General features: G+C 36.5%; 10 protein-coding genes and 2 long non-coding RNA genes across 18 annotated transcripts; 8 read left to right on the plus strand and 4 right to left on the minus strand.

Moving 5' to 3' along the window:
* Positions 1-270: 270 nt before the first annotated feature.
* LOC110384365 (esterase FE4) lies at positions 271-12,486 on the plus strand. Of its 2 annotated transcripts, XM_021345623.3 has the most exons (4): positions 271-500; positions 8,365-8,500; positions 10,923-12,217; positions 12,307-12,486. In XM_021345623.3, the coding sequence occupies exons 1-4, from the start codon at positions 433-435 to the stop codon at positions 12,473-12,475; spliced, it is 1,668 nt and encodes a 555-aa protein (XP_021201298.3). In that variant the 5' UTR covers positions 271-432; the 3' UTR covers positions 12,476-12,486. The 2 variants fall into 2 exon arrangements, with proteins under 2 accessions (XP_021201298.3, XP_049696365.2); XM_049840408.2 differs by lacking the exons at positions 271-500; positions 8,365-8,500 and adding an exon at positions 8,531-8,663.
* A 1,472-nt stretch (positions 12,487-13,958) lies between these two features.
* LOC110384366 (splicing factor U2af 38 kDa subunit) lies at positions 13,959-16,685 on the minus strand. The gene is made up of 5 exons (XM_021345626.3): positions 16,432-16,685; positions 15,865-16,019; positions 15,369-15,526; positions 14,932-15,131; positions 13,959-14,495 (listed from the first exon to the last, which is right to left on the minus strand). Exons 1-5 carry the CDS (start codon positions 16,473-16,475, stop codon positions 14,363-14,365), a joined length of 690 nt encoding a protein of 229 aa, XP_021201301.1. The 5' UTR covers positions 16,476-16,685; the 3' UTR covers positions 13,959-14,362.
* A 457-nt stretch (positions 16,686-17,142) lies between these two features.
* LOC110384360 (multidrug resistance-associated protein 1) lies at positions 17,143-36,383 on the plus strand. The gene is made up of 25 exons (XM_064037432.1): positions 17,143-17,312; positions 17,857-18,162; positions 22,391-22,654; positions 22,738-22,931; positions 28,909-29,082; positions 29,160-29,414; positions 29,567-29,804; positions 29,880-30,017; positions 30,095-30,241; positions 30,318-30,402; positions 30,494-30,691; positions 30,783-30,959; positions 31,033-31,166; positions 31,235-31,448; positions 31,837-31,953; positions 32,035-32,141; positions 32,286-32,429; positions 32,924-32,999; positions 33,103-33,323; positions 33,915-34,132; positions 34,228-34,426; positions 34,535-34,633; positions 34,717-35,137; positions 35,207-35,373; positions 35,450-36,383. Exons 1-25 carry the CDS (start codon positions 17,265-17,267, stop codon positions 35,642-35,644), a joined length of 4,536 nt encoding a protein of 1,511 aa, XP_063893502.1. The 5' UTR covers positions 17,143-17,264; the 3' UTR covers positions 35,645-36,383.
* Positions 18,348-20,280, plus strand: LOC126055707 (uncharacterized). The gene is made up of 3 exons (XR_010277060.1): positions 18,348-18,880; positions 18,990-19,070; positions 20,013-20,280. It is a non-coding gene; the product is annotated as an uncharacterized LOC126055707 (long non-coding RNA).
* A 1,943-nt stretch (positions 36,384-38,326) lies between the features above and the next one.
* Positions 38,327-74,231, plus strand: LOC110384372 (multidrug resistance-associated protein 1). 4 transcript variants are annotated; one of them, XM_021345638.3, is made up of 25 exons: positions 38,327-38,645; positions 49,399-49,704; positions 52,554-52,820; positions 53,159-53,352; positions 53,677-53,862; positions 54,191-54,445; positions 55,315-55,555; positions 57,717-57,854; positions 59,309-59,458; positions 60,344-60,428; positions 60,577-60,774; positions 61,005-61,181; positions 61,542-61,675; positions 61,780-61,990; positions 62,319-62,435; positions 62,524-62,627; positions 62,732-62,875; positions 63,187-63,262; positions 68,580-68,800; positions 70,026-70,243; positions 70,337-70,535; positions 70,621-70,719; positions 71,103-71,523; positions 71,593-71,759; positions 71,836-74,231. In XM_021345638.3, exons 1-25 carry the CDS (start codon positions 38,598-38,600, stop codon positions 72,028-72,030), a joined length of 4,551 nt encoding a protein of 1,516 aa, XP_021201313.3. In that variant the 5' UTR covers positions 38,327-38,597; the 3' UTR covers positions 72,031-74,231. The 4 variants fall into 4 exon arrangements, with proteins under 4 accessions (XP_021201313.3, XP_021201311.3, XP_021201312.1 ...); XM_021345636.3 differs by lacking the exon at positions 68,580-68,800 and adding an exon at positions 65,487-65,710 and having other exon boundaries at positions 38,328-38,645; XM_021345637.3 differs by lacking the exons at positions 59,309-59,458; positions 68,580-68,800 and adding exons at positions 59,765-59,911; positions 65,487-65,710 and having other exon boundaries at positions 38,328-38,645.
* On the plus strand, positions 42,978-45,422 carry LOC126054123 (uncharacterized). The gene is made up of 8 exons (XM_049838315.2): positions 42,978-43,550; positions 43,640-43,836; positions 44,088-44,273; positions 44,349-44,402; positions 44,476-44,553; positions 44,648-44,770; positions 44,843-44,909; positions 45,045-45,422. Coding segments are annotated over exons 1-8 (996 nt in total). The 5' UTR covers positions 42,978-43,549; the 3' UTR covers positions 45,335-45,422.
* Positions 45,366-48,057, minus strand: LOC126053835 (putative nuclease HARBI1). The gene is made up of 6 exons (XM_049836991.2): positions 47,763-48,057; positions 47,418-47,651; positions 47,125-47,321; positions 46,888-47,020; positions 46,661-46,802; positions 45,366-46,525 (listed from the first exon to the last, which is right to left on the minus strand). The coding sequence occupies exons 2-6, from the start codon at positions 47,649-47,651 to the stop codon at positions 46,119-46,121; spliced, it is 1,113 nt and encodes a 370-aa protein (XP_049692948.2). The 5' UTR covers positions 47,763-48,057; the 3' UTR covers positions 45,366-46,118.
* Positions 74,232-75,238: 1,007 nt separating the features above from the next.
* Positions 75,239-76,932, plus strand: LOC135117737 (uncharacterized). Its single transcript, XR_010277097.1, has 2 exons — positions 75,239-75,452; positions 76,462-76,932. It is a non-coding gene; the product is annotated as an uncharacterized LOC135117737 (long non-coding RNA).
* A 3,198-nt stretch (positions 76,933-80,130) lies between these two features.
* Positions 80,131-99,615, minus strand: LOC110384329 (A-kinase anchor protein 200). 2 transcript variants are annotated; one of them, XM_021345565.3, is made up of 7 exons: positions 99,458-99,615; positions 93,111-93,294; positions 92,411-92,599; positions 92,172-92,294; positions 84,602-86,017; positions 81,749-81,826; positions 80,131-81,665 (listed from the first exon to the last, which is right to left on the minus strand). In XM_021345565.3, the coding sequence occupies exons 2-7, from the start codon at positions 93,279-93,281 to the stop codon at positions 81,633-81,635; spliced, it is 2,010 nt and encodes a 669-aa protein (XP_021201240.3). In that variant the 5' UTR covers positions 93,282-93,294; positions 99,458-99,615; the 3' UTR covers positions 80,131-81,632. The 2 variants fall into 2 exon arrangements, with proteins under 2 accessions (XP_021201240.3, XP_021201239.3); XM_021345564.3 differs by lacking the exon at positions 99,458-99,615 and adding an exon at positions 94,209-94,333.
* Positions 99,616-100,781: 1,166 nt separating this feature from the next.
* LOC110384358 (transcription factor AP-4) lies at positions 100,782-107,507 on the plus strand. Its single transcript, XM_021345612.3, has 3 exons — positions 100,782-101,212; positions 102,061-102,223; positions 103,077-107,507. The coding sequence occupies exons 1-3, from the start codon at positions 101,124-101,126 to the stop codon at positions 103,815-103,817; spliced, it is 993 nt and encodes a 330-aa protein (XP_021201287.3). The 5' UTR covers positions 100,782-101,123; the 3' UTR covers positions 103,818-107,507.
* A 3,469-nt stretch (positions 107,508-110,976) lies between these two features.
* On the plus strand, positions 110,977-117,477 carry LOC110384443 (serpin B8). 2 transcript variants are annotated; one of them, XM_021345727.3, is made up of 9 exons: positions 110,977-111,129; positions 112,921-113,015; positions 113,477-113,610; positions 114,354-114,431; positions 114,653-114,872; positions 116,013-116,153; positions 116,532-116,620; positions 116,740-117,174; positions 117,243-117,477. In XM_021345727.3, the coding sequence occupies exons 2-9, from the start codon at positions 112,924-112,926 to the stop codon at positions 117,392-117,394; spliced, it is 1,341 nt and encodes a 446-aa protein (XP_021201402.3). In that variant the 5' UTR covers positions 110,977-111,129; positions 112,921-112,923; the 3' UTR covers positions 117,395-117,477. The 2 variants fall into 2 exon arrangements, with proteins under 2 accessions (XP_021201402.3, XP_063893685.1); XM_064037615.1 differs by lacking the exon at positions 110,977-111,129 and adding an exon at positions 112,769-112,833.
* LOC110384445 (male-enhanced antigen 1) lies at positions 117,353-118,619 on the minus strand. The gene is made up of 4 exons (XM_064037616.1): positions 118,387-118,619; positions 118,040-118,248; positions 117,784-117,909; positions 117,353-117,699 (listed from the first exon to the last, which is right to left on the minus strand). Exons 2-4 carry the CDS (start codon positions 118,229-118,231, stop codon positions 117,571-117,573), a joined length of 447 nt encoding a protein of 148 aa, XP_063893686.1. The 5' UTR covers positions 118,232-118,248; positions 118,387-118,619; the 3' UTR covers positions 117,353-117,570.
* Between the last annotated feature and the right edge of the window lie 1,263 nt (positions 118,620-119,882).

Genomic DNA, 119,882 nt, shown 5'->3' on the forward strand with positions numbered 1-119,882 from the left:
TTTGATACCATAAACCCGAACTTTGACTATTTTATCGCAAAAATAAGTAAAAATACATTTCATTTCCTTTTGTTTGAGAACCCTGTGTACCTAAATTATCTTTATCGCCTCAGACAGAGCATCATAATAGTTTATTTATTTATTTATTTATTTTTTTATTTATTAGTTCCAAAGTACACGCATAAGATTACGTTTGATCAATTTAAATATAAGTCAGTCATAATGATTCAGAAGAACGATTAAGTGCTAGATAACGTAGATTGTGTAGTAACAGATAAAATGGATAACAAACTTAACATGCATTCTGGCTATCGTACATAGCCGACGTGTATTTCAACGGCGCGTTTCACCAAGCAGTTGCTTCTCGTCTAGTGTTAAATATAGGATCTGCAAGTGTACCTAACATACATTTTTTACGATACAGGTTCAATAATGCATTGGCGGTCGATATGCTGTTATTTTTGTTCGTCGCGTGGAGAGACTGCTAAAACAATTAGCATGTAAGTACTTTTTTATGCAACAAAGTTTGTTAATATTTCAGCTATGGCATGGTGGAAGTTCTAAACTTGTAGGCACTTTGGATTACCTTTTAGCTACCTATATTTTTTACGGATACGAAAAATCTTATCTGTTCAAGTGTCACTTTATTTGATTCCCTAAGCCTTTTATCTTGTAAATTAGGTACCTCTGCATAATAGTTAAACTATCTTGTTATTATGATTTATTCATCGTGATAAGTGTCAAACGCGGAAACGGTTAAAAGAAAAAGAAACTAGTATTGGATAATACGCCAATTTATGTAGGTAATGTGTTGAACGCGACATGTTTGTTATAAACAACTCGCCGTAAATTATAATGCCTATTTAGTCATTAGATCTATTTACTTCTAGTTTTCCTCAGAGAGGTATTTAGTCATTATGATCGAGGCTTTGTAAAAAGGTCCTCACCTATTTGACTTAAGGCCAAGGAGCTAATTTTTATCTCAGCAACATGAAATAGATACACTCCTAGCTATATATAGCTAGAATCGTCAATAAAAACAACTTGTTATTATAAAAGTATAATATCATTTATTGAATTCAGTGGGTAACCTAGCACTTTAAATATTTAATAACGCGATAAATGCATTTAAAGAAGTAAAGTTCTGCTAATTTATTTAACAAACCAATATAAGGTGTGACGCAGACAACTCGCTTTTTGTGGGATACAGTGTGTGGCAAACAAATGTCTGTATGGCAGACATAAAGTCCGTTGCGGATTATTCACAGACTCAACGCACTCCGCACACGTCTGCCTTCTGCCATCATTCTATAGGCCGAACTGAAGAAACGAAGCCGCTTAGGTGTTGCTATTAACTCCAGCCAAGACTAGAGCAGGCAGAAGTAATTACTTCATAAGGAGTTATCAAATACAACGGTTTCCAACACCCAATTTGCAAACGATAAAACTGATACTGTAATCCAAATTATGGTTGCGTTAGTTCCGCTCGCGCTCATTGTAAAATATGGGCAGATTATCTGTGCTCATATCAGATTATCATCATTTGGTTATTACATTACAACTGAAATACTATATACCTACGTCATAATGAAGTAATACTTTTATTTACATTGTACCTAGGTATTCGAGGGTAACAACTTCGATAGATGAGCGTAAATTTAACAAAAGTTCGGTTTTGTTAATGTCTCAATCCAACAATGTTCCCCAAAATAAGTAAGATGTCGATTCCTTAGAACTAACGGAACAGACTCTTAACCCCTCTGCTCGACAAGATTTTGACATATTACTTTACCGTTGATTCGGCGGGAATTTTGAATCGCGACATGGAAGTCAAAAATTTGTACTAACTTTCAACACATGAATTCTAAGTCCGTAATGCCTGATCAGAAGTATTTTAACTATAACTTTAGAGCTCACTTATTTGACAACAACGTGCAAAGGTCAAATGGGGTCAGTTAATTCAGAAAAAGATAATAATTACGGTGTTTTTAAGTCTATCGAAAAGTTAGGCATTTCAAATTTGGTGAAAACTTACCAATAAATAATCGCATCACTTTCTCAAACACAACACAAACGTCATATTTATAACATTTTCAATCCGTTGCAATACATTTCGTGCACTTATTTATGTTCAATAACTAAAAAATCAGCACATAAAATACACAATAAAAAAAAACCGGCCAAGTGCGAGTCGGACTCGTGCACGAAGGGTTCCGTAAATTACAGTTAAATCAACCTATCTCAAAAACTATAAGAGATACTTTGATCAAACCAAAAATCGTTGAAAGAGTTAATTAGCATGCATCACCTCTATTTTTTTTAGAATTTTATACCCCGTAGTTATAAAAATAGAGGGGGGGGACATACTTTTTACGACTTTGAGAGCTGATATCTCAAAAACCGTTCACTTTAAGAAAAATGTTTTTTAGAAAACGTTATATCATTTTAAAAGACCTTTCCATTGATACCCCACACGGGTATGTACATCGAAAAAAAAAATTTCATCCCTCAGTTACATGTATGGGGGGCCCCACCCCCAATTCTTTTTTTTACTATTTAGTGTCATATTTTTGTAGCGGTTCATACAACACATATTCCCATCAAATTTCATCACTGTAGTACTTATAGTTTCCGAGTAAATCGGCTGTGACAGACGGACAGACGGACAGACGGACAGACGGACATGAAGAAACTATAAGGGTTCCGTTTTTGCCATTTTGGCTACGGAACCCTAAAAATGAACAATTTACAAGATCAACAAGAAGTAGAGTTTGGAATGGAGTATTTATTTTTTTTTTTCAGTCAGCGGTGTGCATTCGATACCTAAATCGGATATTTATTATAAATAATCGAATACCAATTTTATATATACCTATTTTTTAATAGCAACTTATTTCAATTTTATTTATTAATTTTAAATTATAGGTTCAATTTGTTTTTGTTGTTAAGAAAAGAGATATTTAAGTTTTATGAAAGTTTTTAGCATTAAAGGACAATGGGCGATTCCGGTCCAAATGTCCACCACAAACGAGTCCTATATGGCTAGATAGCCCGTTAAATGTAGAACATTTTTTGTTATGAGAGTAAAAAAAAATATAATGCCAGAAAAAAGTTATAGCAAAATCAAATACAACATTTTACAGATTTTTTCAATTACTTTTCGTGATGTTCGATTTTCGTACTTTCTGTAACTTCTGACAAAATAGAATTGTTCATTATTAGAGAGAAGACACCACCAGTTACTGCTGGAACCAGGAACCGCTGAGTATATTCAAGCACTTCTGGCGCCTCAATTGGTTAGTGATTCGTACATCCATCTGGCAAAAATATGGGCTGTTTATATGCAAATGTGTCTTACTCATCTTATTTTTAGATAAAGTGCGGAAATGGAAGTGGAATAAAATAAAAAATTATAATGATAACATACACAAAGTACCGAAAATTAAGAATACATTTTTGGCTATAACTTTTTTTTGGCATTGTTTTTTTTTTTACTTTCTTAGTAAAAGTTACTCTAAATTAAGTGGACTATTTAATTATATAGGTGTCGTTCGTGGTGGATATTTGGACCAGACTTCATACATTCTTGCCCAATCTCCTTTTTATATGTATTATTTATTTTGGTGTTGCGTCATTCGTAATAATTTTTAACTTTAATTGAATTTTTATTACCTATTACGGAATTTTAATTTATTCTTATATTATTTCTCAACAATTCTAAGATTTTTGTTTCGGCGGAGGGTAAGCCTGGTGTTCTGAAATATAATGCAATTTGTAACTACCAAAGTAATGTACTTATTTGATGATGAGAAACAATAATAATAATTGATTGATTTTAAAGTCACCAAATATTTTTTACTGAATCCCAAAAAGGAGGTGGTTCTCAATTTGGATGTTTGTTTTTGGTCGAAAGGGTATATTCCCCATATTTGTTATTAGGTCCAGGATCTGATGATGGAAACCTTGAGAAATCGAGGGCAACTCTCGAAAATTGTAAGCATAGAATAAGGTTATAACTTGACACTTAGATGTATGTCTGATAACACTATGAAACAGTAAAGGTTTGGAGCTGACCTGATGATGGAGACCAGAGAAGGTCGAGGTAACTCGACAACCGAACTTCTCTCGTCTCCATCTCCTTCACTGTTGCAGAGGCCTCGTAAATACGAATAATATAAGCACAAACACGAGAAAGTTTAAATATTCAGTTGTCGAGTTCCCTCGACCTTCACTGGTGTCCATCATCAGGTCAGCTCAAAGCCTTCACTGTTGAATAGTGCTACCAGGCAAACACCTGAGTGATAAGATTTCAACCTATGTCTTTCTGCAACTTTCGAAAGTCGCCCTCAATTTCTCAAGGTTTCATCATCAGATCCTGACCTGATGATAATGGGACCACCTCGAAAGTATACGCTATCAAACAAAAAAAGAATCATCATCTATACATCTATACATATAATAAATCTGTAAAAAAACTGTGTCTGTACATTGAATATATTAAAAAAATAATAATTGGGTGGGGTTTAGAAACAGTAATGGAGCACAAATCCAAAAAAAAAATTCTGTCTGTATGTCTGTATGTCTGTATGTCTGTTTGTTTGTACACGCTAATCTTCGGAACTACTAGACGGATTTCAATGATTTTTTCTTTGTTGTATCAATATTAAGCCGGGTCAACATATAGGCTATAATTTATCTTCGAAACTTGAAGACCTGATGCAGAACACCAACAGACCAACAAAACTATAAGAGATACCAAAATGGTGCCATAGCAAAAATTGTTTCATGTGATGAGCATTTTCAGCTGAGATAATAAATTTTAAGATCTGGAACACCTGACGTGGAACCCCAAGAGCCCAGCTTCTCTGTACCATATACAGGTATGACGTTTTAGCAAAAGTTGTTCAACTTAATAAGCACTTTCTATTGACTTATACAAATTGAAGATCTAAAACACCTGATGTGGAACTCCAGGGGCCCAGCTAGACTATAGCATATAGAGGTGTGACGTTTTAGCAAAAGTTGTTCAATCTGATAAGCTCTCTCTGTTGACTTATAAAAATTGAAGAAGTAAAACACCTGATGTGGAACCCCAGGAGCCCAGCTAGACTATAGCATATAAAGATATGACGTTTTTGCAAAAGTGGTTCAATCTAATAAGCACTCTCTATTGACGTATATACATCAAAGATCTGGAACACCTGATGTGGAACTTCAAGAGCAATACTACACTTGAAATGTATAGAAACGAATGTTATGAAATAGGTATGGTGACACAAAACCGACGATTATCCCTTTATACACTATAGAAATATGAACTCTAGGACAATCCCCGGTGGACGTCGTTAAAAAAAAGACAATCCCCGGTTCTGTGCTATACCATTGCTAACTGTGGATGAAAACTACTTGGGCTATTGTGATGGGATGCTAATGGACTAGGAATGGGGAAACTACGGGAACTATGGCACCTGCCGATGACAATGTATTAGATACTTTGCCAGCTCACTTACTGGGCCCCCGGGAATCAGTTACTGAATGGCAACAAGAGGGCAACAGGGACCAGGTCCCAATTATGTTAAAGTCGACTTCCAGTCACGATGCAACTGAGTACCAGTGTTTTACAAGGAGCGACTGCCTATCTGACCTCCACAACCCGGTTACCCGCTCAACCCAACACCCTTGGTAAAACTGGTCAGACTTACTGGTCTGACTACCCATAACGACTGCCAAGAATGTTCAATGACAGCCGGAACCTACAGTTTAACATGCCTTCCAAATAACGGTCATTGGTATCCAAAATATACGTAGAAAGTACCTACATACGAACTTGGAAAAGTTGCATTGGCAGGTACTTGCCAGACCTGGAATCAAAGACGTACGCTCATACTTGAGAGATTGGTTCTCTACCCACTAAACCACCACGACTTCCACTAAGTCACCACGACTTTGTCATCTATTTAATGTTTTTTACGTAATAATACGTGTAATATTTTTGCCACACACAACTTAAATGCGGACTAATTAGAATCACTACTTTTATCCCTATGGTCGCGTCTATTGCGGTTCAGTTCTCAGCGTTTTGTTTAGTCTGCTGTGCTTTTGCCGTTGAAGTAAAAAAAATAAATAATTGGAACGTTTCTAATGCGTATTCCGTTGTTTTCAAGTCAACAATTCATTCTTAAAATTCAATATCAGACGATTAAGATCTTTGATTTTGCTGACCCCGTAGTCGCTGGCATAAGGGACAGGATCCGCGTACGAAGTCGCGGGCAGAAGCTAGTAGTTAATAAAATAATAGATATTCTCGATGAGTTTATACCTACATATTTAGGTACATACCTATTTAGTGAATTTATTTACTATCTAATACACAAGTCATTGCGTAAGTGATAACTAACTAAGTAATTGATAAGTGTGCCTATTTTAAGGTGGTGAAAAAACCACTCTTTCAACGCGTCATAAATTCCCACAATATTTGGTGGTTCAAAGTCTTCATTGTAATAAGACATAGACGGCGGCATACAGCCAAACATTTCTACAATCTACAGACATTATTTATCTACGGAGTATTACAAAGTACAATGTGCAGATAACGAACGAGACGTTGCGTTTGTGTTTCGCGACTATAGTGACGACGCTTACCTATATAGGTACCTACGTCACAGATAGACAATGTGTGCTACTGGCCGACAGATCAGGCTTTAACCCTGCTTTAACCATTAACTAGCTATTATGTACTTACTGATATAGGTGCATATTGGTACCTAACTACAGTTAAGTACCTACCTAAGTAAATAGATTTAGTATTCACCTCAATATGATCGTAGAACTCTCAATAATACCTATCTAGTTAAGCTAAGTGCAACAATATGCATCATACAATGAATGGTGCAACAGCTACATATAGCTATATGTATATTTAATTATCCTACTAATATTATAAACGCGAAAGTTTGTATGTATGGATGTATGGATGTTTGTTACTCTTTCACGCAAAAACTACTGAATGGATTTTAATGAAACTTTACAATAATATAGCTTATACATCAGAATAACACATAGGCTACAATTTGTAAACATATTGTTCGAAATACTAAACCTGCGCAGACGAAGTCGCGGGCACCAGCTAGTACCTTCATATTTGCGTCTTTATAATGTGCAAATATAAAAAAAATCTAGCCGTTCATGTATATTGAATCCCACCCAAAACAAAAATGTGAAAGGGTGCCAAGTTCGATAATATGGGAATGCTTCGCCTTTAAAAGAAGTGAGATTTATTTTTGTAAGGTTGTTTATTTTATTTTTTTCTTATGATTGAGTTAGTTCAGGAAATGTCTCATTTATACTATCTTTCAGATTTTTGAATATGTACTATGCTTCTTACAAAGAAATGAACTAGATTAACTAAATGGACTAGATTTACCAACTGACCGACATGACATGTTATCATATATTATTTTCGTGGATCAAAGTTACACATTCGTTATTTTCGAAAGTGACTCACACTTGGCCGTTTTCAGATGTTTACTTTACTTTGACTAAATACAAACCTTTGTAACGAATTTCAGATCGGTACAACCATTCGAAGATATATTATATTAATTTAGATAAATTTAGTTCGTTTTACTTCCTTAGGGGTATAAATTTACACCGGGTATACCTTCATTATTTTGAAACTGACTCACACTTGGCCATTTTCAGATTTTTTCCTTTACCTTGACATAAAGACCTACCTTCATGCCAAATTTCAAGTCAATACGACCATTGGAAGTGGTCTAGGTTTTTGATGAGTGAGTCAGTCAGTCAGTGAGTGTATAGTAAAAATAGCGATTTTCTGACGTCAATATCTCAAGACCTACAATAGGTATATTAATGAAATTTTGTATTTTAGATAAGTGAGGGGGTCTCAACAGATACTAAAAATTTGGTATGCGTAAATAAAATAGGTTTTGAGTTACAGGGGGGTCAAATTTGGCCCGAAATGGTTCGTGTAATATAACCCACGGCCGGTGTGTCGCTTTTTTTTGCTCGAACTTGGCGGACACACTGCCGTGTGTCTAGATATACCATATTTACTTAGTCGTGAAATAAAACTACTTAAATTTCCATGCTTGTACCTACATATGTAGGTGTAGCTTTAATTTAATTTATCTTGTCACTATGCATCACACAGGGCATTCTGTAGCCAAGGTTACAAGTAGCTAGGTAGCTATTGCTTCCGATTTTGGCAATAAACCAATCGTCAATTGCGCGCGGTATATTAAAATGTACAATGTTTCATTCAGCCGCAGCTTAGCGTTTCAACATGACTAGTTTTCCAAAAAGGGTTTTATTTATTAAATATTAAACTATTGCAATTGACAGAGTAAGCCGCAACATGCCTTTAGTGAAGACAGCGCAGGGCGAGTTGAAAGGAGTCTTCTGCAGCGATGTCGAGAATTACGTGGCGTTCAAAGGCATACCATATGCAAAGCCGCCACTTGGTGAATTAAGATTCAAGGTGAGTAGTAAGTGAACACATACCTACCCATATAGATTGTAAAGTTTTTTTCTACTTAAGACGAAAGCATACTTACGCATGCACATTAGTATTCACTTGGAGACTATGAGCACATTATGATGGTATTCGCGTAGTAGTCACATCTAATGAAATTTTTATTCAGGTAAGTATACATGTACTTATGTGTATTACATTGCAAATTATATTACCATATCAAGTATGTACCTACCTTGTTACTTATCTACTTGGCAAACACTTTCATAAAATAATGTTTATAATACATATCTACTAAAGCCGAGTACTAAAATCATTAACTACATTACATCAGATTGCCTTAAATTACTGATGATAGTCACTGCACCGATAATTCGAATGTTTGTCTTGTGAACTGTGTGGTCCAATTACTTTAGATGCCTTGTCTTGAATACAAGCGAACTAGGGCTTTGATTGATCGAGCGAAATACATGTTATTCAAACATAAACGTTCCAGGAGCCGATACGTGTTACTTCATTTGAATCATAGTGGTAATGTGGAGTATATACGATAGTAATCTATACATATAATAAATCTATACATATAATAATCTGTAAAAAAACTGTGTCTGTACATTGAATATATTAAAAAAATAATAATTGGGTGGGGTTTAGAAACAGTAATGGAGCACAAATCCAAAAAAAAAATTCTGTCTGTATGTCTGTATGTCTGTTTGTTTGTACACGCTAATCTTCGGAACTACTAGACGGATTTCAATGATTTTTTCTTTGTTGTATCAATATTAAGCCGGGTCAACATATAGGCTATAATTTATCTTCGAAACTTGAAGACCTGATGCAGAACACCAACAGACCAACAAAACTATAAGAGATACCAAAATGGTGCCATAGCAAAAATTGTTTCATGTGATGAGCATTTTCAGCTGAGATAATAAATTTTAAGATCTGGAACACCTGACGTGGAACCCCAAGAGCCCAGCTTCTCTGTACCATATACAGGTATGACGTTTTAGCAAAAGTTGTTCAACTTAATAAGCACTTTCTATTGACTTATACAAATTGAAGATCTAAAACACCTGATGTGGAACTCCAGGGGCCCAGCTAGACTATAGCATATAGAGGTGTGACGTTTTAGCAAAAGTTGTTCAATCTGATAAGCTCTCTCTGTTGACTTATAAAAATTGAAGAAGTAAAACACCTGATGTGGAACCCCAGGAGCCCAGCTAGACTATAGCATATAAAGATATGACGTTTTTGCAAAAGTGGTTCAATCTAATAAGCACTCTCTATTGACGTATATACATCAAAGATCTGGAACACCTGATGTGGAACTTCAAGAGCAATACTACACTTGAAATGTATAGAAACGAATGTTATGAAATAGGTATGGTGACACAAAACCGACGATTATCCCTTTATACACTATAGAAATATGAACTCTAGGACAATCCCCGGTGGACGTCGTTAAAAAAAAGACAATCCCCGGTTCTGTGCTATACCATTGCTAACTGTGGATGAAAACTACTTGGGCTATTGTGATGGGATGCTAATGGACTAGGAATGGGGAAACTACGGGAACTATGGCACCTGCCGATGACAATGTATTAGATACTTTGCCAGCTCACTTACTGGGCCCCCGGGAATCAGTTACTGAATGGCAACAAGAGGGCAACAGGGACCAGGTCCCAATTATGTTAAAGTCGACTTCCAGTCACGATGCAACTGAGTACCAGTGTTTTACAAGGAGCGACTGCCTATCTGACCTCCACAACCCGGTTACCCGCTCAACCCAACACCCCTTGGTAAAACTGGTCAGACTTACTGGTCTGACTACCCATAACGACTGCCAAGAATGTTCAATGACAGCCGGAACCTACAGTTTAACATGCCTTCCAAATAACGGTCATTGGTATCCAAAATATACGTAGAAAGTACCTACATACGAACTTGGAAAAGTTGCATTGGCAGGTACTTGCCAGACCTGGAATCAAAGACGTACGCTCATACTTGAGAGATTGGTTCTCTACCCACTAAACCACCACGACTTCCACTAAGTCACCACGACTTTGTCATCTATTTAATGTTTTTTACGTAATAATACGTGTAATATTTTTGCCACACACAACTTAAATGCGGACTAATTAGAATCACTACTTTTATCCCTATGGTCGCGTCTATTGCGGTTCAGTTCTCAGCGTTTTGTTTAGTCTGCTGTGCTTTTGCCGTTGAAGTAAAAAAAATAAATAATTGGAACGTTTCTAATGCGTATTCCGTTGTTTTCAAGTCAACAATTCATTCTTAAAATTCAATATCAGACGATTAAGATCTTTGATTTTGCTGACCCCGTAGTCGCTGGCATAAGGGACAGGATCCGCGTACGAAGTCGCGGGCAGAAGCTAGTACCATGAATAAATTGTATTTGTTTCAGGCGCCGGAGCCTCCCGAGCCATGGCAGGGAGTTCGTGACGCGTCGCAGCACGGCCCCGTGTGTCCGCAGTTCAACGAACGCATGAACCGTGTGGAAGCAGGCAGCGAGGACTGTCTCTACCTTAACGTATACACCAAAACACTTACGCCACCAAAACCTCTCCCCGTGATGGTCTGGATTCATGGCGGCGGCTTCTATACGGGATCTGGAGACTCCGATTTTTATGGACCAGAATTCTTCATGGCACACGACGTTATATTAGTAACAATTAACTACAGACTTGAAGTCTTAGGCTTTTTGTGTTTAGATACCGAAGAAGTTCCAGGTAATGCTGGCTTGAAAGACCAAGTGCTTGCCTTGAAATGGGTGAAGCAGAATATAGCAGCTTTTGGAGGCGACCCCAACAACATAACTATATTCGGATGCAGCGCTGGCTCCGCGTCAGTGTCTTGTCACCTGGTATCAAAAATGAGTGCGAATTTATTTAATAAAGCTATATGCCAAAGTGGTGTTTGTCTAAACGAGTGGAGCTACAATATATACGCCCGTCAAAGAGCTTTTCAACTAGGAAAACTGCTGGGAAAAGAAACTGACAATCCAACCGAGCTGTTAGAATTTCTAAGAACAGTACCAGCGTCCTCGTTAGTAAACATACAGTTACCAATTTTAGAATTACAATACAATGACTTATTAGACAGTATTCTATTTGGCCCAGTAGTAGAAAAAGCCGGTCTAGAAGAAAATAAATTTCTATCGGATTTACCAATAGAATTAGTGAAAAAAGGACAAATGGCAAAAGTGCCTGTAATATTAGGCTACACTTCAGGAGACGGTATAGAAATAGGAAGAAAACTGCCACTTACAGCTGGCTTCTTGTCTATTCCTAGCACAATAGTACCAAGGGAATTAAAACTTAAATGGGAACCAGAAAGAGTGCAGAAAGCTGATGGCAGGATACGAAAACATTATTTTAATGATCAACCGATATCGATGGAGCTGATACAAGAATATACGGACTTTGAAACGGATAGAGCGTTTTTGTACAATATCATGAGATACGCACGGTATCACGTACAAGTTACATCGGCACCTGTGTACTTCTACGAATTTGTAGCAGAAACTGAAAGGAATTTCACGAAAAAGGCATATAATATGGATTCCCTAAAAGGAGTATGTCATTCTGATGAGTTGGCTTATCTATTCAACGTAACTTGCTTAGATATACCGCTAACAGATGAGTCTAGGGACATTATAAAGCAATTCGTACGCCTATGGGTGAATTTTGCTAGAACTGGGTAAGCATAATAGTGTCTTAATACGTGCTTAACGATTATAATCAGATATTGAAGGGCACATTGTTAATAATTATTATTTCTCATTCCAGTAACCCTTCATCAAACGAAACTATGAAATGGAAACCATTCAAAGATTCTGAGCGAAATTACTACATCATAGGAAAACAACTGGAATGCAAGCGTGACCCTAACAAAGAAAACATGGCTTTCTGGGAAGATATTTATGACGAGTCACAATTAAAAATTACCAACAAATAATTATAGGATACTTTGTTTTACAAGTCAAAATAATACCAATGAATTAATATGATATGGCAAGATCTGTCTCTATGTGCATTGGGCACACTTCAATAAACGTTTAAAGGTAAATAAAGAGCAGTATTAAAGAAATTAAACTTATATTGATTTTCCCACATTTCTTACAAATATTACTGTCCAAGATGGATATCGTGATATCTCACAGCTTAATAAATGCGACAATGAAGGAAATAGCTGAGAAACATATTAAAGTAAAACACAGATACTAAATTGAACTTAAAACATCATACGTCATGATAGTGTCTGAAAACCTCATTCATTACTGCTTATTTATAACTTGGACTACATTAAATTATAAATTTAAAAAAACCCCCGACCCAAAAAAAGTATGCAATAATTATGACAAAAGGTTAAAAACGCTAAACCCTATAAAAAGCAAAAAATAACTTTTAACACTACGTAAACTAAATTTTGTCGTGTCGGGGGACCGCTCTAATTCATTACTTCAGATACGTGTTTTTTTTTAAACGATTGTTATAATTAGGTAGGTATCATTTGATTTATGTAAGTATTTATGAAGGTAAAAAGCGGTCCCCCGACACGTCAAAATTTAGTTTACGTAGTGTTAAAAGTTATTTTTTGCTTTTTATAGGGTTTAGCGTTTTTAACCTTTTGTCATAATTATTGCATACTTTTTTTGGGTCGGGGGTTTTTTTTAATTTATAATTTAATTTTATTTCATGCTTTTAAAAGGAGCTCCTTAATTTTTCCTTCTTTCATTTAATTTATTTTATCTTAAGATGGGGTCGCTATATGCGATCTCAGCCAAAGGAAGCTGTTTAACAATCCTCATGACAAACTGGCTCTGGGAGAATTGCACAGATTGAGAAACAATAAAGATTAACCTTTGGACATTCTAGATTTTCAGCAAAAATATAAATCGGTTTATCCGTTTCATTCCGGTATTCCAGGGTTTCATCCGCCACATCCCATTTCCAGCATCAGGTTCTCGTCAATCAGAAACATGAAGAGAACTCGTCAAGACAAATTCAACGAGCCCAAACTCGATGGGTTTACTAAAAGGCAGTTTAGGGTTACGTCTCCTACCTTCGTGCCCTAACAGCAGACCAGCTCAGTGGTTCCAAAAGACATTAGTGTTTCAAATTTCAGATCCCACGTACACTTGCACTTGCAACTGAGCGTGTAACATTCCTATCACATCTAGCAAACGAGCTGATGACCTTGAAGACCTGAACCGATTTCCACCAAACATAGCTAAGAACACTCCCGACTGACATACCTTTTAAACAAAAAAAACCGCATTACAATCGGATCATCCGTTTGGGAGCTACGATGCCACATACACACACACACACACACACACACACACACAGACACGTCAAACTTATAACACCCCGTCGTTTTTGCGTCGGGGGTTAAAAACTATCAAACTAACATGTTAGCAATACAAGAAATACATTACTATCAGTCATGCATGGAATATACATTTTATTCAAAATCTATGTTTACCAATTGCGTTCAATTATACACTAGACAGTTGGGCTATTATATGAATTAGCAATGCTGTAAAACAGTGTTGTAAAATTAATATTTCAAAGGATCATACAAATATGTACTTAATCATGAATACTAGCACACCCAGATTTAAAAATCTATCATACAACTTATGTTAAGAAATCATTGTGTATAGAAAGTCACTTATGGTCTCTGAAATCCTTGTTTATTTTAAACCAATGTAAGATAGAATAGGTCCCTATGGGAAGTGACTGTTCGCCGTGGTGGACAGTAGTCTCGTCACGGTCGAAATCGCAGGTCCCCACGGGAGCTGAGTGTACCCCGTGGTGGACAGTGGTGGCGTGGTCACGGTCAATATCGTCCCGAGCGCGAGTTGCGCGGCGGCTCGCGGCGGCGGTTCTCCCCACGCGAGCGCGAGCGGCGCCGGCGCTCGCGGGACCGGGAGCGGGAGCGACGGGAACCCTTGCGACGGGAGTAAAGGTACCTGGAATTTGCACATTCAAATCAGGGTCATTAAATATTTATAGTTATAAACTTATTCTTAGATCTGAATGTAAAGTCTGCGTTTGCTGCCATGATATAATGGTAAGAGTTTTCTTAGATTTCTCTAACTTGATAACAACAACAAGAAAAGTAAATATACTTAGTCAAAGTGGGTCAGCACTAACAATAACTAATTAAATATTTGCAGTAATAACAGCATATCAGTTGTCTATGCCTTAGAAATCATTATATTAAGTCAAAGCATAGAACATATTGATAAAATCATAATTGCTGTTTGTCATACTAACACAACATAAAGTTCTGTTCTCTATGCAGATTTGTTATTTCTTCGAAATTGTTATCATTGATCTTTACTTCTATGGCCGCTCAAAAATATGTATAAAACTTACAGCAATAAGCTAAAAGCTAGTACTAACCTCCTCAACTCTCTCGATATGGGCTTCAAGTGCATGAAGTTGCAGAAGCCACTGCGGGTGCATTCACCCATCTCATACTGACGGCAGCAAGCCTCACGGAAGTCCGTCACGGGAGACAGCTCGGCGTACACGGGTCGACCGCCAAACCAACGGTTGTTTAGGTCATTCACAGCCTTCTCTGCGTCTTCCTCGCGACGGAACTGAAATACATTGAAAATATAATTTTGCCATTTGTATCAAATGCATTTTGAAAATATTGCAAGGTAATTTCAATTATTCTGACAGATCTGTACTAAAATTTTCTAGGCCTATCCTGCCAGCATTCAGCCAAAAGCCAGTCTCTAAAGTAAACCAGCGGAAAACGCCAGTGGGATAGCAACCATCGGCGAAAGTATACAATTATTATTTTTTACAATAAAATATTTTCTTGAACTTACCTTAATATAAACATTGCCAACCAAGTGGTCTCCCAAATTGTCACATACATTCATTTCCTCAATTTCTCCATATTTGTCTTCACATTCAACAAATACATCTTCAAAGAAGTTATCGTAATGCTCCTGCATCTCCTCGTCAGATACATTGGCCACAACCACTGAAAACAAACAATATTATATATTATTTTAGAGCAATTTAGAAAATTAGCTACTCTATTGGAATCAATATAAATACTGGGTGTATGAATTTGCCTAGAAATGCTTATTGTACAAAATATTTAAAGGAGTTTGAATACCAATATATTACAAACAAAATAATAATCTGTTGTTAACATAACTGGTAAGATGCACCTGTTTAAGTAACAATATCAGAACCATTTTAGTAGTCAACTGACCAAATTGATTAATGAGCGGGAAGTACATGGCTGTTTGTGGTTTGCTTATTGTTATAGTTATATGGTGCAACTGGGTTTTAGGTTTTCAAACTAATACTTACAATGACTGCCATCAGCAGATTTGGCTGAATTCTGAGGGTTCACATACAGATTTTGTAAAAGCACTGTCTGTGAAAAAGTTGGCTTGTTGTGAATACGTGAACAGCGATCACCATGTCGGCAGGCCCCAATTTTAAAGTAGAACGAACAGTTTACTCTGAAAGAAATTGAAACAAAACATTAGGTCAGTGGGTTGTCTTAGGGGCGGCGTTTAACCCAAACATTAACTCTGCTTACACATTAAAAAGTACTAGCACTATTAGTTTCTAAGATTCCAAACAATTTGTACCTGCTTGTAGTAAGTATCTTGGATAACTAGCTCTGCCCACAGAGATCAACTAAAGCTTTGTTAGAAACCTAAACACGGTCGTACCCCACTCACATCGATCTAGCGGTAGGTATTACCTCATAAATTAGTGTAAACGTGTAGATTTCTTATATTGTTGGTAATCCGAAAAATAACCTCTAAATACTGCAAATATTTTATGAACATAAAAATACTTTCTGTGCACTTTAATTACTTTTGCAGTTTTCAGACCAATTTAAAGTAAAACTCAGGTGATACTTACTTATCTTTTTCTGTACCAAAAATAGCAGCTAAATATTCGGCCATCCTGATACAACGACCAACACGGTCCCCTCCTCGTCACAATTTACTTATGCGAGCACACCAGAAACAGTTCTTTTGTTCTTAAAATCACTAAAACCTAATGTTTATTAAATAACACAATCAATATGGGTAAAATTAACAACTCAATTCAGTTTTACACCAGCTAGAAAGCTCCACCATCACAAACCACAAGCCATGAGTGAATGGATCGAATCAAGTGACCGAATGATTACGAGTACCCGATTATGCTTTCGTCTATGGTGTCCGTAAATAATAATTAATCGTGTGGGCTGCCCTTTACAATAATAACCTCCTTTTTTTCGTTGTCGCCCTGAACTTCACCACTATTATAGACTCGACTTCACCTCCAATCATAAATTAAGCTTTTAGGGTTACATAAGCCCGTTTCCAATATTCAACCTATCTGTACAACAACTACAGATAAAAATTTGACATGTCCCCGTAATGAAATGTCAACTTCCGATCCGAATGTTAGCAAAATCTATATAATGGATTATTGGAAACGACCGTTAGAAAATAATTTAATGTCATTGTTTTTCATTAATCTGAGCTGAGAAAATAATGAGAGCATGAATGAAATTAATGGCATTCATTCATGCTCATTCCGGCTCTGACTCATACACACTCGGTCACTCGCTCACTAGCTAGCTATGTCTGTCAGTCAAGGCAAGAGGTCTGTGCACTTTACATGGCCAAAAACTTTAGTCCGGGTACCAGTGAGTGCGGTAAATTTGAACTGAAAAAAGTTATAAGTTTTTTTTTTAATTCATAATGACCTCCAATTCGTCATTGGATTATTTTTGTAGCTCCACGTTTTGGGTTTGTATCAGATTTGAACTATTTTTTGCAATTATTGTCAGTCAAAAAGAGAAAATAGTAATTTATTCTGTTTTATATATTTTTATATTCTTGTATTTATTGAGAAAAGATTATCATTTCTCAAAATTATAATATTGTTATGAAATAATGTTCTTAGTTTCTAATTATGGTGTAAGGACCAAGTTGCTATGACTAATGTTGTGCAATTGTTTGTCATCTCACCATATTGACATAATATATAAAAATATTATGTAGGTATGTACATATAATGATAAGTTCAACTAACATTCTAGTGTTATTTTAAAAATAAAACTTTTTATAAGTTAGACTTAAAAAATAACTGAAATATCTTAATTTAAATTACCTATTATTTTCATTGAGTAGGAACCTAATAAATAAACAAAAATAGAAAAAAATATTTAAGATTTGTACAATATGTTTTAATGGATTAAGAATACAAAAGACAAACTATGCAATATATTGTATGACTAGGTTTAGTACTTACTTACCCTAATATTATTAATTTATCTTATACAATTTGTAGGACAGCAACTTCACATGGTATACAGACGACCCGGACTTTACCCGATGTTTCCAGAAGACTGTCCTTGTGTGGGTTCCATGTCTGTTCCTCTGGCTGGCAGCCCTCATAGATGTTTACCATATATTGACCAGTAGGGAAAGCAATATACCATGGAACAAACTCAATATAAGCAAGCTGGTCATAACCAGTCTCTTAGTATTGTTGCAAATACTTAACCTTGTGCTAGTTACTTATGAATCGTCTAGAGAAGACAATCAAATTAATGATGCAGATTTTTATGATCCTGTTGTTAAAATTTTTACTTTGGTAAGTATTTTATATTTCATAGAATATATAGCAAGTACCTAGGTAAACCTACGTACCTAAAGATAAAGAGATAAAGATACTTTATTTTGTAAAACATGGTACAAAGCATAGGTGTTATAAGTAGTTTCAACTCATGTTTTGCCTTATGATGGCGTACAAAATTTCAAATGGTTCTTAAGCTAGCTTAAGACTGCGTCGTGCAAAATAATACAAAACGGCCGTCACAGTTAAAGGGATATCACCAATACTATTATCAAAATTACCATAAAAAATATGTATTGAGCACCACAATGACTGTGTTTACAATTCATCGTTGGCAAAAATTATAATTATTGTCTAGTTAAAATAACAAAAATGTGTAAACATGGACAAAAATCTTAAAATAGCACGTTCGTATTTAGTTGAATTTTGATAGTAAACTGTTACATTTTTTCACAAACTTTAATGCATATCAATCTATAATAATCATACTACAATTTGTCGTTTTAAAATTTTCGAAAATGTAGCTTGGTTATTTTAGACATTATTTTGTTTAAAATTGGGCCGCTGCGCGCCCTGTTTTGAATCATACGCAACGTACACCGGCCGAAAGTTCAGTCGTCCACGAGAGCTCGGAGAGTGGTCACGTCTCATCGGGAAGCGACGCGCCGATAACGATACTTCGCGATCTATTGTGTACTTATACCTTGCCAAACGCAAACGCAAACTGTTGAATAAGGTAAGTCATATTTTTTGTTTTTTGAGTTGTTATTATATTGTGCATATCTATGTTTTATTTATACTATTCAAAGCATATTTTTGTAACATTTTTTAAAATGTTGTTTTAGTAAAATGGGAAAGCTTAAGGAAAAAAATTATAAGAAGAAAGTTGGCGCTAATTTACGAAAAAAAAAATGTTCTCGGAAAAAGTACGTATTTCTTTTTTTTTATAACGGATATAATCTTTTCTTCAATTTTTGTCAAATATTCGATATGGGTATCGTGTAATAGGTTTTTGGGGGTGGCGATTGCAAATCTGACATCAATTTTAAAATTCAAGATGGCGGATGCTAGTTTTTGTCAAATATTCGATATGGGTATCGTGTAATAGGTTCTTGGGGGCGGCGATTGCAAATCTGACATCAATTTTAAAATTCAAGATGGCGGATGCTAGTTTTTGTCAAATATTCGATATGGGTATCGTGTAATAGGTTCTTGGGGGTGGCAATTGCAAATCTGACATCAATTTTAAAATTCAAGATGGCGGATGCTAGTTTTTGTCAAATATTCGATATGGGTATCGTGTAATAGGTTCTTGGGGGCGGCGATTGCAAATCTGACATCAATTTTAAAATTCAAGATGGCGGATGCTAGTTTTTGTCAAATATTCGATATGGGTATCATGTAATAGGTTCTTGGGGGCGGTGATTGCGAATCTGATATTAATTTTAAAATTCAAGATGGCGGATGCTAGTTTTTGTCAAATATTCGATATGGGTATCGTGTAATAGGTTCTTGGGGGCGGCGATTGCAAATCTGACATCAATTTTAAAATTCAAGATGGCGGATGCTAGTTTTTGTCAAATATTCGATATGGGTATCATGTAATAGGTTCTTGGGGGCGGTGATTGCGAATCTGATATTAATTTTAAAATTCAAGATGGCGGATGGTAGTTTTTGTCAAATATTCGATATGGGTATCGTGTAATAGGTTTTTGGGGGCGGCGATTGCAAATCTGACATTAATTTTAAAATTCAAGATGGCGGATGCTAGTTTTTGTCAAACATTCGATATGGGTATCACGTCATAGGTTTTTGGGGGTCGCGATTGCGAATCTGACATAAGTTTTAAAATCTTTTACCATTTTTAGGAGCAAGTCCGGATGGTATTGTAGAAGAGGACAAATTTGTGGAAATTAACTGTCCTTATTCAGCCAGAGACATGAGTGTTGACGATGGCATAAGAGAAAAGAAAATTATTTTTTGGAAAAGAGACAAGGAAGGTAATATCAATCTAAATAAAAATCATGATTGGTAGGTACTTCCAAACACAAGGACAACTTCACATTACACAAAGAAAAACATGTATGTATATTTGCCGTTTGGACTGAAGTAGACATGAAGGTTGAACTAATTGAGGAAGATAAAGAATTTTGGTGTAAAATGGAAGAGAAATTGAAAACTTTTTATTTTGATTGCTTACTGCCTGAAATTCTTGATTCTCGGTTAGATAGGCAAATGGATATCAGGGAACCTAAATATATTCTTGATGCAATCAATCAAAAGGATAAACGAAAATTATCGTCATAAATCACATGAACACATTTTTAAATTATGCACCAACATTCGTAAGTTAAGTTCAGTCTTCAGTCCGAGATGCAAATGTGCATTTTTTTTGTATAACCTATCTTTGTGGTTGGAAATAACTATTATATTTTTTGAATGAGGTTGATACATTCTTGTGTCTTTTACAGTTTCTTTTTATGTATTCTCACACAAATTTTGGTCAGCTGATGACAAATTTGGAAAATCAACATTATTTTTTCTGAAATTTATTAATGCCTTTGATTTCTCAATTTTTATTAAAAAAAAACTACAACTCTTCGGTACAACCTGTATAATAAATTAACCACGTTTCTGCGCTTTAAGTATGTTTTTGTAAAATTCTTATCAAGTTGTTTTACGTCAGGTTAAATTAAAGATTTTTTTATTACAGATTGGTTTTATTACAACAACCTACCCATATATCTTACCTACTTACTCACCTACCAAACCGTTCGTTCGTACGTTCAGCGGTTAAAGATCTACCCTTTTAAACTTGAATATAGTTATCGGCACGGCACGGTTCTCGGCGGAAGAGTGGGGATCGCTTTGCGCACTGTACACATAAGGCAATAAACCAATAAATAGCTTCTGCGCAGGTGAAGGTCATAGCCCAATATCCGTGCCGATAACTGTATCCTATTACAGTAACTTGGGAGGTGATTTTCGAAAAATCCAAAAACTTCGTCTTTTTTTCATCATATCATTCAAATCCGTTCAGTAGTTTTCGTGTGAAAGAGTAACAAAAATTCATCCAAACAAACTTTCACGTTCATAATATTAACAGGATTAGTTTTATTAATCGGATTTATGTACCTACACAGAACCGTCAAAATATTCATTATTCGTCTTTTCAATTCACTCAATACACTCAAAATTTAAAAACTCTAAGTTACACTCAGTCACTCAAATTCTAAAAATCCTGACTTACTCACTTCTGCCATGCAACGCAAGCGGCCACCGAGCGAACTTGTCGTTGTGTGCGTAACGACGCACACAACTAGCGCGCCGCAGTAAATACCTATTTTCCGCGCGCTGTGTTCGCTCGGCGCAGTCTTAAGATATTAAAATTGACTCTATATAAAAAAAAAAAAACAGTATTAAAATATGTAAGTAATTAAAGAAAAGACTCAAAATAAAAACAATCACTAAAGAGAATTTAAAATATAAAATATGTGTGTATCACTCACTTAAAAATTCTTGTATGCTATAGTAGCACTTATTTATTAAATACCTTTTAAGATTGGTTTTAAACATTGTATCTGGTTTTAAACATTAAGATTTTAAACAAGATTTTAAACTGGTTTTAAACATTAAGATTGGTTTTAAACATTGTATCTGTATTATATATTACATAATAAATGTAAGTAGGTACCTGGGTAATGAAGCTTTGTGAAAAGTGAAGGGAAACATACACAAACTAACTAATAACACTACAAACTAATAAGAATAGATAACTTCTTGTTTAAAAAAATACAGACTCAGTAAGTGGATATAAGTACCTACCTACCTGGGTAGGTTTAAAATATTCGATTAAATTAGATTGATTCTTCATGAAATATAAGTTAGGACCAAATACATAGATACCATACAATACCAACATAACATATTTATAAAAAACTATATAAAATACCGGGCAAAGTGTGAGACGCACTCGCACACGATGGGTTCCGCGGTTCCGCCCCGTTATAGATCTTATAAAACGGCAAAAAAAACACGTTTGCAGCATTCGCCGTTTGCCCCCCTAAAGTATTTATTTTAATTTTGTAAATATTACGGAAAACCCTACCTGTTTTCTGATACGAATCGAAATCAAAATATCTTCACTCTGTTATTAATTTTAGAAACCAACATTCTTACAGAAAATATACAAATATGTATCTATGGGCCTTTTTGATGTTACTAAACCTCGATTTATTTTCCTCAGATGTTGTCAGTAACACTACTGTGCTACAACAGGAAATATGGTATAAAGACGTCAGGGGTGCTGTTTATATTCTGGTTGCTCCTCATCCTGGCTGGACTACCGCAACTCAGGTCCGAGATCGTGCAGTACAAAGCAAAAGACGACGCGTATGTCCGATATAATTTTGCTAGTTATATCGTGTACTATATGCTTATTGTCATTATGTTTTTGTTGAATTGTTTCGCTGACTTGCCACCTTTAGACACCCCTTACACTTATGAAAAGGTAAAATAAAAGTATTAATTACGTTCTTGGTAGTAGTTCCATTTATTTTCTTTGTAAATGCTTACTATCATCACTGTATACAGGTTCAGTCCCCCGAGAACAGTGCAGGGGTTCCAAGTCGCCTAACTTTTAGTTGGTTCGACCCACTCGCTCTGACGGGCTTCCGAAGAAGTCTTACTGAAGAAGATATATGGCCTCTACACCCACAACTTACATCCAAAGAGGCTGTTCCTAGGTTTGAGAAATTTTGGCAGAGAGCTTCGAATAAACGAGACGCGTGAGTATTCGAGATATACAGATCAATTTTAAATCAACAGGATTATTGCAAAAAAAAAAGAAATGTGTTTAAGGAAAATAATTATATATTTTTTCTTTGATATACACGTCTTTTTAACTTTTTCGCGATAACTTTTTAAATCTTATCAAATGCTTCCGCACCTTACTTCGGTTACATACATATTATTCCGCTTTGAAATCAATTACAAATATTGCGTTTCGAAAATGATAAACTTCTGACTCACGCGTGTCTTCGTTCTAATCAATATACAAGCTCTGTATCTCCTTTCGACAGACAGATTTAGACTTAGGCTTGAATTGGTTTTACGCAGTCCTACGTTTATATTCAAGCTGGCTTTGCAGCGGGAATGTACCTAGTATTAAAGTATTTTACTTGGCCTTTTCCTTATTAAAACTGTTTCTGTAATAAATATTTTCTTGAATCCTGAGGTATTTAATAAAAGGCGCACGCGCAGTATACGCTTTGGTTTATCAACTACAACTTAGAACCTGTAACTGAGACGAGATAGTTTTCCTTATAGACAGTTGCTACTGCACCCTGAAACAGTTATTTGGAAGAGAGACACGTATAGGTAATAGGTAACCATTTAACCTCTTTGAGTACGGAACCCTAAAAATTATTTCATTATGTTATGATAGTTTCCTGTTTTGCAAAATGAATGCTTTTGAAGGTTCCACGAAAGATAAATAAAAAAAGATATCCGCGCATAACTTGGAATTGCCAGAGCTTTTGAAAAGGTTATGCACCTATAATGTCAATGACACTTAGCATGTCTCGGTCATTAGAAGCGCGCATGATGAAACTATAGGTATCTAGTTCTGAATTAAGTATTTTTCTATTTAACCCTAAAATGCTGTTTTTCTCTTATCTGCAATTTCTTTCGCAGTAGAAGATTTATTATCTATTTCACCTTCCTCTTGTTGTCCACCTAATCATTTGAACAACGCATTCTGTCGTCGTCAACCACACCGTTGAAAACATTTGAGTGGAACGGTTGATTTTACAATCACAATGAAAGTAAAACAACTTGTTACTTAGTGGCCTCGCCTCGCTTTCGTTTTCATTTCTAGGTCTTTTTGGACTTGTTGGGTACTTAAGAGTAGGTAGGTATGGGTATACCTGCCTAATATTTATCTGATGTAATGTAGGCACCTGCTTTTAATTTTAATTAGAGTAAATAATTTGATTAATTTCAAGAATAACCACAATTAAGTAATTATGGGAAAGTGCGAAGCTTGCTCAGGTGTGCAATAAATAATACATTATGCTATAGCCGGTAGCGGCAGCTAAACAAATCATGAGTTGATAAATAATCTGTCGAACTATGTTCAACAACCGAGTTAGGTAAAGAACTACTCATCATCTACCTTGCCTTTTACCCAGTAGCGGCTTTAGGTTAGGGCGCGGTTGGGCGACGGCCCAGGGCGCCGGACATAAGGGGCACCGCAGGCGCCCCCAACCAATCCTTGATCAGAATTTTACTCCTATTTTTGTTTTAAATTTCATCAAAGATCGAAGCTTACAAGAACTGTATCCAAATGTATGGATAGCATCAGGGCCGCCTTAACCTATGGTGCAGGGTGTGCGAATAACCCGGGCGCCGCGGTACGCACCTGGACCAAGAAATTTCAATTAAATTAATGTATTGTCATACAATGCCGGGCGCGTTAGATACACTACTTTTATGTCCCAAAACTCAAAAATTTTCGCGCTCGCTTCGCTCGCGGTTTCTTTACTTTACGCTTGCATTTTTTTTCACATATAGCTACTTTTAATTTAATGTCCCAATATTCAAAAAAAATCGCGCTCCTTTCGCTCGCGGCTTCTTCACTTCACAGTCGCCTTTTATTATATACGTTAAGGACTTTTAGTGATCCAAATCTCAAAAAAGCTTTTTCGGGCTTGCTTGCTTCACTTTATAGTTGTTTTTATTTTTCAAATTTTGTTTGTCTACCCTAGCAAAAAGGTAGCGTCATTTTTAAGTCCTTTTTTCTTATCATTTATTTATTTTCTAACATATGATTTACATTTTTAAATATTAAATATAAAAATAAAAAACATTTAAAAATATAAAAAATAGGTTGCCACCGATATCGGGCACAGGGTCCAAGGTACCGGTGGTTAGGGTCCCAGAGACAGAAACCTCCTCACAATACGTGCCGTATCAAGGAGTACTGCCTTCTGAATCAGTCCCTTGATCCAGCCGCCCAACGAGAGCCTCCTGAGGTGTTCGTCGAGGCTCTTGGCTATTAAACCATTGGCCGTAACGACAATCGGCACAACAACAGCCGTGTCGACACTCCACATGGCGACAACCTCGTGCGCTAAGTCGAGATACTTTATTTGTTTCTCTTTCTCAGCTTTCACAAGGTTCTCGTCATGCGGAACGGCGACATCGACTATCATCGCGCGGCGCGCTAATCGATCTATCACCACAATATCAGGCTTATTGGCTACAATAGTCCTGTCAGTGATGATAGATCGATCCCAGTACAACGTGATATGGTCCTTTTCGAGAACTGGGTCGGGCGCATACCTGTAGTACGGTACCTCAAGGTCTACAAGGTTGTATTGCAGGGCAAGCTGCTGGTGGATAATCTTGGCCACTTGGTTATGTCTGTGCAAATATTCACCATTAGCCAAACGAGAACAACCAGATATAATATGTCTGATAGACTCACCCGGATGGTGACATGCCCGACATATGTCAACCGTCCCGTCTTTCACGATATATCTCCGGTAGTTATTCGTAAGGATATAAGTCCTTTTATTAATAAGAAAGTAACTTCTAGTTTCTATTTCATCATCATCAGCCTATCGCAGTCCACTGCTGGACATAGGCCTCTCCAAGTGCACGCCACTGAGATCGATTTTCGGCTTCTCGCATCCAGCTCCTGCCAGCCGTCTTGCGCAAGTCATCACTCCACCGTGCCTGAGGACGTCCTACACTACGTTTGCCGAGGCGCGGTCTCCACTCTAGAACTCGTTTACCCCAACGGTTATCGGTTCTTCGGCTAATATGGCCAGCCCACTGCCACTTCAGCTTGCTGATTCGGTGGGCTATGTCGATGACCTTGGTTCTCTGACGGATTACCTCATTTCTGATGCGATCCCTCAGAGAAATGCCGAGCATAGCCCTTTCCATAGCCCGCTGAGCGACTTTAAACTTGTGGACCAGCCGTACCGTCAGTGTCCACGTTTCGGCTCCGTAAGTCATGACAGGTAGGACGCACTGATTGAAGACTTTTGTCTTTAGGCACTGTGGGATCGACGATGTTAGGACTCGACGCAGCTTCCCAAATGCAGCCCAACCCAACTGAATTCTCCTATTCACCTCGTCCTCAAAGTTGTTTCTACCTAACTGCAATGTCTGCCCGAGGTATACATATTTCCGAACAACTTCGAGAACGGCGCCGTGTATCGCAATCGGTTCCGGTAGAACATGTTCATTGAACATGACCTTGGTTTTGTCCAAGTTCATCCGTAGGCCGATGCGTAGAGAAGATTCAGCCAGGTCGTTCAGCATCTGTTGTAGGTCCTGCAGCGTTTCCGCCATGATGACGATATCGTCAGCAAATCGCAAGTGAGAGATGTGTTCGCCATTGATGTTGATGCCTCGTCCTTTCCAGTTCAGCGTCTTGAACATATCCTCTATTGCATTAGTGAACAGTTTCGGGGAAATAACATCCCCTTGTCTCACTCCTCGATGCAACGGTATGGGCCTTGTTTGCTGATTCTGTAGTTGGACGGACATTGTAGCGGCTTCGTAGAGACATCTCATCACTTGGATGTATCGCCAATCTACTTGACAACGCTGCAGGGACTCCAGAACAGACCAGATTTCAACCGAGTCAAAGGCCTTCTCATAGTCCACAAATGCTAGACACAGGGGCTGATTATACTCTTCGGTCTTCTGTATAATCTGCCGCACTGTGTGGATGTGGTCTATGGTGCCGTATCCGCTCCGAAACCCAGCCTGCTCCGGTGGTTGGAATTCGTCGAGTCTCCGCGCAAGTCGGTTCGTGATCACTCTTGAGAACAGCTTATAGACGTGGCTTAGGAGGGAAATGGGTCGATAGTTCTTCAGCTGGGTTTTGTCTCCCTTTTTGAAGAACAGGACGACAACACTCCTACTCCACGCCTCTGGAGTTCTCCCTTCAAACAGGACGGCATTAAAAAGCTTCTGGCGCTCCCCCAGTACGGGCTTTCCTCCTGCTTTTAAAAGCTCTGTTGTAATGCCATCCTCGCCAGGGGCTTTTCCATTTTTGAGCTGTCTCAGAGCGATCTCGATTTCGCTACTGCTGACTTCTGGCAGGTCTTCGGTGAAATGGCGTGTTAATGTGGCTCTAGAATCCTCATTTCCGGGATCAGGTCGAGAGGCATGCGATGCGTATAACCGGCCATAGAAATTTTCCACTTCCGAAAGGACTGCCGGCACCGAAGAAACGACTTCTCCACTTGTTGTGGTCAACTTCGTCAAGTGGCTTCTTCCAAGAGATTGTACGAACACCTTTGACCCCCGATTTAGCTCAATTGCTCTTTCAATGTCAAGAGTATTGGAGCACCGGAGGTCGCGTCGTACGTGCTTGTTGATCTCTTGGTTTAGAGCCCGCTTAGCTGACGAAGTGACAGGCGGGTTTTCACGTCGTTTCTTCATAAGCCCTAATGTCTCTTCCGAAAGCTTTGATTTCTTGCCCTTACGCTGCATGTTACAGAATCTCGAACCTTCCTCCCTGAGGATCCGAACCACATATTCGTGGTTCTGGTTAACGTCTGTTGTGGTTTCCACGGCGGCAAATCGGTTCTCCAAATTTGACTGGAACGTTTCAGATCCTGTCATGGTTTGGAGCAGTGTTGGTCGGAGCCTGGCCTTCATCAGACGGAAACGTTCGGCCTTGAAGTTGATATTCAGAGAGCCTCGGACAAGTCGGTGATCGCTACCGGTATTAAACCTATTGATCACGGAGACATCTCTGAATATGTGCTTCTTGTTCGTCATGATGAAGTCAATCTCATTTTTAGTCATAGTTTCTATTTATGGTACTACTTTAAGTCCCAAAATTTTAATTCATAGGCGCCAACACCAACAAAGAGTTATCTACGTTTGGGCTACATTTTAAGTAATTTTTGTTTTGAGTTCTAAAATATAACAAAAAATTTCGTGATCCCGTGTTCCACCAACCAGCAATAACTTATGTACGATTGGGCTACATTTTAGGTAATTTTTGCTTTGACTTGTTAACTGTAGTATAAAAAAAATTCGCGCTCGCTTCGCTCGCGCATTCGGTAACTACATAATATGTCTCTGTTTTTCGTATGGGTTTGAATTGCTGTTGGGGGCGCCGTAGAAATATCGCCCAGTGCGCTAGTAGAGTTAAAGCACTGCTTTTACCCGACTAAGTACATGGGAGTCGGCTTCCAAGCGCTTTAAACCGAATGTAGATGAGTACGTGTGTTTTACATAGGTACCTACTTACACGGAGGAGTTTACCATGACAAGATGGTCAACCATCTTACGGGTCGACAACACCCCGCAATCGAAAAACCCGTGCGGCTATTACTTAGCCACGAGCTCCTTAAGTACCTACTCAGGCAGCTATATTTCAGTCGTATGATCTTAGTAGGTCAATAATTTTATCGAGATTGGCAATAAGTACTCGAGCAATTTGTTTTAATTACTTTGATAGGTACCTACCTATCTGTCTATTTATAACCTTGATCATGAAATTATTTACCTACATTATGCAATGTTTGTAGCCGCAGAATGAAATGACTCTTGCCTAACACTGAAAGTTATGTTCAACAGTTCCCCAGAAAAATTACCGTTTTTTGGATACTACCAAAGAACTTGCCTGTATAATGTACCTAATATAGGCTCATGTAGGATGTACCTACTACGTACGTCACCGGGATGCGGAATGAACTTTAAATTTTATTCTTCATCATTGAATTTCAGGAAGTCAAATGAATCAACGAGTGATCCTACATCCCCTACGACTGCAAAACAGAAAAAGAAACCAGTATCGATATTGCCAGTGGTTTGTTTAGCTTTCGGTGGACAGTTCATGTTCGGAGTATTTCTCAAAGTGATCCACGACCTGCTCATTTTCGCTTCGCCGGAATTACTTAAGTATTTAATTTTCCCTTGAGATTTTGTTGATAAAATAGTTAATATGTTCTACATTTTCTGTCATTCTTCTATTTTAGGCATCTGATTGGATTTATCGAGAGCAATGAGCCTGTATGGAAAGGCTACCTCTACGCGGTCAGTATGCTTGTATGTGTTATCATACAAAGTCTGTTCCTGGGGCAATATTTCATGAAAATAAACATGGTTGGAATACAAATCAAAAATTCTCTTTGTAGTGTTGTCTATAAGAAAGCACTCTGCTTGTCCAATGCCGCTCGCAAAGAGCGTACAGTTGGAGAAATAATTAACTTAATGTCCACCGATATCGATAGGTAAGTATTTTTTCTGTTTAATTGTCAAATTGTGTGATACTTTGTGTGTATTCTAACTATTAAAGAAACCTGTCATCTCTAGACATAACTGTTTAACAACCGTTATTGCAAAATATTCAAAATTCTTCTCAAAAATGTAATAAACATTTCAGGTTCGGCAGTTTGACCTTCATAAACTTGGTATGGTCTGCACCGTTGCAAATATCTTTAGCTCTATATTTCCTATGGGGCGTGTTGGGGCCTTCTGTGATGGCTGGCTTAGCCGTCATCATTGTTCTCATGCCCTTCAATGGTCTGATGGCAAGATACCAAGAGAAACTGCAGTCCAAGTTGATGAAACACAAAGACCAAAGAATTAAACTTATGAGTGAAGTACTTAATGGAATGAAGGTAATATGCTTAAACATTTTTAAATCAGTTTCGGTAAAATTATTATTGTTTACCTAACATATTTTCTTGTGTCAGGTTCTCAAAATGTATGCGTGGGAACCAAGCTTCCGAGATCATATTACAGGTATAAGAAATAAGGAATTGGGAGTTCTAAAAAAGTTGGCATATTTAAATTCAGGAATGGCGTTTATATGGATTTGTACACCTTTCTTGGTAAGCGCCTATTTAACATTAAAAAGTTATAGTCCTATTCAATGTAAAACCTATATTACATTTTAAAATTAATTTAGGTGTCGCTGATGTCGTTCACATGCTACGTGTTGGTGAATGATACGGAAGTGCTGGACTCCAAAAAGGCATTCGTAGCATTGTCCCTTTTCAACATACTTCGATTCCCGATGTTCATGCTGCCTAATGTTATATCGGATATCATACAGGTTTGTACTTTTCTAATTCCAACTTCTCTTACGTCGGTATTAATTTGACGCATTCATTTGAATTTTCTTCTTTTAGACTGCAGTGAGTATTAAGAGGCTTAACAAATTCTTAAATTCTGATGAATTGGATACCAACGCGATAGAACATAGCCCTAACGAGAGTAAGTACTATACTAACCTACATATCTTTAGAGGTATCGATGTTTTGATTAGAATTGGAATCTCTGAAAATGTAAAGTTTAATAATTTTAGAAGACCAAATCGTGATGGAGAAAGCTCACTTCACGTGGGGCGACCAGGATTCAGATCCAGTTCTAAAGAACTTAAACTTACGCATACCTCGTGGTTCACTCGTCGCCGTTGTAGGCAGCGTCGGCTCAGGCAAGACTTCCCTGCTGTCTGCACTACTCGGAGACATGGACAAGATTTCTGGACGCGTTAATATTAAAGGTAGGACTCGTTCGAAAAACCTATACCGATGGGTTTGAATTAAGTATACCTACATATATACCTATTCTAATTTATACAATTAAAATTACAGGAAATATTGCATACGTATCCCAGCAGGCTTGGATTCAAAATGCTACTTTACAAAACAATATTTTGTTTGGGTTGCCACTCGACAGAAAAAAATATAATGATATCGTACAGGCGTGTGCTCTTGCAGCGGACTTGGGAATTCTGCCAGGGGGTGACCAAACGGAAATCGGTGAAAAAGGTAGTCTTCTTTTTCATACCTATATCCAGATCAAAGTGAAGGTGTTTGTATAAACAAGTGAGGATGTGCTTAGGAATAAACCTGTCGGGCGGGCAGAAGCAGCGCGTGTCGCTGGCGCGGGCGGTGTACTGCGACGCGGACAACTACTTCCTGGACGACCCGCTGAGCGCCGTGGACTCGCACGTGGGCAAGCACATCTTCGACAAGGTGAGTGCGGGCGAGTGCGAGTGCGAGTGCGAGTGCGAGTAGAGCGAGTAGTGACGAGTGCTGTGCAGGTGCTGGGCCCGGCCGGGCTGCTGAAGCACAAGACGCGCGTGTGGGTCACGCACAACGTGTCGTACCTGATGCACACGGACCTGGTGGTGGTGCTGCGCGACGGAGAGGTCTCCGAGGCCGGCTCCTACCAGCAGCTGCTCGAGAAGAAAGGCGCCTTCGCAGACTTTCTGCTGCACCATCTTAGTGACGCCGAGCGCTCCTCTTCGTTAGAAGGTAATGGACCCATAGTGTTAGCAATCTCATTTTCTAAACAAATGAATGATGAATTTTATTGTTCTATCTTTCTTGCTAAGATTTCAAATACATGTATACTATTGTATACCTACCTACTTAGTATATAAAAACATCTAAGGAAGCCTTTAATGTCCTTGGACCTAACTACTGCAAATTATCACGTTATCTACCCGATTAGATACAGGAATCTCAGCACAGTGATTCAATCAGAAATTCATTGTCATTTTTCCCCATAGTTTGAATGAATTGTAACCAACCAAAGAATGTAATTGTGGAACGGCTGTCACGCGTGAAGGCCACAATGTGTTATAATCACGTATCTACCTCAATAGGAACGTAATTGACCATTTACTGTGAATTCCCGCAGATTTGGAAGACATTAAAAACGATTTAGAGAATAAACTGGGACCAGAGTTCCATCGTAAGTTACAATGGGCTCGATCGATTTCGACGAGTGCTTCAGAAAAAGAGCCAACGAATGCTGGTAACTACTTATACGAAATATTACTACTTAACCTACGTTTTTAGAATATTCTATACTTATTCCTTAAAAATGTACTATTAGGTGATCGTGCCAACGTTGCAAATAAGGAAAAGTTAGAAAATACACCTATTGAAGAAGACCCAGAATTCGACCAACTTATTGAGACTGAGAAAACTGAAACAGGAAAAGTAAGTAATGAGCCAAATTTGGCATGGATGATAGAGTCATCTTTATCCAAAATTCTGTTTTCGGAAACAATTTCTATATAATAGATTGTCTCAAAACTTTCATTTGTTATCATGTCGTCTAAAATGATTATCTTTCTTGTTTAGGTAAAAATTGAAGTATACATGCACTATCTATCAAAAATCGGCGTGAAGGCGGCCATAACAACGTTAGTAATGTACATCTTGCTACACTCCTTGCAAATAAGCGTCAACTTTTGGCTCGCGATATGGTCCAGTGATGACAAAATGGTTGGTTTTCTCCAGTACCTATTCATAAAATTTTATACTTACAAAAGAAAATATTCGTCTGTTGGAACCTACATACTTCGACTCGATAACCTAGTTATATCTACAAGATTTTTCTTTGCTTCGTAAATACTTGGTCAACAGAGGGAGATAAGATAAGGGACAAAAATAGTAGCATGAAGAAAACTTTGAAAGTAATCCCATACATTTGTAAAATTATTTGAGATGTATGTCTGTCGAATTCTGACAAAGGCCTTTTCAGACCCAACCGGTATTCTTTACCGTCTGCGGTTGAAAATACAGAATTAACATGCGGTAATATACCTGCCGTTCACTACATCATCATAGTTGAATACTGGCGCTATGCGTCCTTACCCATGAGGTAGTGTTCAACGCATAACTTTGAATTTATGGATCTCTAAAAATCTAATGGTTTCTTTGCCTCTCCTTCTAATCTAATCAATACTTAAAATAAATATTTTCTTTTGTTTTTCTAGCTCGTAAACGGTACAGTGGATACCCAACGCCGAAACATGTACCTCGGTGTATATGGCGGTCTAGGATTTTGTCAAGGTAATATTATTGTAATTCATAAAACCATTTGTAAAGCACCCAATCCTCAATTTCAGTGTTGTAAAAGTGATCCTAAGTAACGACGATATTTTCGTTATTACAGCATTGGTATCACTGTTTGTCGACCTAATGCCGTTCTTGGCTTGCTGGAAAGCAGCGAAGATACTTCACGCAATCATGTTGGACAATGTCTTCAAATCTCCCTTGCAATTCTTCGAAGTGACACCTGTTGGAAGAATCCTGTCTAGATTTTCCAAAGATGTCAACGTAGTGGATACTTCACTTTGTTGGGAAATCTCCAGTGTTCTTAACGGGTCTTTTGAGGTAAACTTTTTTACTCGTCGACATCCCACACGAATGTTATTGCTTTAAAAAAAAATACTACTAGGTAATTCAAACATAAGTACATTCATTTCATCTTTTTGACGAATTAAGGCGATCACACCGTTCACAGTCGTCAAATTATCTTGGATAAACGAATGTTCTGACTTTTATTGCAATCCAAAGATCGAGAATTCCACATTAGGTAATGGTGCTCATAATCAGTAATCACTTCCTATGCCAACCTGCCTATATTAAATGTTAAAAGTTGAAAGCGCCATAGCTGAATAGTCAGTTAACCATCATCCATATAAAACACCAAATCATCTAAGTATTTATAAAACTCTATACCCCATAACCTCCAATCGATCCAAATACAATTCTGCGTGTCAGCTTCAAGGTACGGTGAACCTGAGGAAGGTCAAGGTTATTTAGGGTGTACGATAGTGTTTCTTTATTTGTATCACTATGTAACAATACTAATTATATAGATATTAAGTGGTGATAATTATTTAACATTCAGAAATTACATGCGATTACAGCTCCTACGGGTAACTTTTTAAAACAACCCTTTTTTCTAATCTTTTCCTACAGCTAATAGGAACCATAATTGTGATAAGTGTTTCTACGCCAATGTTTATGACTGTGATCCTGCCAATCGGAGCCATGTACTACCTCATCCAAAGATTCTATGTGCCGACGTCAAGACAGCTTATGAGAATCGAGTCAGTAGCTCGCTCGCCTGTGTTCTCACATTTCAATGAAAGTATTTTGGGTGCAACTAGTATCCGTGCTTTTGGAGTCGCAGACAGGTAAATTGTACCTATATTAGGTACATATTGTACCATTCTATGTATCCAGCAATAGGCAACGACAGTCCTATAAATTGCATATCGTTTTATTTCAGATTTATAAAGGAATCTCAATTTAAAGTGGATCATTATGAATCTATCTCTTTTATGTCAACGGTTGCGGATAGATGGCTTTCAGTCCGCCTCGAGTCAGTTGGCGGTCTCATAATATTTTTTGCTGCATTATTCGCAGTAATTGGAAGAGATAGTATTACTCCTGGCCTTGCTGGTCTCTCCGTCAGCTATACTTTAGAGGTAGGTACCTACACCATAGTTATGATTATTGCAAGTACCTACATAAACAAATATATTGTTCTTTATGAATTTGTTACTAACATGGTTCTTCTGGTACTTTTTTTGTAGATAACACAAACCTTAAGTTGGTTAGTTCAATCAGCGTCTTCTGTAGAAACAGACATCGTAGCAGTAGAGCGTATGAAGGAGTATGCGGAGACGAAGCAGGTGAATACAGTTAAGATACATACAATACATGTTGAGCCAGTGGAAATTACCAGTATAACAAAAAATGGGAATGTGTGTTTCAGGAAGCGGCATGGTCGGTGGACGCGGGCCCGCCGGCCACGTGGCCGGAGACGGGCGCGCTGCAGCTGGAGCGGCTGACGCTGGCGTACCGCGCCGGCGCCGAGCCCGCGCTGCGGGACGTCACGTGCGCCGTGGCGCCGCGCGACAAGCTCGGCATCGTCGGCCGCACCGGCGCCGGCAAGTCCACGCTCACGCTCGGCCTGTTCCGCATCGTCGAGGCCGTCGGCGGCCGCATCCTCATCGACGGCCTGGACATCGCCACCATGGGCCTGCACCAGCTGCGCTCGCGCATCACCATCATCCCGCAGGACCCGGTGCTCTTCTCCGGCACGCTGCGCATGAACCTGGACCCCTTCGAGACCTTCTCGGACGAGGACATCTGGCGGGCGCTCGAGTACGCGCACCTCAAGCCGTTCGTGCAAGGTGAGTGTCGCCCGCGTCGCTGCAGTCGAGCGGCAGCAGAGCGGCGCTGACGCTGATGTGCTTGTGCAGGGCTGCCGGCCGGGCTGCGCCACGAGGTGGCGGAGGGCGGCGAGAACCTGTCGGTGGGACAGCGGCAGCTCGTGTGCCTGGCTCGCGCGCTGCTGCGCAAGACGCCGCTGCTCGTGCTGGACGAGGCCACCGCCGCCGTCGACCTCGAGACGGACGAGCTCATCCAGGTGAGTCGAGTGTGTACCCACTGTACACGCGTGTACATACACACACAACACTATCGCGTCTCTTGTCGCATTGCAGAAGACCATCCGATCGGAGTTCGCGTCGTGCACGGTGCTGACCATCGCGCACCGGCTCAACACCATCATGGACTCCACGAAGGTCATGGTGCTGGACAAGGGCCAACTTGTCGAGTACGCGCCGCCCGACCAGCTGCTTCAGGACAAGAACTCCGTCTTCTACAGCATGGCCAAGGACGCCGGGCTGGTTCACTGATACAATGCCACACAATCAGTGCCGAGTCAGGGAAGAGTCTCATAAGGCGTCAATTAATAATGTGTTTGGTGCTAGCCTGATATTCGAATAACGTGTCAGGCTATAGGAATATAGCTGCACGGTAATTTTATACTAGCTTTAACCAATGGTGCTGAAGTATGTTGTTACTTAAATTATTTATTTTATATATTAGTTTTAGTTAAAAACTTGGAATTTACTAGCAAATCGGATAACCTACTTAAGCACCCTGTTCTGCTGTGTACTTATAGTAACAGTATGGTATAAGTAGAACAGAGAGGCAAAACTAGTAAATAGTATGCTTAATATGGTATATTCAGGGCCTACAAAGGTAGATGAGAAATCACTAGACAGCTTGGGCACCTAGCTTGGGCTACTTAGGTACATATAGTAGTACCTGCTGAAACATCGGCACCTTATAGCTTGGAACATGGAAAAAGCCGATCTCAAGCTGACCTTCATACTTTTGTAGGTACCATTGCAATCTCCTACTTTTCATCGTATACGTAATTTAATACGTAATTTTCTTCGAATAAATTGGTAAACATAAAAACGTTAAAATATGTTCCTAATTGAAAAAAAAAACGTATTATTAAGTATAATTTTTATATTTAAATACCTAAGAATCATGTTCTGATATTTCGTGCAATGTCGTGCCTTATAAAAGAATCTTCGTAGATTTGTATTTGGAAAGTATTAAAAGAACATTTAAGAATTACAATGTTTTTTATTATTTACTATGTGAAGCCTTCAACGATCCTTAACCTTTTCACCGCCACGCCATATCGGTATTCCTATGCCCTGTACGCCAAGCCCGAAAATCTTAATTAAATATCTACTAAAAAATACATAAAAGTAATGATTTAATAGGTTTATTTTGTATTTTTCTGCGACCTGTTTTTTGTCGAGTATAGCCGTCGTTGGCGCACAGGACACGCTTGCTCATGTCGGCTATAGCCGACATTGGCGTTCAAAAGGTTAAAAACCTGCCAATGGGTCTAAATCTAAACACATCTAAACGGAAACAGTTTTTGTTTGTTTGTACCATAAATAAAGGTTCCGAAGGCTTTAGCCAGTAAAATTCAGACAACATGTCCCACCGAAAAAAGGAGTAACACCCGAGATTCAGATTACCAGTAACGCTCCTCTTACGCCATCATCTGCCTAGACTAATCCCAACTATGTTGGAGTCGGCTTACAGTCTAATCGGATGCAGCTGAGTACCAGTGTTTTACAAGGAGCAACCGCCTATCTGACCTCCTCAACCCAATACCCCTGGGTAAGACTGGTTTCTGGTTATGAGATTCTGATTACTGCCAAAGATGTTCAAAACAGCCGGGACCTACAGTTTAACGTACCTACCTACACTCCGAAACACGGTCATTGGTGTCCAAGATATAGAAGTAGAAAATACATACAAACATAGAAAAGTTGCATTGGTACTTGGTACTACTTGCCTAACCTGGAATCGAACCCACGCTAATAATTGAGAGTTCTTTACCCGCTAGACCACCACAATCTCCTCTTAGATATTTAAAATACAGTAAAATTAAAAATATTGAATACAGTAAGCTATTGCTTTCTATTCTACGCCAATTTAACGAGGAAGACTACTTTTTGCACGTTATTTCACCAACTTTTGGGCGTTGTCTATCACTATCACGTATACGGTCAAAGCCGATATATAGATCTCTTTTATTACTCGAATTATTATAGACGTGTCGTAAGCAGGAAACGTACCTTGCACAGATGAGCGACGAAAGTTTTCCGGGAGTTAGCCAGTTGAGGCAGTTGATAACACGCGCCCTTTTTCAAACAACGTCAGTCAAAACTCTGACGTGACGCCATCTTACCTGTGTTGTTGCAAATAAAAATCCAAGTATCAAAATATTCATTCAACGACGACAAATAATTGTCTCTGCGCAACTCTATTTCTTTATGGCTCTGTGGACTCTGACCATTGATGTAGTATCCGAACAAGATTGATCATTGAGTCATCGTCCGAGCCTTTTTCCCAACTATGTTGGGGTCGGCTTCCAGTCTAACCGGATGCAGCTGAGTACCAGTGCTTTACAAGAAGCGACTGCCTATCTGACCTCCTCAACCCAGCTACCCGGGCAACCCGATACCCCTTGGTTAAACTGGCCTCAGACTTACTGGCTTCTGACGACCCATAACGACTGTGAATGGATGTTTAATGACAGCTGGGACCTACAGTTTAACGTGCCATCTAAAACACAGTCATTGGTGTCCAAGATTTACATAGAAAGTACATACAAACTTAGAAAAGTTGCATAGGTACTTGCCTGACCTGGAATCGAACCCACACCCTCATACTCGAGAGGTTGGCTCTTTACCCACTAGGCCACCACGACTCAACTTTTTTATACGTACATACATGTTTTTTAAAGGTAATAATTTTATTATTAGTATAGTCTACATTTACAATAATGAAATAAAGAAGATTTTTTATATAATCTTAGCGAATTCGAATTTGTCTCACATAACTAATCTTGTAGTCACCCTATTAGAAAGCGACAGACGGCCTCCTTACAACCTACTTCACTCCGCTCGTTTTTTGGCTGTAAGTTATCAGTCCTGTTTGTATATTACGTCCATGACACTGACTGAACCGAACGCAAACTAGCTTGCGACATATATTAATCTGTGACGCAAACCCAGAATAAACTATTCGTAAACTATCTGTGGTGCGCGGTGCGGTGCGGTGTGATGTGGTGTGTGATGTCGAAGATTTTATTCAATTTTTTATATCTCAGTAAAAAATCTCTCAGTGAATAAATAACATTTAATCGTATATATCTGTTTAACACCACTCTATTAATTCAGTTATTAAAAATATATGTATCGGGAGTGTCGTAAAACAACATAAAATTTATGGCAGTTAAAAGTAACTAATATTCACAAAATTGTGACAATGTCTTACAATTCTACGCTTGATAGCTTCTGCGGATCTCAATTTTGGGTAAGTAGGTCTGCTGCAATACTTTTATCAAAAATCATTTTGGTTAGTGAACACATTGGGTTATGCAAAACTACCTACCTGCTGAGGGCAACTTTATAATGTGAAATGTTGAATTTCTTCTACACATTAGATTAACCAGTTTCGCAGCATCTACGATTGTGTGGCACGCTAATGAAAGGTCAGTTTGCTACGAAAAAGTTGATGTAATTTTTTTTTTCATTTAGGTACTTATTGAAAAAAAAAAGTGAATGTCTAATTCTCGTTACCAATAAATTTGCCCAGGTAGTGTCTGATTCCCCTAAAAAAGTTTGTTGTATTAATACTTCTCACAAAAAAGGAAAAAACATATTTATTCATGTTGTGTATATTTTTTAAACTAGGTAGGTTTTTGAAGTTAGTATGTATAATCCTGAGGCTTTTTCTAATGATCTTTAATTTATATTAGGTAAACATGATTAAGTAATACAATTATTGTTGTCCGAGCTGAATCTCTTTTAAACACTTGACCCAAATTTAGTTCAGTGGTCCTTATGGTAGGCACCTACCTACTTATTTTATCTTTACATTAGGTATGTTCTTAGTATTGGATATCTGATTTTAAACACCCTAGCATTTTGTTTGAAGTAATTCCTATTAGAAATATTTAGTGGGATTTAAATGTGTTTTATTTTCCAACTGGATGCACATAGTATCTTATTAGAACATTTGCTATAACATCATTAGGTGCAATAACCTTACCTTTATTATTTTGTTAAATTAATATTGTATTTATGACTTTTTTATCTGTATTAACATGTATTTCAAATGTGAAATTATAAAATCGTTATAGATTTGGCCAGTATGAATAATTTACAATATTTAATAATAAGAAATAATCAAGAAAACTCATTAATAAAACATTCCCTGTATAACCACATGACCATGACCCAAGCCATTTTCTATAATAACATCATGTCTATGAATAAAACCTGTTTTGTGATACTTACTATAGCTGTTTCTATATTCTGCCTTATCATTTTGTTGGTTTCAAAATACTTCTCATGGTAAACTAACTTGTATTAGTTAGTGTGGCATATAAATCCTAACTAATATTGTAAATCATAAAGTTTCTTAATGTTTGCATGAAGAAATAAACATACAAAATTTAAATTTGAGAATCTCCTTGTTATGAAATCTATTGAAAAGTACCTAAAACAAATTTGATAAATCTACAGGAATAAAGTAGGTATATGAATTTTATCCGGTCTCACAGTTCAGGAATGCGAGTTAAACCACAGGAAACAGTTTTGTTTTTAAGTAATTAAAACATTGATATAAGTGGCAGAGTAGGTGTGATTAATTATTCAAATGAATGATCAAACATATTTGTGTAATATTTTAAGCTCTGTATATTCACCATGAACATGTAAAACTAAGGGACATGACTAAAGTATGCTCATAGGTACTTTAATAATCGTTATGTCCGTATGTCAGTAAAACAGCAAGTCATTCACATTGCACAAGACTTAAAAATTATTCTTCATATAACTGTCATTAATAAATAATTGTCTTCTAAAGGTAACATGATTTAGTACAAGCATGTAATAACTACGCTACTCATAGTCAATTAAATGCTTGTAACTTTATTTGATTAACACAAACTATTGTGTTGCCATAACAACTACATTAAAAAACAGGAAAAATAATCTATAGTTTAAATAGATATGTACATGCTTACTTTTGTTCAGTGGGTATTGGGATACTGGTCAGGTCCAATTTTAAAGGGGGAAAAGGCTTGTTATCCAGAGATTTTTTTATTGCTCACGTTATGGGTACTACAGATGGGTTACAGGTTAATAAAGAGATTTCTTATATTTGTATGTTCAGTACTAAAAAATAGTAATGCTATTGATTAAAATCTCCAGTATTTTCATACTAGATATAAAAAAAAAATGTATTTGACCCATTTCTATTTTTTTATGATGAATCATGGTAGGTATGTTAAATACACTATTAATGTTGATACTTCATCTCCATGACAAATAGCCAAAGTCCAAGCTACATGGTACATAATATAATAATATACTTATAATAGTATAGTATAAGACAACTATGTCTGCTTGGCAACAATACTATAGGTTTATAAGGACTGAATAGATTTTAATCCAGAATAGGCAATTTTATGAAACAGGATAGTAAAATCTAGTTAAAAAATAACAACATTAGTATTGTGAATTTTTTCTATAAGTGGGTTCAAAATGAGTGTAATTTTCAAGACTTGGTAAAAACGGTCAGGTTTTAAAAATTAAACTAAAAATATATGTGTCAATAGTGTATTGCTCAACATTATGAAAACTCATTCTAACTAAAAAAAATATCTTGTTGACTGTTCCTATCTATAATTGCATTGATATCTACTAATGTAGGTAGTTTTGGTCGCCATTTAAACAGTTATATCTAGACATTTGTGTTAAACAATGTAAATAATCTGACTTTCATTACAACAATAAACTTATTCTGTGTGCCCCTATCTCTCTGTCAATATATTTCCCAGAATTTAAAAGCCTTTAATGACTTAAAATTATACCTAAAAAATTTCTATTTGTTTACAATAACTAGTCTTTGATTCCAATATCAATACCCAAGCTTCTACTATTAAAATTTGATGTATGATTGATTGTTTGTTGCTAAGGAGATTCCCGGTAATTGCTAAATTCCTTACTTGGCGTAGTATACAGGGTAAATATGCCAAATGTCGGCCTCCCCCCAAACTTCGGCCGTCTGTACATTTTCAGCTTGCATTTATTCAAAAGGTAATTAAGTGTTAGTTTTGCTCCTCGAATTGCAACCTTGGTTTATACTCTATACGTACAAATCGTTACTATCCGATTCTGTCACTTACTCTTCTCATACTGAGCGTCAGTAGCGATTGCGCCGTTGAAACATCAAATTCACACGTAAAGTAGCTTACTCGAAGTGAATACTCACATTTTGGGGATTGATATTAGAACGATAAAACATTTATTTATTTTTCTTTTAAGCTTGATTATTACTAATGGGTTATTTTTACTATATTTTAAGATAGTTTTTTCAGCGTTTTGCGTATATTTTTCAAGGAAAAATGGAGGCCGCCATTAGGACAACAGTTTTGACTTAAAACCCGAGTCTCGGCCGTGGCCGACTTAAAGCAAATGCAGTCTATTTTATAAATTCCTATTGTACTAATTCTATTGGCTTAACAAGAGAATTTGCAAAGCTTATAGGAAAATAGATCTATTTTACGTTTAATAGCCAAATAACGGCAGGGGTGATATTAGTTTAATCTCGAGAAATAAGGTACAAGAAATAGGGGCCGACATTAGAATCGTAAATAATCGTAATGTCGACCAGCCTCTATATTCAAGCGCCACTATACAGGCTGATGAAAAAATACTTTTATATTTTTTCATTTTCTCAGAATGAAATAATTTATTTATTATAATTCATTATATCGTAAGAGTTAAGTTTAAATGTAGGAGTTGACAGTTTTGTAGGCATGTTTATGGTAGCTTTATAGTTTGGGACTTGCTATCTATTAAACCGTTCTTATTAGCTTAAAAAATATAAATGGTTGGTCGTGAAAACGACTTTTTTTGTTTAGGGGAAACAAAAAAATATTTTACTATAAATTAAACAAATACAATTACAAATGTATGCTTAGTATTATATTATAATTCTGCTAAAATAAATCATGTTAATAATATTTGTCACTGCCTTAATTTAAAACAGCCTATACCCGGCCGACATTTGGAAAAAACGCGACCGACCTTGGGCCGTGATTGGCCGACTTTAGGGTTTTTCTGTTCTCGACGCATCTAAGCCTTATTACTTTTTTCTTTTCGTAGAAATATCAATCTTATGCCTATAAACATTACATAGATTAATCAAACTATCCAAAACCGCATCAGAAACTATCTTTCGTTGGAAACTGACGGTGCTATAGCGAACCGCAATCAGAAAATCGCTAAGGGGGCCGACATTTGGCGTATTTACCCCATTTAATATAGTAAGGAACAGCAAAAAAAATTGGGTAATTACCCTATCATTCTTACTTGCCCCAGATATTTTAAGTAGGTATGAAGTACTTTATTGTGTACCTCTACAATGTATGTTAAGTTGTAATCATATATTAAAAGAGATATTGTTTTTATTACTGTTTATAACCCGGGATGTACGCATATGAAATATTAACTTAGTAAAAGTAGGTACTACATACCTACACAGTCCACATTCATGCCACAAGTTTTGTTCCCGGAATTATCGACGCAAATTGAAAACATCGGTAACTACGGCAACACTTTGATACAGCCATGCGATTCTGTAACAAACACATCATCGATGCTAACAACGACGAGTTCACAGATGTCGCATCGTAGACATCGCTTTTAAAAACAACGTTGATAAAAACCGTATTCGCTTAGCAAAAAATCTCGTCGACGATCCGACGAACAACGATGAAGGCTAGGATGTTTACAGTGTTGCCAAAATTCCATTTAAAGTATAATCGAGAAAATCTCGACTAACGTATTTTGAAGTGATTTCGACTTCTTAAAACAATATTAATGCACAAGACGTATGTACGTAATATTTTACATCAATTATGCATCAAATTATTAATTAATTAAGTCATTTTCGATTTGGAAAATAATGATTCTGATTTTGACATTTGTAATTGTAGGTTATATAGTCTGTGCTGTGCTCAGTGTTATTTCAAATATGCAAAACAAACGACTTGGTCTCAGCTTGATAAGAGTTTTGTTATCAAAACATGAAATTTCAAAGCTCCAAGTGGTTTTAAGTGTCTAAGTGTACTTTAGAAAAGCTCCACCCTAGCAGAATGGCGTTCTACTTGTTCTTTGTTTTAGTTTGGTGTCCAATCTATCGAAAGTAAGTACACAGTAACATTTCTATTTCAATATACAACATAGTTTTTGGAATTACTGTCTATGTAACCAACAAATGTATTTATCTTTTAGTGTCTCGCAATGCAATGCCTTCACTGAATCAGCTAGAAAAGCTAGTAAGCTTTTTAGAAGAAAAACCGTGGTTGGCTATGGGTCATGCCCGAACTGCGAATGCTCGCATTCGCAGTCGTCAGGCATGGTCCGAAATAACGACAGCCCTGAACAGTGATGGTAGTGGGTGTACTAAGACATCGGAACAATGGTGTAAGGTTGGTCATTATAATTATGTACTTATTGTGTATATATGTTGTAAAAGAAGGCTACCTAATCAATGCAAATTAAGTAGCCTTCCACTGTACCTATACTTTTACATGGACTGCTCCATTACCAAATTAGTATTAACTACAGGCATGTATATATAAAAACTTTGTCAATTGCAACGGATATTTAAAAAATAAGGCAAGTAGTTCTATCTAGATAAGTAAAAATTATATAATGTGATGTATTAATTATGTTGCAGTACTGGAAGGACAAAAAAGGAGCGGTCAAAAGAAAGTCCAGCATAATTGCAGCAGCGAGGCGGCGCACTGGTGGTGGCATAGAGGATTTGCCAGAACTTAATGAATTAGAGTTGAAAATCCAATCCATTATGGGAGGGGAAAGTTTTGGCAGTGGAGATCAGATTTTGGAAATAAATCCTTTTCAGGTTTACAATTTTCAAAACTATTTTTCTTTTTTTCTATTTAATTTAATAAGTAATACAATACTTTGAAATTTTTAGGAAGAGCCAATTAATAGGGCAGTGGACAGTGAAGAGTCTCCCAGCATTTTATGTGTAAGTTTGTTTTATCAGTTTAATGAGTGCACCTATTTTAACTACAAATTATATATAAACATTCTATTTTCAGAATATTGCCCCTCCAAATGAGCAGCCGGCTGATCTAAGTGAGGTTCTTGTTAGTGAGTCAGGCCATGAAATGCAATGGGTAATATTTGTTTATTCTTTTATTGATAGAATTTATAAATACTTGTTATCTCGAATATTGAAAAAGAACCTAACAAAATATTGCATTTGTCCAGTCTAATTTTGTTGCTGTTGATGGTGATAGTGTGCGAGACAATCTGGCACAGGTACCTAGTTGCAGTAGAGATGCAATTGAACCAGCACCGGATGCTCAAAGTCCAGAAGCTGTACAAAATAGGGTATGGTATTGGAAAATTATTATTGAAACTATTTTAAAGAAACAAACAGCAACTTATATGCTATGTTTTCAGGTTTTGTTTACTGAGCCAATAAGACCTGCATCACAACAAACTGATGTTTTGGAGACAGGCAATGAAAGTAAGTTGCATTCTCTAAACATAACAGTTGCATTGCATTTTAACTGTGTAATAGGATACCATAGTTCTTGATGGGCTACAAATATGTAGCCCAATAAGATATGAATAACTATAATAAATACATTGTTAATTGCAGCTCCTACTCAGCGTGTACATAGAGAGACGTTACGCAGTCGCCGACGCACTGTTCAGTTTTCTCCGCGTCAATCTGCAGCGCGCCGGCGACTGCTGAGAAGGTCGCCTCCGTCACAACGCCGCTCTGAAATGGTTAGCCTCACAGAGCGATTCCTAGCCATCGAAGAACGTAGAGCAAATGCAGAGCTCCTGATTGCACAAGCAATAAGCCGGCAAGTAGACGGCCAACAGGCTATGGCTCAGGCTCTAGATAGAGTTGGTAGTGCCATAATAGATTTTATAAATAAATAAAATACCTATTATGTTTAATTGAAAAACACAATTTTGAAAATTCTAATTTTAATATATTTTAATAATCTTAATAAATGTTTAGCTAAAATATTGTTTTATTTATTAATTACATAATGATTATAATACAATGACTTTTCCTAGGTGTATACTATTTTGTTTAGGTACATCAAGATTAATGGCCTTACTACAAAAACTGAAACGTCTGTTTTACACTTGTCTAAAAAAATTGTGGCTGCAAAATGAACCATATGTCAACAACATAATCTGATTTTTTTTAAACAAGTCTTAAACTAACGTTTAAAAGTTTTTGTGGTAAGACCGTAGAAGTTTAATACAGATCAAATCATTTATTTAATTTAGGCCTTTACAAGCACTGTCAAAAATTATAAATAAGGTTGATTCTAGTTGCCCATTCCAAAAGTAGCTTCCTATAGAGAAGAACGGGCAAGAAACTCCATGGTTACTCTTTTTAAAACATAATTGATAGGTATTACCTTTGGTATGTATTGATACATAAGAAAAAGAAGTGCTTACAACATTTTAAGGGTTGACTCTGGGAAAGGTATACAATGCAAGTTGGACTAGGAATTCTATGAGAAAATTATTATACAAACTAATTTTACGAAGTTAATAAATTTAACAAACCAAGTTATATAAAGCAAAAAAAAAACAATAATAATAATGACATGAAGTATATTTTTAACACTGGCTTACAGCTTAAATCGAATTAAAGTATGTTATACACAAATTAGTAATGTTTTAAATCTATTGTTAGTATCACTTATTAATTATTTTGTCCCCGCCACAGTCTATTAATTAAACTACCTCTAGCCACACGTCCACTATCTAAATCACTGAGAGAGTTCTGGTTTCCTCGTTGTATTGTCCGTGTCAATGTCACTTCTTGTCTATGTAAATGAGCTGGTAATTCTACTGGAGGAACACCAGCTCGATTACATATGTTATGTAATACACAACAGGCTTTAATAATTTTTCCCACCATCTCTGGATCATAGTGAAGAACACGATGAACCAATAAGCACCTAAAACGGCCTTTAAGTATGCCTATGGTTCGTTCTGCTGTATTTCTCGCAGTGGCATGCAGGTTGTTGTAAAGTTCTTCCCTTGATCCAGGCTCAGGGTTGCTACAGGGAACCATCATGTATGGCCTTAGAGCGAACCCAGAGTCCCCTGAAATAAATAGGAACTTAATGTGATTTGACAATAACAAGAATAACTGACTTTATTATTAATATTTCAATACACTTGGAAATAGGTATAATTATAATGGTTGAAGTAAAGAAAAATTATTAAATGCATAGGTACCAAGCAAATACACTGTCTCTCCTGCACTATTGAGCTGCTCCAAATGCGTTTTTATGACAGAGTTGTTAAACACAAAGCTGTCATGTGTTGCACCTCCAAATGTTACATCCACATGCATTATATTTAAATCTGGATCATTTATCTGAAAAAGCGAAATGAAACATTAAAATATGCTTAAAATGGATATGTTCCTACAATAATTTTAATTAAAAGAAAAATACACTTACAATAACAGCATTTCGAGCATGATATCCCTTTCTACAATAATACCTTTCCTCATGTTCTTTGGGCCGAACCATTGATACCAAGGTTCCATCAATACAACCAATGGTTCCAGGCATTTTGAACTTTTCGTAAAATCTGATTAAAAGACAATTTCAAAATGTAATTGAAGCACTTATGCAACATAAAATAAATAAAAGTTAGTAAAAAAATAAAAATAAACTAGGTAACTAAACACATACTTCTCTTTGAGAGCTTGCCTTTCATTTGTATTTTGAGGGAATCTTATGTATTTGTTAACCATATCTGGATGGTTGATGGCATCTATAACGTGTCTTATAGCCCTCGAGGCAGATGCTTGCGAGATGTATGTCTTGGTATTCTCGCATATCACTTTTTGGTAACTCCCACTAGCAAGAAATTCAAGCGTGTATAAAATCTGAAAAAATAGCAAGTTTTAGATATTTGTAAATTAGGTATGTGGTGATTTAAATTACCATTGCTGCAATACTTATTAATTCAGTGTAATAGGTACCTTAGTTCGGTTGCTAATTCCTCCTCGACGTTTTGCCTTTGTTAAAAATGGGGAAATTTCTTGTTCTAATTGTGCAATGAGTTCTTCAGTCAACCTGTATACCTTAATATAGTTTCTATCAGTTGTTAACAAATCCATATTGCGTATTGCAGAGGCTTGGCGTCTTTTTTTTAAATCGTCTCGATGCTTGGCTTCTTCCAACAAAAACATCATACAAGAAACACGAACTGCCATCTAAAACATGAAAAAATAGTCATAAACGCTACATTAACCATTTCGGGAATTAAAGTACATTCTAAAACAATTTTAGGCGTTCCAATTTAATAAATAACTTATTTTACTTACATTTTTATCGCCTACAACCAAGAGAACATCCACAATTTACAAGCTTTTAGGTTTGACAGATAAAATCGAAGGCGAAGGCGAGGTTGTCGTTGCAGGCGAGGATGTTTCGTGTTGCTGAATACCGTATTCCATACATTTGGCACCAAATGTTAGTTCTATGACGCGCCGTCAACATCGTTGAAGCGCTGCGATCGCGCAATTTTAACTAATGAATACCGCCGAGCTTTCATCTGATGTTTCAACGATGATTTCTTGGTTGTAAAGATGTTTTGCCTTAGTGAATCACCCCCCAGTACCGGATGATGCTACTAACAATATCGCCACAACCATAAGATTATATTGACATACACATAATCATGGAATAGGTACATGGATAAGAAAGAATTAGGTTCTGTACAGAGTAATCAAGAAACTCAACACGAAGCCACATGAAATTACGATAGCTAAAGTTACACCCCAAAATATAAAGCATTACCTTGAAAGGGTTCCGTGAAAAACTAAACAATGAGCTTAGGACACTATCACATTGTCATGCAGTCATAATTCATGTAAGGCGTCAGTATAAAATAACACAGATGTGCGTCATGTTCAACGGGAGTAGTATAGGAAGACTCGTCGTATAACACATCAATTTGTTGCCACACGAATCACGATGACTCGGCATTTTGTTTGGCGCCTTATCTACCCACAAGCAGATCACTGTGTAACATAGTAAAACTCTTAAAATAATCCGACATTCCTATCCCATTATTATAAAATGCGAAGTTAGGTTTGTTGGTTACGCTTTCACTGTAAAATGGCTGAACCTATTTGCGTGAGATATGAAGATACATAGGTAATATGAAGTAGTTCTCTCAGAGAAAAGCAATGTAACAAGGAACCAGATCTATCGTTTATCTGTGTATGTATGTAGATGTAGCTATGTAGGTACATGAATGTTTTTAGAGCTATACCGTTGCAATCTCAATTTTATAAACACAAAATTTACTCAGCTCATGCGGGTGGTATGTTTCGTTACGTAATAGACACGTGTATGCCAATGGATATAATCTAGATTGAGAAACTCGCATCCCATCCCGCTGAGTACCTATCGGTTTGGAGTCTAATACTATCGCAGGATACGAACGTAGAAAATAATTAAAATAGCTCCAACAGCTACAAATCTGCTCAGCAACACTATATTTTACATGAACTAAAAGATACCGTATCGTTTATAGGCACCCGCGCTGATATTGTCAAATCTAACGATATGATTTTACTATCAGAGACTGATGGCATCACGGCCCCGGCCCGTCTAACGGGATCAAAGCTTGAACGAAGTAACGGAATATTATACCAATTCTAATGACCTTGGTCTCGCGATATCATGTCATTTGATTACAATGCTATGCAGTGACAATTTCTGACGTTGCTCATAATATTATAGGGTTCCGAATGACTGCGAGCGCTGGTATGCTTCTGTTCTAATTTAGTCAATTCTCTTATCGTTGCCCTCAACATACCCACACATCATGGATTTTCTCAAAACAAATTCTTGTTACACATAGAGATGTCATAATAAATTGTTAATCGTATTCAAATCTCATAGTTTCCTACTGTACTTTGGCTAATCACATGTTTTTCTTCTTTCTTCTAGAATAGCAGTCTCACGTGGTACACCGACAGCCCAGAGCTAACGCCATGCTTTCAGAAAACAGTCCTCGTGTGGACACCATGTTTGTACTTATGGGCCGCGGCGTTCCTTGACACCTACTATATATTAAACAGTAAAGAAAGGAACATACCATGGAACATATTAAACATCAGCAAACTGCTCATAACTTGCCTTCTGATAGTGTTAAAGTTTGTGGATCTGGGCGTCACTGTGCACACCTCATCTCAAGGAGAGAAGGAAGTGTTTAATGCCGATTATTATAGTCCCATTATCAAGATTTTAACATTTGTAAGTATGACATCATTTTACTATTCTAATAATAAATTAGTTGAACTGGAAAAAAGTTTGTATTCCATGAACATAATCATGAATCACGAAGATGTCATGAGCTGGCTAAAATAATAATTTTCAATAATGATTCTGCTTTGTTACAACATACTTATTAATTTTGCTTAGGCATGAAGTCTGAGAACTGCGTCCTTTAAATTTTTTCTTCTAACTAAAACAACGACCATTCGTTCAGCCATTTGTCCGAGTTTCCATTTGAGAAGGGTCACCTATTAATAAAACAAATGAGTTAAGCTACATCAAGACTGCTTTAACCATACTTATTCCGACGACACTCGAGGAGTTTTATTGATTGGTTACTTAACGATACCATTTATAAATTGGTTAACACGATTATCCTGTCGATGTGTTTTTACTGTTTACCACTACAGTAATATTATTCTATGTATAATTCGTATGAAAATAACTATGATGTTATATAGTAAAAACTGCAAATCATTGCCTAACCTTACTACAAAAATCGATTCGGTTCGTTATCATGGAATCGGATTAATTGGGAGAGGTTTAGTGGACTGATAACTATCTATTGAGTGAGTCATCAGCAAAGCTCATGGTAATAGTAATACATATGTACATATTCTGAATAAAAATCAGCTATTTGCTATTTAAAAATATGTCCTGACAGTTTTAGTAAACGCAAAAGAAAGACATGCTTCAGTGCTTCGGCAATCTGATTAAAAACACTTTGCTAGCTATTCATTCATATCCTTCGTTGATAATAATATAATCTTCCGTAAACATAAAAAATTAAACATTGTTATCTTTGGTAGGGCATTCGCAGAAACAATCGAGTTTTTAATACATATATCGTTTTATTTCGAAAAGTAGGTCACACAAGTATCTGTTTGTTTTTATATTAAACTAATAAGTAGGCAAGCATAGTGATTGAGGTTTGCATTTGATTGCCAATAATTGGCCTTATTCTTAAATCGAACGACATATCCATGAAGGCAAGCCATGGCTAATTAATGTCTTTTAATTTACAGATCCATTTTATTCAGTTATGATGGTCATATGATAATTACTTTTGAAATTAGTCTTGTACATGCATTATTATTGTAATCTATGATATCATACTTAAAGCTTTAAACACGGTTGTCAGAAAATTATTTTTACCTTCATATAATTTACCAACTTACAATTAAATTCCTTCTACTACTTATGTATTTCAAATACCAAGGTCTCCAAATTGCAGCACCGCGCCGTCATCATTAAGCCCTTTGGCTGGGTACTGCGTTCGTTAACCTTGGACAATTAGTTAACTACACAAAATGTCGACAAAAAAAATATTACATCACCCGTAACCTATTACACTATTATATTGTGCCGGCACAAATGCCGAGTGTCGACTAGCGGACGGACGACGGCCGCACTCATCGTACCGCGGAACTCTGTAGTTACTACGAAACGGATCTTCAAACTATTGACCTTCGCTGTGATATAATCACAGTCACTGGTAGATCTTCATAAAAACTTGAATATGACATAAAATGGACTTCGACCAACTTAATGCGACAGCGGTTTAAATGTATGGTACCATTGTGCAATATAACGCCGTAGAGTAGAATCATTCAATAACCGATCCCATGACCGTGACCACTTTGAATTAAGACAATTTTGATTATTGAATATGCAATAAGAATTTTTTTTATAGTTCTCGTATTAATGACAAGTAAGTTGTATGGTTCTTAAAATAGTAGTTTCTAGCTGACTATAAAAATAGAAATGTAAAATTTTTTAATGCTTTGGCAATCGTAATTCACTATAATATGTTTTTCCCACCTATGTTAGTTTGTTAAAACCACAATCTATATTCGCTGTCCGCCCACATTTCATTACCAAACCTTGCCTTGAAAATAAAAGTAAGTATACATAGTGACGAAATAATATCTTAACTTTATTATCGATATTTTAAAATTGTAAAACAGATAATTTATTTAACAAATTCTAAACGGAATTCCAGCAAAATATTTGAAATAATAAAACGACACCATTATCATATTGATTTATCGTGTTTGCGGAAGATAAACGATAATTATTATTAATCTAGCTAAGTATAAAACGATGATGATGTTATCTTTTAGGAAAACTTTCCAAATCATTCTTTTTATGAAACAGCTGTTTTTGCTGGCTACTCGATAATAATTTTACTCATTGCCTCTTATCAATCTTGTAATTCTTGTCCAAAGATTCAGAGATGACAAACAGCATCGATTTATTTAGTCATGTGATCAATGATTTGCAGTTTTTACTGTACCTACATACCTAGTTATTTTTTATGTGTAAGTAAAAATGTTATACGTGAAGCAATGTATAATATAAATAAATGGTGTAACGATACCATTTATTTACTACTAATCAATAAAACACCTTGAGTGTCCTCGATTAAAAGTATGGGTTAGCTACCCTTATTTCTTTCAGCGTAGCGCGGCTGTGTTTTATTAATAAGTGACCCTCCTCTCATGAAAACTAGGACAAATGACTGAACTTGATGTAAGTTTTACAAAGTAGAAGAAAGACCTGGTAAAATGGGATTCTGGGTTCATTGGTGGTTTGTTATTAAACCACAAGAATCGATTCAATTTCGGTTTCGTTTTTATTATTCCGTTTCAAATATTTCTAATGAGTTGGAGTATTTCTTTTTAATAATTTAAAATTAGTATTCTTTAATGTTAAAGACTGTATCTGTATTCGTGTAAACAGTAGTTTACTTAAAACCGTATGAAAATGTTATAAAATAGTAACAGTTTTAATGCTACGAGCTTAACAAGTGCATATTTCTTCCGCAGTGTTTATCAGCAACATTATTATACTACAATCGAAAGTATGGTATGAGAGCATCAGGAGTTCTGTTCTTCTTTTGGTTATTGTTGATACTGGCGGGCTTGCCGCAGCTACAGTCTGAGGTCAAAGCGCATTACAACCTCAGCGACGATGAAAATGTTCAATATAACTTCGTTAGTTACATGGTCTATTATCCCCTGATAATCCTCATGTTTTTATTGAACTGTTTTGCCGATTTGCCTCCGAAAGATACGCCTTATAAATATGAAAAGGTAAGCTCTCTTTAATTAATATTTTATTCTTAATGAAATTAGCTATAAGTATCTACTAAAATAAAACGGACCATATTAAATGCCAATACCGCTTTGGTAAAACTGGTTTTCATCTTCTTTATTATTTGGAATCAAGAATCATATAGTATTATTATTTAATCGACTTTTTGTTACCTTATGTGCTATAGAAAAAACACATTTTGACCACAAGAATGTTGAATTACGTAAGCGTAAATACTTAGTCTTATAGTACGTAGTTTTTAGTATGTTTTTATTTAAAAATTTTGGCCTTGTCGTTTTTATAAATTATATTATATTGTAATCATTTTATATTTTAGAACCAGTGCCCAGAAAACGCGTCGGGATTCCCCAGTCGACTCACATACAGCTGGTTCGATCCCCTTGCTTTAACAGGGTTCCGTAGAAGTTTAACTGAAGAAGACTTGTGGGCATTAAACCCTCAGGACTCGTCCACAGAAGTTGTGCCAAAGTTCGATAAATTTTGGGAAAAGTCTTTGAGAAAACGAGAAATGTAAGCATGACGCCACAATTACAATTATTAAACATAACACTTTATTTAGAAAAAAACCTATATTTTATCTCAAAATCTACCTCTTTAATCAATTTTGACGTTTCAAGGTAAAAATATTCTGATGTTGTTCCTTTAAGGTTTTCGTTATGCGACTATCTAAAATTCTAAATGTTTTATTTATCTACATGCTACCTCTCATATATTTTGCCGAACAATTGAATAACTCTTTTCCCACGACTTGCAGTTCATCTTTAGCAATACAATTTTATAAACTTCCAGTCCAAACAATTCATTTAACCATTTTATACCTTTAAAATTGTCCAGCTCCAACGCCACAAAAGCGACATATCGTAAGACATCGGCCAGCGTGAACTTCAAGCCTGAATCTGAGAAGAAGCCTGCCTCCATACTACCAGCACTATGCCTCGCGTTCGGCGGTCAGTTCCTGTTCGGATCTATGCTCAAACTCTTCAACGACGTACTGATGTTCTTGTCGCCACAGCTACTCAAGTAAGTACACAAAGATTTGACACTTATCAATTCACGATAATATTCCCTTTTTAATTCTTAAGCCAAATCACGTGAGGAACAACAGTCATAACATATTTACATAATATCTCAGCGATTAAAGTATCTCTATATTTTGCTGATTCACGCATTCGAACAGTCGATAGCAACGCTCGGTGACATCACACCAAATCTATTAATAAAGAATAAATTGTCCATTCATAGAGCGATTGATACAATAGTACCTACTAAAGATACCAATTTTGACCCCTGTATATTCAAAATAAAAACGACTTCCTCCAATATGACAACTCATAAACACAATTTTTAGACTCCTAATAGGTTTCGTGCAAGGTAAAGAGCCGATATGGAAAGGTTACGTTTATGCAGTTGCGCTTCTTGCCTGCGCCACGGTGCAAACCATGCTGCTGGCGCACTACTTCACCAGGATGTACCTGGTGGGCATGCGCATTCGCACCGCCCTCACCAGCGCCATCTACAGGAAGTCACTGCGCATGTCCAACTCCGCCAGGAAGGAGTCCACCGTAGGAGAAATCGTTAACCTCATGTCCGTTGATGCTCAAAGGTAATGTCAACTGATTTTTTTTCCTCATTTTCCTTATCCCTTTATCGTTATGATACATGCTTTTAGAAACTGCAAATAATCATTACCTACGGTAACAGAAGGAAGTTACAGTCTGAAAATTGCACACAGTTTTTTTGCAAATTCATTCTGTTATTCAGTCAAGAATAGCAACAGCGTCAAAGTGAACTGATATAAAGACCTGACATTCAGATAAACAAGTTGTGTGTGTAAATACTAGATGTAACAGAAATGATATCGTTTTATCACTCACCTACTAATCAAAATAACAGGAAGGCTCTGAATTCTGATAAAAAAATACCGAACAAACTTCTTCAAATTATTTTTAAATACATAATGTAATCTTATCATGAGACAATTTTGTTGAATTCACGGTTATAACCTACTTTTTTTACAATTCATTTTCTTTTTACCTATATGTATCAGACCAATTAATCAAATTGATGATACAACAAAGTTATTAATATAAATATTATGAAGGATCAAATTATTGAATACTAGCTATTCCCCGCGGTTTCACCCGCGTCCAGGGCGGTAATTCTTCGTGTACTCAGATAAAATATAGCCTATGTCAAATATGCCACTCATAGCCTTAGTTTAGCTTCCCAAAAATGAAAAAAAAAATCTAATCGAATCAGTAGTTTTGGAACCTCTAGGCTTCTAACAAAAAAATCTTTATCACATTTTAATAAATTACGGGTCATATAAAAAGTGGCACTAACGATATCATTTGATTCATAAGGTTACATAAAGTAGGAGGTGCCGCAAATGCACGATAACTAGTTAAAATCTAATTACGCCTTTAAAAACTACTGAAAAATTCATTACCATTAGTAATTTTACTTTTGCAGATTCGTGGAATTAACAGCGTATTTGAATATGATATGGTCTGCGCCGCTACAAATAGCTCTTGCCCTATACTTCTTGTGGGGAATTCTTGGTCCCTCCGTGCTTGCCGGATTGGCAGTCATGATCATACTCATCCCCGTGAACGGCCTCATCGCCAACAGAGTGAAAACCCTCCAAATAAGGCTTATGAAGTACAAGGACGAGAGGGTCAAACTTATGAATGAAGTACTTAATGGAATAAAGGTAAAAAAATATGATTATATTACGTATCGCATTATTAATTAAGAAAAGGCTGGGTCGATAATGATGATGAAAAATCAAAGATCCTCGGATGCATTTTAGACGTATCCTAATATCAAATTGATTGGCACTTAGCTTTTCATAATATGGTGCAACTTTTGATGGAAGCTTATACAAATATTCTTGCGATTTCTTCACATTTTACAACGATTTGCGAGATAAGTATTCGCGGCCGCTGCGATATCATTGCATACCACATGACATATCTTTTTGATTCTCCCGATAACATTAGGTTCGCAAATCCACAATAAATCATTATTATTACATCAGTATCTAGCTCCGGTATCTGCTTATCGGTATCTTTTTCCCCACATGTAAAAATATATGATATGAAATAATGACTTTCAATTTTAACGAACAGGAAGTCTTGTAACAACCTGTCGGATTTTCCTCGTGATGTAACTTTTCGTGAAAATTCATTTTTTTTTTTACATCAGCAAGTTTAAGTTTCATAGTTAATAGGTCTTTCCCTTAGGATACCAAATTATACAGGATAGTCTAAAAGGTGACGGCTTGCCACTAAATCTATTATCATGTGTACGGTCCGCAATTTTATCATGGTCAGTCGTTTTCGAGATATTGACTTCACTAAGCTATTGATTTTATTTAAAAATTTATTCATCCTGAAAAGATTTTATTCTCCTGACATTTTCCAAAATGAATGCTTTAGAACATTTAAGTCCTAAGAAAAGTTATCTAAGGCATTCCCAACTAACTTTGAAAGCTTTTGAATGAGATAATTTTACTGGCTGGTTGACCTCGCAGAAGACATTTTTTTTTACTGCAGAATATTGAGAAATGTTCAGGTACTTATCATTTATCAACGTGCGAAGCTGGGGCGACTCGCTACTGACATATATTCCTACTTTGATAAGCATATCACGAACCTTAGAACTAGAAAGATAAAATTTAATTCAATGTACTGATATACATCTGCACTTGTAGGTACAGATAGATATCGGTACATTACAGAGGAATATTTTGAAGATATATTGTGAAAGCGGGACATTCCAATCAGATATTTTGTCTGCTATCAAAGCGGCTGAAAATGCTTATCTCGCACAAATGTTGTGAAAAATGACGAAATCGTATTATGAATTGAATTATGTAAAAATTGCGTAATATTACGAAAAACTCTTTTTTACCATTGAGAGACTTCAGAGTCTAGAGACATTAAAACATAGATCTTAGTTTAAAAATAAAAATAATTGATTTTCTTTAAAATGTTGAGTTTTGACTATTGTGGTCAATTTTGAGTTCAGTAATGTCCCAGTTATAATACTGGTCTTCGGGATGTTGAAATGTATTAAGCATACGATTAACTGTGATATCCAAAAACAAAATAACATAACACCTGTATTTTTTCCTGTTAAATGTATGTCATGTGCATAATTATTACAAGTAAACTCTATATTCCACCAAATGTTGATCAAAATCATGGCAAAATGTATAGGAACACATAAAAAATATACCCGTTATAGTGTACTTTTTGCCAATTTTTTTTGTCATGACGGAAGATTGTAATAATCGCAGAAATCAATCTTTGGTATCAGCTGGGAAGGGTTATGGCGATATACGTGTACCTACTTATTTTCGGAATTTATCATCTATCGAGTTTTACAAGAACTGAACATAAATAGTTAAAAAAAATAAAAAAATCCTTATTAAATATATAATAGGACCTTTTACACAAATACATAGGTATTTACATATTAAACAATAAAACTACTACTAATAATAGTTTAATAGATTAAGAATTTATTATTATTCTATTGACATTGATTTTTAGCAGCATTTTACTGTTAAACTACTTTTTAAATAAAATCATATCAAGGTTTATCATTAGTTAAATACTTAACCAAATGAAATATAGAAAGTAAATCAACTGATAGGTTGACAATCAGAATATCATTACTTATAACTGTAATCGTACGTAACGTTATTTATGTAATGTCGTATGTTAGCGTAAGTGCACAATTTATCTTAGTTGCACAAGTATCTTCTTATGCAGGTCCACAGAACTTTCGAATATGTGGGTATCAGAAATCTGGTACTCTACAGTTCTACTTCTGGTACTTTTTAAAATAGTATGATATTTTTTCAGGTCCTAAAAATGTACGCCTGGGAGCCGAGTTTCGAAGATCAAATTCTTAAAATAAGAAACAAAGAAATGAATGTGTTAAAACAAACAGCTTATCTCAACTCTGCTACCTCATTTATATGGTCTTGCGCACCTTTCCTGGTAAGCTACTCTTTCTTATCTAGCCAACACCCTGATTTGCAGGGTAAACAAATGAATAAATAAAACATTAAAGTCAAATAACATTAGTAATTACAAAATGTTCAAGTCATGCTGATTTTGATTGCACCATAAAGAAAATACAGAAGTTAATTTAACTGTAACAGAGCATATTTACAGATGGTACTCTTATCTTCAATGATAAGAACACCGTACAAGTTTTTATACCCCTTTGTAAGCACGGGTAATTTGCTATGTGTTATCTGTACTGTTTAGAAAATATCAAGGAGACTAGACTCATACTTTGTTATGGCTATCACAAACTATTCTGTATGAATTGGTTTAGTGGTTGCCGAGAGTACGGTGCACGAGATTTCGGGTTCGATTCCCGGGTCGTCCCATCACCCATCGGACTACGACGTTGAGGGAATAGAGATTACACCTGTATCCACGCAAATGCTTGTGAACTGTAAACATATTATAGTGGATTATAATAATAATATATAGACAAGCATTTGCGCAACTGACTGATCCATAGACACAATAGTCGCCGTGATCTGGCTGGACACTATAACGTATGAACACGGTAAAAGAAGTATATTGCGACCTTATTGTTTAGGAGAAATCAATATTTTCCATACGATGAGTATGGTCTTAGGTACTCGGCAGATAATAAAATATTAAAAAAACTGCAGCTGGCATGTCATGTAAGCCTATTAAATTTTTATTACCCTGATAAAACTAATTCTCAATCACGGATAATAATCAAACGATGTTATAAATGTCACAGATTTGTTGATTTACAATGATATAGGCCAGATTACACGCTTAAATACCAATGTTATCAATGTTTAATGCCGTTATATTGTTATTGATGAGCGTTAATGATCGCTTATCGTTCTACTAATATGAAATAACTACTGATAGTATGCACTGATTAAGCTTTTTTACTTAGGGCCGATTTTTCAATCGCCAGATAAGTTTTATCTGAAGAATATGGTTGACGTATTAGCGAAAATATGTCTAACGCTATATTTATTCCTCAGTGGAAGTTTACTGATGATGGGAAAAACAGCATTTGATAAACAGAAGTTATGCTAAACGTTCAATTAGGTCAATGACTTCCCAGAAAGTTGCAAACGAAAGTGAACCATTTCTTTGTATTTTTAAAAAGAAGTATTACTTGTACAGATAAAAGAACTTCCACGTGAAGTTTAAAAGTAATAATGTTAAACAATTCAGAAATACATAAACTAGAAACCAAAATAAAACAAATTAAAAGTAATAACAAATAGTACTTTCATAATCATCGTCATCAGCCTATCGCAGTCCACTGCTGGACATAGGCCTCTCCAAGACTTTCATAATACATTTTCCTAATAAAAAGTTTTACGTCTAGTGATACATTAAATATTATTAAGATCCAAAGGTATTAAATCATTTTGTTTGTTTTCAAGGTAACCTTCCTAACCTTCTTCACGTTTCTGATAAGCGACCCTGAGAAAAATATCCTGACAGCTGAAAATATATTCGTGTCGATGTCTCTGTTTTACACAATGCACTTGCCCCTAGGTTTACTGCCACTCATCGTGGTATCAGCGATCGAGGTAGTGCCACCACGCGTTCACACCTCTAGATATCTACGCATGAGGCTATGGTTCTTTCATACAGACACACTAACACGCATATATCTACTACTTAATATATTTTAACTGAAAAAGCGACAATGCACAAATCAGTTTACGTTGTGTTTTGCTACCTAGTACACAAGTTTTTGTACATTGACTCGCGGCCCAAGAACCCAAAGCAAGTGAACGTACAAAGGCTGGTAGCACAACACAACTTGAGCTGTGTAGGCTTCGGTCGTGCCGCTTGCATGGTCACCTCTTGTAACTCCTGGACTGGTGTCGTAGGTGTCGCTGATGTCGTTCGGGTGCTTTGTACTGGTAAACGATACTGAAGTACTGGACTCTAAGAGAGCTTTCGTAGCGTTGTCTCTATTCAACATTCTGCGTTTCCCACTGTCAATGCTGCCTAACGTTATATCGAATGTTGTACAAGTAAGTTTATCATATTAGATTATTTTGTCTGTGTGCCATGTCGAGCTTTACGGAGTCCCATAGAAATTGAATTACAAATATTTGGCCGCAATGTATAGTGATTGGCATCAGTGATTAATCAAAATATGTAATATGCTTCCTAAATCTTAATATCTAACAATCTGGGATAATTTGTCGTTATTGAGGTAGTGGTACTACACAATCCATGGATCGACTCATTTTGAATTTCCTTCAACATCTTTGATCAGGCAACTAATTATAATGATTTCACTGGCTTCTATAATACCTACTTATTGATTAAATTTATGATAAGGATTGGTTACTCTATTTAAAATAGCAAAGCTTAATGTGGTGGAGGTCATTGCTTGAGTTATTATTTTCTTCCTGATAACAACTTTTTTTATTACAACTAACTTGATTCTGCGTTTTTAGACCTCCGTCGGTATCAAGAGATTGAACAAATTCATGAATTGTGATGAACTCGATGTCACGTCAGTTGAACACGATCCTAAAGACCGTAAGTATATTTGTTCATATTATTCTTAAATAAAACAGTACGTCTATTCTCCAGTCAATCCTCCAAAACATAGTTATCATATATTTAAAACGATAAAAATTTTTTGCTTGTCTAAAAACCTGTTACAAATACATCTATTCTGTTTCAGCGAACCCAATTTCAATCGAAAACGGTCACTTTACATGGGGCGAACAGGATTCGGAGCCGTTCCTCAAGAACATAACATTACACGTTCCTCGTGGTTCCCTCATCGCCGTTGTAGGCGCCGTCGGCTCCGGCAAGAGTTCCTTGTTAGCTGCACTTCTTGGAGAGATGAACAAGCTGTCCGGACGAGTTAATACTACCGGTATGATACGAACTTACCGTTAAAAATAAGCATAAGCAAAATGCTGTGATGCCTTATTTAGACTGTCACACAGATTGTCATTTCAACCAAATAACATACTTTCTGGTTCGAAGGTTATTATAATTGAGCTACATTTATTTTTGTCAGGGTTTGGTTATTTCTTATATTATTCTATACATAAGCGACAAATTAATATCGAAGCATCAAAACAATTTTCATTTATACCACAGGTACTATCGCGTATGTACCTCAGCAAGCGTGGATCCAAAACGCAACACTTCAAGACAACATTCTGTTCGGCAAACCTCTCGACAAGCAAAAGTACAACAATGTCATCGATATGTGCGCTCTCAAACCTGACTTCGAAGTACTGCCTGGTGGAGACCAAACTGAAATCGGAGAAAAGGGTAATGTTTTATCTGTCATATTTCCCGACCATGGAGAACAAAATATCGGAGATGCCATAACGCAAAATCCCCTAGGAAAGTAGCGCTCGAAAATGCGGATGTGTGGGGGACGAGGAATGTTACTATCTTCGCCCTTATACGCCTTTTTTGGAACCCGACGATTTTTTGTAATACTGAAAATCATTGACAGATGTCTTAAAAGAACCGGAAAGTCTCGTTAGCTAATTTGTAACTGATCTTTTTGGCCACGCCCACCGTATGTATTCGACCTACCTGTCTTATGGCATCTTCGCCCGTCTTTCCTTACTACATTGTCCCGACCAAACTGAATTTGTTTATTAACATAGAGTGTGTGCTTAGGAATAAACCTGTCGGGCGGACAGAAGCAGCGCGTGTCGCTGGCGCGGGCGGTGTACTGCGACGCGGACAACTACTTCCTGGACGACCCGCTGAGCGCCGTGGACTCGCACGTGGGCAAGCACATCTTCGACAAGGTGAGTGCGATTGCGAGTGCAAGTGCGAGTGCGAGTGCGAGCGAGTGCGAGTGCGAGTGCGAGCGCGAGCGCGAGTAGAGCGAGTAGTGACGAGTGCTGTGCAGGTGCTGGGCCCGGCCGGGCTGCTGAAGCACAAGACGCGCGTGTGGGTCACGCACAACGTGTCGTACCTGATGCACACGGACCTGGTGGTGGTGCTGCGCGACGGAGAGGTCTCCGAGGCCGGCTCCTACCAGCAGCTGCTCGAGAAGAAAGGCGCCTTCGCAGACTTCCTGCTGCACCATCTTAGCGACGCCGAGAGAACCTCCCCTGAAGGTAATAAACTATCTATAACTATTCTTTAAACTTCAAAATGTAAAGAAATTAATAAACTCATGTTCATATTTTATCATCACCTCGCGGTTGTTGGGACTTTCACATGATGTCATTTGTATGACAGCAATATATCTTAACTTACTTCAACTTGCGCGGATCCACTGAATAATGATTTACGGTTTCGTAAAACTGAAAATCCTTGTTTATTTACAGCGTGGAGATGTTGATTATAATTACCTCTACCTTCACGCACGGGAACAGAGAGCCTTTACATACGTCTATACGTCTTGATCACATTCTCTAAATAACACCTTAATCACAATTTCAGAATTGGACAAGATCAAACAGGACCTCGAGAGTAAACTTGGAACTGAGTTCCAGCACAAGTTACAACGAGCTCGCTCTCTTTCTGAAAGTGCCTCCGAATCAGAACAGGCAGCAGCAGGTAAAGAGAAACAAAAATACATACTGAAAATATTCTACCAGCCCCATTAAAATTATTATATAATTGCCCGAAATGTAATTCCCTCAAGGTGACCGCGCCGGCAGCGTGAAAAGAAAGACTCCAGAAGCAACGCCGAATGAATTGAAAGAGAAGAACAAACTCATCGAAGCTGAGAAAACCGAGACTGGAAGTGTAAGTACCACATAGTTTACATAAGTTGTTTAAAGAAAAAAGCTAAGTTTTTCTAGAGAATAACTTGGCCTACATGAATTTATGTGTTTTTTATTTATGCGCAGGTAAAATGGGGAGTATACAAACACTATTTGATGAGCGTCGGAATCCTCTCGTCCGTGATCACGGTACTCATGAATCTCATTCTGCAAGTATTCCAAGTTGGCTCCAACTACTGGCTGACCGAGTGGGCCAATGATGATAAAATGGTACGTTCTTATATTATTATTTTTTATCTTTATTGTCTCTTAAAAAATAAAGTACTCTACATCAAACTTAGAGGATAGGAATCATAGCGGAGACGTCATAAAAAAAATCATCTAAAAAGTTGCATCCCCAAAATGCGAGCGTTAAGGGGACGTGGAACCCATTATTTTTACAACCAATCAAGACCAATCATTGAGAGATGTCTCAAGAAACCCGAACGCCTCGTTAATTCAATTATAACTTATTGTTTTGGTCACGCCGCTTATATAAAATTATTTTTCTTCAAATTCTAATACGATTTGTTTGTCAACAGTTGGTGAACGGAACTGTGGACACGAAACGTCGTGACATGTACCTGGGCGTGTACGGCGGCCTCGGTATCGGACAAGGTAACACAGACTTAAAATATAACTAACGTCTCTTCTTACTATGGTGACAAGACATTTTACACTGTGCCTTAGATCTTATAGTTGTTCAACGCAGTGAGTTGAATGCTCGTATATCATTTCGTTTTTAATTTGAATTTTTAACAAAGTCAAAAATCGCGTTGAGTAACTGTAAGGACTAAGTACATGAAAACAAATACGTCCCATTTATAAGATGACAATACATCGATTAATACATTCCCACTAAAAATAATGGTGTTAGAAAACACAGAAGATATTGATATTGAGATATTGTTTATTCTCTTGACTTAGTATTAAATCGCACCTAAAATTCAAATGCGATAGAGATGAAAAAAATATTGAGTGATATGATACCACTTTTGTTTAAATCTGGTTAATTCTCAAGGAATAAGCATTTTATGTAACTACATAATATTATGATGTTTTATGAAAAAAGAGAGCACCTAATTGTACCCGAAAACTAGTACCAGTAATAAATACATAATTCATCCTGGCAATACTGTAAATTTGTAAATAAAGCTAGGCTTCCTCTGAAAGTTAGCTTTACATCATACATAATATTATGTTATGGTCGGAATCTTTTGAAACATAATTACTATTTAATATGCGCAAGAAGTAAGGTATATATGGTCTCTTTTTATTCGTTACGAATATCAAAAAATATACATTTATATGGGATATGGTAAAAAAATTGAAACTTTTAATAATGAATACATTATTTACTTTATGTTTAAATTATCGTATTTATGTATTTTTTAAGGATATGGATTTATTTTTAATACCAATTACACATTTTACATTTGAAAAAGAAGTTATTGATGCATGATGTATTTATCAACTTTAAAACTAATTTGCATGAAAGTTTTTGCAACAAAGGATTTATTTTAGTAGATGTAACGTACAAGAGTCACTCGTCTAACCATTATTGTCAAATACTAACAATCTTTATTTTAACATAATAACAAAGAGTCTTATATTTAACACATAATCATGTATCTATTTGATGTTCTATATATGTGATACTAACACAATACAATGACTTTTGTATGTTAAATTAGAACTTTTTACTATATTTTTTAGGAAATGCATGCAACGTGTTTCTCCTCCTTTTTAGATATTTGAATATTACAGTTAGTGAAGTACCGTTTAAACGCGAATGTGCATATCGTGACTAATTTACTTTTCGCAGGGTTTTTTTTGTTATTCATGGGAGTGGAATAAAATAAATAACATTTATTGAATGACTTGTACTCTGTTGTAAAAATACTAGGTATATGTATGTTTGTGTGTGTAACTCAACTTTCAAAATAACTAAATAACAACACAACACGCAATTCAATGGTTCAACTGAAAAAATCGGGTTAGGTGGAGCAGGCTTTTTAATAGGATTTCTGAAAGGCTATGGAATAGTCGCCACACAGTTTCAAAATCAGTTAAAAGTAGTTAATCAGTGAGTAGTAATAAACTACTCAGTTTAGTAAGATTGTTAGAACCACAAAAAAATCACGTCTTTACACCTAGGGAATGAAAAATGTTGGTTGTTGTCAATAATTTAAGTCACCAAACGGTGTTGTTTCTTACTAAAAACAGTATATTTTATAAATTACGTATTCTTTTTTTCAATCCGCTGGTGTACGGTGTGAATTTTTGTAATTGAGTGGTTTGACGGCCTAGACAAGAAGCATCTTCCCACATTTGTCGACTCTAACAGCTGGACTTGAAAGCTGATACCACGTTTCTCACTACCAAACAAAGTTTAATTATCTTTATCATTGATTTCTATGAGTAATTTTTCCGTTTGTAATATAGATATTCGTCAATGAAAGCAATTCTATACCAAATCATAGAATCTGTTAAATCGATTTCGGTATGAGTGAAGTTAACTTCATACTGACGTGAATAAAATCAATATGTAATCAATACTAATATAATAGAGAGGAAATATTTGTATCTACCCTATATGCTCTGAAAATACGGAATCGTTTTGAAAACTACGTTCACTGTTAGAAATGTACACTCTTTCCGAGTAACATAGGTCCTACAGGACGCGGGTGAAACCGCGGGAAATCGGCTAGTCCGGGAAAGCGTCGCCTTTTTGGCAATAGTATGTGGCGCATTAGTGTGATTGCGGTGAAGCTTTCAAGCTAGCAGTAGGGCGTGGGTCGACAAGTGTGTGAGACGCGGCAGTGACGTTGCTGTGTGGCAGTGGTGTCGGTGTCGGTGTCGTCGCTGGCGCTGTACCTGGGCACGCTGGCGGCGGCGCGCGCGCTGCACGCGGCGCTGCTGGCCGGCGTGCTGCACGCGCCCTCCATCGGCTTCTTCGACTGCACGCCCGTCGGCCGCGTGCTCAACCGCTTCAGCAAGGACGTCGACGTGCTCGACAATGTCTTGCCCATGACGCTCAGGGGCTGGACCTCCTGCTTCTTTGCGGTATGCCACGCCGAGCCCGGTGTGGAGTGTAACACTGGTGCTACTCCTACATAGGCAAACTGACCGACTGTCGAACATTCTGTACCCGCTAATTCAAATATCGGGATGAACAGCTGACTTCAAATAAAATTTAAACCCTCCGAAATTACACTACTATAGTTCGGCCGTTCAGAGAATGCGTTCCTGACACCTATCAGTTAGTCAGGACTAGTGATGGGCACAACATAACACTGAGTTCGTTACCGTTCCCCCAAAATAAACCGCCGCATTATTTTAAGATTATTTTCGTTTTAAATTGGCGGAATCATTTAAAATTTATATTTTAGTTATTTAAGTGGAAACCAAAAAAAGGTAATATTCATATAATAAAATCGTTTTATTTATTCTTTGTTACAAAGTTACAATCTGTATTTCTATGCAATAAAGTAAGTACATTGAATTGAATGTGCGTACAGAATGTTAATCAGACTCCGATTCGCTTGAGGAGGTGGTGTCTTCATCATCATCTTCGCCTACGTGTATATTACGTGTATATTAGGTATTATCAATAACAGAATCAATCCTGATATCTCGGTCAAAATCTTCCAAAATCAGGTTTTTAGAGCTCTACCTCACTGGGACGCCATGGCGACGTCGCCAGCGGCACAGGTCTGGCTACTTCTGGCATCCAAATGTCGCCAAGTCGAGTGGCCATGGCGTCTCGACAGTCAATTGTTTACGTCGTCGCTCAAGAAATTGCAAGCTGACTGGCGACCACATTGGCGACTGTGTGAGGGAGGTGCGCTTTACCGTGTACATTATAGTGGCTACTGTGGCCACGTCGCCAAGTTGCCACGGTAGCCAGAAGCCACATAGGGAACTGTAGCTCGTGGCCACGCCTCCAATTTGGCGACGTTACCAAACCGTCGCCAAGTGAGTTAGGTTCCATACATTTCAATACTAACTGCTTGGATACGTAGCCGGCGACGTCGCCATTGGCGTCCTAATGAGGCAGGGCACTTAGTTTTAGCGCACGAAACGACAACAAATGACTATTTAGCGTCACAAAATCGCGCGTTCAGTTTGATCATAGTTTTATTTTTATATTTCATAAAAGTTATCCTATAGTCCATTATTTTCAAATTCTTAAAAAGAAAAACAAAACGTATTATTTTATATTATAAGTATAACTGTATAAGAACCATCAACCAGAACAGATTACGATACTTGCCTGTTATTTTTAGCACAGCACTACAAATATAAAGCGCTGACATAACCTTGTAATAGCGCAGTATAGATTTAGAAAAATATTGTTTACCAAGTTATTTGACACTCAATTTGGCACAAAATTACAACATTCATTGATTATTATTGATATAATAATGTTGTTTTAATGCTCAACAATTGTTAAAACGATAAATAACCAGCAAAAATATTTTTATCGTACTGCAACGCCATTACAAAGTTACGTCGTCAGTTCAATCGCGATGTGTCAGAAACGCATTCTCTGAGCGGCCGAACTATAGTGACTGCACAATAGTCAAAATGTCCGAATAAAACGTCGAGGCATCAAATGGCTGATTTTAGATGAAATGTAGTTAACTGGTGTAGATGGTAAATGTCTCGTTGTTACACAAAAAAAGCGTTTTAAAGGCAAATAATAACATAACAAAGTCATAGAATCGAAAGAAAAAAAAACAAAATTGGTACACCAATGAATATATTATACTAGTGGAGTCCACCAAGTGTTGCACTTTATACTGCAATGTGTTACGCAAATCGTGTAATGTAGAATAAACTATATTTATGTAGAAATTATAAAACGTATACGTGTACATTAACATGGGATCAGTTTATTAATAAGATGTAAGGTATTTTTTTGTTTGAGGTTCTTATATAGATTTGCTCTCGTACGTTCCTTGCTAACTTTTGTTTTAACCTAATTACTATGTAGAAATGTTTGCTTAGATAAGCTTGCATGTATTAACCTAGTATAGCAGTAAAGCTTAAAATGAACCTAGCTAGACATGTAATTAATCAATTTACCACGACGCATATTGATTATAGTAAATATCTTTAACCCTAAATTCAAGTATTTGTAAAAAAGGTTATGCACCTTCTTGATAAAATTGAGAAAGGAATGGATCTTTGTCTGGGTTCTTTTGATATTTGACCACAACGCTTTTGTAACGGTGAAACTTCAGAATGCTGCAATCAAATGGTTGTATATTTCCTAGTAATCGTATTCTTGAGGCGCTTCGAGAAACTCGAGGTTTCGTCTGAACCAATTAGATTTTGCCGACAACACCAAGGGATAGTTAAAAGAGCCCCACGCTTCGACAACACTCGATTGAGATATCTCTTTTTTTTTTGACGAATTTGTCCCCCTCTTAACAATATATACTGTTAAGCACTTCAATATTGCGCTATATGCATTATTCATGCAATGCTAAAAATACCTAAAACTGGGCACTTATAAATTCTTTCATTCAAGAGTTCAAAAATGCATTCACATGGCATAAAATTATGAATTTTGCTCAATAAGAATGAAATAGGAAATAGCTCAAACAAATTATAAAACGTGTTGTGGTCACCGAATATTTAAAGAATTACAATAAATAATAATAATGATTGCAGTTTGAGAAGGAAAGTCGTCATGCGTTGTGGTTTTTTCGTTTTTCGCTAATTAGCTCGTTGTTTTATGTTGCGCATAGTGCACTTTCAATATCCACCAACTTAGCGTCGTATAGCCCTTTTACCCGGTAGATTTTGGGTGATTTCCGTCGTAAAAAATGTATTCATTATTATTAGGACTGTCACCAGTTGTCGAGCGTCCATGCGTGGTGTTCACTTAGGTACTAAAATGGTGTCCATGGATGTGTTGTTGCAGCATTAGCATCAATTTTCGCTGACCTTATGCCATTTCTGGCGTGTTGGAGGGCGGCAAGAATTCTCCATGAACTATTGTTGGACCATGTGTTAAAAGCACCGTTGCAATTCTTCGAAGTGACGCCACTTGGCAGGATACTCTCTAGATTTTCTAAAGACATGGATATTTTGGACACATCCCTTCCTTCGCAGATCTCCGACTTGATGTGGTGCACATTTGAGGTAATCACACCAGTCTAAAATTCATTACTTCATAATATTTCATGGCTCATTCAGTTATGTTGGTGGGTATTTTTGTAGTTTTAATATTTGTCGGTGTTTGTGTATAATGATGTGCGCGTTATTTGTGAAAGTGTTAGTGCAACAGAATGTTACCATGTGGGATCGCTAGCGCCGACAGCACCTCGCGTGCAATGCATGGCGGGGGAATCAGGTAGAATCACATGACATCGGTAACTAAATATTTAAACATTATTTTCATCATGGCGTAGTATGTCAATTTTGTTTAATGAAAAGTGAAAATAGTTTAATTTAAATGTGTTCTGTTTAGGTTGGTCAACAGAAAATTGATATAAAAGTAGAATTTAGTTCATTTTATCAGACCAAAATCACCTAGAAAATGTAAATCAAGCTTGTAAACTGATCCCAAATGATATTATTGATAGTGCCTATTGCTTTTATCATTATCTACTTAAATGATTACAAGTAGTTGCTTCCATTGCATAGCATTTTTTTCTTGTATTAACGAATTCAACTGTTTTAAAGACTGAAGCACCTATTTGTAGCCGTATCTCTAAGGCCCCATTTCCACCAAAGCTGATAGAAAAAGAGACGAGAGGATAAATGCTGCAAAGCTGACTGGTTATTTCCACCTTAACGGAGGAGTGATGCTTTAGAAAAATGAGATATACCAAAGCTAACCTAAACAAAAAAGAAATATGGTAAAAAACACATCTATTCTCCGCTTTGTTGGAGACCGGGCCTTAAGGTATCTTGTCAGCACTGTCATTTCAATCAAAAGACATTCAGGTCCGTATTACAGAAGAATACTCGAGCTTTTACTATGTTCCAAATAACTTGGCGAGCCTGACGTCAGCATATTGGCGGTAAACAATTTCGGTTCTTCCGACTTCAACATAGTTAGGATAAGGCTACGCATATGACTGCTTGGGTATTAAACTTCTGTGATACGGACCTTTACTTTGTGGCTGACATATTGTTGTCTGTACGTGTTATATTGGGCCTGGGTCATAGTTATGCTAATCTAAATACCATTTAACTGACATTGGATTTTCTCAGTACACAAATTTGTGCTCATTAAATTAAATTAACTTGTTTAATTTATATTAGCATAATTGAGACTCTTGGTTTACTACATTTCCATGTAACATATAACTTGGGATTGTTGTACATTTTCCCAAAAATAATTGAACGTAAATGTCTGTAGGTACTGGGCACCCTCTTCGTGATAAGTTTCTCGACGCCGATATTCATGGCCGTGATCCTTCCGATTGGGTTTATCTACTACGTGATCCAGCGGTTCTACGTGGCCACGTCGCGACAACTGAAGCGACTGGAGTCTGTGTCGCGATCGCCTATCTACTCGCACTTCGGCGAGAGTATAACTGGCTCTAGTACGATACGTGCTTACGGCGTCTCGGAAAGGTAAACTTTATTTATGTCTATTTAATTCGTCTCACAGATCGCATGTTAAATATTATTCGTATTTCTTTATCGACCATGTTGTTAAATCATCAGGTTTATCGAAGAATCAGAGCGTGGAGTTGATCACAACCAGTCTTGCTATTACCCAAGCTGCATCGCTAACAGATGGCTGGCGATCAGGCTGGAAATGATCGGAAACCTGATCATTTTCTTCTCGGCAATGTTTGCAGTCCTCAACAGGGACACCATTAGCGCCGGTCTTGTAGGACTCTCCGTCAGCTACGCCTTACAGGTATGTAACGTAACACGATGATCAGAACGCAATAACGTAACAAGAAATACGATTCATATTGTTAATCACGATGTTTGGTTTTCAGATTACACAAACTTTGAACTGGTTGGTACGCATGACATCAGAAGTAGAAACAAACATTGTAGCAGTCGAGAGAATTAAAGAATACGCAGAGACAGAACAGGCAAGTCAACATAAAGCATTCATGACAAAATAGTTAAATCTGAATTCTTTAAATTATTATTATCTAAGCCTAACTTTTTTGCTCAAATCAGACCTTGACAAATGTTTTACGTGCCTGATGCATTAACTTAAATAAATATTCATTTTAAGTACTATATATCGTCATCACCATCATGTCAGCCATAGGACTGTCCACTGCTGAACATAGGCCTCCCCTTAGATCTCCACAGATACCGTCTTCTGGCGACCTTTATAAGGTCGTCAGGGCTGCTCTCGCTAGTCTAATATATATCATTCCGTTTTAATTAAAATAGTTTGAATTTTAGTATCCTTTCAACTATGGGTATGTGTGTGAGTGTTACATAATGAATGGGTGTGTGTCAGGAGGCGCCGTGGGCGATAGGCGCGGGCCCGCCGGCCACGTGGCCGGAGACGGGCGCGCTGCAGCTGGAGCGGCTGACGCTGGCGTACCGCGCCGGCGCCGAGCCCGCGCTGCGGGACGTCACGTGCGCCGTGGCGCCGCGCGACAAGCTCGGCATCGTCGGCCGCACCGGCGCCGGCAAGTCCACGCTCACGCTCGGCCTGTTCCGCATCGTCGAGGCCGTCGGCGGCCGCATCCTCATCGACGGCCTGGACATCGCCACCATGGGCCTGCACCAGCTGCGCTCGCGCATCACCATCATCCCGCAGGACCCGGTGCTCTTCTCCGGCACGCTGCGCATGAACCTGGACCCCTTCGAGACCTTCTCGGACGAGGACATCTGGCGGGCGCTCGAGTACGCGCACCTCAAGCCGTTCGTGCAAGGTGAGTGTCGCCCGCGTCGCTGCAGTCGAGCGGCAGCAGAGCGGCGCTGACGCTGATGTGCTTGTGCAGGGCTGCCGGCCGGGCTGCGCCACGAGGTGGCGGAGGGCGGCGAGAACCTGTCGGTGGGACAGCGGCAGCTCGTGTGCCTGGCTCGCGCGCTGCTGCGCAAGACGCCGCTGCTCGTGCTGGACGAGGCCACCGCCGCCGTCGACCTCGAGACTGACGAGCTCATCCAGGTGAGTCGAGTGTGTACCCACTGTACACGCGTGTACATGCATACACAACACTATCGCGTCTCTTGTCGCATTGCAGAAGACCATCCGGTCGGAGTTCGCGTCGTGCACGGTGCTGACCATCGCGCACCGGCTCAACACCATCATGGACTCCACGAAGGTCATGGTGCTGGACAAGGGCCAACTTGTCGAGTACGCGCCGCCCGACCAGCTTCTTCAGGACAAGAACTCCGTATTCTACAGTATGGCCAAGGACGCCGGACTGGTTAATTAAATATTTTTATCATATTCACTATCTCATCCATTCCACATAGTGAATTTATTGTATTGAGCTCATCTTAGTGTGATAGACGATATCAATACAGGCACGCTAAGCTCGTAGTAGTTGGCCTTACTAATGCATAAAAAAAATGCTAATGAAAAAATTGTACATACCTACGTTGTTAGTAAACGACGTGTCTGCATTGTCGGTACATGGTATCGAGTGGTTGTTGTCTATTACTTAACTGTATTTGCGCTCTACACAAATAAAAAACTCTTGCTGCCACTAAGTTATTTGACAATAGTCATAATGATAAATAGAAAGTTAATCTATTTTACCTCCCCATGTTAAGTTTTAGTGTGTAGGAAACTAAGAAAACTGAAGCATTTACAACTCATCACAGTTACAAATAAATGGATAATAGTGACTTAATGTCAAAATAGTACTTAAGTATAATGACAGGGTGAGATTTTTTATGAGTTTCTGCTATAGGTAATATAATTATGATATATCATTAAGGTAAGCTCAAATCATGCCACGAGAAAAGACATAAGGATGATTTCAATTTGAGAAGAAAACTTGCGTCTTTAATAAATGTAAAATGAACATCTAAGAAAAAAATAACATTAAATGTCTGTGAGATGTGGTGCAGTAAGAGATGCCTTTCGCTTACCATCTTTTTGACAGATCAGTTAGCGGAAGCCTTCTCGTCAGATCAGATCTACATCAGAATTGTGCGAACTCCTAATTAACTTCAAATCTTTTTTATTTAACTTACGTCACATGCTCTTATAAATGTCAAAAACCAATAATAGAACAAGTGTAGGTTGCTTGTACCCGTAGTTTCTCCGGCACAAGTACCTAAGCGTGCTTAAGGCCAAAAAGCAATTTCTTCCATTGGAATAAACTATATTTCGCAATGTGTTCACGTACTTACAAAATGACTTATGTTTCATTGTTTCTAGGTTAATCATATCAATTCATGTAAGAGATTAATAATAATAATCTGATCATAAGCACATTATATAAGTTTTATTAAGCATTTGCTACAAATTAAACTCATCCCTGCCAAGTACCTTCTTTTAAGTATCTCCTTTTCTTTTAATATATATGTACATTGTTACACATTTTTTATGTCCTAAACGGCATATGCATATATGCTGTATAGTTTATAAAATTAAACTAGAATTATTTAAATACTCCTGATTATTGTATAATGTTTGTGAATTATTATTTTGTTAACTTAATTCTGATACTTAATTTACATTAAAATTTACTTAATTGTCAAGCTATTTAATGGTTTTGCATGTTCAATATATTGTTTGAGTTATTATTATTTTACCTTTAGCTCAATGAGTTACCACGGACCAGCTGCCTGATCAATGTTAACAATGTTTGTATTCCTTTATTTATGTAGATATGTATGAATAAACTAGTTTTGTTTAAGTATGATTTTATATGCTATGACTCACGCAACGGTCCATCATTTGTATTGTCAGTGCTTGGTTTCATTGTGCTGAAAAAATATGTAAAAACTTTATACTAGTACTTACATAAAAACTTACATAACCATAGAAGGGTGCTGCCAAACGAAGTGTTGCCGGCAAATATAATGGCCACTGATAACCTCAGTTTAAGTGTTGAAATAATATTATCTGTAAAAAACTATGTTTAAGGAAAACATACTTTAAATTAAAGCTGCCGTGTTTACTAAAAATACCACATGCGATTTTTTGTCATGTGTGATGATAATAAGGTTTATACATAAAGAGTAAATAAATTTTGTTTTAAAAATATTTTTATGGCTCATTCAATTTCCAAGTTGAATTAAAAAGGAAAAAACACAAACTTAAAAATACTTGTGCTTCTTTTGGTCAACCTTACTTCGTAACGTCTGTTGAATTAATTACGGTGACAACACCGTCATAATTCACCAACTTGCATTTAAATTGGAGGCAGTTGGGTTAAATTCGACCGCGAATTTTGACTATTCCATTTTTGTAATGTCAATAAGGTCTACAATAACTGTACATCTGTGAATAAAGTACCTATGTACATAATATGTACAATTTGTAAAAAGTTGCCCAGTTTCAAGCAAGGCAGGTTTTAGGATATAAGTAGATTAGTCTTCACTTTTGTGCCTATTGAATAATTAAAGATTATTTGTTTCAATGTGTATTAAATTAAAGAAATTTTACCAGGATAGACATAAACGTTTTTTTTTTCATCCCTATCAAAGGTGATCCATAAATCAGAAAAAGAGTTGGCCAGTATAAAGTAAGCCTATGGCTGCGTTATAGATGTGGGTCACAATTCAGCAAAGGGTGTGCAAAGAGCTCGGGACATAGCGAAGAAAAATTTAAGTTCTTTAAATTGGCCAGTTTGTAATAAATTCTTTAATGAACGCAAATACGGATCGCGAAGCGAATTCAAATATGGGTGCTGCACCGCGACAATTGTAGAACAAACTCAAATAATATCAAAGAAATTGCATATTTTATAGTCGATAGCGCCATAAAATTGAGATTAATTCGTATCGACCCTTGAGTGTATTTTTAATTATTTTTCTGTATGATGGCTAGATGGCGCTGATCTTGGTACTGCAAGGAACGAAGCGTCATTATCTATCCTACTAATATTATAAACGCGAAAGTTTGTATGTATGGATGTTTGTTACTCTTTCACGCAAAAACTACTGAATGGATTTTAATGAAACTTTACAATAATATAGCTTATACATCAGAATAACACATAGGCTACAATTTGTAAACATATTGTTCGAAATACTAAACCTGCGCAGACGAAGTCGCGGGCACCAGCTAGTGTAATCTAATTTTGAAGTCGTACAAAACCAGTTTGTCTTGGATTCACTTTATATGATCTTTCTACAAATTTGAGATTTTCTTTTTGAGAATTAAAAAGAAAGTACTTTCCAAGAAAGTGACGGAATAGGAGAAAAGAAGTCGTTCAGATTTTTATCCGAATACCTATCCCGAGAAATTTTGAAATCATTATGTGCAGAAATCTGTTAATTTATTGAATCGTGCCTGATCGTGCCCCAGGCCTGACGGAAAAAGTATGTTTTTTAATTCTCAATATGAAAACCTCTCATTAACACCCATAGATGTAATATTAATACCTCTCCTCAGAAATTTGAAACATCAGGCAGTTTCCAACTTGTCAGTTGTCATTGTCATATTTATTTGTCACTGTCAGGGCTGGATTAGAAATAAAAATAATAGGTAACAATTTTGCTGAATACAATTTTTCATTTATTTAATACAGAATTCAACCATAGTTTAATCAATTTCGTGTGTTACCTATATTTGAAATATTGGATTTAACTATTTGATTTGAAGTTTTCTCTAAAACTGTGTAACTCTATTTAAATGGATAAAATATTTCAAATTGAATCACTAGAAACATTCCAAAATGTAAGTAGAACCTACCCAGTCCAAATAACAGTATAAACCATTAGCTACCACAAACACTTAACTGGGAATACTATGTGCACGAACGACATGCGAGGTTTGCACCTGGCATGTCGTTGCATTCATCAAAATCTTTTACTTTTTATTAAATAAAAACATTGGTCAGTGGGTCGTCTTAGAGGCGGAGTTCACTAGTTTTAATTTTTTTTTTCTCGAAGGTGAAACATAATATAATTTTCTTGTAGATTATTTGACACTTATTTCTTTGAAATCTATATCACAAAGTTGCTCTAGCACGTCGGAATTTAAAGCTATATCCCTCTTAAGCACTAAAAACGTGATTTTTAATAATATTTCATTTATTTTTTGAAGACACCAAAATTTTCTGTTAATTTCTAACTACAGCATCGAACTACCGTAGCTGAAAACATTATATTATGAAAATGAAAACTCTTTGTGTTCAAAATTAAAATGTTTTTGAATCTGGATCAGTACTACTACAGGGTGCTTTAGCAAATTTGTTATTAAAAAGTACGTCAAATATTGTAAAGTTTCAGCACCATAGGTACATCTCCATACCGATGCCTTAGAGTGAAAACCTTGTTAGTGTAAGAGACAACTTATCAGGATAAATATCAGAATAGGATGTTTTTGCGATTATCTTCCAAGAAACGCAATAAATTTGATAAAAAAGGCTTTTCCGAGGTTTTCATTCTAAGATGATGATACACAGACATGCTATTGCAACCTTATTTTCTTTACGTTGGTTATGTATCAAATATTCTACAAGAAATTATATATTTTACCTTAGGACCAAAAATGCTGTAAACCAGTGTTATTATTAATTTTTGATCTTTATGACATACTTCAAATACATTGATTTGGGTGCTGCGGCCACTTGAAACCGTTACCCAGTTAATCTTCCACTCTACCTTAATGATGACTTTGTCAATGTTTTGGTCCAGCATTACTATTATTCATCATGACAACATTTTTCATTAATCTGTTTCAGGTATCAGAAAAAATCTTAACAGATTTGTATTATTCAGGATCTTCTTCTCTAAAATCCAACATTGAAGGAGATGTGATTACAGCTGCAAAACAAAATTTGATCTCAATAATTTCTGATTGCAATTTTGATCTACAATCAGTTAAAGATGTATTTAATGGCAAGGGATGGCCAGAAGAAAAAGTTCAATGCTTACATGGATTAATAGATAAATACAAGTCTGATTTATTAAATGCAGCTTTGAATCAGTACAATAGCAGTTACTGTGAAACAGTAGTAAATTTTGACTGGCTAGTCAAATTCATTCTTGGTACAAGTGACTTAAAAACTTTAAAATATCCACTGCTACAATTGGTATTGTCTACATTACATAAAAATGGGAAACAAAATAATATTATTTACGACATTCAAAAAGATATTTTATTAAAAATGATTCATGCTTTAGAATCTATAAAATAAAGCGATTACACTAAATTGTTATTTTTCTTCAATAATTGTTAAGGTGCGTTCTGGGCACAAGAAATGAATAATAAAAGGATGGACCTTGGTTGCGCTTCAATGAATGTAAATTATGTCTTTGGACACGATCATTTGCTGTAATACCAAAAATCGTTGATAGATGTCTCAAAGAACCCTCCCTTGTCATGCCCATCGTACGTATTTGACCTAGAAGTTCTAGGTGTGCCTACGCCACTGCCTGACCTACCTGCCTTATGGCTTCTCCGCTCATATTTCCATACTCTGTGTGTGTACCAACCTCTCAGGTACGTGTCTTCACTACTACACTGGACAGCAAATAAACCGAGCCACCCGCAACTTTGGAACTCTAATCCGATTTTCTCAAAAAGTATAAAACTTACAAATATCAAAAATATACCTATAGAAAGAGCATTTCTTAAGGATTAAAATGACTATAAATTTAATTAAAAGGACCGTCAATTCACAATGTTATCAAGTTTCTCTGTTTTGATTAGAGTTTGCGCTTAGCGTTATTTTATTCTATAGTGAAGGAAATTCCATATTTCTTCACATTTCTTTAGTTTTTATCCGTCGTTTGCTTGGACGCGTGTATTTTTGTGCTCATTTATTGTTAAATAATGGATACGACCACTCAGGCTCAGCTCAAGCTCAAGCTGTAACACTACTTCAAGCAGACCTTGGGCAACGTGAAGTCGCTTGACGACTTCCAATCAGCAGATCTTCGGTGCAATGAGTTTACAGACGATACTTGGAGACTGGAGCATTCGATTGCAGCCCATGTATGGGCAGACCTAGGGCTACATCAGCAGCAGATGATCGTTTTATCCAATTTTCTGTTGTATGAAATCGTCGCCTCAATGCAGTTTAAGTCCAAGAAAGTCTGCGTGATGAACGCCAAGTCGTCATAAGTTCAGATACCGTCAGAAGGAGACTTGCTGAACAGAACCTGATTCCAAGGACAGCTGCAACAAGCCCCGTATTAACAGTAGCTCACCGTAGAACACGACTTGAATATGCTCGAGAACATAGGGATTGGACATTAGAACTGTAGGCCGACGTACTCTTCACCGATAAGCCCGGGGTGAGTCTGCATGGAAGTGATCGACGTCGAGAGAGTATATCGTTGCCCTGTAGAATGTTACTGTCGCATCGAGGAAACTTGCTTACGGAGGGGGATTTGTAATGGTCTCTGGCGGCATATCATTACCCACACATACAGTGTTAGTTTTCAGCGAACCGACGGGCCGTACACGTGGATTGAATTCTCATCGCTACATTCCTGGAGTCCTCGCAAACCATGTGGTACCTTACTCAGGTTATATCGGTCTGGATATGCAGTTAATGCGTGATAATGCACGGCCTTATGTTGCTCATGTGGTAGGTAACCCAGTATCTACACGACGTCGGAATTCGTACAATGGTGTGGCCAGCTTGTAGCACGGACTTGAATCCGGTAGAGCACTTATGGGATGAACTGAAACGTCGGGTTCGAGCATGGGTACCTGCTCCAATAAGGCTTCTAGAGCTGAAAATCGCTATTGAAGAGGGGTGGGACGCAATTCCACAAGAATTCATCGTCAGTCCTGTTGGGGATATCAATACAAGGATGCTAGCAGCTATTCGAGCAAGGGGAGGAACCATTCACTACTGAACAAAAACAATTTTTCATTTTTTTTTGTTTTCGGTTAACATTTTTGATTTCACTGGGTGATTGCCAATGGTTTCCGTGTGCGTTCGCGCAGCGGAATGTTGTTGAATTAAAAGATTTTAATTATGCAGATAATTAGTGTAAGACGTCCTATAATTGTGTATGGTAAATAAAAATTTGTGTATGCAGCCATTGTGGAGAAATTCACCAAAAACAGATTCCGCTGGGCGAACGTTGGCGAACGTTGTCCTGGCGGAACTTTTTTTAATCCATAGACTTTAGAAGAAAAGAGATGTGTCCGAAAATTAGTGTGTATTTGTGTATAATTGATTATGTATGAATGAAATCAGTGCATGCATAAACTTCGGAGAAATTCAAGTTTCCGCTACGCGAACGTTTGGCTATTAGCTAGTTTTCATATAAAGCGCTTACGTAGAGAGCTGTAGATTTTTACATCCGTTGGTGGCGGTCAAGGTGGTCCCCGCCTGCGATGCTTTCCATCAATATTTATAAATTATATTCAGTAAATTTGTATTCAAAATAAGTTTCTGTTTATTTAACTATCGATTACGAACACATATTGTAGTGTATTTTAATATAGGTATTGTTTAAACGGTATTACATAATTAGTTTTTAGCATTTGATTGTCTTCGAAATAAACGTTTTTATCCTTTTCTGTCATTCAATAATGAATCATTTTGTCTGCAAATGATTTAAGATTGCAAAATGATTGTACAGCAAACTACCGTATATACCAAAATCATCAAAATAGCAGACCAATCGCACACCAATCAAATGTCAATCGAATACGATTGGTCTTTTATTAGTAGCAGAATGCCCGATATGGTTAAAACTGCTATTACAATCATATTGCGATTCGATTTCTATTCGATTTTGACATTATTAATTTAGGAGAATCGGGGCCCAGTGTATTTTTGGGTTCAACTTCTGCCAAGGCCGGTGAAAATGGGCCTAATTGTGACATTTTTTGATGTAACATGAATTATTTTATTTCGATTAAAATAAGTGATAAGTTAGATGCTTTAATAATGATGCACGAAATGTTAAAGAGGAAGAGAATAAAAAGAGATAGTTTTTTTTTAAGATTTATTGATTAGAGACATTCACACATCAACATTAAGTTTCAATAAGTAATTGGATTAACATAATTTCCTATTATAATTAATTATCATACAAATTCCACATTGCATAGTGAGCAAAAAGTTACATTTCCTTGAATTACATAAACTCAGTCAATTTTGGGTTACCATTTGCTAGCAATAAAATTCTTAAAATAATCATTATAACTACTGGGAATGGAATACGTTGGGAAACAATCCTAATTTAATATAACAGGATTGGTACATGATATCAAATTCTGCTAATTTTAATTTGCCTAAACATCAAATGGGGCCCTAATTGAACGACAATATCGAGGTCACGTTGATATTCGTTCGCAAGGGCTATGGATACTTATACATTACTACAAGACTGATATACGATAAGACACCACTAGCAAAACCGTAGTGTTACTAATTTGAGTGTATATGTAAAACGACTCACTTTCTTACCATGAGATCGTCTCGACAGTTTACGAAGTAATTCGAGTACATTGTATGCAATATTACAGAATTTTAGACAATCTAGTTTGCACTTGATATGGAATGTCTCACTCATGTTTACTGTTTATATACCTGGAGTACTTCTCCCAATCGTGCAGTGTGTCACATTTAAATTTCATAAAAAATGTATAAAATTACAAAAATGATCTTGAAACCATACGATTATTGGACACATAGTTATAGTTAAATAGAAAATGACCTTAATATTGTATAGTAATATCAAACCTTATAAGTCATTTAATTGTATTTGTAAGAATGAGGTTGAAACCAATATACTATTAGCGGTTGATAATAACCATACCGCCTTTACTAACTCGTTACACATACTACAATTCTAAATAGTACAATATAATTATGTCTGTATAAGTTCATAAATTGTATAGTAATCACAAACTTGGCCACTAAATATCAATTTGAAACAATAAATCCATCCACATCCATTAAATTTAGATTCAACAATCACACTCTACTTTACCAAAAATGCCTTCTTATAGTATATCTCATTACACATAGGAGCAACATTCCGTCATTTACTAAATGAATAAAATTTTATCAGTTTGCATTACAGAGAGCTGCTGACAGACTAAATTTATACAACTTAATATAAACTAGAATTAAAACACAATGAATATAGCATAAACTAATGAGATTTCAATATTCCCTCATACTTAACAATTTACAAGTTACTTCAAACTTCAATTTGATAATTAACATAATATTTGTGTTTTAAGAGTAAATGAAATCGGTGTTCATATATACATAATAAAATAATGTTTCAAATTATTTACTAAACTGATGACACTGATCATCATTGACGGGTCTACGTATCGTACATAATAAGAAAAAATAAACATTCCGTGTTTCAAACATCTTCTGATACAAGTACAGTGGTTGTACACAATGCATAAGATTTTTTTTTGTTTTCCCAGCCGAATTAAGGATGACGCTGTTTGTGTAACTTTATTTGTTTGTTATTTTTGAAACCTTGTTTATAATATTGAGTGATGGTTGCGAAATAATCTGCGCGTTATACCCGAATGTGTCTAAAAGTAATAGAGACATGGGAGAGCTAATATAAGAGCGACACGTGACAACGTCAAACTAATACCCCTGTAATAATGGCACCAACTTATCGCACCGTATACTGTCTAGATATAACTTTGTTAATGTAATATAATTATAAAAACTCGATTCTAGCGAATAAAATGTATAAAATCTTAATTTTATAGAAGCAAAGCACGCTAAACTTATAGTATAATCATTCTATATGAAACGTCACATCTGAACTGAAAACCACATTTTGACGATGTAAACTATTGAACGAACTTAGTTCGACAATACACCACTAAATCGAAATAAATTAAAGGCTCATTTTAGACACAGTTACGTGTCGCGGACGATGGGGTGTTGCTTCTGTGATGATTTTAGTTGGCCACCGCCACGTCGCTCGACGTCTCCTGCAACCAACCGCCAAAACGTTATTTAAGTACAAGTCAAAAATATATGAAAACAACTATGGTTTATTAACATTTTCACATACCATTTCCGTTTTGAGTTCTGGCACGTCTGGGACCTCTGGGATCAAGTCTGCCAATTTGTCACTCACTGGGAGGGGCTCCTGTAATAATAATTTGTAGTTAGTGACTCCCGAACAAAATGTTCTATTAACAAGTACAATCATTAAAACATTACATTAAATAGCTATATGCCCATAGTTAAAAACAATAAACACACAACGCATAATATCTGGTAAGATCTGTTTTTGTTTAATGTTACTAGCTGGAAATAGGAAACAAATACCAATAGGTTTAAATAAAACGGTGAGAAATAAAGGTCAACACAGTCAAAATGACAAAATAAAACACTAAAATCTCCCTAACTGTCACAACTACAGACCTAATTCACATGGACGTCAGAGTATAACTCAAGTCGCAAAATACAGCATTTACATTTTAGAGATTTTACTGTTCAGGTATTTTGTAATTTTGAGTGTTTCAATGGTCTGTACGTTACAGTGTATGAATGAAGTTATACAAATAATTATAGTGATGGAGTTTAGCTACAAGTAGCATTACGATACTCATATTTAAACCTGAATTCAAGCCGTTAATTTTAAATTCTACATTACTAATTACAACTTTACCAACTTTTTCACAGCCTGCTTTGACTTTTTTACAAGATTGGATTATTCAATACAATAAATATCTACTGGATGTGGCATACAAAAAATTGAAATAATGAACTCTTGAGGCGAGTCTATGGAAATTCACCTTTTCCCCACTTTATGCACACGTATTTTAAAGAAATAAAATCAGGATGAGTTGAACCATATAACTATAACGATAAAGAAACCGTAACCAGACATATTCTCGTCACCCATTGCTCAAATCGGCGATTTGGCAACTGAAAATAGTTCAGTTACCGTTATAATTAAATGGTGCAACCCTCCATTACTTTCACATAATAGTTTCTAAACCTACTCTTATTTTGGTAATCTACTGGTCTAGGAAACTACTTACAAATTAGGAATACTAATCTTAGCATTAATATTACACCTTCCGATACATTGGATTACATAATTGCTAGCTTACTTTGTGCTTTCAACAAACATATGACTGAAATAACACTTATATTATTATGTGTGCAGTTTACCAGATAAATTGTTACGATTAGTTATCCCAATAATATAAACAACGGAAAGGCTTAGACTGATCTCACTACCGCCGACATAGCTTCGCGAGTCTGAAGTTAGCCGACTAGCTGCGCATTAACCAATTACATTCTTAAAAGTCTACTGTGAAGCCGGATCTAGGCGAAACTAAATAAGCTATCTAACTGCCCAGGCTTACAAATGAAATCATCTACTGCGCAGCTAATTGGAAAAGTACAGACGTCTCTCGTACAGACTCTGAAGTTTGTCGGTCTTATTTTTTTTTTAGTAACAATGTTATAGAAATACATTTTTTCCTATATAGAAGACCATTTATTATCAAGAGTTGCCCAAAGACAAAAAGCTGTGCACTCTATAGTTAGTTTGTTTGTATTCGTAGATGCAATTCATATTGTGGGCAAGGCATTGTTGAAAAACTGTATATGAAATAGATAAATAAGTGGGTAACAGTAATTTTGAACAGGTTTTTACCTCAAGATATTTTTTTAACCAACTTATGTCCAAATCATAAGAAAATTGATAACTCTGTTTAAACATCTATCATCCATGTCACCCTTTTACAGAACTGTACACCGAAAAATTAAGAACACCATGAATCTAATATCGTAAAATTTATCTTTTAATTATAAATGAAAAAGGCGTATTAGTTAAATTACTTAAAACTCAAGAATGGCTGGACCGTTAACGCTGAAAATCAGAGGGGAGATGGCTGAAACCCAGGAGAAGGACCTTTTTGCCACTATCCGGCTACGGGAAGAAGTTTTCTCGGGACGTGGGTGAAACCACGAGCTGAAGCTAATATAAGTTTCGTGACCTGTTTTTCAATTATAAATGTTAGACGTCAAGTACCTATCATTCCTGTCACCATCATTTTCCACAAAAAACAAGTTACGATTCATAATTTAAGTATATTAAAATTGATAAAGGGACTTAATTTATTTAACTGCACAAAAATATTAAGATCCCTAATATATTTTAAATTTTTCATGTTCTTTCATAACATCCTATAGTAAAAAATACAAAAAGAAGATCTGTGGGATAACCAGGCTTACCAACGGTTGGGTTGCCCAGAAAACTGGGTCGAGGCGATCAGATAGGCAGTCACTCCATATAAACAATGGTATCTAGTTTAGTTGACTGTAAGCCAGCCCCAACATAGTTGGGAAAAGGCTAGGCAGATGATGCAATACATGCCATGCAATGGTGTTCTCAATTTTATAGTGACCAGACTAAAAAGCTGCAACTGCACAAGACTGCACAGTGTTAATGTTTATTGCGATGATTAGTTAGATAAACGACAAAACTATTTTTCAAAATGTGAAAACTATATCGTGCCATTTTGTTTTATGACCACATAGATCATCATTTCATCACATCATAATCATTTTATAAGATTATTATTTGGTTATCAGTGACAAACATTTGATAGTCTTTGTAAGTGAAAATGTGTGTTTTAGCACTAAAGCATACTTTCGAGATACTACATGCTAGCGTAAGAGATGTTTCCCCAGTTTCAAGCTGTTAAGAAGGGATGAGGACGGGACTTCTCGACTATGTCAGATTAACCACACTTAGTATTCTTCTGGTTATTAACGATTCACACATGCTGGTAAAGAAATGCACATAAACTAAATACGAGGTCTGTTACGGGATGACTCAAACTGTTCTTTATATTACAGTACTAATTCCACTACAAAACAAGAGTTTCCGATCGGTATTCACCTGTGCGGGCGCGTCGTGCTCCGGCGAGACGGACTCGGAGCGGCACAGCTCGCTGGGCGGCAGCGGGAACGACTCCGACTCGTCGGTGGCGCCCGCCGCCGGACCCGACTCGTTCGCCTCCGACAGCGACGGCGGCATCGAGTCATCGGGTGTCGTCGTCGTCCTCACACATTCTACGGTCTTCATTTCCTTGGGATCGTTCGCTGGTACAATTTCTAAAACTTCCTTATTCGAAGTTAGCTTTTCTTCCTCAGAATTGCCGTTACACTCTATTGTTTCGAGTAAGTTATCCGGAGAGCCTTTAGATTTAGCTTTAACGTCAAATTCATCGTCCCCATTTTCAACCTGGTTTTCGGGAAGAATTATTTTATCGGAATCCGAAATGTGATTTGAAATCACTTCAACCTCTTTGATTTCGTGAATCGTAACTTGGGTACTTTCGTCGTTATCGTTGACCATTTTATCAGTTTCAATTTCATCGGATATTGGAGACGGAGGGGATGGTAAATCTTCACCAGCATTCGTTAATTCATTCTTTTCTATGGGTACGTTCTGTAAGTCTTCGGAGGGAGGTGCAGGTACCACAGCATCGATTGTTTGTAAAGCATCGGTATTTTCTACTTCCGTTTTATTGTCAATTTGCTCTTCATTCATTATGCTTTCAGTTTTAACATTTACGACTTCAATAGTACCCTCGGTCGTAACAGCATTGTGTAATTCGTTTTCAGTTTCAATTTCAGTTTCGATTTCAGCTAAAGGAACCGATTTTTTCTCGCTATCTTCTTCAACGGGAATAGGAAGCTCATTACTAACCTTTTGGGTAACGGATAATTCGTTTTCGGGCAAAGGGGAGAGATCGTCTAGTTTATCTTTTGTAATTGGATCAGAAGTTGGTGATGAAATTGCGTTATCAGCGGTGTTAGCTAGCGAAGCGTCTGTTGATTCTGGTGCCATGGTGGTGGCAGCAAAGGATGCCACAGAAGAAGGAGGGGGATTCGCGGGAAGTGGTGGAGGCGTGGAATCTATCAAAGGCATTTGTTCAACACAAACCTCTTTTTTGACGGAAATTTCAGGTACAATTTCTGTCGAATCAGCGGTGGGTTCTTCTTTGCTCTCGACATTGGTTTCAACTTTGACGGTTTCTTTAGCAGGTTCTTCTAATGAAAGCCCATTGACAGGCAACTGCTCGGGTTGCGTCTCTGGTTGAGGCTCCGGCCTGTCAATCTCAGGGCTAGCAGCAGCTGGGTCTTCTACTTCAACAGGGATTTCGTCTTTTGGAGATTCAGGCGTGGTGCTTCCGTTGGTGATCAGTTCCGTCACGGGTGTCTCTGGAGCTTTCTCTTCTTTAACTTCGCTTTCAGTCTTAACTTCTTCAGCTGTTTCAGCAACAGCTGGCTCGGGTGCGACTTCGGCCGCCTACAAAATGCAAAATAAAAAACACTATTAACAACCTTAACTAAATATCATTTGCACGTAATTAGAGTTGCGGTTATTACTTTACACACAATAACAAGAACTGAATTACCAGTACCTTGTCATCGGCCATGGTTACGACTACTACTTTAGTCCACGGAATCTGTACTGAGACTGAAGGGAGACTTATAAGTGCGATATTATTTATAGTATTGTATTCGTAACGGAAGATTGGAGCTCATTTTTAAATAAATATTTACCCTTCATTGCTCATGATCATAAGCATATTATGTTGCAGACAACTAGGGCTGTCCCAGCTTACAAAGTATCAAATATTTTATTCAGTAAATCATATTATATCCGAATAAAAAAAACTGTAATCAGGTTTTTCTTCAGCAATTATTTTATTTCAATTATTTATTTATTCTTATACGATAAAGCTCAAAAACTGATGTTTCAAATTGTTTTTATATGAACAGATTCTGTCGCCAATAGTATTCAAGAACAAAGGGAACTGATTAAAACATTATGTATGTTTTACTTGTACTCAGTATAATGACACGGCTGCTATTATTAACTTATATTTAATTTCATTTGCAACAATATTCAACCACAGGGCTGTGGCAAATAATAAAACGATACTGGTACGCAAGGCCATCTTTGCTTACTGATGTAGAAAGACATAAGTCGAGTATACACTATAACATTTACTCTAGTGAGCTGACGCACTACCTACTGTGTTTGACGAGATACTTAAGTTTGACATGAATGAAAAGGAATTATCTTCACGTTTGCTTATTTTCTACCCCAACCACATTGTTTAGAATGTATCTCAAAACCACAAGAGCTGCCTACTTTTACATCTTTTACAATAAGTGAAGTGCCGAGTCGGACTCGCTCAGGTTCCGTACATTTTCATGGTTCATGAGATCCAGTTATTTCGATATAGTGTTATGCCGATAGTAACAAATTTAAAATATACAAAGCCGTCAACGTTTTAAACAAACAGAATAAGAGGCCCCAACAATAGATTCCTCAGCGGATGTATATTCATTGTAGTGAGTACCTTTATCCAGTCACAGCGTTTTTATGCAGGCATAGGTATCGCTTTATTCGACGTAACGGTAAACTTTGCGACGATAACAGTGAGTCACAAAAGACTGGTTCGCTACAAAACCATCAGCACAGAAAGAGCTTCGGGGCCCGATTCTGCTAAGTTAATAGTGTCAAAATTGAAATAAAAATTGAATCGCAATAGCAGCGCTTAGCGGGCATTCTGCTACTAATATAAGAATAATCGTATTTGATTGACATTTCATTGGTTTGCGATTGGTATGTCATTTGGTCTATACGGTAGTTTGTTCTACAATCATATTGCAATCGTAAATCATTTGCAAACAATATGATTAATTATTGACTCACAGAAAAGGATAAAATCGTTAATTTAAAAGAAAAAATAGAAGAATGCCAGATATGCTTCAATCGTAATTGAGTTGTGATAAGACTTGAGTCGGATGTGAATCGTATGTCGCTTAAGTAAAATTAGCAGAATCGAGCCCCGTACTCCGTTTGAGTAGCCACTTAGCTAAAGATAAACAATTTTGACTATGACTTTTTTTTACCTCATTTTAAAATAAATTGCGACTAAAAATCAATGTAAATGCAATGATCACCATTACCGAATTAATGTATTATTTTAAGCAGTAGCTCATTAGTCTAATATGTATTTTTGTAATAAGTTCTATCAAGATTGTTTACCTTTAGTTAAGCACCTACTCAAACATAGGTCACTTTTCGTTCAACTAGCGATAAACAAGAAAATTAAACGTTAATTTTACTACCTAATAAAATATCCAGTCAATCTATCTCGTGTTTACAAACTTCGAATCTCTTTATCGACAGCTAATCGCGAAACCCGTTAATATTTTTAAGAATTTATAATTATCGTCATTTATGTCGTGTTAATTACTCCACTTATAACTCAAGAACGGCTGAACCGATTTAGCTGAAAATTGGCAGGGAGGTAGTTTAGAGCCAGGAGAAGTACACACAGTTTTTGTCACCATTCGGGTACGGGAAGCAGTTATCGCGGGTGAAACCGCGGGCGGAAGCTAGTTATTAATAAAACCCTAAATATAATTTTATGAAACCCAGTCACCTAGCTAGACAGACTACTATAAAAGTAATGCGGTTACTGTGCATTTTATAATAATCTTCCACAAGCTCACTACGAGGCGTCATCTTCATTGCTTTTTCTCCTCCATCAGATGCTAGATGTTAATCAACAACAACAAAAGGTCTGCCTTGTAAACTCGCTTCAGACCGGTATACAGGTACAGTATGGTGCTCTAAAAACCAATTCCGAGCTCAGTTGGTGCCGAAATAGCAACTATCCCTGGCGACGTCGATGTATAATTCACATGAGATCTCCAAGTAGTAATTGTGTGACCGGAGTGGTAGCGGACGAGAGTAATTTGCATGACAATAAATAACGGAGAAGATAGCACCGCAGACTGTACAAATGCACTACTAGCCTCATATAATAAAGCATCAGACGCAGTTGCTATCACAGGTTGAATGCCCTTTCTTGGCACCGATTGTAAGTTTCAAGTAGGTATACTGCACTGGTTATATTTTATAAAAACCAATAACATTTGCGAGATAGGTATTTATTTCTGCAAATCAGTTTCTAAATCCTGAATAATATAAATCGATAGTGGTTAGGTTAGAATACTTTAAGACTGTTTGCAGAGTAAGCTTACCTACCGTAATAGGTCCTAATAAGATGCATGTTGTTTTTGCAATGAATCTACTAATGTAAACAGCATTGGAACCAGTATTCTTGCTGACCAGTCAAATCTCAGATCAACAGGAGAAACAAGTGTTGTGTTTAGCTAATAGGAATAACCCAAACGGTCCACGAAAATGACTCAATCTAGTTTTTCTATTCTATATGAAAAATAAACACAAATCAACCCCTTAAATAAATAGGTAATTTAAAAAAACTGTGCATGCTACAAATCCTGATTTGCAAATTCATCGAAGGATAATTTTGGTACCCACTAGCAACGATCGGCGATGATGACGCAAGGCCGGGGCAATAGAAAACAAGTTTGTTAAGTTTGCAAGTGCAAAATAAAATTAGCTGTCCTGGACAGGTTTTGCGACGCTACACGTGGGCGGGTTGGTCCGGAGTCCGGACGGGTTGCAAGACCGAATCGTAGGAGGTTGGCAAACAGCTTTTCCTTCTACTTACCTACTTGCTTTAGGTGTTTATTTTTATCAGACATTCAGGCACGTGAATTCATGTTACGGATCTCTTGCACAGATTTTTGTTAGAGAATAGCATTGATAAAACAATGGAATGGCTAAAAATTATCAGTGTTAATACTTTACTTGAGAAATAGTTGCCTAAGTCTGTTTAGTATATTCCCTAATTACCTAAATAACTAAATAATTCTTCTGCCTAGCCCTTTCCCAGCAATTTTAGGGGTCGACTTCTACTTAAACCGGATGCAGCTGAGTACCAGTAGTTTATATCATACTAGCTGTTGCCCGCGACTTCGTCTGCGTCAGCAATATAGAATTTCCAATTTCGTTTATTTAATCATTCATTGCTCAGCCCCCGTAGGTGATAGCGTGATAATATATAGCCTATGTGTTGAACCGGCCCCCAGGTAATAGTCATGCAAAATTAGATTTAAATCCATGCAGTACTTTTTGAGTTTACCCGGGACAAACATACAGACAAACAGATAAACAGACATACAGACAAAAATTCTAAAAACTACATATTTGGGTTCAGAATCGATTATGGATCACCCCCCAAGTATTCTTTTAAAAAAATATTCAATGTACAGTTTTGACTTTCCTATCATTTTATTATATGTATAGATATAGAAGGTAATAAATAATTAGGATCAGCAGGTTTGGTAAAGTAACGAGTTTTTGGTGTTTACAGATACTTAGTTTCCATTTGTTGCATATTGTGTCAGTTAATCATGTGGTAGATTCGTAACACGATGCTACATAGCGTGAACAATGCATAGCACCCGTGTGTGCTGCAAAACTGACTACTGGTTAAGGATATATAATGAACTGATAGAGCTCAGATTGCATGTTTATTGAATGGCGTTGGCGACGTCGGCGGAGACTTGTACGCGACGCGGCCGAGCTGCCCATCCGTTGTATTTTCATAATACGACGACTGAATAGAGCATTGACATAACAAGAGAGGGCTCAGTTTCCTCTATTGTACCGCTATTGTGTGAAAAAATGTGATAAGACTTAGTAATACATTTTATACGATATGATACGGAAACCCTCCAACTTCTATGTAAAAAGGATCAAGATATACATATATTAAATGATTACTAAACATATCAACATAATGCTATGTAATATAATAAGTGTACTATTGAAATAAATTTCATCTATTTCCATAAAAATACCTGTTTTCAATTTTATTATGTACCTGTTAATTTGTGAACTTTCTCTTGAATCTGTCATTCTCGAAATCTATAACCAATTTTTTCGCATTTTAAGCTTTAGAGCAAAGTTATCGGTCTATCTGTCTATTGCTAACTGTTTTTTTTTTTATTATAATAAGCAAGTAGGGTCACGAAAAGTAATATTGTAGAGGGTTTCGGGTGAGCAACCGTTGTTTCTTTATTGTGGTCATTTACTGTAACACAGCGCCCGCATTAGTAAGCATCCGCTTCAGGTCAAACTGTAGTTGAACTTCACTCAGTGTAAAGATTGTAATCACATGTTTAACACAACAAAAGAATACTATCATTAAAATAGAATATAATGATTAGATTATACAGGATGTCCCTGAGAGTATGGATCGAGTGGAATATGGGCATGGACAAGGTTCATTTGTACTTTATGACTTTAGAATGCTGGAGAAATTGGAATACCACTCCCCACCAGTTCCCACGTTCGTTAATGCCTCACAAAATAATAAAAGTTTAGAGCAATACCGTTTAGCTTTGACTTTAGTTTAGAATTCCATATTCATAAACGTGACTCTTGTGGTTTGTAAAATAAAACTATATTAGTTACTATTACCGCAATGTTTGGCGTCAGTCTATCTACACCAAGGAAGTTATCTATGCGGCATACAAATGTGTCGACGACAAAATTAGACGAAATTTACTAATGATTGACTAAAAATTAAAATAAGGTTGCATCTTATTGTTAAAGTGGTCACAAATAGTGAGACTTGACGTCACACACTTCATCGTCAAGCCATCATTCACTAATAAGAGCGATATCCCCGACGACAATGGCGGCTCACGTTTGGTGAGCACGGATATAGCTACACTTTGAATTATAATGTGCATTGTTCCTCGCGCTGCGCCAGTTTGGGTGCAATGCACTACGTCGCAATAGTTACTTGTCATAGAAATCGTTAGTTTCTAATAAACTTGACCACAAGGTCGCACTGCAAAAACAATTGTATGTGCAGAATCTTTAGGTTTATAAGAAAATTGATAATAAATCCTGCAAAATAATATTAGGTATAAGAATATTTTTTTCGTTTCTCTAAATTAGTCTAAATAGATGATTACATCTGAATTATAACACATTACTACATTTAAAATCCGAACACTGCCTGAATTAAACATATAATATTTTTTTATCGTTTTTAAGATACTGGTGACCAAATTCAACAGTAAAAAAAAACTGAACTTCTTAAAAACACGCTCACTTCTCTGTATAAAGCATTTTCTTTAAAGAATTTTAATCCAACGTATTATTATATTTAATCAATAATGCCGTTGTTTTGCTGCTTCCAACGACTACGTCTATCGGAACTTTTTTATTTTTAACTTATCCGTGTGTCCGGGTGTTTCATATCTGACTGGGGTGACTTTTCAGCATGGTCATTTATTTAAAACAAATTGAATATTTTTATTGTACATATATCTATAGGTAAAACATAGTTAAAATCGGCCCTTTGCGTTGTGGCAGTCAGATTAAGAATTTTACCGAGAGAGAGAGAAATTTTATCGTGTCTATGACTTTTTAAGAAAAGATTGGGTTCTGTAATTTAGCGGAGACTAATTAGGTTAAGGAAATTCAACAACATTAATCCTTTAAATAAATTGAGATACTAAAAAAAATATATTTAAGAGCACAAGTTACGTACCTCCTCTGGCACTTTCTCGGATTCACCATTTGTTTTGGGTTCTTCTTCTTTTTGCTTCTTTTCTTGTTTAGGTTTGTCTTTTCTGCTGAAACTGATTGATCTGAGCGACCATTTCTTCTTGACCTGTTCATGACATGCTTTGTTAATATAAATAGTCAATTGGCAAACACGTGCAAACAAACTGAACACTAGTTAGGTATTGGTAACCAACTAATAAAAAAAATCTTCAGCATAACTACCTTTTCCTTCTTGGGTTTCTTCCCGTCTTCAGGCGTAGGAGTTGACTCTCCGTTCTCTAGCTTTTGTTCACTCTCTCCGTTTGTTAGAGGCGCCGCCTCTTTTTCCTCCTCATTTGATTTAGCTTCTTTTTCTGTAGTAGCATCTTTTTCATTTTCGGGAGTACCACTGTCGATGTCCTTTTGTTTTTCCTATAATAACATACAACAAGATTCTTGTTATTTCGTTACATACAGTAGTTGCACTAGTAAATAGGAGAGTTTAGGAAATAGCCTTCCCGTGACTTTGTTTAACATATTGTTCGTAGTTAAGCAAGTACATAACAGAACTATGCCAACAAACAAGTTTACATTTTCTATCACAGGTTGAATGCCCGTAAATAGTAAGGATATATTTAATACTGCCAATATGCCATGACCGGAAAACCGGAGCACGCACTGGAACAACAGTAATTTCCGTCGCCTCCATTATTGTAATTGTTTCGATTTTAAGAACCCCATTTAAACCATGCCTGTTGAGTGTTGGGTGATTAATCCTAACAATTATAAATGCGAGTGTGAGTCGTTTGCCACGCTTTCAAGAATACATCGACCGAACATGATGAAATAGATGAAAATGTTATGTTTCTTCGTGTTTGGGAAACGGTTAGTTGTCAAGAATATCTCTTGTCTTGTTAAAAACAACAAGGTTGAATGAAATTACCGTTGGTTCGTGTATGTGCGCGTCACCATTCAGCTGTGGTTTAAGCGCATCGGCGTCCGCGAGCTGCTCGACTCGGCCTTCGCCCCCGGCGCCCGCAGCAGCGACCTCGCCTGCACTCTCAGCCTCCTTGCCGCTTATGTCGACCGAGCGCTTGCTCTGCTTAGCACCCATGCTTATCGATGGCCTGTGAGGAAAAGTCTTCATAAAAAATTGCTTTTTTTTTTTTTTCGTTACATTTGAATATCCTTGTCCCAGAAGGACGAACCTTAGGAAAAATAACAAATGGGCAAGTTTGTAGAGTACTGTGTAATTTATACTAACATGATAACAGTCAAATCTTTACTCTTTAAATATTACAATAGAAAACAGGCAGCTACACTACTAAGCGCTTTATACAATACTAGCTTCCTCCCACGGTTTCGCCCGCATCCTGAAGGAACTATTTCGTTTATCCGGAATAATGTAGGCTATATGATATTATCGCGTTCAATAAAACAACAAGGGTCCCTTCAGTACGTTGCAGTTTCTCCTAAAAACACACAAACGCACATCTCTCACCCTAAACGCATACCTATACCTGCTCCGTTCCGTCGTGGGTAAAAAATTGATGGCAGCAAATTATATATTCTTATCGAGAAAGATGTTTTCAAAACACATACACAACAGAATTTTACAGATACAACAAAAATAATGCTACTAATATGTTAACATAACATGAAGATAAAAATACATATAAATTCAGGTATGAGGATGGACCAAATTGGAACACAAAGCACGGCAGTGGGTCACGGTGCTGCGAACACTCTTAAAATAAATTTAAACTAAACTGCCGCCGAAAATAGCGTCAACTAACGAAAGTGCACCGAGTTGCATTCATCACTACTAGGGACGTCGTTGTTAACGCACGCTTGAAGAGTTGGAATAGAAGGTTGACCTGCTTTTATGATCACATCCAACACAATTATCTACTCACTGCATAATTATGTAATAAAAAATATTAAGATTTAAAAAATGGTGAATAAAATCAGTTCGTGAATTAGGTATAACTAACTACAGAGCTTAAAACACACTAAATATATAACATGAACCAAAACTCACGCAATCAAGTAGCTAACCAATGTGATGGCGTTTAAAATGAAACTGAGAGTAACAAGCCGCGTATGGTTATTGTCCACATTGATCATTAGCAGTGGACCGAATTCCTAGCACATCGTCGCCTTTATCGTTCATTATCCCACTCGTTACACTCAATACAAATATAAATAGCAGTGTCATTAGTCACGCAGACAGGACTATAGAGCTTATCTTTCCACGAACATTCACTTCGAGACAAAAATATTTATATCAACAACAAAGAACGGGCACCCATACCGTTAATATGATATTCTTAAACGCATTCTTGGTAAATGGCATTAGCATTAACAAATTATGGTATTGTTATTCATTACATTATACAGACAAAATAACACGCAGGACAATCTATACTCCGACTAAAAATAACCTCTAGTGGGCCCCCGGCGTGATTGAGGTTATGTAGTCACAAGCAACTAGTAATTAGGTACACATATTGTAATATCCTTTGTCCTTGATCGTATGGCGAACGGTGAGCGTCAGTCATATCATGATGGGGAGTTATTTCAAATCACGCATTTAGGTTATTGACCCAGCGTATGCTTCCCCCTCTCCAACATTGAATTTTTTAGTCTCAACCAGTCAACCAAAACGAATCATTGTCATCCGCCTGTGCTACAATAGGAGGCTCTTTAAAGTGGGGCTGCTTTAATTTTGAGGACCCAGGTCGTTACCGACCTTGACTCGAGTACGTTACGTTCAAGGTTGCCGATCCGCAGTCAATGCGGGTAAAGCGGAAATGTATTAACTTTATCTCGAAATAATGTCGATGCCGATGCGACCTGCCCAAGAGCCATTGTGTAGTCTCGTGGTCTTTTATTTGTCTTCAAGAGATTTGAAAACAAATGATTTTGAGAGGTTCATAAGCTGGTTTTATTTACCTACCACTAGAACCGTTTTTTTTAATTATACGTACTATAAAGCAAAATCGCCACCGCGTCGCCCAAAAAAAAAACATAAAAAAAATATCAAACATTTCATTCAATACGTAGGTAATAATGCAGACGACACACTTTTTGCATACAGTCTACACCTAGGGCTGCCATCTCGAATTTCGCTAAACCCGGACAAACATTAAAAAAATCCGGACATTTGGCGTAAATTGCATTTTTCCCCCGATCGAGTACGATTCTTTTTAAACAAAATAATACCTAATTTGTAATCCATTTACTATTACCATATACTTAAATTCAATGAGGTGCTTCCTTACATGAAAATTGTCCGGGTTTTCCCCGGCTACTTGAAACCCCGCCCGGACAGCCCCCGGACGGCCTCCAAACGAGGACAAATCCGGGGAAACCCGGACGGATGGCAGCCCTATCTACACCCATTACTGAGGGCATGAGATATTTGTGGTATGGCGCTAGAGATCGATAACCATCTCATCAAAATAGTCCAGTGATTGATAGTACTGCTAAAAACTTACTGATGGATGAACAGCATTCGGTCTTTCCCTACCAAAACATGATTATGTTTCTTCCGGACCGAATACCGTAACAGTTCCTAAAATGTAGCAACGGACATCAGAATCTCTACATTTATGAAATTGTTAGACACTATTGAGAATTGAGTGTCTATGTCCCTACAATTCTGTAGACAACATGAGGGAAGACGGAACTCTTGTCAGCTGTACAAACATTCTGTCTGCCACAGACTCTATCATGCAAAGTACGTGGTCTGCGTCGCACCAAATCATGCTTATGGTTTTGGAACAAAATATTTTTCAAATTATTGTTTTTCTAATAGGCAGATGGATAGATTCACCTCAAATGGCATTTGAACATCATGTCTGACTACGCCTTTTATTTTTCTTCGGGATCGAATTTCTCGTTGGTCTACTCGACTCCTTATTTCAGTAGAGTTATAATAACGCATCAAGAACGTTAACGCATCAAGAACGTTAACTTGCAAAACTCGGATTGTCCCACAAGTGAATAAAAGCCGATGTCATCTTTGAGCTATGTACTGCATGAACTTTACTGAAGCAAAAAGTTTCTTCGCCATCACGATGTCATTTGTATAGACTGAAGAGTAGTAAAAGGAAAGACCAAAAGATCAAGCTCTAACCGAAACGGCTATAGTCGCTTAAACTTACAATATTGCGATTTGATTTATTTCAGAACCCCCTTTTATTGTGCTTGCCATTTCATAAAAAAGATTTTCATTTTTTTATATAAAACATAAGAGAAACCTTTATAAAATGACTCAATAAAGAGGAAGTACTAATACCTATAATGCAATTAGATGCAAGCAGTGCAAACGGCCCTGCACCGCATACTCTCGGTACACAACACGTGCACGGTGAGTAGAAAATCGATAGCAGCGGTCGGTTGTGGATAAAAACCACAAGTAATACAGCACCCGCCATACAATATAAATTGAGTTAGAAATCAAATATGACTTCTCAGATAATGCAAAATATACAAATATACCTCATATCCTGTCGTTATTTGTAAGAGAAAAAACGGTAATTTCATGCTCGACCACGCGCTATTTAGGGTTTGGCTAAAATGTAATTTTATTTAGGTTTAGGTAAGTACGTAATTGAAAAAATCGTCTAATATTGAATTATCTGATGAACTGACTGGTTAAATTATAGTGTTTAGTTAATAAGTATAACAAATAGGACATCCCCACATTTTCCGGGATTTAGGACTCTTCATAGACTTCTTAGTGCCCACGAATGAATATTGTTTGGATAATCCAGTGGCTGATTTTGTTAGCTGATTACGTCATCAATCGCAGTCTGTCGTTTATTTTATAAAATTGGAATTCTGGGTTTTGCAGGATTTTTCGATAAGTCAAGGAGTAAAATAAGAATTCATTTATTAAGTAAAAAATATAATTATGTTTCGGATGGCACGTTAAACTGTAGATCCCGGCTGTCATTGAACATCCTTGGCAGTCGTTACGGGTAGTCAGAAGTCAGTAAGTCTGACGCCGGTCTAACCAAGGGGTATCCGATTGCCCGGGTAACTGGGCTGAGGAGGTCAGATAGAGAGTCGCTCCTTGTAAAGCACTGGTACTCAGCTGAATCCGGTTAGATTGGAAGCCGACCCCAACATGGTTGGGAAAAGGCTCGTGAGAGGCAGAATATTTAAGCATTCCATCTTTACTTTCGTTATTCTCTTAAGTCAGACGAATACAATATCTAATGCGTTTCTGATAAACGACTAGGTAGGTACCTACTATTCGATTGAGACATTGCGCGTAATTAAAGCATTATCTTAATACCTATGCCTTTTTACTTTAAAACTCCGTTTACAAATAAAATGCACGGAGTATACCTACGGCGTATTCGCGGGGCTTTTTCACTTGACTGTCAAAAAAGTTAAATCTTTGACAGTGAAGTCAGCACAAAGACAGCTTATCCTTCTTGAATTGTGTGTAACTGGAAATAGCATCAATGCTAAAGACGCGGCAAATACCAATGAAAATTAAAAAATAGCTACACGATGTTCTAAATCGGAGTTTTGTGTTTGTAACTATGTATCTTTAAAATAAAATGTAAGTACTGCAAAGGCATCCATCCCCATTCACATCTATCGAATTATAAACTCACGACACCCGGAACACACAAATTTCGTACTAAGATTGTCATGGTATGGGCATGTAATGAGGAGGGATGATACGCATGCAACAAAATGTGTGCTAAGTATGAATGTAGATGGATGGAGAGGAAGAGGAAGACCTAAGAAAAGATGGATAGATTGCCTGAAAGATGATGAATAGGAAGGGAGTGAGTGTCAGTATGACGAGTGACAGGGGAAAATGGAAGAAAATGACATATTGCGCCGACCCCAAGTAAAATTGGGAACAGGGCAGGAGAAAGAAGAAGGCATTACACTATGACACAATGCACAAAGGAAAAGTACTTACATTAATGTGTAGGGAATGTTGGTGTGTAAAAAAGTATAGTGATACACACTTGCAATATAATAACAACAGTTTTATTAATGAACCTACTAAAATGTTTTAAGAGCATAAACATTTATATTTACCATAATATGTGTCTTTGTCTACCATTTTTAAATGATTGAATTTTATTCAGAATCATAACACTTTTTGTATCTTAATCTCGGGTAGGTATTTACTCTAATACATCGCTAATTTGGGTGAATAGCTGCTTAATCTATCAACATTGCAGTTTAATTGTAAACTTGTAACAGACGACAGGCAGAGGGGATAAAATGTTACAAGTAGGAAGTAGGCACCCTAGAATTTTAGGGTTACGTACTTCCGTATCTGGGAACGAATTATTATTGCATGCCCTTGCGAGATGGGTTGTCGTTGTCGATCGCGCATTTGGCTAAACCAACGCATTGCTGAATGACAGTCACATAAGTAGGTAACCGAAAACGTTTCGTGATATTTTAGATTAAATAGAGTGATAGGTATTACGAACTTATTACTCCAAATTGATAACAAGAAATTGTATTTTGAGGGCAATTTCCACACCTATTTTACACTGAAATACTCTTTGCGAATATTATACTTTCTTAATTTAGGTAAATATACTTTGGTCAAAAGACAAAGGCGACAGGTCTACATACTATTTTTAAATGAACATGCAATAATCAGTGTAGCGGTACCTTTACACAAAAATACTCAAACAAAATAAGTCGTCCAAAGTTGTAAGCCATGAGTACAACGTAACACAGGCAGGACACCCTAGTTTTTTAGTTTTAACTGTCTCCCCCAGTTACTCACAACGATGATTCATCGTTCCGTTGTTAATCACAAAGAACGTGCCTATTTACCGGAATACGTTAGGTACCTACCTTAGTTGAATCAACTTAAATTACTCATAATATGTACCAGGAAAGTTAGTACTTTATTCGATAAATTTGAATGAACATTAATTGTTTATCACTAATTACATTGTGAGGTGTGGGTCCATTCATTTCAACGTATGGTCACAATACCACCCTTGTGTTGCATACCTACATAATCCGATTTTAAATTTCAAAGAGGCCTAAGTATTGAGATACCTACAAAATTACATTTCAAAGCAATTTTGTTCCAATCAAAAATAAAGCTGTAAAGCCTTTTTAACGGGTCTAAATTAGTACTTGCACTGATAGTGCTTAGTTGCTTGCCCTGTCGATGCTGCAATTCCAGAGGAACCGGCTTGTGAAGTCTTAAATGTAAATTTTCAAAAATGTACAAACACATAGGCATATCATGACAAAAACTACTATTAAATCTAGGATTACCTTAAGGCTTGTCAATCCGAATGATATTAGTAAAGAATTTACACTGAAATACTTAAAATATTCACTTCCAGCACTCACAGCCCAACACAATATGGCGGCAGGGACAAAATCCCCACCTCGAAAATAATTTAAAATTTTAGATCGCTTCTGATTGGTTCCTGCGTTCAAGACGCTTCACTGCAACCAACCTCAGAAAGTTTAAGTTTATGCGTAATACCAACATGAATACTTTCTAAAGAACACAAAGAAGAGTAGATATTCTAGAACTCGTATTTGCCAATAGCAAGGTGGAATGTAATTTTCATGAAAAGCAACGTTTGATTTTCTATTGATTTTCAGATAAAATGCGCTCTGATTCAAACAGTATATCTGCCATAATATTACTTATTAAGCTTTGTTAATTTGAATAAATGATTTTTGACTGAATTTCCACAGATTGGAACTGCAGTTCCGATTAAAAAAAATATATTATGAATTAAATATGTTTCGTTCAATCGGCTAAATTCATCGAGTGACTCAAATAGCTTGAAAATATTTGTTTTTTCCAGTCTATTCTTGAAAAAGTTCATTGATGGAGCTTTTTTTTCAACGACGGCGACGTCAAAAATCATCAAATTTTAATGACCTCTCCCGCTGTGGATTAGCAGCGGCGAGGGAGTGTCATATTCTTACTGACTAAAAACCATCGTGTTCCGTCGTGGGCCTTTTATGTGCCAGGGTCGCGGTATCTCTTTCGAACAACCTGCAGCCCCGGCAGGCTCATTGATGGAGCTGTCACCGAGAACATTAATTAATGGTAATAATATACCCCAAAGCAATTTTTCATATCCTCCTTTAACTTCGAGAGTTCCTATCGTTCAAATGCAATCAGAAATATTTCGATTTTGTGATGAAAAAGTTTCTCATCCGACTAAAAAAATGCAAAAGTCTTTTAGTTACTAGAGTACTGGGGCCGTTGGGTGACGACTGCAGGATCATCTGGAGGTGCGGCAGAACGATTCAGAAGAATTTGTGCCCTCAATCATTGGTATGCTTACGAAGAAAACACTGGCCAGCAGGCAAGAATCTAGCAAACCCTTGACCCTTCCACAGACCCCGGGACTGCTATGAGGATATTACACTTGAAGAAAAAAAATATCTCTATTTCAGTCATCGAAAAGTGAGCTTGTACTCACTTTTTAAGTACACACATGAAAATAAAATAATCAACGGATTTCAGTGGGTACATTATTTATCATGAAAATAATTTCAAGCATTCAACATTCTGTACAACCCACAAAATCTCGAACTCAAAGTCTTAAAAACCAATGGTTTATAGCCTATGCTCATTTTCTTTTCAAATGATTTATCTAGTCTATGGTGTACTAAGCAAGCATTGATGTCGCGTTGCCCTTGACTCCCTCTATCTAATTACTGTTTTTAAAAGTTATTTCATGAAAATTAAAAAAAAATCCTTATCCCGATATTGGTTTTTACCTAATAAGTGAATTAGAAAGTGATTCTGGTGGTCAATAAACTTGTGTGTCCCTTTAAATTGTGTAGCGTCACCTGACTGAGCTCATTGTCATTTCCCGCCATTGTGGACTGCAAATTCATCATTTATATGAATTTCCGTGCGTGTGTCTCAAAATTTAGATGAATAACAAATAATAAGTGCGCCTAAGTAATGTCATTACACGGTAATGACGTTTGTTTGCTAGAAGTGGAAGATTATAACTTGTACGAAGAGGAGGCATCTGATCACGCTTTAGCCAGGTATGGATAACCGGCGTGGTCGCCGAAATCTTTATAGTTTAGTCGTACTCATGTTACCTACTGATATATAAAACCATTTTAATAGAAAATTTTTGTCATCCTGGTACTAAACACTATATTAAGTGGATGCGCGGGCCCATATGATGACGCTCACGCCCCGTGCCGGCCTGTAGTCAGCTGTTGGTCCGCCATGTTTGGTCAAATCGAATAGGCGTAGTAGGCGCCTCTACATATCGCAAATGTACTACTATGAAACTAATGTAGCGTAAATAGTCATTCATGTTTTTTAAATAGAATTTTTCTGAATAATATTTATAAAATATCAGTCTTTCGTTATGTGCTATATGAATGAATGTATGTATCATGAATCATTACTGTGCATCAATATAAAACACCTTATAAAATTATAAAATATTGTTTATATGTATATTTTAATAAACATAGCACTGTAATAAATAGTATCTGCTTTTGATTCCTAAATATAAATTAATAATAAAGTGAATTGCTATGTATTTCTCAATTGTAGAGCATTTTTAACTAATTTTACAGAAGTAATAGTTAACATCAAAATTTAACTCAAACATAGTTGGCCTATGCATCTTTATCAGTCATCTTAGCTAGGATACAGAAATACTTCCATTTAGTGTTGTCAAAACTAACATTAGGTTTTAAGATATAATGTTACTAACAAAATTATGGATGTATGTCTGAAATAAATTATTTATTTATTTATTTTAGGGAAAAACATTGATTCAAATATTAAAACATGTAATAGGCTTGACAAATATTGATTATTTTTTGTGTTGAATATAATGAAGATTGTAACTTAATCATTTTGGTTTCCACAGTGACAAAAATCCAAGTTCCGGAAGAAAAACGATGGAGGCAGAGAAAAGGATTCGAAGAGAAATTGCTAACAGCAATGAGCGTAGACGAATGCAGAGTATCAATGCTGGTTTTCAAGCATTGCGCACTCTTTTACCTCGACATGAGGGAGAAAAGCTAAGCAAAGTATGTTTAAATAATGATTTACTACTTGTATCTAGATTGTCCTGGGATTGCCCCTGGGTTGACTGAAACCCTTTGCAGAAGCTCATATCATGTTAAATAAATAATAACATGTTATTATTTATCTATGTATTGCGTGGGACATTGAAAAATTAAATAAATTACATTATATGATGTTTCCAATGCTTTCTTCTTTACACTACTTAGTGCACAGTTTATATCCATGGGTAAAGTTTCCTTAGATTGTGGGCAAATTGGAGGAAACAGCTATAATTTTCATAAGTACATAAAAATCCACTTAATTTACAAAGCATTGAAGCTATATGTATTTCTTTTAAAAAAAGGATAAAACACAAAGCAAAGACTTCTAAATATTTGGATTCCAAATATGTATATATGTATATTATTTTTAGCTGCCTTGTTGGTCTAGCTGTCACAAGCGCGGCTGCTGAGCACGAGGTCTCGGGTTCGATTCCCGGGACGGGCCGAAATCGCTTTGTGTGTTTTAGAAACTTTTATGAAGCAGCCCAGAGCCTGGAAGTTTGGTGTTTGATACACCCATACATTGGAGAGCACGTAAATGTCGGTCCTGCCCCTGATCTCTTTCCGGTTGTGCCATCCCATCTGGCTATGAGAGTGAAGGGATAGTGAGTGCATCTGTATCTGCGCAAATGCGTGTGCATTATACTAATATGTCCATCATCATATATTATTTAATTTTCTTTAAGCATTACAGAGTGTTGTGGTCTTAAAAGATATTTCATCACAATGTTATAATTTATAATGTTCAGTGAAAGCCTACTTATTCCTGAGAATTAAGTTTAAAAATTAATTATATATATTTCTTACTTTTCAGGCAGCCATACTTCAGCAGACAGCTGAATATATCTACAACTTAGAACAAGAAAAAACAAGACTTCTATCCCAGAATTGCCAGCTCAAGAGATTACTCAACCAGCATGAAGGTGGTGAAATACCTCTGAAGAAAAGAAAAGGTGAAATTCTAACCCATGTTCCAGCTATCATTCCTGATTCCACTGAGGATACCATCACCAACTCTAGATCACCTGAGCCAGTAGCTGTTATATCTGTGACTAGCGTATCACAGAAAAAGGAGTCTGAAAGCAGTGAATTACGTGTTCAATTAGATCGTGAACGGAGACTGCGACGACATTTAGAAGAGCGTCTTCATTCGCTGGAAGCACAGATTTACCCAAACAATGCCCATGAACTAGCTCGCCCAGTTATACATTTTGACCAGACTGATGTCGCTGAGTGTAAGCTTGAGAGTGAGGAAGTAGAAGCGCCACCAGTAGAACCTACTGTAGTTGCTGCCCCACTACTGGAAGCTGCCATCAAAGCGGAGCCTCGTGTTGAAGTGGAGGTGCTTCCTGACGCGACACATGATGCACCATCACGCTTGTATCTTGCAAGCACTAGTCGACAGAACCTGGAAACAATTGTTGAGGCCATCCGTCACCTCGAGGGGGATCACTTGTTCCGTGAAGAGGCAGGTGATGCGCCTCTGGCGCTCACCAAAAAGGCGGAAAATCCGCCGCCTCCCAGACCGGGCGTTATCGTAGTTAAGCATTCGTGATCGCGTTTAACGTGTTTAGGACTTTAAGCTCGTAAATTTGCTTTCGCTTAGCGAGCACTCCTGACCCTCCTCGAATATAGTTTTAAATTTTTAGTTGTTTAATTATCTTTTCCAAAGTGACGAATCGATAAGTCTGCGTCTTTGTTTTTTTATTAATACGCATTGAAGTCGGAAGTCGAATTGATGAGTGGTATAGAATTACTGGATGCGTTGTCGAGTATGCCGATCGGCGCTGTGCTTAGTTTAGTCTCAAATGTAATTATTAATGTTTAAATTTTACGTTATTTTGGCTTTGTGCAGCATGGGTTTATGGAAAGAGGATTGACTGACTTATGTAAGATTAGATGATGAAGGATAATAGTACACCATGCAGCGTGCCAATATTGTTTTTGTCCTTAGACAAGGTTGAGGAAACAGTAGCTAATGCTTGTTGAAGCATAATTTTACAGATACAACTAAAATAAATTTGTTGAAACACTACTAGCCATTTATAAGAGATTTGTGGAGGCTTTTTAGTAATATTGATCATAAACACTGGATAGTTTAAACGAAAAGCATTGGGCTTGTGTAGAATATTACCCTGCATTCTACTAGCCTAGAATTGTATGTTTAATGGTGTCAGAGCAAAAAAAAAAAAATTTGCTTGGCTTTTCTTAGAACATTTAGCAGGCTTGCGGCATTACAAGGTCTCTTATCTCTCAGTTGTATTCATTTTATAATTAAACTCCTTTCTCTCATTAATTGATAAAAAAAACACTTGATATAAATTGAGTAGGTGCATAGTTCATATGGTGTTTCAGATTAGTCACTAAATTTGACATACACCAACTAATGCTGGTGTTCCATTTACATTAGGTAATATCACATCATAATACTTCCTCGAGCCAAGATACTCGGAATGGTAATAAAGAAATCATTATTATAATTAATTAATACATTGATATATTATAGAATCTTATAATTATAATATATTGACTAATATTTATCCAGTGTTGCTGCTTTTATGTTCATGTTAGGATGCCCAGTGTAATGCGTATTTTGAATGTGACATTAGTAAATTATAGGCGCTATATGCTGCCATCCCTAAATTTTATAGATACAGAAATTTTAGAGCATTCCATGTTGTTGAATTCTCATTAAAGAGTTGTTCTGCATGAGACAGTTGATTGGAACACAAATAAGGTGACATATTGTATTCAATTTAACTGTTTAGTATAATTATGTATTGCTTCATATAAGCATTCTTTAATTGAAACTCTACTTTTAGGACTTAATCAGTTAGGATAGATAGTGTAGTTGACAACAAGACAGTGACAATGAATATATCCCATTTTACAGAGTGGTTTATTAAAAATTATTTTACAATAGAATGAAAAGATATAATTATCATGTCACAAGTGAGAAATAATTTGTTATATTCTACATGAAAGCATTTAATCAGTTTCAACTCAGAATTTTAAGATTCTATTGGAATAATAATTATTAGATTATTCTAACTTTGGGATTTTAATAAATTTCTAGTGAACAATCATGTTTCACTGTTTTACTTTAAGATTAAGGTTCACAGTTCTTACATTATCCTGTGACTTAGGTAATATAATTCTCTACAGTGATTAATTAATGTTCGCTTTAATGTGCTGACATTTTTGTTAAAAATAAAAAATGCCGTGCTCTTTTTTTGTTAATACTTTTTCGTATAAGTTTTTGAATGTATATTAAGTTTGACTCAGCAACAGAGTGGATAAACAAGTACAACGCATTGCAGACATCATAATGCTATGGTCTTGTCCACAGAACCATATGAATTTTTAAGACTGATCATTTATTCATTATTTAGTTACGCTAACCATATTGATAGAATAGCGTGTGTGTGTGTTACGTTTATGTAGCTATTTATATGTATGTATGTTGTGATATTGTAGTCCAAATTGTGTTGTGAACCTGACAGCTTTACAGAGATCCATACTCTGTTAACGTTTAGCAATAATAATATTGATCATACATTATGGTAATTATGACTAGTGAAATTTTATGTGTAGGTAAGTTCTCCAATACGGAAATTAAAAATATATTTATACAAAAGGGATCTCTCTAATTCTGTCAGGTTACTTAGTGTTGTGGTGTGATACAAGTGTTTTTCTGTGTATGTATTTTAATAAGGACTTTGTTAATCAGACCGCATACATGGACTCTAAACACGACTAGTGAAATTCCAAAATAAAAGATTTGAAAACAATATTTAAGCAGAAACTAGTAGATAAATAAAAAACAAAATGCTGAAGATCATTAGCATTCATCACTCGTGTTTAGAGTGACCCTGTATAAAAACTGTTTGTTCCCGACGCTTACTTCGCACTCTGTTTCTGAGTCCGTAGTTATAAGGAGTTGTCTGCCTACCGCCTTTACATTATGTCAGTATAGGATAATTAACAATGTAACATAACGGACTTGGTTATACTATTAGTGTAGTCAAAAATAGTAATAAGAGATTTTAAGTCAAAGAAGCAAGTTAAATTGTTTAAAATGTGTTATTATTTATGTCTTAAAGTATTAAAATGGTTATTTCTTATTAATTAGTTTGTAAATGATGATCGTCTGTATATTTAATCGACCTCTTTTCTTTGTACATTTAGCTAAAAACCAATAAAACATAAAATGCGTAAAAATTTTACCACTTTGTAAATGTTACTATTAATGCATGCATTTTTCTAAGGATGTTGAAGACTGATATCAGGACAGTCATTTGCTTAAAATGCACAATCTTATCGGTCTGCTTGAATGTAATATTGAGTAATCTCAAGGAGAGCATTTGATTTGTCTGTCATTCAGTTTTTAAATATATTTTAGTAGGGCAATAAGCAGTAATTTTTTCCACTTTGTGAAATGAACTAATTAATGACTAATTTTTTCTCCCAACTGCTATCTCATAGGATTAATGTACCTACTTATAATATGTGCCATGTTTTATTGGTTTTAAGCACATTCAATGTGAATATTTCCATTTTCTACACTCTATCGCATTTTATTATAATGGATATAAGCGAACGTTACTTTAAACAATAATAGCAGAAGAGAACTGCTATTTTTCAATAATATTGTAAGTCGTAAGTTGCATGTTTGGTACACATATTTATAATAATTCATTTTCATGAATAACCTAAAAAATGTTCTTCAATTCATTTATTGGCTAAAATTATGATTATACCTACTTAAATATTGTTTTACATTAAGTCTGGATAAAATTCATAATTATAATTCCCACAATTATTGCATTTACCCTTAGGAGTTTGTTTTATTGAGCTTCTGGATTTCTGTTTTGTAAGTCTGTAATTTAGTGATAGGGTGAATAAACGAAATTATTGTAAAACAGGGCTATAAATTATCAATTATGTTAATTGTTAAGACCGCTAATTGTTTATTTCTCGTTTTACAGGTTTATTTTATAATTATTTAAAAAATATGATTCGGTTTACATTAGATTGACACATTTCACCCTCTCACTAATAAGCTCATGTTCCTATACAGATAATTATGGTACCTATAATATTACTTACAGTTAATATAATGATAAAGTGTAGAAAATAATGCATGGATGTTTCCATTTTGATATGAAATTGATAAAAATATTTCCTCTGATTTTAATTGTACCACATTTGACCTATATTTACCAATATTTATAAAAGATTGATATTATAGCGTTTCATTTGATATCCTGCCACTAACCATTGAACTACCACTATACCATTTGGGTTAATTAGTAAAAAACTTTGTGGGTTTTAAAAACTTTCACAAAGCAGCCCGAAGCCTGGAAGTTGGCGATTGACACACCCGTGCCTCGGAGAGCAGGTTAATGTCGGTCCTGCGCCTGGTCTCTCTCCGGTCGTGTCGGATTACCGTCCCATCGGGATATGAGAGTGAAGGAATGGTGAGTGCACCTGGGTCTGCGCAAATGCTTGTGCAAATGTTCTGCGCAGTTGGCTGATCTCCTTACTTGAGAACAGCCGCCGTGAGTCCTGGATTTAAGAATAGGCCGCGGCCTAGGGGCGGCAGATTTCAGAAGATAAAAGTCAAAAAAACAAGGTCCCCTTGGCCGAATTTACTACAAATATGGAAAATTATTATTTACTAGCTTTCACCCGCGCCCCGTAGCCGGTGTCCATTTCGACCGCGCGGCCACCTCATAATTTTTGATGAAACTTTGCCAGGAATTAGTAGTAATTTGTTACTTTTCACTCCTCTTTTCCTGAATTTGTTACAAAAAAAACCAAGCCGCTATGACAAAGAACAGTTGGCCGCTAGAACCGCCACTTGCCGTAGTCATCGCCCGTGATTACTCAGAAACTATACAATGCAGATAGACGAATGATACATCAAAAGAAAGGTCTTAATTTGTTAAATTTGTTACAAAAATAAAAAAGGTCAAAACGTAGATATACAAAAAGTTATGCAATGTTAAGTTTTCAGGTTATGAGTAGGTAAGTATATCACCGTAGGCAACAAATTAATAGAGGCTAATGTGTATAGAAAATTAGTCTTTAATTTGTTACAGCGAAAAAAGACAAAAAAATACTAGAAAGCAGGTTCAATAATATGTTAGAGTCGATTTTAGTTGGCCGCGCGGACGGCAATATGCCTAAAATACAATTTCGTTTTTCTCGTTATTAAAAGTAGGTTTTAGCTTAATTGAAGTACTAGTCGATGGGTAACGTAACCTAGTTTGAATGAATATAGCGAATTTAACTGCAGCATTCGTATTTTAAGAGATATTTACAAAAACATGTATGAGAGTAGGGTGTCCATGCATTTTCACATATTCGAAATTTTCGTTATTCACGTCTTATTTTTTTAGGGAGAGTGCATACTTTATAAAAATCAAAGTCACAAATAGATTAAAATTTCTTTATTTACAATCAACACAAAGGCAAACAAATCAAGTAATAAAAGACAACCAGATAAATATAAAATCTTCATAAACTAACATAATATTTATAAATTCTGTGTCACATATTTTCGTGTCAGTTAGACACGAAAATGTATGTATTTCATTTTTAAAAGAATTGTCGTCGTAACAAAAATATTTATTGTTATTTAAAAAATGACATTTATAGTGGCCTATTTTTGTGCCTGGTATAAATTCTATAGTACCAACTAAGAAATAATAATTATCCTTAATGCTAAGAGTAATCGGCAATTCAGTGAGTAAAACTGAGTCTGCAGCTCCGTTTAAATCAAATGTTATGATCTCGCCTAGCTTAAGTTCACCTTTCAACTCTGTGTCACATTTTTGACACATTGTGTAACAAGGCAAACAATTGATTTGTTTGCCTTTGTGTTGATTGTGAATAAAGAAATTTTAATTTATTTGTGACTTTGATTTTTATAAAGTATGCACTCTCCCTAAAAAAATAAGACGTGAATAACGAAAATTTCGAATATGTGAAAATGCATGGACACCCTACTCTCATACAGTTTCATACCACTGTGTTTTTGTAAATATCTCTTAAAATACGAATGCTGCAGTTAAATTCGCTATATTTATTCAAACTAGGTTACGTTACCCATCCACTAGTACGTCAATTAAGCTAAAACCTACTTTTAATAACGAGAAAAACGAAATTGTATTTTAGGCATATTGCCGTCCGCGCGGCCAACTAAAATCGACTCTAACATATTATTGAACCTGCTTTCTAGTATTTTTTTGTCTTTTTTCGCTGTAACAAATTAAAGACTAATTTTCTATACACATTAGCCTCTATTAATTTGTTGCCTACGGTGATATACTTACCTACTCATAACCTGAAAACTTAACATTGCATAACTTTTTGTATATCTACGTTTTGACCTTTTTTATTTTTGTAACAAATTTAACAAATTAAGACCTTTCTTTTGATGTATCATTCGTCTATCTGCATTGTATAGTTTCTGAGTAATCACGGGCGATGACTACGGCAAGTGGCGGTTCTAGCGGCCAACTGTTCTTTGTCATAGCGGCTTGGTTTTTTTTGTAACAAATTCAGGAAAAGAGGAGTGAAAAGTAACAAATTACTACTAATTCCTGGCAAAGTTTCATCAAAAATTATGAGGTGGCCGCGCGGTCGAAATGGACACCGTAGCCGGATGACAAAAACCTTCTCCCGGGTCTAAGTAACCTCCCCTCTAATTTTCAGCCAAATCGGTCAAGCCGTTTTCATGTTATGTCGTGAAAACGGAAAGCGGGTTTAATTTTAATATATATAGATAAGGTTTTTACATGGGGCGGCGGAATTAAAGTAGCCTACACTCATTAAAAATATAAATCCGGCACTGGCCGCCGTAGGACATTACTATTTATGATTGTTAAGCAAACTATACCGTATAGACCAATCGCGAACCAATCAAATGACATTGGAATACGATTGGTCCTAGTAGCAGACTAAGGTTAAAACTGCTATTGCAATTCAATTTTTATCCTTATTAACTTAGCAGAATCGGGCCGCTGCCCTGTTATGTATTAAAACATACGTTCAGAAATTGAATACCTATATAATACCTACACAGGGTTTTGTGTCGGATAAATCCGACTCGGGCGGAATAAGCCCGAATTTTTGATTCAGGCGGTGAAAAGGTTAAATATTTAAGCACACATGGGGATATAGGGCCAGAGAAAGCGACTTTGTTTTATACTACCTATGTAGTGAGTGATTACATTCCATAACTACCTCGTTGGTCTAGCTGTCGCAAGCTCAACTGCTGAGCACGAGGTCTCGGGTTCGATTCCCGGAGCGGGCCGAAACCTAGTTGGTCTAGCTGTCGCAAGCTCCACTGCTGAACACGAGGTCTTGGGTTCGATTCCCGGGGCGGGCCGAAATCGCTTTGTGGGTTTTACTAACTTTCGCAAAGCAGCCCGGAGCGTGGAACTCGCTGATGATTGAAGGAATAAAGAGTGCACTTGTGTCTTGTGCACTGCGCCCTGCGCAGTTGGCTAATCTCTTAACATGAGAACAGCCGCCGTAGCCGATATTCGGCTAGGAGAACATCAAAAGTTATGTTAACAATCACAATGTTTCATTCATATCCACTTTATAGATTGTTTTCTATAGTTCATATATAAAATGTGTAAAAAATAGGAATAAACAAATGGTTTGAGGGTTACAAGTTAACGATAACCTGAACCGGCCTTTGTTTGGCCTCCATGAACCATTAATGACTCATTTTGACTCCACACTCGTATAACAAGGTTAGTTGCTCTGAGAGTTTATCTGACGTGCAGACGTGTATTGGGTTTTCCTTAAAATTAACTCTTGAAAACATTTAAAAATCTACCGACGTACAAGTAAGTACCTAATTAAATTATTTAGTTATTATTAGATAGACATGCATTTCATTTTATAATTAACAGCTTAATTCTGTGTTTTATAATAGACAATACTACTTCGTCTGCATATTGCATTTTGCCTTCCTGTATTGTGTTGATTCATTACATCGAATCTCCCGCTTGTTTACTAGACAATCTTATATAGGTAGGTATTATTTATCTACTATAGAATTCTAATTAGGTAACGTGCTATTAGGTATGTTTAGCTATAGGTACAATATTATGAACTAAGTTTGATGTAACACTTGACACCAACTGACCTTCTTGATTCGATAAAATTACGAAATTGAATATAAAATTTAGGTAATGTAAATCGACAAGTATGCGATTTGAATTAATAAGACCCCATCAAATAAACCTATCCATACAAGAAACTTAATTATAATTAGGTAGATACCGTTATATTTTTTGTCGTTTGTGTAACTTACCGGCTAGGTATCTAAAGAACAGGAAGTGTGGTGAAAGTTACCTTATTGTTTAATGATGAATGATAATACCTATAACCCACAAACACATTTTTTCTATTCTTAAAATGAATGAAAGTTCAAGTTTCTGAAACAAAGTTATCTAGCGGCGTTGTCAGACGTCCGCTCTTGACGGGACAGACCCGATTTTTTAATCAAAATTAAATGCCCCGTGCGGACTGGCTCAGTCCCGTTTTTCGGGGATAAGTCAACTCGATCTGCGCGCCTTAAATTATATGATAATGATAAATTTATAATAAAATATAAGTACCTAGCTGAAAAAATCGCAAGCTTTTACTACCTATCATATTATTATATATCACTAGTCATTATATATCATACCCAAATTGACTTGACAATGTGATAAATTAATTACTTTATCTGGATATTATTCATAATAGCCAGCCGGTCAAAGTTAGCCAAAGTAATAAATATGGTAGGTATAACCAACTTGGTACTGAGTAATTCTTAAAAACGGTTTAAGTTATTGTCGACTTTTTTATGATAAATCATCAAATGATTCCTCCCGCTGTGGTTAAGCAGCGTGTCACCGATGGTGAACCACATAGTCCAGGTTTGCCGCCCGAAAACCCCGTCCCCCCCGTCCCCGTCGTCGAAACCGAAACGGCCGTCTGTATAGTGGCCCGAGCCACACCTCAAAAGAGGGGAGTTTTCGCTACTATTATGGCGCTGGGCTAACTAGCCTTTTTCGAATTATATTAAGGTCAGCTACTAGACACTTTAGTTAGTAAACATGAAATAATCATCTATGGAGATATTATATAAAATTGCTAGTTAATGTGATTAATTCTGTGTCAAATATGATATAATGTCACTTTATCCAAATTGAGTAAATACTATAGACTTATTGCTTTCAGAATTTCAGAATTCAATTCAGAAGATAGGTCGGTACTTAAAAAAATTACTAAAAAAATATTTTTTTACCTCTTTAGAGCGTTCGAATAAAAGCTTTTTTAAAAAAAAATAGGTACTATTTGTCTACAGTACTATTCATTACCTACCTACCTATCAGCCTATATTCTGTTATAGAAAGTATTTAGTTTAGTAAGTATAGGTAACCATTTACATTCTTTATTTTATTTATTTATTTAGCAAAGGATCACCAACAGCTTCTGTGTACAAATTAACAAAAGGAGGTTTTAAGGAGCAAAATCACATACAGGAGACCGCGCGATAGGTATACTCCTAAGTTTTTAGGACTCTGCGCATACTGCAAGAAATTACAGCTTTAATACTGACCTATGTGATACCTATATTGTTCCAGAAAATGGAGAGCAGGGCTTGGGTTGTCTTAGCCCTTTCAACACTTCTGGTACAATGGTCAGCACAAGATGCAATGGACGTTGATGCAGTTTTGAGGTAGATATGCTCTTGCCGACCTACATTCCTATTTTTAGGATTTCGCACGCAAAGGGTAAAAACCGGCCAAGTGCGAGTCGGACTCGCGCACGATGGGTTCCGTACCATTATTTAAAAAACGGACAAAAAATCACGTTTTTGGTATGGGAGCCCCCCAAAATATTTATTTAATTCTATTATATGTATAGGTATCTAGTATTTGTCGTTATAGCGGCAACAAAAATACATCATCTGTAAAATTATAGCTAACTATCACGGTTCATGAGATACATTCTGGTGACAGACGGACGGACGGACAGAGGAGCGAAAACAATAGGGTCCCGTTTTACCCTTTGGGTACCGCACCCTAAAAATGTTATGCTTTGTGGATTTTTGGTCATCCAGTTAATTTTTAAAGGATCGAATCTTTTCTGCATATTTATGTAAGTATTTAATTTGTCTAACCGCTTCATACATTTCAGTACGACCGCATCAACTACGCAGATAGAAAACAAAATAGCTAATGATATTAATAATTTTGGTTACAAATTATTAGTCAAAATGATGAACGAAAGAAAGAATAGTAACATTATAGTCTCACCGACAGGCGTAGCAGGTGAGTAATAATAACACGGTGATAATTGGTTAAGTAAGTTATTTCGTGTAGTACCTATGTAGTAGTTATTCATGGCGAGAATTTATTTATAGCTAGCTGTTTTCTAGTGGTTTACCCATGTCCCGCGCCCGGGGGAATTTCTTTCCGTATTTGGACAAAATGTAGATACCTTAAGTAGGTCTATGTCACTAATAAAGTCAAATCGGTTCTGTAGGTAGTTTCGGAGCCTTCAGGATACAAAGAAACAAACAAAAAAATATACCTCTTTACTATTAGTTTAGATCACATTAGGTACAGTCAACTTCAGGTCAGTGGTATCAGTTCTATAGGAAAAACGTACCTACTTATTACTATTGAGTTAAGGTGCATGACAGTTACCACTGATGTGCAGTCTGCCGTACCAGAGTGAGTGTCCGCATGGACTGTGTGTGGTAAGTTAGAGTTCTATATAGATATAATGTGGATACAATCTGGCTTAATGTGTATGACAAAATCATGAAACGATTTAATGATCCCATGATCAAATTAAGTTTGCCTACATCACGAAACGCCATTTCGCTAAATTACCACAGAGTATTTCATGAAGTGAGCAAGAAAATGGCAAAAATGAAAAATGAAAATGAAATTGAAAAAATGGCAATGAAAAAGAAAAAAGCAAAAAAATACATAATTACCTGCATATAACAGTAGTTTTCATTTTACGTAGGTAAGGATTTTAACTCACATATGTTGCATTGTTTTAGGTTTGCTAGCCATGACACTACTCGGAAGTGTCGGGACGACACATAATGAAATCGCCGAGACCCTCGGTTTTTCCCAAGGTAATGTTTATTGCGCAAAGCTCCTAGATACTAGGTATGTAAGTTTGGTTCTTATTTTTGAATGCGAAGGTGTGAATTTTATTTAACACGACATTTCAGTAGGTGTATGTCTACAAATATTGCATTGATGTAGTTGTATTATCTATCCATGTGTGTACTTACCTGCCTAGTTAATGTTTTGCTACCAATGCCGCGTCACTAACACAAACATATTTCAACAGATATTTTACAAAACCGCAAAAACCACGAACGGTTCGGTGAATTACTGCAGGCTTTAAACGTTAACGATTCTTCCAAAACGTTGTACGCTGATGCCATGTTCGTGGATGCGCACGCGCCGGTACGCGAGTTGTACCGCAGTTATTTATATGATGTCTACCAAGGAGATGTACTCAGTACAGATTTTAAACAAACCGAGGAAACTAAAAACTTAATTAATGAGTAAGTTAATTGGTTCTCGCGACTATCTAAGAGAATTATTATTGACATACCTACTCACTTAAAGATCATGGGCCCGATTCTCCTAAGTTAATAATGTCAAAATCGAATAGAAATCGAATCGCAATATGATCGCAATAGCAGTTTTAACCATATCGGGCATTCTGCTACTAAAATAAGACCAATCGTATTCCAACGACATTCGATTGGTTTGCGTTTGGTCTGGGCCCCGATTCACCTAAGTTAATAATGTCAAAATAGAATAGAAATCGAATCGCAATATGATCGTAATAGCAGTTTTAACCATATCGGGCATTCTGCTACTAATAAAAGACCAATCGTATTCGATTGACATTTGATTGGTTTGCGATTGGTCTGCTATTTTGGTGATTTTGGTTTATTCGGTAGTTTGCTCTACAATCATATTGTAATAGTTAATCATTTGCAGACAAAATGATTCATTATTGAATGACAGAAAAGGATAAAAACGTTTATTTCAAAGAAAAAATAACGGAATGCCACATACGCTTCAATCGTAATCGAGTCGGGATTGGATCTCAGTCGAATCGAGTCGAACGTCAATCGAAGGCCGCTTAAGTAAAATTAGGAGAATCGGGCCCCTGCTACTTTGGTGATTTTGGTCTATACGGTAGTTTGCTCTACAATCTTATTGCAATAGTTAATAATTTGCAGACAAAATAATTCATTATTGAATGACAGAAAAGGATAAAAACGTTTATTTCAAAGAAAAAATAGCGGAATGCCACATACGTTTCAATCGTAATCGAGTCGGGATTGGATCGCAGTCGAACGTGAATCGTATGTCACTTAAGTAAAATTAGGAGAATCGGGCCCCTGTTTATATCCCAGTCTGGGATATTCTGGGATTAACACAAAATATATTATTATGTTTGTCCGCAAAAACTTAAACAACTTAGAGAATTTCTGAAATCGTTAATCCTCCTTGAGCAAGCGTTAATTTCTTCTCAGTAGTTATGAGAAGTAAGTGCGAAAGCAATAAAAACGCTGATGATGAATTAAGAGGGACTAACTACTCATGAACAAAAATATGAATTTTTATTTTTAGTAATTGTGACTTAATTCTCCCGCAACCAATCACTATTTTTTATATTTTATTTTCAGGTGGGTTAATAATCATACAGAGGGAAAAATAGAGCATTTTTTGAAGAAAACTCTTCCTACGTCAACCAAAGTAGTATTGTTGAGTGCGCTTTACTTCAGCGGTCAGTGGGAACAACCTTTTGTACCAGAATACACAGCCAAGTATTGTCTGATTCCTATGTTTTATTTATTCGTTATTGTTTTGAAGAGAGAAATATTTAAGCAATCTCACGCGAATTTAATGCGTTGGTCGGGCGACAGATAGCCGAAGCGAAGGTCAATCTTTTATTATCAACTTGTGAAGGCTGAGATCCATGTATACAGGTTGTTGAATCTCACTACAAAACTTATTATTATTGATGGGAAACGTGTATGTAACACTTGGTAGTCGTAATTACGTTGATGTATATTTCTTTCTTATAATAACACAGACTGTTGCAATTGTTGGTAGGTATAAGCCTATTCTATGTACCTATAAGGAAGAATCTTCATATTGCATGTGTGTGTACTTAGTATACATATGTTCATTTTTCTTTACAGGATGCCCTTCAAAAGACCCACAGATGAGGTCATGGTTGATCTAATGTTAAATTTTGGAACATTTCGGTATACATTTTCTGAGAAACATGGTATGTATGTTTCAGCCATTCCACTAATAATTTATCAAGTGTCTAATGAATACCTATTCGTGAGCATAGCTTTGTTATTTAATGATTGTTCGTTTTTTATCTTAAGTTTTTGTTTACAGATTTACATATAATAGCACTGCCTTATAATGATAGTGACACAACTATGTATGCTCTAAAACCACGGTTCCCAAAACAGCTCACACTGTTAGAACTCATGGAAAAGATTAACTTTGAGCACATTGATGATATAATCAACCAAATGAATACAAGGAAATGTGTTGTGCGGTTTCCCAAAATGGAACTTAGAAGTACCACCAATCTGGAGAATACTTTGAAGACAATGGGATTAAAAACTATGTTTGTACCTGGGGAAGCTAATTTTGCTCTTATGATAAACAGTAATACAGTAGTAAATCAGACTGAAGAGGAGTTAATTTCAAGAATAAATGATGACAGTATTGATTCAAACAGGAAATCAAACATGTTGGCTAGCCTGCCTAATCCTGGAATACATGTAGACTCAATACTACATGATGTGAAGATAACAATAAATGGTATATATTTTTTTATATTTTACTTCAATAATTTCAATTGTAACTACAAAATAATTTTACTTTTGCAGAATATGGAACAGAGGCAGTGGCAGCAACCAGTGCTATACTAGCCCGATCAGCTGAACAGTTCTATGCAGATTCTCCATTTTTCATGTTCATAAGAAATGAAAGAACTAAACTGGTTACTTTTAGTGCTGTAATATTTGACCCAACTGATTGATTTATATTAATAATATTTGTCAACTTTATGATACAAATGTAAGAACAAATATATGTTTTTATAAATAATAAGAAAATATTTAAGCTGTGTTTGAATTATACATTTATTTATACATATCCATAATCATAATGATTGCATAGTTACCGTTTTTATCTTAATAAACTATTGTTGATTTTTTATCGATTATTCTTCAATCTTTCTATTTGTTCATTTAGAGTCTGTTTCCATTGTTCTTCAGAGATACTCTGGGCCCACTCTGGAATTGAAGCCTGGGGCAAAGCAAAGTTCTCCATGGCCCTCATAACCTAAAAACAATATTACATTATATTAATGGCTAAAAATATTAGAACTACTTGATATACATGTAGTTTAACACTAAATTGTATAACCTGTTGCGCTCTCTCATTATCCATTTGTATAGCATCTGTATGTCTTGGTGCACTCCAAACTTCTCTGCTAAGAATATTTTCCATAGATTCGATACTTGGCACATCACCGGGAGGGCTCTCAGCATTCTAATTAAATAGAAATTAATATGTACATTAAAGATATAGAGACTGGTAAATCACTAAGATAGATATCTTCTCAGGCTCACGTTTCTCATACATTTGCAAAATTAGATTTAATGTGCACAAATGTGATTACCTCTAGGTCATCTTCACTTTCATGGTCTGAAAGTGCTTGTTCCGGACCTTGTGCCAAAGGTTCATAGCCAAAGTACTCATGTTCTTCATCGCTGTCATCTCCTTGATTCCCATTCATTATCAATTCATTCCTCGGAGGCGGGACTAGCTCGTGGGGATTGTTCTCTGGCGGATCAGGACCATCACACCCCATTTTGTTGTGCGATTCAACTGCAATGTAGACAGAAGGCTTACACAACGTAACAAGTGTTACATATGAAAATCATCATCTGTAGCGTTAGTTTTAAAGTACACAGCACATAATCATAATAATTAAATTATATTTGCGGTGATTAGTATAAATATTACCTTTGTTTATTAATTATCAATATATGCACATTTCAAGTACCTTAACACTGTCCGACTATATTTAATACCATAACAAACAAATCGTTGAAAATGTAATTATAGTTTTTAGACGGTGAAAACACGGAATTCCAAATTGTAACTCACTTATACTTTAAAGTCTAAATTCACTTGCATTATCAAACATACAAAATTATTTTATAAATTTTGACATTTTACATGGGTATGACAAAATCACGGCAAAATGTCAATTTATTGACAATTTGACACTAAGCGAAAAGCTTGTACAGATAATGGTACAGATCTAGAAATATATAACTTTAATGGAGTCAGTGGAGTCAGTAGTCAGGAACACCAAAGCGTATTAAAAAAGTGATGAGCAAACTTACAATAACCAAATGTTTAGTATTTGCTTAAATGTAACAAAATAAGACGAGGAATAAACTTAGTTATCTACTTATCAAAAAAACATTAACGTTACAGAAACGGAAAACAAAATGTTTCGAAACCTATTCAGTGTACTAGTAGTCTAAATATTTGTTTGTTTTTACCTTAAAGGCCCCGAAATATCGACGAATAATATAAGTAATGGTAAAGTATGACCTAATAAACGCGAGTTTGTAAGGATAAGAATGTAGGTAATAATTATGTCTGTTAGTGATTATAGCTTATGAATAACATAATGTACCTAGATAGAATGATAGTATTATAAAAATACATGAAATCGCAGGCGCAGGCAGGTATATCTACTTAAGCGAAACTTGTTGTAGCGGTGCATGAGAATATGGAGATTGTTTAAGAAGATTTTACAACTTTTAGCCGGATGTATAAAATTAAAATAAGTATCTATGATTCTGAGAAACCGCGAGAAAATTCTTTTGAGAAAAAAAGAATGACTGTAGGTATAGGTACTATTAGACTGTACTATTCACGAGCATTCACAGCCATAGAGAAATAATCGACTCGGTTATGCGTAACTACTCGTAGTTCGTGGATTTAATAACTTCCGTATTAATCGTATTACGCTACTTTGTTATAAACATCAAAAAGTTTTACAACTACTTACTTATATACAAGTAAAAATAGTTGACGAAACAGAGCTGATAAGACAGTGATTTGTTCAGTGGGTATCCTTTTTTTGCGTTTTGGTTTCTGGAATACCTACGGAGAATTCAATGGAGAAAGGTACCAGGATTCTAAATCGGATTAACGAATTCTTTCTAGGTTAAGGAAATAAGTTTATGATGTGTGTTGTACATTTTGTAAAAGAAATTGCATAACTAGTACATCATCATCAGCCTATCGCAGTCCACTGCTGCACAAAGGCCTCCCCCATAGGTAGCTGTCGCCTTCTATGATCAAGGATAGGATCCACTTTGTGGTGATGTTGGGCCTACTTGTCCGGTCGCATTCGGCAATAGAGATATTCTTGTCTTACTAGTCATTATCCTGACCAATATAAATTGCGATAAAAAACATTGGGTCTTGATTTTGAGGTT

Source organism: Helicoverpa armigera, chromosome 13 (assembly GCF_030705265.1).
Source record: "Helicoverpa armigera isolate CAAS_96S chromosome 13, ASM3070526v1, whole genome shotgun sequence".
In the NCBI taxonomy this organism is placed as follows: domain Eukaryota; kingdom Metazoa; phylum Arthropoda; class Insecta; order Lepidoptera; family Noctuidae; genus Helicoverpa; species Helicoverpa armigera.

Coding starts and splice junctions, on each gene's coding strand:
- LOC110384445 (XM_064037616.1), bottom strand. CDS start 118,231: ATGGGGTGTGATGGTCCTGATCCGCCAGAGAACAATCCCCACGAGCTA. Junction 117,910..118,039: donor AAAGTGAAGATGACCTAGAG/GTAATCACATTT, acceptor CTATTTAATTAG/AATGCTGAGAGCCCTCCCGG. Junction 117,700..117,783: donor ATAATGAGAGAGCGCAACAG/GTTATACAATTT, acceptor TATTGTTTTTAG/GTTATGAGGGCCATGGAGAA.
- LOC110384443 (XM_021345727.3), top strand. CDS start 112,924: ATGGAGAGCAGGGCTTGGGTTGTCTTAGCCCTTTCAACACTTCTGGTA. Junction 113,611..114,353: donor CTCACCGACAGGCGTAGCAG/GTGAGTAATAAT, acceptor GCATTGTTTTAG/GTTTGCTAGCCATGACACTA. Junction 116,621..116,739: donor TACATTTTCTGAGAAACATG/GTATGTATGTTT, acceptor TTTTGTTTACAG/ATTTACATATAATAGCACTG.
- LOC126054123 (XM_049838315.2), top strand. Junction 44,274..44,348: donor TGGAAATAAATCCTTTTCAG/GTTTACAATTTT, acceptor TGAAATTTTTAG/GAAGAGCCAATTAATAGGGC. Junction 44,910..45,044: donor TTTGGAGACAGGCAATGAAA/GTAAGTTGCATT, acceptor TGTTAATTGCAG/CTCCTACTCAGCGTGTACAT.
- LOC110384358 (XM_021345612.3), top strand. CDS start 101,124: ATGTCATTACACGGTAATGACGTTTGTTTGCTAGAAGTGGAAGATTAT. Junction 101,213..102,060: donor TCTGATCACGCTTTAGCCAG/GTATGGATAACC, acceptor TGGTTTCCACAG/TGACAAAAATCCAAGTTCCG. Junction 102,224..103,076: donor AGGGAGAAAAGCTAAGCAAA/GTATGTTTAAAT, acceptor CTTACTTTTCAG/GCAGCCATACTTCAGCAGAC.
- LOC110384372 (XM_021345636.3), top strand. CDS start 38,598: ATGTCTTACAATTCTACGCTTGATAGCTTCTGCGGATCTCAATTTTGG. Junction 57,855..59,308: donor GGTCTTGCGCACCTTTCCTG/GTAAGCTACTCT, acceptor TTTGTTTTCAAG/GTAACCTTCCTAACCTTCTT. Junction 61,991..62,318: donor CGAGAGAACCTCCCCTGAAG/GTAATAAACTAT, acceptor TCACAATTTCAG/AATTGGACAAGATCAAACAG.
- LOC110384366 (XM_021345626.3), bottom strand. CDS start 16,475: ATGGCCGAATATTTAGCTGCTATTTTTGGTACAGAAAAAGATAA. Junction 16,020..16,431: donor TTTGGTACAGAAAAAGATAA/GTAAGTATCACC, acceptor AATTTCTTTCAG/AGTAAACTGTTCGTTCTACT. Junction 15,527..15,864: donor ATCTGCTGATGGCAGTCATT/GTAAGTATTAGT, acceptor GTTTGTTTTCAG/TGGTTGTGGCCAATGTATCT.
- LOC126053835 (XM_049836991.2), bottom strand. CDS start 47,651: ATGGCAGTTCGTGTTTCTTGTATGATGTTTTTGTTGGAAGAAGCCAAG. Junction 47,021..47,124: donor AGGCAAGCTCTCAAAGAGAA/GTATGTGTTTAG, acceptor TCTTTTAATCAG/ATTTTACGAAAAGTTCAAAA. Junction 46,803..46,887: donor ATGCTCGAAATGCTGTTATT/GTAAGTGTATTT, acceptor TCGCTTTTTCAG/ATAAATGATCCAGATTTAAA.
- LOC110384360 (XM_064037432.1), top strand. CDS start 17,265: ATGACCTCCAATTCGTCATTGGATTATTTTTGTAGCTCCACGTTTTGG. Junction 22,932..28,908: donor GCTTCGAATAAACGAGACGC/GTGAGTATTCGA, acceptor ATTGAATTTCAG/GAAGTCAAATGAATCAACGA. Junction 33,324..33,914: donor TTCTTAACGGGTCTTTTGAG/GTAAACTTTTTT, acceptor CTTTTCCTACAG/CTAATAGGAACCATAATTGT.
- LOC110384365 (XM_021345623.3), top strand. CDS start 433: ATGCATTGGCGGTCGATATGCTGTTATTTTTGTTCGTCGCGTGGAGAG. Junction 501..8,364: donor ACTGCTAAAACAATTAGCAT/GTAAGTACTTTT, acceptor TGCAATTGACAG/AGTAAGCCGCAACATGCCTT. Junction 12,218..12,306: donor GTGAATTTTGCTAGAACTGG/GTAAGCATAATA, acceptor TTCTCATTCCAG/TAACCCTTCATCAAACGAAA.
- LOC110384329 (XM_021345564.3), bottom strand. CDS start 94,294: ATGATCAATGTGGACAATAACCATACGCGGCTTGTTACTCTCAGTTTC. Junction 86,018..92,171: donor CCGAGAAAGTGCCAGAGGAG/GTACGTAACTTG, acceptor TGCATTTTGTAG/GCGGCCGAAGTCGCACCCGA. Junction 81,827..84,601: donor AGCACGACGCGCCCGCACAG/GTGAATACCGAT, acceptor TTATTATTACAG/GAGCCCCTCCCAGTGAGTGA.